Source organism: Leptidea sinapis, chromosome 42 (assembly GCF_905404315.1).
Source record: "Leptidea sinapis chromosome 42, ilLepSina1.1, whole genome shotgun sequence".
NCBI lineage: Eukaryota > Metazoa > Arthropoda > Insecta > Lepidoptera > Pieridae > Leptidea > Leptidea sinapis.
The window spans coordinates 7,768,912-7,913,090 of NC_066306.1; the positions used below are offsets into that span (position 1 = coordinate 7,768,912).

The 144,179-nt window shown below is 34.7% G+C and overlaps 7 protein-coding genes and 2 long non-coding RNA genes across 9 annotated transcripts; 3 read left to right on the forward strand and 6 right to left on the reverse strand.

Moving 5' to 3' along the window:
* Positions 1–14,065: 14,065 nt before the first annotated feature.
* On the forward strand, positions 14,066–14,440 carry LOC126976720 (allergen Tha p 1-like). Its single transcript, XM_050825222.1, has one exon. It carries the CDS (start codon positions 14,066–14,068, stop codon positions 14,438–14,440), a length of 375 nt encoding a protein of 124 aa, XP_050681179.1.
* Positions 14,441–24,406: 9,966 nt separating this feature from the next.
* LOC126976896 (allergen Tha p 1-like) lies at positions 24,407–25,628 on the reverse strand. Its single transcript, XM_050825535.1, has 2 exons — positions 25,348–25,628; positions 24,407–24,703 (listed from the first exon to the last, which is right to left on the reverse strand). The coding sequence occupies exons 1-2, from the start codon at positions 25,517–25,519 to the stop codon at positions 24,525–24,527; spliced, it is 351 nt and encodes a 116-aa protein (XP_050681492.1). The 5' UTR covers positions 25,520–25,628; the 3' UTR covers positions 24,407–24,524.
* A 131-nt stretch (positions 25,629–25,759) lies between these two features.
* On the reverse strand, positions 25,760–33,045 carry LOC126976898 (ejaculatory bulb-specific protein 3-like). The gene is made up of 3 exons (XM_050825537.1): positions 33,003–33,045; positions 29,512–29,708; positions 25,760–26,918 (listed from the first exon to the last, which is right to left on the reverse strand). Exons 2-3 carry the CDS (start codon positions 29,699–29,701, stop codon positions 26,731–26,733), a joined length of 378 nt encoding a protein of 125 aa, XP_050681494.1. The 5' UTR covers positions 29,702–29,708; positions 33,003–33,045; the 3' UTR covers positions 25,760–26,730.
* Positions 33,046–33,405: 360 nt separating this feature from the next.
* On the forward strand, positions 33,406–59,720 carry LOC126976892 (ejaculatory bulb-specific protein 3-like). Its single transcript, XM_050825530.1, has 4 exons — positions 33,406–33,437; positions 56,922–57,044; positions 57,354–57,531; positions 59,401–59,720. Exons 3-4 carry the CDS (start codon positions 57,357–57,359, stop codon positions 59,586–59,588), a joined length of 363 nt encoding a protein of 120 aa, XP_050681487.1. The 5' UTR covers positions 33,406–33,437; positions 56,922–57,044; positions 57,354–57,356; the 3' UTR covers positions 59,589–59,720.
* A 6,035-nt stretch (positions 59,721–65,755) lies between these two features.
* Positions 65,756–73,923, reverse strand: LOC126976891 (ejaculatory bulb-specific protein 3-like). Its single transcript, XM_050825529.1, has 3 exons — positions 73,704–73,923; positions 72,720–72,913; positions 65,756–67,108 (listed from the first exon to the last, which is right to left on the reverse strand). The coding sequence occupies exons 2-3, from the start codon at positions 72,898–72,900 to the stop codon at positions 66,924–66,926; spliced, it is 366 nt and encodes a 121-aa protein (XP_050681486.1). The 5' UTR covers positions 72,901–72,913; positions 73,704–73,923; the 3' UTR covers positions 65,756–66,923.
* Positions 73,924–79,171: 5,248 nt separating this feature from the next.
* Positions 79,172–80,143, forward strand: LOC126976944 (uncharacterized). The gene is made up of 2 exons (XR_007732053.1): positions 79,172–79,317; positions 79,938–80,143. It is a non-coding gene; the product is annotated as an uncharacterized LOC126976944 (long non-coding RNA).
* Positions 80,144–81,278: 1,135 nt separating this feature from the next.
* Positions 81,279–87,002, reverse strand: LOC126976886 (ejaculatory bulb-specific protein 3-like). Its single transcript, XM_050825522.1, has 3 exons — positions 86,837–87,002; positions 83,040–83,224; positions 81,279–81,508 (listed from the first exon to the last, which is right to left on the reverse strand). The coding sequence occupies exons 2-3, from the start codon at positions 83,215–83,217 to the stop codon at positions 81,324–81,326; spliced, it is 363 nt and encodes a 120-aa protein (XP_050681479.1). The 5' UTR covers positions 83,218–83,224; positions 86,837–87,002; the 3' UTR covers positions 81,279–81,323.
* On the reverse strand, positions 85,507–85,951 carry LOC126976721 (uncharacterized). The gene is made up of 2 exons (XM_050825223.1): positions 85,940–85,951; positions 85,507–85,857 (listed from the first exon to the last, which is right to left on the reverse strand). The coding sequence occupies exons 1-2, from the start codon at positions 85,949–85,951 to the stop codon at positions 85,507–85,509; spliced, it is 363 nt and encodes a 120-aa protein (XP_050681180.1).
* A 9,478-nt stretch (positions 87,003–96,480) lies between the features above and the next one.
* On the reverse strand, positions 96,481–98,995 carry LOC126976924 (uncharacterized). The gene is made up of 3 exons (XR_007732026.1): positions 98,862–98,995; positions 97,965–98,046; positions 96,481–97,890 (listed from the first exon to the last, which is right to left on the reverse strand). It is a non-coding gene; the product is annotated as an uncharacterized LOC126976924 (long non-coding RNA).
* Between the last annotated feature and the right edge of the window lie 45,184 nt (positions 98,996–144,179).

Sequence of the window (144,179 nt, forward strand, 5' to 3'; positions counted from 1 at the left end):
GAATTTTATCAAATTTAATTTAATTTTTTATTAAATACAGCAGTATGACCTCACTACATGGTTATATCTTAAATTGAATAAGTGAAAGTAAAATTTAAAGAAATTAACATCTTGACTGTTGCTTCTCAATATATTGATGATAATGTATTTGTGTGAATTTGCTAGAAACTATTATAAACCTTAATGTCATCACCAGGAACAGACATAAACTTATAATGCCTACTACTCGGCTAAGTCGAGTAAGTAAGTGTTTTGTGGGGCGATGTATATGCTTTTACAACAAAATCCCAGTATTACGTTATTCAAAAGATAAATTAAAAACGTTTGTGTGGTAAAGGTTACTATAACATTAATGACTTTCTTAATGATACCACAGAAGCCCGCTGAGTTTGTTGCACCCATTCTTCTTAGGTCTGAGGCATTCTATTTAGAATGGTAGGTAGTTTTTGATTTTCAATAAGTGATGTCAGATCCTATTTTTAATGTAAATTAGGAATTCTACATTGATCCCAAATTCTGAAAGGCATCTCAATTGCGCCCAATACTTTAGAGCTTAGGACATAACATGTGATACCTCATTAGCCCAATAATTTCACCAGCTACGGCGTCCTTTAAACCGAAACACAGTAATGCTTGTACATCAGCGCACCTAGTCGGCATCCTCTAACAAAAAGCCCCGACTCTTAAGAATCAATATTCTTGTTGTACTTACTCGTCACTTAATTGAAGTCAGTAAGTTACATGTATTTTTGTCCTACTATAAAACTTGGTTCACTTTTCTAAAGATTTCAAAAGTCCTAAGTATAAGATAGTGTAGCAATCTAGTGGTAGGCCTTTTACATAAATATTGTAAATATTAGATAACCTCTAGGAAAATTATAAATATTGACGTTATAGTTCAAAAGTTCAAAGCTCTGTGTTTCTTCTTGAATCTTTTTTAGATTATAAAATACTTTTTTATTTTCGAGATGTGTGCCAAAATCAATCCTTGTTTGTGTCAATATTTTATAGTAATGGCAAAACTTTTGCAGGTTTTATTTTGCTTTTTTCCTACAAAACATTTTGACTATGGTATTAAATATATTCAGATCTGTCAACATTTATTGTATGTATCTGTGAAGAGTAATCTCTTGTCAGTCAGATTTTGAGAATACGAATGAAACAACTCGAATACAATGAAAAATCGTAAAAGTAAATAAGGATTCTCTCGATTTATCGATTTATTGTCACAAAAACATGCTTTATCCTACCCACAGATGCCGAACTCATATTAACGTCAGGGGTTATTAAATTAAAAAAAAAAAATGATGTGTTATTTTTGTCTCATTTTTAGTTTTATCTCATAAACATCTAACGTAAAAGGCATTTATTTTCTCAAAATTGATTCCTTTAGAATTCTCTTTGATGTCATTTCTTATACTACTAGATACTACTACCGCTTCGGAAACAAATGGCGCTCTGAGAGAGAAGAAGGCGCAAGAAACTCTCCCAGCATTCTTTTTTTTGCGCTCTTTTCAATAAAAATATACAATATTGTACAGGTTTTTAAGGAACTTTCTCCCACGTACAACAAAGCTTTGGAATGAGCTTCCTTGTGCTGTGAGATGAGAGAGAGTGAATGAGACGTCGCACGTGGAATATCATAGATACTCAGTGATCGCAAAAATACCTTGAGTTATCTACCTTTTTTGGAAATGTTTGATTCACGCAATTAATGTTTAGGCTTTGTTGTCTTTAAACCATGTTGCTAATTCTTTGGGAGTTACATGCAAATCAGCTTCTATCATCACATTAAATTCATTATTATTTATTTATCTTTCTTGACGTTTAGTGGCTGGTTTTTCTCGGAACTCATTACTTTAAGTCGTAGTAATAACTATTGTAAGCTGGTAGTGAAGCAAGTAACTAATTAAGCTATAAATAAGAAATCGCATAATTGAAATAATCCATTGATTTGAATACAACATAATTAATATACAACATATAAAATTAAATAAGATAAAGTAAATGTAAGAATTAACAATATGTGAATTATTTCTCTAATTAGCAACGGAAATATAAAAAAATATATGATTTGTATGGTTTATTATGTTATAACCTCGGAATTAATTTAATTAGCTGATGTGGGTACTTGATGTTTAATTGAAGTTTTAGTTATATTTCTGTAGGGCACTCTGACTGTGTGTGCTCTTAAATTAGATACGATAATAATTATTAATACGAGAATTTAATCTAACAAATTTAATGCGTGGGGGGAACCTATTACATAACTGGATATACAACCAAAACAGATCTGGATGTGAAACATGTTTTTCTAGTCATTTACAATTTACTGTACAGCGTAACTTTTGAGACACTAACGATACTCAATGACGCTCTATATTGGGCGATCATATATAATGAAGAAAAAAAATTAAAATAAATATGTCGTTACTACTTAGTATTTTTTATTTTAATAGAAAAATTAATAAAAAATATTTATTATATTAGTTCCTTTTTATTTATTTTATGTTGGTAATTAATAACGAAATGCATGGACTCCACGCAGGTACGGATTACACTCTAATCGCGGAACATGGAAGTAGGAAGAGGGAAGGCGGATCTGACGGCGCTTGTGCACAACTAACGAAAGAGTTGCGCAATCTGCGGTAATGTATCCACATTTCATTTATTTATCGGGAAGTTCAAAAATCAAGTAACTTATTTTATTTGTAATGGTTCTTCATAGTTAAATATTTTCCAAAAGCTATATGTGTTTATATGTATATATAATATAATATATTGATGGCCAAAATATTTATAAGACACTTACATTTCTAATTAGAATCAATTTCTGTAAATTAAATTTAAACTTAAGGAGTCACAACCTGAGAGTTGAACAAGAAATAAAATACCGAAATTTACGATCAATTCGTCCATCGAATTGATGGCTTGGTTGGTAAGAACGCTCGGACGAGAGGCGCGGATTCGAGCATTGTTTATAAATTTCGGTTACAAATTTAATTTGTATATTTAATAAGAAGGAAGGGATAATAATTTTGACACACTTTTTACACAAATTATCTTGCCCCAAGTTAAGCATATATAGCCTGTGTTATGGGTTACAAGACAATATATATATTTAATATAATATACTTTCTTAAACATACATAAATACATTTAAACATCCATGACTCGGAAACAAACATCCATATTCATCATATAGATGCTTGCACCTACCGGGATATCGCTTTAAAATAACAAATAGTTTAAATATCTAATTTTATTTTATTATACTGTGAAAACCTAACCTTCCGAAATCGGCAAGTACCCCAGGGCACCAGATTTTTCAGATACACCAAAATCGAAAGTGCCGTACGGCACACTCCGCCCTGACCAAGTTCTGTCCTATTATATTGTTTATAAGATAGTTTATTTTGCATGGTCTTATAGCTTGTTTCTGATACATTCACTCAAATAATCATAATTATAAGCAATCTATTAATAATACACGTAAAATGATACGCATTACCATCACGTCGGAAAAGGTTAATCTTTATGAGAACAAGTGGCAAGAAACACATTGTCACTTTTTTAAATCAAGATTTACACCTTCATCGTATGACCAATTAAAAATAAATATAAATTAATGAAAATTACCACAAGTGATATCGAGTACTGTGAATGCATCGACCCATGTTTTTATTAATACATGTATTGAGGGTATTACTAATTATTATAGATATTAACATAACAATAAATAAGTTATTTAACCGAAAAACTGAATATTTTACAGACACCAATACAATCGTAAGTCAAGAGTGACAAGTGTAAGGAAAGCCACCCACAATTTCACTTAAAATAATTAATTTTCCACTTCGGCAGTGCCGGCACAAGTGGCAATTAACGTTGTGCATATTTGAATATTTTGGAATGGTTAAAGAATAATTTCGCACAAATTGCCTTATTTATCAGATTAAAAATACTAGCATTTATGTTTTAAAATATAATATTTATTGCGCTATCGTATACAAAAACGACAACTTATATTATATAAAATAATTAACACTTCAGAACTAATTTTACATTAAAAAGTTAAAGTTTAAAGATTATCAATGTCAAATTTTATATGTATTATATAAAGGTTTTATGTTAATCATATTGTCACTTAACATCTAAGTTAGAACACATTGTGTTGACGACAGCAATACTTAATGCACACATTAATACAATGAAGGCCAGTTAACTCATTACTCTGTCGGTTTGCATGTTGGTATGGTCACTGGAACTTGACTCATGAAACAATAGATTGTTATTATCAAGATGTTATTCAATCGTACAATTACACGAAGTGAATGATTAAATGAATTAATTTAAATTTGCTGGCTGGTGGCTGGTTCATGAGTCAAACTCGGGAATAGGCACCGGTGTGAACATAACCCGAGGCCACCCAGGCGATAGCCATATCGAACCAAATATTTTACTTCAATCGTTAGTTCCGATAATCTGCAGAATTTTTGTAGTCAAAACTTCTTTAGCGGCGTTGAGCATTTTTCTTGGGATGGGTATAAAATGTTAAGCTCGCGTCAGGAGACGGGGCCTGATCAAAAATTCGTAAGACAGTCGTTGAAATTATGGATGAAAGTTGATTTTTCGGATAAATAATGTGAAATAATTGTTATAGTTCTAAAGTGTTAAATTTTTTATGTAATATTAGTGTCATTTTTGTGTACGATAGCGCAATAAATGAATATTGTATTTATCCATATAAATGCTAGTACTTTTGCTCGGAAATATAAAGTAATTCATGCAAAATTAATTCCCTAACCATTCCAAAATATTCAAAAATGTACAACGTTAATGTTCAAGTTTTTACTTCTACCAGCACTCCCGGAGTGAACCCGTTATTTTTTTGTTGCTTGGGTTGAAACAAATATGATAAGTTTGCTGAATGCATCAATGAAGTTTGAGGCGTTTCGTATGCGATAGAAAACGCCTTATCCGGTGCTAAGACTAGTGCTTATAAACAAACAGACAAAATCTCGAAGAGTAATTTGACCTAGATTCCATCTCGTTATAAAAGGGTCCGGAAGTATTAGGACCATTTACCGTAAGGTTATGTTTAATTTGAATAAAAAGCCAAAAGCCACATTCAATAAGAAATCAGTAAATAGGTGCGAAACAATTTTTTTGTATTGTACCTATAGGCCTATTTCCAGATATTTTAAGAAGCTGAACCAACCATGAAATGTCGACCGAGGTCAAGTCAACCACGATTCTACCATCACAGAAGGATGTTGAGGATCATTATCCTCAAAGCTACTTCGAGAATGAACAACATATTTACTAATGACCAGATAATATGACGCAAACACTTAATTGCTGGCGGAAAATTACCTTTTTTGTATGCATTTTGAGATGTATTGTTGTATTTTAACATCTTTGTTGATTTTATCTTAAACCGTATTTTACGAGCATTATTCAACGGTCTGGGTAATTTTAGGATTTTAATGTGATCTCGAAGGTTATATATAAAGTAGCTGTTCCCGCTATGCGTTGCAGTGCTACTTTGAGTATAAAGAAATAACGAGTTAAATAATTCGTTTATGTATAGATTTTTGAGACAGGAATCGCTGTGGGCATCTGCAGAACGTTACCAAGTATCCATTACTATCTGATCAATGGTTCTGCAACGCATAGGGAACAAATCGTGGGACGGGTCGTCCCCTTGCCTAAAATATGGTCGAGGGAGACGATGGCTGGCCCATGAGGAGTGGCAGGATGATCCTGTTACCAGAAACTCTGCTTTAGATTCTTAAAATTAATGTTATAATGTTTTTTTTATAATTGCTAATAAAATAATCACAAAATACCCATATTTATTTACGGTGTGTGTGGATGATGCAGCTACTCTACTCAATAACTTTTCTTTTGTATTAATTTACATTTACTTTTTTGACTTAGTCGTGTAAAGCATTAACTATTTGACGCTTGAGTATTTTTAAAGGGGTAGGCCCTTTACATATTATATTGTAATTGAAATTATTTTAATGCAATTTTAAAAGAAGTGTTATATAATGTGTTCAACCTATTGCCATTTTGTTCGAAATAAAGTAATTTTTTTTCCTTTTTTATTTGTAATTATCAAAGTAAAAAGTCTTACTGATAACCGATAAATGATGAATTTTAATTTTATTGTTACGAAATTTTACTAAAAGAAGAAGTCCCCTGATATTCTTGTGCCCGTTTTTATTATAGCGACGACCCATATAGTCAAATGGTTAGTGACCCTGACTACTATGCTAGAGGACCCGGGTTCTAATCCCAGTAGGTGCAATCAAGCCTTCCGGATATTGAATTATTGACCCTTCAAAAAGTTTTACACACAGGTGGTGTGTAAGGTTGATGGCGAAAAACTTGCAGCTTGGTGTGATATAAGCGGAATCCATATGTAAATTTTTTTTATCGACACCCATGCTTTAAATCCTCTATTAAAGATTCTAAAACAGTTAGCTAATTGCCAACATTGAAACACCCAATGTCCCAATAACCATTACATCATCCAAACGAGTGTTGTAATGAAATTCAGTACAACATTATATCATCCGTTTTCATAATAACACTCTTTTGGATGATATTATGGTAACAAGGACTGGCTTTTTTAATGTTAGCAATAAGCTTACTGTTTCAGAATCTTTTATAGAGGATTCATATAATGGGTGTAGATAAAGTCTTGTATGCAACTATTGATAATTAGGTATTAAAATACTCATGTGATACTATTATCATCGACGTTCTTGTTTTAATACCCCTTATTAAGCAACAGTTGCATAAATAACTATTAAACTACCTAAATTCGGCTAAAAGGCAGTTATATCCAGGCTTACAATTTTTTTCTCTTTTTTCTAAAATATATTTGCTCTTTTTATAAAAAATAATTAAATGTTATACGAGAATAAAACATGAGCTAATTCCGTGAAGATAAATTATTGCAAAAGATTTAATTGCTTGCAAATATATAATAATAATTGCTTGCTCAGGCGCTATGCTAATTAGTTACGTTTGACGTAGTTAACTTTGACCAATGGAAAACTTTTTCATAATGATGAGTTTTGTTCATAGTCCTTGCTTTGTTTCCAGCTGGTACGTGATCACCGCCGCTGTTGGGCTGAGATCTATAGACTGTACTTACACTTTGTTCAGACTTTACTTACGTAAAACTTAGCTGAGTGTAAGTTTAGCTTAGCTTAATATTTTATTTTTTTTATTGACATTTGACAACTGAAATTGGACGTTATTCCAGAAAATCGTGCCAAACCACAATCATGTCGTAATTGAGTTAAGAACACAAAACTGGTCACGTGATTCATACTCAGGGTCTGATAAAAACAGTCTACATACAGTCTGAGCAAAGTATAAGATCTATAGATCTCAGCCAGAAACTCAAAAGTGCTAAAATTATTACGTCATGTCAAAAACTTTTTTTTACGGTTCATACCTAGTGAAATTACTGGGCAAATGAGACTTAACACAATTGTAGTTTCTCTCCAAGTTTTGGGTTTCTCAAGAATCCTGCACTGCATTGTAATGGCCACTACCTGGCAATTACCATCAGCAGGACATCCTGTTCATCTCGTCCCTTACTGTCATGGTAAAAACTCCGATTCCTGAATAATATGGGAGGCTTTTTCATGCTCCCTTACTACTCTGGAATGAAGGCTGTCTGTAAATCTAAGGTATGGTAGGAGAGGATAAGGTAGGAGACACAACGCATGTGTCAAAGTGACGAACGTAATTGCGATGGCGCTCAGAATTTGAGTTTCCATAAATGAGAGGATTAAGATCCCTGTACAGCACTGCAAAAATGGGCAGAGCGTTTTAGTAACCATCAGGTGAACGTCAATTTTTTTCATAGTATTTTTTTTAAAGTTGGCAAATCATGGTTACTGGAAGTATATTTGCTGTAATAAGAAAAATCCAGTTTTAATATTGGGCTATGTATTTATGTATTTGTTTTTAACAACTCAAACGATTTGATACTTTTTAAAGAGACAACCCTCACTTCTGGAATTAATAACATAAATTAATTTTGAAAAATCTTTTTTTTTCATTCGAACGGTGGGCTCAGTGGTTCTTACCACTCAAGAGCGCTTGCACAGAATGCGAGAGGTCACGGGTTCGAGTCCCTCATTATTGATAAATTTTGTTTTCAAATTCAATTTGTATACCAATCCAACCAATAAATTTGCAAGTTACCACTAAATAAAATTAAATAACCAATAAATAAGAGTATTTTTATAATGAACAAATATTACTTTTGAGTACTCATCAAATAATAATTGACAAAGTATAAAATTGAGTTGCATAAAATTATCGTGTTACCTTGAGTGCATCTTTAAAAACTTTTTGAAGGAAATAGCGACTTTGAACATTTATACAATAAAACACATTAAATTACGCATTGCGGGTTGAAAATCAGGTATTTCATACAATTATCTCTGGACCTCGCTAGACCATGAAGCGCGCCCGCCTGTTGCGTTAGTACGGTTTGCAGTTACATTACATGTCATGATATTTTCATGCTATCACTGCTTTTGTTGTTAATAATTCTGTAGTTTCTGTTGTTCTATGTCGCTTTATTAGTACTGTCAGAATAAATACTTTTTTTACTTAACTCATATTCTGCATCACAACACATCAATATATAATACTGACAAAATAAGTCATTGTTTATTTATTAATAATAAGATCTTAGTAATGCTTGTTTTGCACAGCGTAATATAGCGACGATGTGACGTCATCGACGTCAAGTCCAGAGATAATGTAACCGGGTTCTTTATTTTTTAATTTACTAATTTCCCTCACTTCTGGGATCAAATGTACAAATAAATATACCACTACCACACAATTTAAGGACAATGCGTAATTCGAACCCACGTATATCGGAATACGCCCCAGCGTTCTCAATATGATACATAAACCATCCAAAAAAAATATTTAAGTAGGCGTTACTTTGCGGAAATACATAATTATACAAATGATTTAAGTTTTCTTTAGAGTGAATTCCGCCAATATTTGTTTTTAAACATTTCGGCAAGTGTTTCGCCTCTACGCGAGGCATCCTCAGGACGTGTTGTCTCGACAAAATCAGTCTCATGCCAGATTTGCATAATCCATCACTCTTTGTATTCAAATTAATCTACAGGACACATGAGATACTATAAACTACTAGACTCCCAATAGCCTAGTAAAAGGTCGTCATGAATATCTGAGCGGTGTCGACAAAACCATATTATACAGATATCATCACTGTTATAAATTTATTTATTTTTATGAAAATAAGGGACGAGACGAGCAGGACGTTCAGCTGATGGTAACTGATACCCCATTACAATGCAGTGCCCCTTAGAATTCTTGAAAAACCCATAAACTCTGAGCGGCTCGAATTGCGCTCGTCACCTTGAGACATAAGATGTTAAGTCTCATTTGTACAGCGCCCTTCAGACCAAAACAAAATAATGTTTACACATTACTGCTTCACGGCAGAATAAGTGGCCGTTGTGGTATCTGTAATCTAGCCGGCATGCTGTACAAAGGAGCCTCCCACTAAAACATTAATTCAAAATAACACTTAATTTCATGACAGTAATGTTCAACGTCTAAACTCTGCGTAGGCAGGGTTTTACTTTAAACAATTTTTAAACATGATTGTGAGTCAAGTTGATTATTGAACGTTTATGACAGGACTGACATTGATGGAGGAAGATCATCAAGCGTATCACAGCAGCAGAATCCTCAGCCGACGATGATCCACGAGCGATCCTCGAGAGAGATAAATTATTTGATAGCGAAGTGAGTTTTTGAGAGGGTATATTATATAGTATGAAAGACCTATCAGTGTTTTAAACTGGCAACACCAACATTACTATCAATTACCCTAAAGTAGGTAAACAAGCATATTTCAACATTCGTGAGATAACAAAGTTTTCCCACCCATTAACGATTTTCTTCCGCGCAGCTATTGTTCAATTAAAAAAGAATAAATTACTAAGTAGGTAGCCCTTCAAACCCTAGCCAATGGCGCGTTGAATACTAACGACAGGCTATAAATGTACTTTGCTAGCGATGTGATTCACACACTACTTCTTGACTACGACTAGAGACAATCTTGGACATAACTAAAGGTAAACAATAATAGTATATTCATTTTTAAATACTAGCGTTAATTTAATTATATAGACTGTTATAGTTGTGATGGTGTTGACCCCGTCGTAGGGAACGTAGTAGCCATTTTGTTAATATAATGCTCGCTTATTCTTTTTTTATGTTTATTTGGACTGATGCATCTTTTGGACTCAAAAATTATTGTGTTTTTTATTTATAAACACGTGAGTCACTGGAGTTTTTGACGTTTATTTTTCTTGTAGTCAGTTTAAAAAGATTTTATTAAAGTAATAACTAGTTTGTCTGAAAAATGTCATGTAACAATCGATTATCACACAACTTTTCCCTCCGCATATTTGTACATAATCCACGCACTTTCGACCCTGTTGTCATTTCAATACCAAGATTCTTTCCGAGAAGATGTGAATTAATCTAGTATATATTGTATATTATGTATATAGACGAACTCATAAACTGACTCAATGTTCAAGACGCCTCTGAAATATACATTTTAACCAAGTATTTATACTATTTATATAAACTTAAGTTGAAACTTATAGTTTGGTTCGTACTAGTGTAAATAAAGTCATTAGGTATTTGTTAAGATTATATTATATGCGTCCACGTGTCCTTATTAGAGATTCTAATCGGATCCGCAATTCATCTGATTAGGGTTATTAAACAGTCTTGCGGAATATTATTTCCATTCTTGTGAAATCGCTTTTGAACCACTGTTGTGGGCACTTGAGAAATACTGCGTGAAAACGCATACAGTTTCTTTTAAACCATCCCAAATATGCTCAATGGGATTAAGATCCGAGCTGCGTGCTGGCCAATTCATGGCACGTATCCCAACCTCTTCACACAACTGTCGGACTTGGGCAGCGGCGCGGCATAGGGCATTATCATGTATTTGAATAAAATTTTCACCTATAAATCAAATGTATGTTGATTGTAAATAAATAAGAATAACAAAAGACTTATGGAGTACAATAGATGAATCAATACACACACACTGTAAATAAATAAAGATATGCGAGCATTTTATTAGCGACTGTTAATAATATATATAATTATATAACTTTATTAAATAGCTTGAATTTTAAAAAGAAGCAGAGCTTCCCGTAGCAGGATCAACCAATCATCGCGAGTAGCGCCCGTTCAGGATGGCAAATGGACCATCCATCGCCTCCCGTGACCATATTTTAAGGCTGCACAGCCTCTTTTCACTTATATCACTTACTAGCTGACCCAGCAAACGTTGTATTGCCGATATTAAAATCGCGATACAAAAGTAACTGTTGATCGTAGATGGGTGAAAATTTGAAGTTGTATGTATTTTTTGCTTTTTTTTTTGATTATGCTGACTCATAATCATACATAAAAAAAAGTGTCAAAAAAATTAAAAAACAAATTTGGGGACCACCCCTAACGTTTAGGGGGATGAAAAATAGATGTTGTCCTATTCTCAGACCTACAAAATTTCATGAGAATCAGTCAAGCCATTTCGAAGGAGTTTAACTACAAACACCGCGACATGAGAATTTTACGAGTATATATTAGATTTATCCCGAACATTTTATACTTATAGATTTCGTACAAGCTTTGTAAAAATAGTGTTCTATCATTCTATCATCAAACAAAATTTACGCTTGTCTTACGCCGGACATCTAAAAAATACAATTATAAGCTAAACAATAAAACAATAGAAAATCCGTGTAATTACAGTTAGGCTATTATTATGTTGTTGTGTCTGAGTCTGAGGCTCGCTAATTGTATTTGTTTGTTCATAATAATTAGTGTTTAATAAGTTATGTATTATTACGTACTTAGAGGCCAAAGTAGCTATAAAACGTTATAAATTTAAGAGAACACTACGATCCTTAATTTCAAATGAATACAATTTCTGAAAATCAAAACAGAAGAATCGGAAATATCCTTAAAAAAACGTACTGAACGTTAAAATCTACCGTGCAAAAATATTTGCCTCAGACCTGAAAGGATGGGGCCAAGAAACTCATCGGGTTTATTTTTCTAATAATGAGATCATGTTGTATACGCATAATATACATCGCCCAACAAAATACTTACAAACTCGACTTAGCCCAGTAGTTGGAAAGTTCCAATCATCGACAATTGCAAATGATTGGTTTTTGTTTTGGTCATGAGGATTAGTTTACATTAAAAGCATTACTTATAAAAGGTTGTCATAATATACACATAGTCTGTGTTATTAATAAACGCGAAGTAAATTTATTTCAAATTTAAACTTTTTGTGTTTCTCTTACCTTTGTCACTACATAATTACATGACAGGGAGAAGTAATTTTAAACTTGGAGTAACTATTCATTGCGTTTATTAATAAGACAGAGGGCCGATTTTTCAATCCTCAGAAAAATCACCAGGTAACTATCGAGAGAATAAAATTAACTTACTTTTTATCTAACGATTAAAAGTTTTCAATTTTTCAATCGCTTTTTATCCAAAGAATAGTTGTCTGTGGTATTATCGAAGCAACTTCACACTTCATACGTGCAAGCGAGATGGACATATATATTATTTAACGCATAAGACAGAGAAAGGTCAAAGGATGCTTGTTTGACATTAGACATTGATCACAACAATTAATAACAACAAACCTCTAATTCACTCAATCATTTGTTCAGTTTATTTCAATTTAAAATTGTTTTCGTTGTTGTTGAGGATATGGATTTCTTCTTCAATCGCGAAGTCGTCAATTGTCTCAAAAATATCCAATATATTATAATTTCTACTATATTAGATAGTTATAACATAAATTACGTGAGTAGTCGTCAAAAGATGATAGTTATTAGATCTTTTGACATGAGCATAGATAATACACTTATAACTAGAGAATGACTTATCTACACATATAGCCTAAAAAACTTAAAAACACGTCCTAATTATCCCACCGATAGCTCTTAACCGGCTCCGAAAGGGGCTGATAAATATAACCCGATATAGTCTTAATTCGTTCGATAACTTCTATCTGCCTGTTGTAAAATTCGAAATTGCGCTATCCGTAGAATTTCTCTTATCTAGTTGTTTAACTGAAGATTGAAATATCTATCAAAAAAGATGGTAGAGCAATATAGAATAGTTACGAAATTGTTAATATTATGCAGTCAGCTTTTTTACTGGATAGTTACAGAATTATTAAATATAATTTTTTTCGAAAATTCCTTCTAAAATTATAGATTTTATACAAATGAATGAAAGAATTTCAGTGTAATACGACCGGTAGCAGAGAGCGCATTGTAGGGAACTAGCGATCTAGGAATAAAATTGTGAAATAAACAAATTAATGATTTGCTATTTTCATGATATAATTTTACGACGCTGGTATTGTCTTCTCATAAATGTGTTCAGTAATAGTAACTAGTATTGAAGTGACGATCAAAAATATAAATATAAATTTTGTATAGTAACATAAAAGAAATAAAAATAAGGACGAAAATAGTAACAGCCTACCCTATAGTCATTTCTCTGATTTTTTATCAGTTGAAAAGTGCAAAAATAGATTTTCCAATAAAATAGTGAAGATATAGTCGTTTAAAAAAATTGCGATGCTCTGTAAATACGTTATTTGAAGGCACTCTTTATTTAAAACAGCGATAATTATTTTAAGAACAAATTGATAGACTTGATGTAAATTAGTTTGTGGTAAGAACATAATATAAATAGTGTCTATGTGATACTTTTCGTAAACAATATTTCCAATTTTTCTAACAAAAATTTATGAACGCTACGGGCCTCGAACGCGCGTTTCCTCGGGTTCCGTCCGAGCGCTCTTACCCACTGAACCAACCATTCGAGTGATGCCATCCATTTCAGATATGCAATAATTTTAAAAACAAATAATGTACAATATTGTAATGTCATTTTATGTTTCCAGACCAAAATGAGATTGATAATCGTGGCTTTGTGCTGCGTCCTCGCAACGACTTGGGCCAAATCAACATACACAAACAAATATGATAATATAAATGTTGATGAGATTCTTGAATCCGACCGCCTATTGAAAGGTTATATTGATTGTCTGATGGACAGAAGCCGCTGTCCACCAGACGCAAAGACCCTCAAAGAAACTCTTCCTGATGCTTTAGAGAACGAGTGTAAAAAATGTACAGAGAAACAGAAGACAAACGCTGACAAAGTTGTCAAATATCTGGTCAATAAGAGGCCGAACTTGTGGAAAGAGTTGGCCACAAAGTATGACCCTAACAATTTGTACCAAGAAAGATACAAGGATAAAATTGATGCTGTTAAGAATTAAATAAATTACTGTGTGATTTTACTACTTTGGATGAACAAATAAAGTTTTATTTTTAAACAAAGTTTTTTTTTTGTGGAACATATGGCAGTGGGAGGGTCCTATGCACAGGATGCCGGCTAGAGTATGGGTACCACAATGGCGCCTATTTATGCTGTGAAACAATAATGTGTAAACATAACTGTGTTTCGGTCTGAAGGGCGCTGTAGCTAGTGAAATTAGTAGGCAAATGAGACTATATCTTATGTCTCAAGGTGACGAGCGTAATTATAGTGCTGCTCAGAATTTTTGAGGTGTATCAAGAATCCTGAGTGGCACTGAATTGTATTGAGTAGGGCGTAGTTGTAGTTGTAGGGCGTAATAATTACCATCAGCTGAACGTCTTGCTCATCTCGTCCCTTATTTTCATAAACATAAAAAAACATGATTATACTTTTTGATATATCTCTAATTAGTTTTTTTTTATTCAAATCTTAAGGGTAAAGTAAAGGAAATAGTTAAAATAGGGGTTTTTGTAAGCATTACTTGTTTCATGTTATTTGGTTGAGTTTTCGCCGCAGACTTGGTCATGCTTGCTTTTATGTTACCTACTGATTGGGGTGAAGTCGCGGGGCGGGTTTTCACATTCCCTAGTGTTGAATGAACCTGTCATCGAGGATCTGTCATGGATTTGTTGTTAAATGAAATAAATTCTATATTAATAAAAAGTACTTCAAATGAACTTGTTTGCGAAATACCATTTTTATGTATAGAGTGGGAATTGTTGATTTCACTGTACTCAATGATAATTTTTGAGGATTTTTTTAAAGAACCACTTCTATTTTTTTATTTAAACTTAAGTTGGAACGTTTAGAGTATTTTTTGCCTTGATTGTATTTAAAATGTTTGTAGCCTAATGAAGCTGTATAAATTAAATTGATTGAAGTAGGCGTTACTTTGCGGAAATCCATTATTAGCCAAAGACAAATTTGTCTCGTTCCAGATTTTGGCGAGACAACACATCCTGAGGATGCCTCGTGTAGAGTCGAAACACGTGTCGAATTGTTTAGAGACAAATATTGGCGGAATTAACACTAAAGAAAACTCAAATCATTTGGTTGTATAAATTGATTACGAATAGAGATGAGTTTCTTGCTACTTTGCTCATCAAGGCTCAACTTTGTCAAAGTGTTGGTTAAACGTAAATTGTATATTTAACCTTAACGCCAGTCATTTTTAGATTATAATATAACTTTAGATTTTAATTTTTAATTGACATTATCTATTTTGTCTACAGCTAAATTACACTAATATTTTATGAAAAGAACATACTCCCACCTTGAAGGCCCACAATACGTCTCTTGACAAGTCGCTGATGTTCATGGGCGGTTTTCACCACTCCCGATCACGTGAGACTCTCGCCCGTTTGCTCCCTCTTATTATCTTATCTATATATATAAAAATGAATTGCTGTTCGTTAGTCTCGCTAAAACTCGAGAACGGCTGGACCGATTTAGCTAATTTTGGTCTTGAATTATTTGTGGAAGTCCAGGGAAGGTTCAAAAGGTGAATAAATATCAAAATGCTCGGAATTAAATAAAAACCAACGATTTTGATTTTTCTTTGATGGGGGACACATCTTCGTTCAGAAATCAAATTAAAATAAAAGTTTAAAATGAAAAACTAATTAGATTTTTTGTATCTTTTTAACTTTCTCAGGAGGTTAAAAATTAAATTAATTTTATGTAACGATAATTGGTAGATTAACTACACTTGTTAACTATCTCTCAGATTATTTTTATGTACATTGACAAATCTTAAGTTTGGTCAAAAAATAAAGTTTCTGAACCTAACCGCACCACAAAACTAAACAAAAATATAGTTTATCAGAAAGCTTTAAATTGATTAACAGACTGTATCATAACTGTGTGTGTATATCAATATCAAATTGAAACCTTATAAATAGCCAGTATTTCAGAAAAAGTCTGTTTTGTATGTAAGCAACATCACGTGTTAGTAAACGAAAATAATAATAAAATTTCATTCATACCCAGCATTTTTTTATTTGTTTTAATAAAAAAAGGATTCCTTTTGTTTGTTTTATGATTAGGTATTTTATACAAAAGTTTAGATCTTTTATTTATCGATTGAGGCAGTACAAAGTCTGCCGGGTCCGCTAGTCTTATACTATAAAAAAAGCATCATCATATCAGTCATCTGATATTGTAAACGGAAATTATGTAACGCAGTGAAATGACCTAAGAAAGCAGGTGCTTCCCTTATTTCATTCGTCAGAAATCAATTGGTACAAATCAACTTCGGTATGAAAAATACATATAATACAACTCACCACAACCAAACTATTGAATGAGCTTCCTTGTGCAGGAACGAGGAAGTTGTTGTGTTTCCTTGTGTTCCCAGGACGATATAATATAGGTACCTTCAAAAATAGTGCGTACACTTTTCGAAAAGCTCATCGAGCATGCTAGAGAGTAATAACACTAAACTCGGCTTACCCTCACGCCAAAGAGTATAATAGGTATATAAGAGTATAATTATCAACAGCTGTTGTATGCAATACTTTATCTACATCCATAATATGAATCCTCAATAAAAGATTCTGAAACAGTTAGCTTACTGCTATTATTAAAAAAGCTAGTAACCATAATATCATCCAAAGGAGTGTTATTATGAAAACGGATGATATAATGTTGTACTGAATTTTCTTACAACACTCGTTTGGATGATGTAATGGTTATTAGGACAATGGGTGTTTTAATGTTGGCAATAAGCTAACTGTTTTAGAATCTTTACAAGAGTGTTTAAAGCATTGGTGTAGATAAAGTATATAACATAGAGCGGATAACACAAAAAAATATATGAAACATTTGCGAACGACCCCCCAAAGTAATAAGATCTTTATGGCGTTAAAATTTGCATATTTTGATAGAAATGCGAAAATGGAATAAATGACGTTTTTGAATGCAATGATCATAGTTGTTATGTAATTGAATGAAATGAATGACCAAAAATACAAAAAGTTACAGTTTGTATATATCAGTTACGGTACCATAATTAGGCGACCTTGTCGTTATTCAGCGATCTCTTCCAGGTAACCTACAGGTATAGGAGATTTTATTTACTTATAACTTGATATAAGGCAAAAGCATTGTGTGGTTATATGAAACCACGGTAAAAGTGAAACTTTTTTTCACATAATAGACATTTAACTAAAAAATTTTGCAATAATATTCCATTATGGGTATAATAATCGCTTTATCAATCTTAATTTTATACTTGGAAAATTGGAATGATAATGGGAAATAATAAAAGTAGACTAAGTCTACAACTAATATTTTTATTGAACTCTGTCTCTTAAACCCTGGTTAAAAATATTGATTGAAAATGATTAAAAATGATGTAAATACTGACAAAAACAAACATAATAGCGTGGAGCAGAAATGAGTAATAGTCTACACTACACGGTCAACTGCTGCGAAGTATAGGCGCCGCCCGACCGTCACGCGACATGCAACACACAGACGAAAAAGTTTGAGAGAATGTAATAAAAGTTTCACTTTAATAAATTAACACAATATATAACAATTTTATTCATTAAAAGGTAAACAGATTGCACCATACATTTTTTATCAGTTTTGGTAAATACGTCATTTTAAAGACATAGGAAATGGTGTCAAACGTAGAAAAGAAAGTAAGAAAAATCATTAATAAACTCAATTAGATCAAAATGAGACTTATGAAGCTTATACCACTACTTTACTTCAATAGGCTTTAAAATGATGTTGGTATTATTAAAATTTACCTAATTAAGAATTACGGGGTGTTACGAAAAAAACACCTTTCTAAAATAATTTATACAGATAAGACGACCAAAGAATATAATATACTATTAATTATTCTCAAAATTAAAGTACTTACCTCAAGAAGTATAAGGCTCACAGAAACATCTTGCTTAACCAATCACAATCCTTCCATTTTTCAACAACGGCTGTATATCAAAATCGTCATATTTGAAGCAATAGAACTTGGTGAGAGCTAAATACGAGGTCAACTATGATTTTGTAAATATTAGTAAAATTTTGACGAGTTTTCAGGTCCCTTTGGCTTTGATTTCAAGAAGTTTATGTTTTTAATTTAATTGTTTATTTAGATTTAATAATCGCAGGGACACTATATGGTGATCAACTCGGTAAAGGAAAAGGTATTTAACGGGCTATTACGCCTTGTTTGAGTGGAAAAACACGGGATTCGAGTTCTTGTTAGCTCAGTGCCAGCAGATTAATTTAACGCAAATACAATGAAAATCTTCACAGGTGTGTAAGGTTTCCTCATGATATCTTCCTTCACCGTATGAGCGTTATATAAATTCGAAAAATTGAATACTCATCGGTACATCGGGCGAGGATTGAACGACGCATCCCGGATGAAAGGTAACGGCATTATCCTTGCCATGGACGCTCCGTGGAATCAACTATCAGCTTCAGAACTTCTGAAGTGAGTCAAGGACGTTAATGTTTTTTTTAATAGGAGGATTAGCAAGTGGGTCATCTGGTAATTGATTATCGCCGCTCTTGTTCTCTTGCAACATAAAAAATATTTATTGTAGGGATTTGTCCCTATTACGATTACGACAGTAGAGCATACCCAACATAAAAGTCTTTTGGTATTTATCAGTAGGAGGCTTCAGTGCACAGGATGAAGGATAGGTGGATACCACAGCGTGCCTTTTTCTGCTATGAAGCAGTAATGTGTAAGCATTACTATGTTGCGGTCTGAATGGCGGCGTAGCTAGTGAAATTACTGAGACAATGAGACTTTTTTTATGAAAATAAGGGACGAGACGAGCAGGACGTTTAGCTGATGGTAGTTCATACGCCCTGCCCATTACAATGCAGCGCCGCCTAGGATTCTTGAAAAACCCCAAAAATTCTGACCGGCACTACAACTGCGCTCATCACCTTGAGGCATAAGATATTAAGTCTTATTTGCCCAGTAATTTCACTAGCTACGGCGCCATTCAGACCGAAACATAGTAATGCTTACACATTACTGCTTCACAGCTGAAATAACTGCCGTTGTGGTACCCATAATCCGGCCGGCATCCTGTGCAAAGGAGCCTCACACTGGACTTAACACCTTATCAAAGTGACGAACGCAATTGTGATGTCGCTCAGAATTTTGGATTAAGTTGATAATCCTGAGCCGCACTGTAACAATACAGTTAATAGAACAGAAGCGTAACTCAGCAGTTTTCTTAAAATTTATCCCTACGTCTAGGCGGGGCGTTAGAGTCAGGCCTTGTCAATCATTTGTATGTGTGCGTGCGTACTGTATTTTGGCACTGTATTGTAATGGGAAGGATGTTTCACTTATCAGCTGGTAAACATCTGACTCGCCTCATCACTTTTGCTCATAGAAAAATAATCAATTAAAATCGAGCAAACCGCTTGCATCAATAAAAAAACCTTAAAAATTAAATATTTACTTGCACTACACCACCGTGGCAATCAAGAGCGTAGTCCAACCCTGGTATGTCATGCTCACCAGACAAGGTCTACATCTGATGGTAAATATGTGGTACCTAGAGTTAATAATTAATACGGAGATAGAACATTCAAAAAGAGAATCCCATATATATTAAATAGTTTACCAGCAGATATAAGACACGAACCTAATAAAATAAAGTTTAAAAATATGTTAAAAAAATATTATATTGACAATCTGGACACATTATATATCAACATTTAAATAATAAGAGTCCTTAGTAATGTTAAATAATATTGTATAAAAAAATTTTTTAAAATTAATATTTAAGTTACTAAATGTTAATAATTTAAATGTTAATTAAGATAGCTCAGATTCCACAGACAAACCATCAAGATGGTTTTGTGGGACCATTATTTTATTTAGTCATTGTAATATCAAAGCTGTAATAAATAAATAAATAAAAAAAAACAATACACATTGTGTGAAGGCGACCATAGAGCGTAACAACGGCTCCAAAGTATTCGCACGAAATTTGTCTATTGGGCAGAGCCAACTCACAAAACTGACCGGTGACGGCAGGGTCGTTTCGTCTAAACCCGAACTTTTGAGGGAAGTCGATAAGTTCTACGGACAGTAATACACGACCGCACGGGTACCCGCTACCAACAAGGCTGAAGACCCGAGAGCCAATTTAACCCGACACTATACCGAAGATGTCACCAGACATATCATACAGATTAGTATGGCTAACAGCTAACAGCTTAACGACAACAAGGCGCCGGGTGATGATAGGATCACAGCCGCGCTTCTGAGAGCTGGTGGTACTTGCTGTACTTAAGATCCTCCAGAAGCTATTCAATTCCGTCATACTCGAGGACAAAACGCCGCAAGCATGGCGCAGAAGTATAGTGGTGCTGTTCTTAAAAAAAAGCAATTAAATGTTTTTGAAGGACTTTTGGCCTATATCACTTCTGAGCCATGTTATAAGCTGCTTTCTATGGTTATCACGAATCGTCTCGTGCGCAGCGTGGACGTCGCGTCTCCCGAACAAAGCGGTTTCCGAAAAGGGTTTAGCACCATATACCACATACATACGCTGCGGCAGGTTGTACAGAAGACGGAGTAGTATAACCAGCCACTATGCTTGGACTATGAGAAAGCGTGCACATTGAATATCGATGTATCGAAGCGTTGAAGTGTTTGTACGGAATCGCCACCATGTCAGTCCGTCTCCAGTATCAGATCTCGAAGCCTATCCGACTGCAGCAGGGAGTGAGACAAGGCGTCATATCGCCGAAGCTGTTCACCGCTGCGTTGGAAGACGTCTTAAAGCTTCTGGAGTGGAACAGACTGGGCGTTAATATCAACGGCGAATACATCATTCACCATCGATTCGCAGAAGATATCAGTTGGCAGAGACCATGGAAGACTTAAGCCATATGGTGGCCTCGATGGCCTCAATATCAGCAGCGTTCGGGAAGCTCCGTGAAATTCTGGTCCCAAATAGAGTGTCTGAAGACGAAGGATTTCAACCAGTGTATGTTGCCAGTGATGACTTACGGTATGACAGCTTGGTCGCTACCTATGGGCCTGATAAGAAAGCTCATAGTCGCTCAGAGAGAAATGGAGAGGGCTATGCTCGGAGTTTCCCTGTGAGATCGAGTCAGAATTGAGGAGATGCGTAGGAGAACCAAAGTTACCGTCATACCCCAAATAATTGCGAAACTGAAATGGCAGTGGGTGGGGCATACAGATCAACGGACAGATGGTCGGTGGGGCATACAGATCAACGGACAGATGGTCGGTGGGGCAGTAAAGTCTCGAATGGCGATCACGTACCGGAAGACGCAGTGTTGGTAGGCCCCCCGCAAGATGGTTAAGATAGCCGGAACACGTTGGATGAGAGCAGCGCCGGACTAATCGTCGTGTACATTTTTGTGGGTGGCCTTTACCTAGCAGTGGACGTCTTCCGGCTAATGATGATGATAATGAGTTCGAATGCTAAAAATAAAAGAAAAAGACTGCTCCCCACACCAAAGAGGCCGTGTAAAAATTGCTGGCTGAAATAAGAGACAAAAACAGGAGAGTTTCGGCAGTCTGTAACGAATATAGAATACCGAACACAACAGTTTTGGATGGAATAAGTAGGCTAATACCAAATCAAGCAGAGCGATGAAAAACAAAACATTACGGTACTGTTTATTATTAATTGTATACTTACTTAGAAAAATGAATAAATTAAAGGTTGACTTTATTTAAATGTTTAATTTTGATGGCCGTTTGAACATAATTTTTTGAACATTTTCGGCCTTATAAATAAAGTTAATATAAAGTTATACTTGAGAATAAACCCAGAATATGCAAAATGCTATATCGCTGACAACACTGTCAATACAATGATTATTCTGAAGTTTTCCGAAAGGTCAGGCAGCCTTGCAAATAAACGCGGGAAACGTTATACATCCGAATAAACCAATCAGTGTCTATTTGTAAACATTTTGCTTATTCTTATTTTATGGTATAACTTCATACCAAACTTATTTGGAAGGCCGTTTATGTTGTAACAAAGTATATTGTATTAAAAATATAATGAGACTTTCTTGTATTTGGCGTCATACCCAATAGTCGAGAACTGGCCGAACTGAATAGATAAAGTTGGGAACTTGAAATTTAGGTCGAAAATTAGTAAAATGTGTATTATCGGCTTTAATGTTTTTTGTTTAATTATTTCTTGGTGTTCTTACTTGAAAATAAAGGCCATTAAATGAAATTAAACTAATTTGACTATGTGCATTATTTTTCTTATTTATTCACTCATATTAATTCTATTTGTTTTTCGTTCTGCTTTTGACAACTCCACTAATCGGTCGCAATCTAGCAAAATTATCCTGTTTAGTTAAAATATATTTTAACAGAGTTTATTTATTTATTTACAAGTAGGTGCAATAACAGATAATAAGATAAAACTATCATCTAATAACAAGTACAGCATATTCTTATGATCCTGAGATCCATTTAAAATTGTACACATCATTCACCAAATACAGTAAAAAATAAAATTTATAAGTGGACACAATAGTAATTACAGTATAACGAAATTTAGTTAAACATTAAATTATTTTACATAAACCATAAGGTTTTATAAAGAGTATTTTTAAAAATGTCTACATTTGTAAAGAATATATCAAAATCAGCACACACTTCGTTAAATTCTCTACAAATTCTCATAATCGGGTTGTTATGCGATACATTATTATTTGAGGAATTCATCGAAAATAAACATGGAATACGCACAGATCGTGTTGGAACTTTAAAGTTTATCAGACTATCCATAAAACCATTCGTAATGTTATGTAAGACGCACATATCAGATACCCATCTCCGCTTATCAAGACTATGCAAGTTAAATTTACGTAAGCGCTCAGAGTATTCGGGAATTTTACGTCTAACACCCAACCTGCTACAGAGAACTCTTACAAACCGCCGCTGAATTGACTCTATTCTATCACGGTGAACATTATAAATTGGAGACCAAATCACTGAGCAATACTCTAGGATACTTCTCACTAAACCTTTGTATAATAATATCCAGGAGTTTTCCTGTTTAAATGGTCTGGCGATTCTAATAACAAAGTTTAACATCCTATTTGCCTTTGAACAAGTATCATCGTAATGGCTTTTGAAGGATAAATCCGAGTCAAAGATGACGCCCAAGTCCCTTATCACATTCACACGATCTAGAACATTACCGTCGATAACATAATCATGAACAAATGGGTTTTTCTTGCGAGTAAATGTAATCAGTTGACACTTTTTTATATGCAGCATCATGCGGTTACTTTTACACCACTGCCAAATAGTCTCAATGTCCCTTTGCAGCAATGAGCAGTCTTCTGGACCGTTTATTTTACGAAATATTTTTATATCATCGGCGTACGCCAGACACTCACATCGAATTTTGGATAATAAGTCATTTATAAATGCCAAAAAAAGCAAAGGACCTAGATTTGAGCCTTGAGGCACGCCAGAGCTAGCAAGAAATGGGACTGACTCGAAGCCACTCAACGCAACTAGTTGCGTACGATTTGATAAATAAGATGTGAGCCATCTGTGAAGATTACCATGAATTCCCAGGTTATGAGTATGTCGTTTTAAATCTAATTATGTGTTTACAAAATCAAAATATTTTTATTGCAAGTGATATTATTAGAAAAAGGTGGTTAGATAGGCAGACAATACATATCGCCCTGCCAGAGCACAGTAATGTTTGATAATATAATAAATAAGTTTTCAAGAAAATAATATAAGTAAGAAAGAATGCAGATAATACAACTGTTATTATTAATATTTCTACCTAACTCTCACACGAAGTATAATTAAAAAACCCGGGTATATCATAGAAGCATTTTTAGTTGATAAACTTACAAATTCTATCAATATAATGTATTGCATAAGGTGATGGGTTATATTAAAACAAAAATATATTAAAATAATAGATTTATTATACAAAAAGGTTTTTCTAAAAGCTCACTTAAATCATTTGGTCATTTTCTTAAAAAGAGATCTAAAAATAAACATCGCTAATTCTCCAATTAATACTTTAGTTCAGAATGTCTTTGAAACTCTCTTGATATTTGCCAGTGGGATCGTAGAAGGCTGCTAATTCCTTAAAAGCTGCTGGATGATCTGTTTTCAGTTTGTTAAATAGGATTTTACCGATTTCCTTTTGTTTGTCTGTACATTTAGCACAATGTGTTTCCAAAATCTCTGGTATTTTATCTGAAAATTAAAAAGAGGCAACGTTATTTAAACAATGTGTTTATTTAAGAACAGTGTTATGCTTATTCAGCGACTGAATTTTGTTAGATTTGTTATCATGTAACATTACAATAAAACAATATAATTAAAGATTTCTATGTCTTTACATAGAAAAGACCAAATGGAAGAAAGTATTATTTTTAAGAAGTAATCCTGCTTTAATTTTTTTTAAAAGTGTGTGTGTACTTATTTATGCACACAAGAAGTTATGCTTCTTTGGCCTAACAAAGCAAAAATCATTTAAATGATTTATTCCTCGTGCTACGTTTTTAGAAAGAACAATTTTTTAAAATCTTGCAAAGATGGCTTTGGCAATTAATTATTAAATAATGAATAGGGCTATTTGGGCTTGAACCCTTTGCCTGTCCTAATAATGGACGAAGAAACAAAAAAAAATAAAATAACGAATGACGCAAACGTCAGAAAATTTTAGGAACAAACTTCACCCTGTTACTTTGTATTACAGTGATGCGCGCGCATCTTAAATTTTCAATCTCATCATTTTTTCATAACCAGCCTAAACAAGTATAACTTCAAAAATTGTCTATGATGATTAATGTAATCATGCATATAATAAGATAATAGTATTTATTAAAAAAACTCACCTTTTATTCTTTTGATCTCTGGTGTACAGGGGCCTTTATTAATAAAGCACTTTGAGTATGAAAGTATAAGCCTATCATTATTTATAACTTCTTCGATATTAAAATCTTCTAAGTCGTACTTATCCTGCCCATATGCGAGGGCGAACAGACACAATAACAAAACTAGCTTCATATCTGTAAACTATGCTTCTTTGAGTATTATTCGAGAATGTGTATTGGATGCAGTATCGCATGAGTTTTTATAGTTGTGTGTTTTATTGTATGGACAATAATTCTTAGAAGAGGAAGCAATCATTATGTAGGTATTATCCTTATTAACATTGGTATCACAATGCTATGCGTAATAGAATATCTGAACAGCCATAAAGATCTCGATAAGTAATAATTAACATAAACATGGAAAAATACACAGTTATATCGCATTTTGTTTATTTCTGACTTCAACTTAAGTTATTATAAATAAATTAAATATAAAATATAAACTATTTAAAATGTACAGAGTAACACAACCGATATATTCGCTCAGTTTACAAGATTATAATATAACAAATTATTAGATACTATTATAGATAGTTAATTATATTGTTATGTATTTTATCCTACTTATCCATGAATGCGAGGAAATTGTAAGAATGCACATCAATTATATATTTAGTTACACATAGGTATTACAAGATAATTATAATTAGTAATTTACCCTAGTCGACCGAGTGTATGATAATGAAAAGTGATCATCGCTGTCTACATTCTCTTGCAATACCAGAGGGATCACTTCATACTCGATGACAAAGAAACTTGATTATGACAAAATTTATCCCTTCAATATTTACTGTCCATATAATATTAAATTAAGTTAAAATTTAACTCCTAAGTTATTGGGTGGCTCAATTTTTACCTAAAAATATGGTCGAGGAAGGCACTAGCTTACTTATGTCATGATTTTAATTGAATTCGCAACCTTAGGGCTAAAAATAAATAAGGGCTTCATACAAACTAGATTTATATTCTAAGCAGAAGATTGTATGTTCAATATTGTATATCTTAAATTTAAAATGACGTAATACCATTCAATCGTCCAATCTCTTATTTATCCCCTAGGGGGTGAAATTTTCAATAAGCCCCTTTGTCTTATTTCTCACTTGCGTCATCTATGAAAAAAATTTCCAACACTTCAAGCCTTTAGTCCCAGTACTTCAAGTCTTATAATATGTGTAAATAGTATTGTCAATTATTGGTATCTATTGTGTGGAATTCTTATTCAATGTATAAATGTATTCAATTGTAACTTATGACAATAATTCTCAATTCATACATAAATATTAAATGTAATAAATCAACGCAATTACAGTGTGTTAGCTAAAGTTGTTAATAACTTAACGTTAACTAATTCCCAGTTAGTAGGAAATTATAAAGTGCTTCTCTGTTGACTGAGTTAGGATCGTATTTATCTAATAGTTCAGTAAATCGTAGTTCACTCTTTGTTCGTATTCCCATCAGCATTTTTCTAACTACCGTCTTTTGTTTCGGAGAACATCGTCCGCAAGCTGTTTGTAGGGTTTCTGGTAAGACTCCTGAAAATTTATAATAAACTTTACAGTTTTGTTAGTTACTTCAGTTCGTTTCATGAACCATATAGCTAGAGCTCTCGGGTTCCCATCTCTGTAGCTATAAATATTTATATGATGTATATGATTGTTTGTTTCCGAATCCGAAAGTATTTTTTTATGGAGAAGGAGGACAAACGTGTACACTACACTTGATGTTAAGTGATCACCGACAGTTGTCGGCTTTTTAGAAAGGTGTACGTGCTTTTTTGAAGGTATTCATGTCGTATTGTCCTGGAAACACCGCAAAAGGATCCCTCATCAATGGATCAATCTCATTCCTCAGCTTGGTTGTGGTGGAAGAAACTTCCTTGAAAACTGCGAAGTTCAACAGCTCAAATCAGGTCAAACAGCTCTACGAAACACTCCCCGTGATAAATGCAGCAGAAGACATACAAAGCGACTCCGAATTCCTACGCAACGCCAGGTGATCGAGCCGTTCACAGAGCACTGGATCCTCGATAATTCGAGGAGCTCTCCGTTGCATGCGGTCAAATCTTTCGAGCTGATACTGATATAAGTATATCGTATTAAATATATTGTCTTGCACCCATAGTAACAGGCTTTGCTGTATTTGATTTATAGTACTTGAATACGGGATTGATATTGATTGTTTTCCTTTCTAGGCGGGTGGGATTTATTAGACGGCCAACATGGTGTTCAAAATGATTTGTTTTGTGGCATTTTATTATGTGATGCGTCAATGAACATGGCTTATTAAATGGAAGAAAATCAATTAATTACTTATTATAGTCATTTGGCTTCTTAAGAGATTCAGACCACTGCACAATAACACACAATACAGCGGAATTTTTTATGTTATCAAGCAGTAATGTGTTTTGGAGGGTGCCATAGCTAGTGAAATCTTGTGTCATAGTATCGAGTGGAATTGTAACGCCGCTTAGAATTTTGAGTTTTCTAATAATCCTGAATTGTGTATTGTAAAGGGCAGGGCGTATACCATTAGGTAAAAATGTGGGCAGGCACATGATAAGGGCAAGACAAATGGACCAAATTGTTGCCAGATGAATGATGTGACCCTAGAGATTTTAAACGGAAAAGAGGTATACCACATAAAAGATAGGATGATGATGTCAGAATGAGTGGCAGGAGTAACGTGGAAGTTAAAGTCGCAAACGAATGGCTCGAATGAAAGATGTATGAGGAGGCCTTTGCCGACTAGCAAACATATTTATCACTATCAACTATTTTTATATTTAATATTGTTTATCTGATCTGAATAAAATGGTATTATTATTATAAAATGTAAAACATATATTACGTTTTAGCAGTTGATATGTCAGTGATGAATTTTTATCGTTTCCAATAAATCTTAATATATATAAATTACGTGCCACGTTGTTTGTCCGCGATGGACTCCTAAACTAATGAACGGATTTTAATGGGGATTACTCCATGGAGTGCACTTTGGTCCAACTTGAGAGATAGGATAGTTTTTATTTCGATTTGAGACCCATAATTATTCTTATTTTCAATATTTGTTTTGTATGGACATATTTTCGATGAGAGAATTTAGTGACGCACGGTTTGACAGTTCCGCTGTGAAACAATTTCATTATAACAACAGGGAGCATTTTTAATGAAATAATTCTTGATGTTTTGAAATATTATTGGCAAATCCCTATAAAACAGTTTTTTTTTTATTATCTACAGGACAACGTCTGTCGGGGCAGCTAGTATCTATACTAATATTATAAAGCTGCAGTGTTTGTTTGTTTGAACGCGCTAATCTCTGGTACTACTGGTCCGATTTGAATGATTCTTTCAGTGTTGGGTAGTCTATTTATCGAGGAAGGCTATAGGCTATGTTTTTTTTTTTCAAAATTAGGGATCCGTCATAAACTTGCTATTTTGTAACACAAGGTGTAAAATCGAAAATCTATTTTTGCGTGCGCTGCAAAAACTATTGACAATAGAACAAAATGATGTACAGGCTATAATATAGGCAATATTTTATTACTTATAAAACTATCGCGTGAATTATACTTTATATGGCAAAACAACGTTTGCCGGGTCAGCTAGTATTAAATTAATTACGTGCCACGTTGTTTGTTTGCGACGACTCCTAAAGTAATAAACGGATTTTAATGGGGATTACTTCATGGCGTGCAGTTAAGTCCAACTTGAGAGATAGGACAGTTTTTATTTTGATTTGGGACCCATTATTATTTTTATTTTCAATATTTGTTTTGTATGGATATATTATTTTCTATGAGAGAATTTAGTGACGCACGGTTTGACAGTTCCACTGTGAGACAAATTCATTATGACAACAGAATGCATTTTTTACGTAATAATTCTTGATGTTTTCAAACATTATTAGGAAATTCTTATAAAATAGTATTTTTTTTATTATCTACAGAACAACGTCTGTCGGGTCAGCTAGTAAATCATATGTCTCAAAGTGGCGAAAGCAATCGTGGAGTCGCATTTAGAGTTCAAGAATTCTAAGTCGCACCTCATATTGATAGGCTGGGCTTTCTTGCCATCAGGAGGTTGAAGGAATAAGCTTCTTCTAATTGTAACAAAAATCACTTACGTTTGAAGTTTTTCCCGTCCTTTGTACATGGGCCCTTCTCCATAACACACTTGTAATATGCCAGTAGTATCCTTTCATTTTGCATTATGGCGTCGGCATTGAAATTATCATAACGGTTAAATAATTGTTGTTGCGATGCGCAGGCTACAACCACCGTCAGCAAAATCAAACAAACACTCCAGTTTCTCATGGTCTACCTGGAAGAAAAACAAGGAATTTATAAATATTTTTTTTATGAAAATAAGGGATGAGACGAGCACGTTCAGCTGATGTTAATTAATATGTCCTGCCCATAACAATGCAGTGCTGCTCAGGTTTCTTGAAAAACCCTAAAAATTCTGAGTGGCACTACAATTGCGCTTGTCACCTTGAGACATAAGATGTTAAGTCTCATTTACCCAGTAATTTTACTGGCTAAGGCGCCCTTCAGACCAAAATACAATAATGCTTATACATTATTGCTTCACGGCAGAAATAGGCGCCGTTGTGGTGCCCATAATCCAGCCGGCATCCTGTGCAAGGGAGTCTCCCACTGGTAAAAAATATATTCATATTTTTATTCATAAAAGGATTTTTAATCACTTATTGAACCTGAAGTACTACGAGTTTATGACAACAATTTTGAAGTTTTAATTGTCTGTCCGTCTGTCGTTTTATATATGGGGCGGTAAATAAGCAAGAGACTCACGTGATGAGAAGTGGCAAGAGAACCGCGCTTTGACATCAAAAGGGATTAAGAGACACATTACAGGACTTAATAATTAATTAATTAATAATTAATTAATTAATTAATTAATTAATTAATTATTAATTATTATTATTAATTACACTTACTATGGCCGTCGTTAACTTAAGAACTGTTTGAACCATATTAATGAAATTTCGTTTGCAAAATAATAGTGTGATTGCCCAGTGGATGAACTATTTGACTGTTTATGATGATTTTTAACTGATGGGCAGTCTTCATCTGCGTTCAAATTCATATTTTATCAAAGTGAGATTTTAAATAACTTATTGAACCTATTCCATTTATCCCATCGTTTCGAATAATTTATTTCAGTAAACAGGAACACTAGATTAAATTCTTATAAAAGTATGTGATAAACAAACAGTAAATTTTCATAAAAAAATATTAAATTGAAATAAGTGCGTAGCTGTTTTAAATTCCAGTTGGCTTTCACCAAGAACAGGTATAATAAAATCGACGAACAGGAATCAGGACGATAAACCGAAATACTTTGTACTTCATAATGGTAAGCCAAGCTGAAGATAATTTCCTGTTTTGTGTCAGCACTTAACGGACGAGAATGGGGGTCACGATACGTATAATTAATCCAGTTTTAAGTTTAGAACAAACATAAACTTGTCCTGTGTTATAAATAAACGCAACGTTATTCGAAATTTTTTTTTTTTTGTCTTTATTTTACCTGTGTCACTACAGAATAACACGCTAGGGAGAGGTCATTTTAAACTTGGAGTATCTTAAGATGGCTTATTTCTGCTAATAAAATTTGTAATTAGAAATATTTACGAATTGAAACAAAAAACTATCCTATCTCTCAAGTTGGATCAAACTCTCAAGCAATATTTGATTAAAATGGTTTCGGAGTTCATCGAGGACAAACAACGTGTCACGAAATGTATAAAATATTCGTGTCACAATTAGTATTATAGTTACTCCTCCGGATTAAAGGATTTTGATGAAATTTTATATGTTTATTTGGTAGGACTGAGAATCGATCGTAATCTACTTTTTTATACCCCATTTTTTTTTGTTACGATATTTTTTAAAAATTTTGTATGGCAATATAACGTTTGCCGGGTCAGCAAGTTTTTATATATAAAGCTATAAAGCTCTGACTTGAGTTATTCTGGACGTTGTTTAGTAAATTAAATAAAAATAATATTTTTTAATGTTAACATGTATGTATGTATGTATGTTAACGCACTTTCACAAGTAACTAGAACCAGACTTGGCGTAGCATGTTCTATGGGTGATCAATTTCTCTACTATTCATTTAATATTATGATAATTAAAACTAGAGAACCTGTGGGAGGAGCCGGCTAGATTATGGGTACCACAACGGCGCCTATTTCTGCCGTGGAGCAGTAATGTGTAAATATTACTGTGTTTCGGTCTGAAGGGTGCCGTGATATTATTTTTCTTTCTATTATTATATGACACAAGTCTCATGTACTGATGACAATATCATATTACCAATGGCCTTTTGTCTTAAGCAGAATGACCAGGGTAACAGAAACAATGATGCTGTCTTAAGACTAAAAAAGAAGAAAATAAATTACAAAAAGAAAGAAACGATCTCACTGGTCTGTCCTGGTCCTGGGTCTGGGGAAATTATGTCTTATTGTAGGTTGGTTTGTAACCAGTGGGAGGCTCCTTTGCATAGGATGCCGGCTAGATTATGGGTCCACAACGGCGCCTATTTCTGCCGTGAAGCAGTAATGTGTAAATATTATTTGAAGGGCGCAGTAGCTAGTGAAATTACTGGGCAAATGCGACTTAGCATCTTAAGGTGACGAGCGCAATTGTAGTGCCGCTCAGAATTTTTGGGTTTTTCAATAATCCTGACTGGCACTGCATTGCTGCACTGCACTGCTGGGTAGGGCATATCAATTACTATTTGAGCTGAAGCGTCCTGCTCGTCTCGTCCTTTATTTTCATGAAAAAAAAACTAGAGAATACTAACCACTAATTTATTAGCAAATGTCAATTTATTACCAATATCAGTATAATGATTGACGTCTGCCTTAGTTAGTGTAACGGTCGAAATGAAACAAACACTAAATTTTGCCTAAAATCTCGCCTTAATACAACAGTAAAATCAGTTCAGCAGTTTTTAAGATAAGCGTGCACAAACACACAACCAAAAAATTCTGAAAGGTACTTTTTTGCCTCGGTAAGATACCTCAGTTCAACCAAAGTTTTTGTTTTAATATTATATCTACGATATTTATACATAATTCATTTTAAATTCAGTGGATTTGACAAGTCCTAGATAAATTTCACTTAACAACTTCAAGTTCCATGTATGTTTTCAAAGTCTAATCATTAAATATATCACTAACATCGATTATATACATATTCTAGCGGACCTGACAGACATTGTCCTGTACACACGTGTTAAATTTGAAAAATAGGTCCAGACGTTAGGAGATCACTGTATTGAGCATCTAAAAAATCATCAAAATCTGTCCTGCCATTTAGGAGGTAATCCAAGGTTCAATTGTGAATCTTACCCATCCTCGAACACACACAGAAAAATTCAGTCAAGCCGTTTAGGAAGAGTTCAGTTTCAACAAACGTACAGAAGAATTATAGATCATATAAGTGTTAACCATTTTTATTGATATTTAATTAATTAAGATTTCTATATAATAATTAGGATTAATATAATACTTTGATATTTTATACACAAACAAAAAAACACATATTTTAAATAAGTAATAAAAAACAGAGAATGTAAACTTACAATTTGTATCGTGGAGTCCTCGAGGTCTGGCGGTCGGTGAGACTGTGTTGTATACTTTGGGATGGGATGCAAGCATTTCTCTAAACCAGTCTTCACAAGAGGTCGGTGTAACGGACCGTGGCCGACCGCGTCGTACAAAACGTGCGCGGAATTGAAGAAAGCGGAATGACTAATCAGATAACACGCTTGTACCACTTTGATAGTGTTTCATTGTTTTTATAACGCGCCGCAGAGTAATATTGCGGTTAGTGATTGTATGGTAATATTTTTGAACTGGAAAGTCTCAACAGTAGGGTTCAACATAGAAATTATTTAAGTTTCAATTTCTATTGGAAATACTTACATATTATTAGGATTCTGTATTTAATTATATATTTCTGTTAGTGAAAAAGAAATCGAGAGGGTTCTGTGTCATCGTATTAAATATTGTTTATTGTAAGTATAATTACTTAGTATAATTTTTTTAAATTAAAATACGCCATAGATACGCCCTGCCCATTACAATGCAGTGCCGCTCAGGATTCTTGAAAAACCCCAAAAATTCTTAGCGGCACTACAACTGCGCTCGTTACCTTGAGACAAATTCAAATATTTTTATTCAAAATAGGATGAGACATCACTTATTGAGAGTAAAAAAAAAACTTACATAAGATGTAAGTCTAATTTGCCCAGTAATTTCACTAACTACGGCACCCTTCAGACCGAAACACAGTAATGCTTACACATTACTGCTTCACGGCAGAAATAGGCGCCGTTGCGGTACCCATAATCTAACCGGCATCCTGTGGAAAGGCCTACATACACTATAATACATATAACGTTTACACTAATATGATAATAAACAAGACCGAAAGTTACATTAACTTCTAATTTTATATTATATTAGAAGAGAATAATTACAGTGTGAGAGACCTTTCAACCAACAGTGGACGTCTTCTGGCTGATGATGATAAATTATAGCGTTTAAGGCCGCTATACCAAGAAATAGCCAAAATAGCGTGTAATTGAAACCATTTCTTGACGGTTTAAGTTAAAACTAATATTAATACAAAAAATAATTATATATCTTTAATCTAATAAATATTAGAATATGAAAAAAAAATTGATTGATTCTATACATTTGTATTTTTTATAGACAGTGCAAAAAATATCACCAAACTATTCCTAACTTCTACAGTTGGAGCCATGCTAATAAATCTTGATAAAAATTGTAAAAAAAAATAATTATAAATTGTACACCAATACAATTTAACATAACAATATAGTTTTGTAAAGAAAATTGTATAATGTTTTGTTATAAATTAAAAATGCTTCTATTTCTTAATTAAAACCATAGCGATCTTGTACGATAGAGGTAACCTAGCTCCGCTCCATTCCTCAAGGTCATTGGCTCGGTCCCCAGCCTTAAGTGGGTTTACTTGTGGCAAGTAATGACGTTGCAAGACGTTTGTTGAGTTCTTTCTAAAATAAGAAATTGATAGAACAACTTATAATAGTTACCTGATGAATGTCGTACGAAAGTATGTTTTGGCATAGTTTGAAGTAACATGAAATGTCTGTTTTATCAGAACGCAAGGGAAGTCGAGAGTCTTAATCTATATATTTATATAAAAATGAATTGCTGTTCGTTAGGCTCGCTAAATTTCGAGAACAGCTGGACCGATTTGTGGAAGTCCAGGGAAGTTTAAAAGGTGAATAAATATGAAAATGTTCAGAATTAAATAAAAACAACAATATTGTTTTTCCTTTGATGTGTGCCCCGTCGTTCAGAAATCAAATTAATATAATAGTTTAAAATGAATAACTTATTAGAATGTTTAGATCGTTCTAACTTTCTCAGGAGGTAAAAAATATACTTATTTTTAGCTAACTAAAGTTGGTAAATTTACTACAGTTGTTAACCTGACCTGTCGTCGCAGTCAATGAAATATGCGAAGAAGCTTCCTCACGTGATGCACCCCTAAATATACTTTTTTTTATGCAATGCAAGTTCAATTTGTCGCCTTTCATTATCATCATTTATGCTTTAATTTTTTTAATTTAATTTCTACGACTATTTTTGTATCGCGATTTTTATATTATTCTGTTCCAACCACAAATCTACTGTGGGGTTGCAAGATAGCAATCGAATACAATAATTGTAGTATGATATGTTTGGTAGGTCTGAGAATCGGTTGCCTCTATTTTTTATACCCCAAAAACTTTTTTTAAATGCTTTATATAGCAATACAACGTTTGCTGGGTTAGCTAGTATAAGATAAAGAATATGTATTGTACTTTAGTAAAATACTTTTTTGACTGATAGCTTGGAATATGCAGTTTTTAACATATTTTGCATGTCAATTGACGAAACATTGGATTATCAATAATTATGTTATCATCTTAAGAACAATGTTTCTTGCAAATAATATTTTATTTTATTTCTTCAGTCAGAAACTCCTGAAGAAGCCTCGTGTATAAGCGAAACATGTGTGGATTGATTAGAGCAGAGTTCCACGTTACCATTAGCCCGGTGGTTCAGCCGAATTGTTGTGGGAACCGATTATTCGGTAGAGGATTCGTTTAACGCGTCCATTATGCATTATATTAACAAATATATATTAAAAAAGGGCAATTTTTTTTAAAATTCAAATATATTTATTAAAAATACGAAATGAAATCAGTTATCCAAAGTCAAAAACTACCACCCATTCGAAAAAGAATGCTTCAGACCTGAGTTTAAACGGGTGCAAAAAACTCAGCGGACTTAATTTTTTACTAATAAAAAGATCTTACAATAAAATTTATTATTTAATAGCCTGAGCCTATTCAAACATTTCACAACGAAACTATGAATACTTACTTAACTCAGCTAACGAACGATCGTTCAACAAATTATTCTCGGTGGAAATCTACTAAAAATCTTAATTAGCCAATTGTACACTTTCCTCCTATCAAGGAAAGTAATGGGCAATAACTAATAATTATCAAATATCAACGCGATTCGCAGAACACCTGCACCAAATATTTCAAACAAACGTTATGGAAGAAAAAAATGGTCATAATGATGATGATGGGTTTGAAATAAAACTTGTTACAACAAAACAGGTCTACAATGAGATTAGGCATCTATAACAAAAAAAAGCTCCTGGCTTTTCTGCCTGATATGATTACTGGTGAAATTCTTCGAAACCTTCCACGTAAAGCTATAGTAAAACGTACCACGCTTATTAATGCATCGTTTAGATTAAATTATGCTCCTGAAGCCTGGAAAGTAACCACAACAGGCAACATCTTAGAGACCAATTTCCTTATAACCTATAATGTCGAAACTTTTTGAAAAACTATTCTTCAAGCGTTTGAAACCTTAAAGGTTTAGAAGATAGAAAACTTGTTCCCGATTATCAGTTTTAGGGAACTCTCAACTCAACCATAGATCAAGTCTACAGAATAAGCAGCATTATGGAAAAGGCTCTAGTAGAAAGTTTGTACCACAGTATTTTAAGATATCGTACAAGATTTTGATAAAGTTTGGCATGAAGGCCTAATGCACAAACTAATTATTTGAGGAAAACTGACGAGATAAGACGCCCTGCCCATTACATTGCCGGTCAGGATTGAAAATCACAAAAACTGAGCGACATCGTAATAATTACACTTGTTACTTTGAGACAGAAAATGCTAAGTCTCATTAGTCCAGTAATTTCAACAGCTACGATGTCCTTCAAACTGAAACACAATAATGCTTGCACAGAATTGCTTTACGACAGAAAAGGTGCCAAACAACGGTGCAACCTGTACTTCTTTCAACCCCCACTGCTAAAAATATCTCACTCTGGTAATTAATATTTACATTGCGATGTTACATAGTATCACCTTAATTATCTATTCAGGCATAATATTTTTATACTTTCAATGTAAAATTATTACAAATTCATTGAAATTTGAGTGAAGCGAATATGTAACGCCTGCAAAATATTGTTGGCAAAGATGTCGGAAACAGAAAGTTTATTTACTCGGAAATTTACTGCGTGAGTTACGCTGGACCTTTTCCGTTTCTTTGTAGATACCGCGAACATTTTGTACGTTAGGAACATCAATGTTTACTTAGTATGATGTTATATTTTCAAAATTGATCTACATGATATACTCAATGTTTAGATGAATCGGAAGGAGATTGGATGTGAATACTACGCCGCAAGCTTAGCACAGAAGAATAGTGGTGCGGCCCCTTTATATAAACCCCTTTTGAACTTAAGATCGATATCACTTTTGCGCCATATAAATAAACTGTTTTGTAGGGCTATCACGAATCGTTTCATGAAACGATGTGCATGCACAGGTTTGACGATTTTCTCCCGAACAAGCCGCATTCTGAAAGTCACTATAGACCTCACCCATATGCTGCGGCAGGTTATACAGAAGACGAAGGAGTATAATCGGCCACTATACTTGGCGTTCGTGGACGACCAGAACGCCTTTGATTCTGTTAGTGTTTGCATGGAAACATCACGATGTCAGTTACTTTTACTCCTTACATAAAAGCAGGGCAAAATTGCCTATAAGATGTTTGTAACGAGTTTTTTATCAAACGTTATTGTTTATTTACTCTACTATGATTATTAAATACTACTTAACGAGAATCAATAATGAAATGAGAAAAAATATTTTTAATACTTATTCATAAGTTCTGTGACTACTAAGTTTTAAAACCTGACTAAAAAACAAAATACAATTCATAATTATTATATTCACAGATGTAAGTGGAGGCTCGTTGGCTTTTTGAGATTTTTTTTTGATGAGGATCGATGAGTGTGTCACCTGATGGAAGTGATCTGTACCACCCTCAGAACAACTCTTCAAAACGGAACAGCTTCTCGTAATGAATGCAATGTAGTCACATACAGCGCACGTTCGAATACTTCTGAGTTGCATGCGGTCAAATGCTTCGAGATAATATATAGTATTATCTCGATATATATATAGGAGGTATAAAGGCAAGAGGCAACACGGTAGATCGAGAGATGTGTTGCCAACCTTTTAGTATACTCTACACTTGAAGATCTCTGTACTTTGAATCAGTACACTTCACACTTTTTGCCTCGCAGAGCCCAGTTGTGGAATGCCAGATATTAAGACGAAGATTAAAGATAAAACACGCAAACATGGTGTTTTAAGACAACTTATGGTGAAAATATAGCATTTGGAGCTTTGGAGCTATGAACACTATCTAGTTAGACATACGGCATACCTTTATGTCTTATTTATTTTGCGAGTGTTTTTCATTTATACATAATGTCTGGTGGTGAATTTCAGGCGCTGCAGCTAGTATTAAGATATCTATAAATATCAAATGATGGGGAAATCAAACAAAGTTACAATCAATATCTATATTTGTAGATCAAAGCTGTCAACTTGTCAGGATATTTCAGGAACAGCAGTGATGCGAATTGATTATATTTCTCCTTTGTTTTCGGAAGGCAATCTTCACACCTGTTCTTTATCATCTTGGATATGGACTCTGAAAATATATATTTTTCAACCTTCAAGCGATCAAATATCTATAAATGCTAGGTGATATTTTATTTCGGCACTGCATCGAAACCGTATTTATAATTATTCGGAAACCCAAAAATTGATCGCGAATACATAAAGTACATACATGGTGGCACGATGATCCTGTTGCCGTAGGCTCGGCTTTAGATTCTTAATAGTTACATAATAACTTATATATATGTATATATTATTTATAATCACTTATAAAATGCTCACAGAATACCTTTGTATATTTACGGTGTGTGTGGATGATGCAGCTACTGAACTCAATAACTTTTGTATTAATTTACATGTACTTTTTAGGCTAACTCTTGTAAGGCATTGACAATTTGACGTTTGAATATGTTTGTTGCATCACTTTACATATTATATTATATTGTAATTGGAATGATTTGTAAATCGAAGAAAATGTAAATCATGACAGTGGCAATGAGTTTCTTGCTACTTCTTCTCATTAGCTCAACCCTTTACGAAGTAGCGGTAGATTCAATAAGAAAAAATATTTTTGGAAATTTGAAGTGTCATTTCCGTGAAGTGATTTTGATTTGATTTGATTTGACATAGGTACAAAAATTTAAAAAATATATCTATGTGTACAGATAACTAACAGGGTAACACATAATTCATTAGCTGTTACCTTTCTTACCATATTATACAACTGGAATTATAGTAGTTAATAATGTTGATAATGTCTCTATACTTAACGTCTCCTGTTTAAAGTGTTAATGGAGGCTCATTTCACTAGAAGTTGGAATTTCAAATCGAATCAAAATTGCTTTAATTATGGTGTAAAAATCATATTTGTGAATGTGGGAAGTTTTACATTAGACCATTTACCATCACTTCGTAAAAGTTGATTTAAACAAAAGAAATGGAGAGAAACTAATCGTTTGTCTTTTCAATCAACATTTTCAGCTTCAATATTTTACAGTTTATTTAAATTAGAATCGATGCCATTGCATCACATTTGATTACAATAATTAAAAATTTAAATCTATATCAGAAGTCAAAAGCAGAGTTCTAGATATTAAAATCATCCAGTCACCATGAATAACTCACGTTAACGAGCATGACGCATGGACCAACCATCGCCTCAATCGACCATATTTTGGGGAAAAGCCATCCCTGCCGCCACAAGCAATAAAGCTATCTAAGATTTGGCTACGAGCTTGAATATGCCATAAAATATTGCATTTTGTAAGCTGATGATGTTAAGATATTGAATTTGCAAAATTTTCAATAATTACTGACGTACTTTGACATATTAACTATCCCTTAACTAGGCATAGTCGTGCTTTGTGTGCTAGATAATTAGACAATGCTATATATACTATTATATAGATACATAAATATATTATATATAACTTGACTTGGAAGCAAACATTTATACATATCAGTCAGGGCTGTAGTACATAGATCAAAGTCGCTAGGCTGGCTGAGATCTAAAGAGCGTACTGAGACTTTGCTCAGACTCTAATTACGTAAAACTTAGTTGAGTATGTAAAAACGCGAACTTGACTTTTGCATTGGGCTGTATTAGCTTTAGCCCAGTATAATTTTAGCTGTTAAGTGACAATAAAAACGAAATCAAATATTATTCTAAGCTTACACATTGCTAAGGTTTACTTAGTTTTAGTTTAGCAAATTAGTCTGAGCAAAGTATATGTACGCTCTATAGATCTCAGTCTAAGAGCTCGTAAGGGATGTGCATCACAAAATGGCCACGGCTTACAACGATAATTTGAAGTCCATTTATGTAAGAGTTTATAATTTATCCATTTACCTTTAAAGTCAAATCAAATCAAATATATATATTTCTCCCAATATGTAGTATAGTTACAATAGTACAGCAATACTTATTCTTAAAATGTTAAACTACAGTTGGGAGACAGGAGCTCGAACTTGTTAGAACTTGTGCTATGAATTATTCTCTTTTCAGTTTGTCTGTGTGTTCATTTACCTTTAAAGTGTTTCATTTTCCCACAAGGCGCCTGTTCCATTAAACAAGCAAACACTGCCTTACGCTGTGGCTCGTCTCTCAGTAGTTCGTTCAGATCTAAATGTTCGATGGTGTCGAGGTTCTCAGCGAAACAATGACATACCAGCATAAGGAAGAGGATTAACAGTGTATACTTCTTCATAGTCATTTCAACCAGGACCCTGAAAATAATGAAAATTGATTGAATTAGGCGTGTCGCAACCGTGGAACGAGGGTTACCCTCACTTTATCAATTATTCTATTATGTCTGTTTATCTGTGTCTGTTCTCTTTGTACCGGCTAAACTTTAGCTCGTCTGATTTTCTGGGAATTTCACTCGGGGTTTTAAAAAGTAACTTGGGATGCTTAGAAAAGAAATAATTTAAATAACAATTAAAACCAATCATATTGACGCTTTCTTGATATTATCGATTTGATTCTTCGATCATAGCTTGTAAATATTTTTCAACTTCCCTCCCTTCCCTCTCAAAACTTCCATCATTTGGGCTTCCCGAGAGCTTATGCAAGTGGACCTCCAGTTTCCTCACTGGGCGCAGCATACAGGTCGTTGTTGACGGTTATTGCTCGAACGCGAAGCCCATGAACGCTGGACTGCCCCAAGGCTGTGTGCTATCTCCCACACTGTTTTTTCTGCATATCAATGATAAGCTGGGCGTCATTAATAGAGCACGGCAATACTTCAAGCCGGCCCACATTCTAGAGCTCTACAAAGCGCAGGTCCGGCCACACATAGAGTGTTGCTGTCATCTCTGGTCTGGCGCACCCCGGTATCAGCTCGATCCATTTGACCGCGTGCAACGTAGAGCAGCCCGAATTGTCGGCTGGATCACTTGGCGTTGCGTAGAGACATCGCTTCATTGTGTATTCTCTACCGCATTTATCAAGGAGTGTTCCAAAGAGCTGTTTCACCTGATTCCTGCCGCCGAATTCCACCTTCGCACGACACGCCACAAGTTAGGATATCATCCCCACTATCTGGACGGTGGTCCTCCACAGTGCGGTTTTCAAGGAGCTTTCTTCCACGTACTACAAAGCTGTGGAATGAGCTTCCTTGTGCGGTGTTTCCGCAACAATTTTTACAATATGGGTACCTTCAAAAAAAGCGCGCACACCTTCCTTAAAGCAACGCTCCGGCAACGCTCCTGTGATTGCACTGATGTTGCATGAAAATGTGGGCGGCGGTGATCACTTAACACCACGTTTGTCCTCCTTTTTCATAAAAAAAAAAATATTCTGCAATATAATCAAAAATTAAGAAAGTAAAATAAAAATATCAGCTAATGCCTACCTCAATGAAGTTATTGGAATCAGATTGTGTTTTTACCTGTTTATATATCTAGGAAAATACGTTACAAAACGATAATTGCAGAAATCTTTTGCAATTAGTGTTAATACAAGGAAACTTAGAGATACAAAGGTGTTCGAGTTTCTTTATCACTTTTTCAGGAAATAAATGAAAAATTGGATTGGATCAGGTTTCTGGATCTTTAAGATTATATTCGATTTGAATCCAAAATAATATTTGTAAGACAGACCTACTATAAAAAAACTAGTTTTTGTATAATAAATAGTTATGAAACGAGGAGACTGTTGTGAATGGAACACGATAGGCTACACACTCCGAATTGATTTAACCAAACCCAACATACCAAACGCAAACCCTAGACTGGAACCAACGAAAACGCAAACGCAGTCGTCCAAAGCAAACCTGGCGGCAGACTGTTATTGACGAAGCAAAAGACATCGGAAAGACCTGGAGTGGAAACAAGAGAGATGCTCAGGACCGACCGCGATGGAGATGCACTAAGTAGATGTACATTGCTCTAGCTAGGAGCTACAGCAACTAAAGAAGAAGACACGGAAACAACTAGAAAATTTTCGCGATAAATAGCGGGTAGAGACGGTGCGATGGAGACAGAGGACACTTGCCGGCGATCGATATGTTTTTACAGGCAGAGCAGTCAGGTTTGGTTATTAGATCATAATAATTAATAAGATGATCGGGTTGGCTCCAGCGGCTGAATTCCACCACCGGACGAGTCTCAAATCTAATCAAGTCATTTATTTGCATAGATTGAGTGGGTACATTGGTGTTACATTATAGTAGTTATATTATAGTTACATTATAGTAGAAAGTTCCTTGAAAACCGCTCTGTGGAGGACCGCCACACATTTTGATGGTGGGGAAGATATCCTAATTTGTGGCGTGACGTGTGAAGGTGCGGCAGGAATCAGGTGAAACAGGTCTTCGGACACACAAACGCCAAGTGATCCAGCCATTCACAGAGCACTGGGTCCCCGACACTCGAGCTGTTCTGCGTTCCGTGCGGAGCTGATACTGGGGTGCGCCAGATCAGAGATGACAGCAATACACCATATGTGGCCGTACCTGCGCTTTGTAGAGCGCTAGAATAGCGCTTGCCTATTTCGTGGCCATCTGGTGGGCAAAGGTAAATTGGCTTCGAAGAAACTGGGCGTATTTAATACAGCACAGCAATACTTCAAGCCGGGCCGGCTCTATTCGACGATTTTTCCAGAGAGACCTTTATGGCCCATGTAAATGGTATCCCCGTCTACTGTCTTCTGCATAGCAAGGTATGCTAGAGGTGACCAACATATCATTGACATGCAGAAGAAACAGTGCAGGAGATAGCACACAGCCTTGGGGTACTCCAGCGTTCACGGGCTTCGGGTTCGAGCAATAACCGTCGACAACGACCTGTATGCTGCGCCCAGTGAGGAAGTTGGAGGAAAGTTTTAATATTTTTAACGAGCAAACTGAGAGCGGGTATGAATCATCATTATTGATAAGGCAGCACAGGTAATGAAATATCAAAGTTTTTTTTAATAGCAGAGTGGACCAAAACACTCACTTTTTTTTAAATTTTATTACCGAGTTTTTAATGGATTTATCTGTGACTTTGTTAAAAATGTGAATGTGATTATACTTTATATGTACATTCATTTAAGAGTGGTTGAAGTACTAAATTGTTGTGAACCAATGATTGTAATAATTGCTTCAGTTGTATTGTATTATGTTTACGTAATTTCACCTTGGAAAAAGTTCCGTAAAACCTATAACTTCAATTTAATATTAACTCAACTTCGTAGAAATCTATATTAGAAATGACCTAAGCAGATTCAATAATATCTATTATGCTATTAAATCTGTATGTGAATACAAATCTAGCAATAAATTTAGCCTCTGTCTGTAAATAAATCAACGTTTTACGATAATTCTGCGTTTTTTTTTATTTTTTTTTCTGTCTCAGACCATATGCTTTCTATAACAGCTTAAGAACGGTTTCAGCGATATTGATAAATTTGATATATCTATATAACAAAGTACAAATTCAAATGTTTTACAAAAAGGGAAGATTTTCAAATTTCAAAAAGGGATTTGCAATTACCCATTGAACGTCAAAATCTATCACTAATTTGAAAATAAGTGATATAAAATCTAATTTTGAATAAAAACATGTTTTGTACTTGAATTATTTGAATCAGTTTGTCGGATAGTTATTGCCTTTATCAGAAATCCAAATGGTTGTGAATATATGCAAGAAATTGGACTTGCAAATCGCAAGTCCAATTTTGGTGATTTTATTGGTTTTCTTCAATGATATTATGTGTTATATACACTCGTGTACACACTGGTATGAATAAAACATTAGAAATGAAAGAGATTTAAGTAGCTAGGATAGTGTTTCTCATATCAACCTAATTACGTTTTTGAGTCACGCAATGTCAAAGCTAATAACATGTTATATTTTAGATACAAGTGTTTATTAAATAATTTTCAAATATCTTTTTATTTAAGCTAGATTAAAATAATGTCATATTTTATACCATACTCACATTAAACACTCTGGGATGTATACAAGCAGTTGGTGTATACTGTTGCGTAGCAACCCTTCGAAGTATATGACGAGAGTTGTCAAACTTCAAGACATTGTTAATTTCAACAGCTCAGCGGAAAAGTGTTTACTTTAGACGCTGTAGACCCGGGTTCGATACACCTACCAGTGTATGGATTTTTTTGGGTTTTGTGAAGTTAAAGGAAATTTCTAGTTAGTTCAGGACCAAATCGAACAGAAAAAAAAGGGATGGAAAATGTGTAAGCAGGATAAAAAGAGTTAAAAGAATTTTCTAGTACAATTTAAATTTAAAGATGGAATGGGAGAATCATTTTGAAAATAGAACGGATCCGGGGGTATATAAGCCGAACTTAGCGTGGCCTACGGCAGTTCTAGTTCTGACTCGAAAGTGTAAAGAAGAAGAAGAAGAAGTAGTGAAAAGTGGAAGTGTTCCAAGAGGAAGAAGATAGAAGAGACTTAGTGTTCGGTGCGGTGTGACGCGTTGAAGGTACCGCCGCCCACAAGAGGAACAGCGGCAGACCGGCGAAGTGCAAGTTCAGAAAAAGTGAACGCAAATAAAGACTCGTTCCTATAAGCGGAGTATTATTTCCAATCCCTGACCCACTCCCGTGTCAATTGGTGTCAGAATTGGGATTGGAAAGATGCCATTAGTGCCCAGGAACGAGAAGGGAGTGACCACGCAAGCGGGAGCAGCTGCAGCGGCAGAGGACGAGTCACAACAAGCATCCGGCTCTGGACTCAGTGCGACCGTGTCAGCACCGCAGGCTCCTGCCGTAGACATCAGCGCGCTCATGCAGCAGATGGCCGCCATGATGCAAGAGCGCGCCGACAGGAGGAGCAGCTGCGGAGCTTGCAAGAGGAACAAGCACGCCGACAGGAGGAGCAGCTGCGGAGCTTGAAAGAGGAACAAGCGCTCCGACAGGAGGAGCAAGTGCGTCGACGGGAGGAGCAGCTGCGAGCCTTGCAGGAAGAGCAAGCACGTCGACAGGAGGAGCAGCTGCGAGGTCTGCATGAAGGCCTCTCCAAGGAAATTTTATCAGTGGTGCAGAAAAACTCCGCCCGGATTGACGCTGTAGAAAAGGAGATCGCCAGGATTGGCACTGTAGAAAAGGAGATCGCCCGGATTGACACTGTGAAAAGGAAGATGGGGGAGATGGAAGCAACTATTCATCAGCTCAAAAGGAAGGCCGTGTGTGGGGATCCTTCAGCCAACCCAGGAGTCACCTGCGGAATCACATCGACCAGAAGTTTGAAAGCAAGCTACAATTAGAGATGGTCAGAAGAGCAAGTGGTTGGAGTGACCTAGAAGCACACTCTGCCCTCACACTAGCGCTCCATGATGAAGCACTTTCCGTATTGGAAGCACTCGGCGCTGGGAAGGAGGAAGTAACCTATACGGACCTTCTTAACGCGTTGGAGGCACGGGCGCAGCTTAAGGACCGCAGTCAAAGGGCCAACGAAACTCTGCAGCAGTGGTCCCTCGAAGCTGAGAAGCTAGTGCGTAAAGCATATCAGTCGTCGCCAACTGCAATAGAAGAAATGTTGCTCCAAGTGTTCATCGATGGAATACGGGACGCCGAAGTAAGAGCAGCCGTACGACTGAGTCATCATACTAGCTTGAAGGAAGCGGTGGCACATGCGTTGGAAGTGGAAGCAGTTCGCCACGATTCTCGGGGGTTGAGATTCCGCAAAATTGTACCAACAGATTCCAGCCGAAGGCAAGCATATAGCCCAGTATGCTATGGGTGTGGGGAGCGAGGACACATTAGGAGCACTTGCCCCAGGCGTGAGAGCATAACGCAAGGTAGGAAGGATGCGGCGGTCTCAACATCACCGCTGGAGCAGCAGGAAAACTAGAAAAGGCCAGGGCAGTGGGGTGGGCGCTGGCTGGTAGAAGCAAAGCCCCAAGGATCTTCATTAAGCAGACATGTGACGGAAACACTTTAGTTATAGAGGGAATGATAAATGGAAAATCTTGCCGTTTCACTTTGGATACGGGAGCCTCAAGTACAGTTGTTAGCCAAAGAAGACTAGAGAGCATCGGAAGACGACATATACGAGAAAATGCAAACTTAACACTCACAACAGCTACCGGCCAGCGCATACCAGTCCAGGGAGAGAAGATCGTGGCCGTGAAAATCGGTAATACGTTGTACTGGCAAAAAGTGGTAATCGCAGATATCACAGATGACTGCATCATTGGGTTGGATTTTCTTCGAAATCATCAGTGTACGATTGATATGAAACATGGTGTATTGAAGCATGGAGGTGAAGAAATTCCAATAAAAGGCGGAACTTTTGGGAAAGTGTTGTGCTTACGAGACACTACTTTAAATCCGAGATCGCAGACCCTAGTCCCGGTAGTCCTGCCAAGAGATGACAGAGGAAGACCTTGTAAATGCGCTTTAATAGAAAGAGAGACATCGGACACGAAATGGATCCCAGCCAGGACTGTTGTGGGAAACTCCCAAATTGCGATGGTTCCCGTGTTTAATCCTCATGAGGACAAGCAAATCATTAGGAAAGGAACAGTGATAGGAGGTTGTGAGGAGATAGCTTGGTTAAGAAAGTGTGAAGAAGGGAGGAAGACCGTAGCTGCAAGCCAGGATGTGAACATACAGAAACTTCTGGATGGCTGTAAGGACAATCTTACCAAGCTACAGTTAATAAAAGCGAGAAATTTCCTGCTACGCTACGCCGGGATGTTCTCGAAAAACGACGGGGACATCGGAAGAACTGGTTTGGTGAAAACAAGATCGACACAGGAGACACTGTTCCGATAAGGCAAAGACCAAGACGTATTCCGTTTGCAAGTGAACAAGAAGTGGAAGACATGATTCGGGATATGAAAGAAAATGGTGTGATAGAACCGTCATCGAGTCCATGGTGTTCTCCAGTGGTTCTGGTGAAGAAGAAGGATGGATCAACTAGATTTTGTGTGGACTATCGGCGTTTGAACGATGTAACTAAGAAAGACAGTTATCCATTGCCAAGAATCGATGACACATTAGATTCACTTTGTGGCATGACGTGGTTCTCTACTCTTGATTTGAAAAGTGGCTACTGGCAAGTCGATCTGGACCCTAAAGACAAGGAGAAGACGGCTTTTTCAACCGGAAAAGGGTTATGGCAGTTCAAAACAATGCCCTTCGGATTATGCAACGCCCCAGCTACTTTCGAAAGGTTGATGGAGCATGTGCTGGCAGGTATGTTGGGAGAAACCTGCCTTGTCTACTTGGATGACATAATCATTATGGGACGAAGTTTTGAAGATCATCTTAAGAAGCTCGAAAAAGTCTTCACAAAACTGCAGGGTGCCAACTTGAAGTTGAGTCCAAAGAAATGTTCCTTCTTTCAACGTCAGGTGAATTACTTGGGGCACGTTATCTCGGAGCAAGGCGTTGCGACTGATCCTGCCAAGATAAGTGCTGTCAAAGACTGGCCGACGCCGACAGAAAAGACACATGTGAGAGCATTTCTAGGACTATGCTCTTATTATCGACGCTTTGTGAAAGGGTTTTCCGATGTTGCTAAGCCCTTACATCGACTGACGGAGGAGAAAAGAGCCTTTTCCTGGGATGAAGAATGCGAACAAGCTTTCTTAGAGTTGAAGAAAAGACTATGTGAATCACCTATCCTGACACAGAGGGAAGATTCATAGTGGATGCTGATGCTAGCAACACTGGAATTGGTGGAGTACTATCTCAGAAGAGAGGAGATCAAGAAGTTGTAATTGCATACTTTAGCAAATCTTTATCAAAGCCGGAGAGAAACTACTGTGTAACTCGTAGGGAGTTACTGGCCGTGGTGAAGACATTAGAACATTTCAAAAAGTACTTGTTGGGTCGCAAATTCCTCGTAAGGACTGATCATGCCGCCTTGAAGTGGTTACTAGAATTCAAGAATCCGGAAGGACAAGTGGCCAGATGGATTGAGCAACTTCAAGAGTATGACTTTGAAATCGAGCATCGAGGAGGAAAAAGTCATGGAAATGCAGATGCGTTATCTAGAAGACCTTGTCCGATGGAATGCAAACATTGCATTCGTCAGGAGGAGAAAGATAATTTTATGATCCGGCTGATCAGAACAGATTCGATCGATGAGAACTGGAGCAACGATGCAATGAGGAGAGCTCAGGAAAATGATAAGGATCTTCAACCACTTTTACATTGGCTAGCAAGTGGATCACTTAAACCAAAATGGTCTGAAGTGGCTAGACACAGTACGGCTACCAAGAGTCTCTGGGCACAATGGAACAGTTTGGTGATGCATGACGGGTTGCTCTGCCGTAAATGGGAAACCCCGCAAGGAAAGGATTGCCATCTGCAACTGGTCGTTCCCAGGGAGAAGGTGAACGAGATCCTGAGAGCTTATCATGATGGTTCTTCAGGTGGACATTTGGGAATAAGAAGAACTCTCACAAAAATTAAAGAACGATTTTACTGGTTGCATTGCCGTGATGATGTGGAAGACTGGTGCCGAAAATGAAAGAGTTGTGCTACTGTCAAAGGACCTCAGACCAGAAGCAGAGGAGCTATGAAGTTGTACAATGTTGGGGCTCCGTGGGAAAGAGTAGTTCTGGATATTGCCGGACCGTTCCCAGTCACCAAATCTGGAAACCGTTACATAATGGTGGTGATGGATTTTTTCACGAAGTGGCCGGAAGCATTTGCTCTACCGAATCAAGAAGCAATTACCGTTGCGACGAAGCTGGTGAATGAAGTTTTCTGCAGATTCGGTGTGCCTTTGGAGTTGCACAGTGACCAAGGGCGGAACTTCGAATCACAAGTATTTCAAGAAGTTTGCAAGATCTTGGGAATCCATAAGACCAGAACTACGCCATATCATCTACAGTCGGACGGGATGGTGGAGAGGTTTAACCAAACATTCGAGCGACATCTGGCAAAAGTAGTGGACAGTCATCAGGATAACTGGGATGAGTACATTCCACTGTTTCTTATGTCGTATAGAAGCGCAATACACGAGACGACAACGGCGACTCCAGCGTACGCCAATTTTGGAAGGGAATTGAAATTGCCAGCTGATTTACTCTCAGGCTGTCCACCGGATACTCCGAAAAGTATAACAGAATATGTGGATGAGTTACGGAAAAAGATGGTTGACATCTACGAGGAAATTAGAACAACTGGGCTTAAGGCAAGTGAACGGATGAAGATCCGCTACGATCGAAGAGCTAATATTCCTGGCTTTGAAGAGGGAACCCTGATTTGGTTACACAATCCTGTAAGGCGAAAGGGGAAGTCTCCGAAGCTCCAACGAAGTTGGGAGGGACCATACAAAGTAATCACAAGGATAAATGATGTGACTCTCAGGATACAGCGTACCCCTCGAAGTCCCCCGAAAATCGTACATGTCGATCGGGTGGCTAAGTACTACGGAAGCAACGATGATCGGGACGATCATGTCTTGGGAGGGGGCAGTGTTGCGTAGCAACCCTTCGAAGTATATGACGAGAGTTGTCAAACTTCAAGACATTGTTAATTTCAACAGCTCAGCGGAAAAGTGTTTACTTTAGACGCTGTAGACCCGGGTTCGATACACCTACCAGTGTATGGATTTTTTTGGGTTTTGTGAAGTTAAAGGAAATTTCTAGTTAGTTCAGGACCAAATCGAACAGAAAAAAAAGGGATGGAAAATGTGTAAGCAGGATAAAAATAGTTAAAAGAATTTTCTAGTACAATTTAAATTTAAAGATGGAATGGGAGAATCATTTTGAAAATAGAACGGATCCGGGGGTATATAAGCCATACTTAGTACTTAGTGGCCTACGGCAGTTCTAGTTCTGACTCGAAAGTGTAAAGAAGAAGAAGAAGAAGTAGTGAAAAGTGGAAGTGTTCCAAGAGAAAGAAGATAGAAGAGACTTAGTGTTCGGTGCGGTGTGACGCGTTGAAGGTACCGCCGCCCACAAGAGGAACAGCGGCAGACCGGCGAAGTGCAAGTTCAGAAAAAGTGAACGCAAATAAAGACTCGTTCCTATAAGCGGAGTATTATTTCCAATCCCTGACCCACTCCCGTGTCAATACAAAACAATATTCATTATAATACTTTTTATATAAATAAAACTTTAAGGGTGTGCAATAACAAGTCTATGCTTTACCTAACATTTAAATGCTTCTATAGAAACTTTGTTATAAAAATTTTAACATAATTTTTCATAGATTTTGAACGTTCCCAGTTCCCGAGGGAAGGCGTGTAATTTCCAATTTTGCCCTTATGCTTCGAGGGGTTTGGAGACATGATTGTACCGTTTATTGTAGGTAGCTGGTATTGTTATCCTTAGATATCACCAAAAAGCCTGATTGAACTTCTGCTTTTTGCGAGAGGCCATGTCGCAGGAACGGTCAAAGCAAGGTTGTGACCTGCTACCGATAGGCATGGAATAAACAGTTCCATACCTTGCAGTACCGCTTTAGCAACAGCGTCAACAGCGCATCTGGATCCAGAAAAATAGATCTGCCTCCTCTGAAGGATGCAAAAAATGCCCCATCTCATTCTACTCTGGTGACCTGTCGTGCTACACGCAGCGGCAACTTAAAAGACGGGGCCGTGTTAGGCACATGGACGGTGCCGTGCTCCGAATCTGGCAATGGTCTGACGATCCCAGAGTGTCAACCAAATCTAGATAGCCGTCCGAAGGTGAGATGAACAGAGGTTCCAACAGAGAAGGTGATCTTCCACGTTTAGGATTCACCCAGTTGACTTATAATAATAACAGCCTTTATTGCTGTATTGCAACCAGTTTGCATACTATACAGCTCATCCTTGGATATAGGCCTCCTCTAGCATCTTCCACTCGTTTCTATCTCGCCATACGTAGCCACAAGGGGCCAGCTTAGACGTAGTAACTTTCAACATCCACCCATCTTTTAAACTGTCTTCCTCTTCTTCTTTTTTCGTTAATTGGTATCCACTCTGCAACTTTCTTTGTCCATTTGTCCCATCTCTAAGTATGTGTCCTATACATTGCCATTTTTGTCTCTTGCTAAATTAATGGCATTTCTGAACTGGGTTTTGCTTTTTATTTCTTCTTGTTTTTTTCTTTCCTTTAATCAAATACCTAAAACACTTCTTTCTATACTGTTTTGACCAACTCTTAATTGTTTTTCTTGTTTGTTAAAAAGTGCCCAGGTCTGGCAACCATGAATTATGCATAGTAGTCTAAGAATATTTTATTCTAAGCATGGTAGTATAAACGCATCAAATACTTTTCTTTTATGGAACATATTTAAGTTTATGTTTTTCATAATATTTGATAGTGACCATTATCTTTATTATTAAAAGTATTTGTAAATCTGTAATCTTGATTAATAAGTCATAATTAAAATGAAATTTAAAACTAAACAATCCAATGTTGTATATTTTTTACATGTTGAATATCTTTCCCATGTGAAAAATTTTTACTCTGTGATCTCATACTAAGTAGTTTTTATTATAATCCAACGTAGTTATTACGCCGAAACGGCAATTTCAAACTTAAACGCCTATTATTAAAGATCTGACATTGAAAGCTGGCGCGATCTAACAAATGCTCCCAAATTTGGCACACAATTATTATTTATAAAAGTAATTTATGCTACACAAGCTATTACCCGGGACTTCACCCGTATTTACCAATGTAACCATATTAGTTGGTTTTCAATGCTGTCACATGTATATATACAAAACAAACATAATATATATCTCATGGTTACAGCAGCGTTCGTCAAAATCAGTTTATATATAATAACCTACGGCATTATTTGGATGAGGGCAGTGCCGATCGTCATGGCGATCTTTTGGGGAGGCCTGTGTCCAGCAGTGGACGTCTTTCGGCTGATGATGATGATGAATGACTATGACATTCACAAATAATATGGCTTTTGACAATTAACAGAATTTACAAAATTGACTCAGTAGATACAGTGATTACCCCTTACAACTTCACAAACTTTGTCTCTTTGAAAAATTTGTTTAGTGGAAAAGGGGGACAAACGAGCGTATGGGTTAAGTGTTTACCTGTAAGTTACCTGTTAAGTATTACCTGGTGTTAAGTGATCACCGCCACCCACATTCTCTTGCAATACCAGGGGCATCACAGGAGCATTTCCGGCCCTTAAGGAAGGTGTATGTACCTTTTTTTGAAAGTACCCATGTCCTATCGTCCCGGAAATACCGCACGAGGAAGCTCATTCTACAGCTTTGTAGTACGTGGAAGAAATCTCCTTGAAAACCGCACTGTGGAGGACCGCCACACATCCAGATGGTGGGGATGATATCCTAACTTATGGCGTGTCGGGCGAAAGTGGAATTCGGCAGCAGAAATCAGGTGAAACAGCTTTTCGAAACACTCCTCGTGTTTTTGTGAACACTCACTAGTATAGACTATATTAATAACGAGCTGACCCGGCAAACGTTGTTTTACCATATAATTTATTTTAAGTGTTCGACGATATTTTCTAAATACAACTACAGTGAAAAAGTATTTTTGGGTTAATAAATAGCATATATATGACACTCACAAAAATTTGGCTTTCTATTGCTAACAGAATTTTCAAAATCGGTTCAGTAGATCCAGAGATAAAATTCGGCAATGCTCTTGTGATTCCTCTGATGTTGCAAGAGAATGTGGGTGACGGTGATCACTTGCAGATCACCAGCGGCCGGAACGCTCTTTAGTCCTCCTTTTCCATAAAAAAGATTACCATTCAGAAAATTGTGATAATGATTTTTTAATAAAAGAGAGTATTACCTTTTTTTGGTAAATTTTTCAATTATTTTATATTATTCTGCTATTCGGAACGGAGGCAAATCAGTCCAGCTGTTCTCCAGATAAAAGTGTTAGAAATGTAATGTAATGATGTGTAGTGTATGTTAAGTTGCAGTCAGAATTTTTATGATGATTTCACCAAACATTTAAATTAATAACATTTATCTACATTAAATATCTGTTATGTAAGTGTTATTCTTATATGTAAGTAAGCTATATTATTGTAAAGTTTCAATAAAATGCATTACAAACATACATTCAGACGTCCATACATTCTTAAAAACTTTCGTATTTATAATATTAGTAGATACTTCTTCGGAATGTTGGTTGTATGATTAAGTTTAGTATGTATCGATGTACCTATTTATTATGTCTGACCAAAATGACATGTCGGTCTCACTCTTTGCCTCAGGTGGATAAAACCTCCATCACATACAATTGATTTAATACTAATTACGCTATGCTGGGCTAAGTTTTTGTAGTGTTTTACGTTACAACTTGACAAATTTTACTAAATTAGATGCTTAAATGGTTGTGTGCTAAGCTATATATGCAACTATACATTTTTAACTTTCCCACGGGAAATCGTTAATTTTCCAGGATGAAATGTATCCAAGATGTTGATCGGCAATATTAGGTATCAAAATACTATATTTCATTAAATTATGTGCATACGTTATTGTGCACTAAGGAATATAAGTTACTTTAGTTTTTTATCCATCCCACGGGAACTCTTTAATTTTCTGGGATGAAAAGTATTTAAAGTGTTGACCGGCAATATAAGGTACCAACATGACATATTTTATTAAATTATGTACATAAGTAGTTGTGTACTACGCTATATAAGTAAGTATAGGTTTTTAACTGTCCCACCCGAACTCTTTAATTTTAGGGAACCTATTATCACCGCTCTTCGACAACACTTCCCTCAAAGCCTCGCCAAGTATAGGAATACTGGGTCTCGAAATCTCGAGCGTTTGCCAATTTCGTGGTCATCTGGAAGGCAAAGCCAAATTGGCTTCATAGAAACTGGGCGTCATTAATAGAGCACGGCAATACTTCAAGCCGGCCCACATACTAGCGCTCTACAAAGCGCAGGTCCGGCCACACATGGAGTATTGCTGTCATCTCTGGTCTGGCGCACCCCAGTATCAGCTCGATCCATTAGACCGCGTGCAACGCAGAGCAGCTCGAATTGTCGGGGAACCAGTGCTCTGCGAACGGCTGGATCACATGGCGTTGCGTAGAGACGTCGCTTCATTGTGTGTCTTCTACCGCATTTATCACGGGGAGTGTTCCGAAGAGCTGTTTAACCTGATTCCTGCCGCCGAATTCCACCTTCGCACGACACGCCACAAGTTAGATAAACAGACAGAGAAATAAGAAATTCCAAAAAAATCGGGACTTGTTCTATTTCTCTTATTACATCCCCCTGACTCGCTTTTAATCATTTTTTTTCTTTGTACAGAAATTTGATCACTACAGATTTATTATAAGTATAGGTATGACTTTATTTGATTATTTTAAGTTCTGTTTCACATAACAATATGTTTATCATGGTAAAAAGTGGAAGTGTCAAAAAGTACTTGAAACTTAATATTATTTTTTTTTATACGAGTACAAACATGCGCAATAATTGAATTAGAGGATCACTGCAGCCCTTGCTCTCATCAAAATTCAAAGGAATCACTCTTGTGAAGGAATTGAAGACACCGCGGCCAATGTGAGGTATTTTCTGAGTACTTATGAATTTTCTTTGGTTAATCATGTACATATCAATCTAAAAAGACAGCGCAAAGAAGCTCATTCCACAAATTGTCTATACGCCGTGAAATACGTCCGGATGAACCAATATTTATTTCATGTCAAAGTTTTAATAATATCACATATTCTCTTCTTCTAAACATGAGTTTCGATTGAAACTTTGCATATAATTTTTTCACGATTGGCATATATATAAATAAATAAAAATAAAAGGCATTTATTTCAGGCATAATAAAACCCATAGTAACAAAAAAATTTTGACACTTCAAAGGGGTGTCAAGTTAAAAGTAAAATTAGAGTAACTAAAACTAAATACATATTGCACATATTTGTGCAGTAATTTATTGTCCTTGTCCATGTGAACAGAGATCCAGCGCTTAAACGCTGGATTCCTGATGTCGTCGGAACGTCGCAGTCTTCGCCAGTAAGAGGCAACGCGAGACCGGTTTATGGCGAAAAAGTCGGGGACCCCAGCGTCTGCGAACATGTCCGATGCGCTGCAGCACCGGGAGCCGCATAAGATCCCGGAACGCGTCATTGTACTGGACTCTTATTCTGCTCATAGGTTTCTGCGAAAACGTTATCCACAGCTGGCAGGTGTACACACCTAAACAGTATGCCTTGAATAATGTGGTTTTTACATCCTTGCTGCATTTTGCTCAATGCCATCATCGTCATACAACCGTTCCGTCAACAAATGTCCTAGGTACCTGAACCAACCGCGGTGCCGTACAAAAACACACTGGGTACTCTCTCCGGAGGCTGTCTTGCCTTAAACACTATCATTTCAGTTTTAGAAACAATGTATTTCAGTCTGTGCGCATTTCCATAATGCTCACAGACCGAAAGGAGCTTCCCCAACCCCTTGATCGAGGGGCTGAGGAGCACCATGTCATCCGCATAGCTTAAGTTATTCACGCAAACGTTCCCTATATGACCGCTGATCTAGGTGCTCCTCAGCTCCTCAATCAGCCCATTGACGTAAAGATTAAACAGATCTGGAGTGGACACCCCACCCTTATAATTGCTAGAAGTCGCGTCACCCCATTTTACACAGTTCGTTTGGTTTCCGTACCAGAATCTTAGCAGCTCGACCACTTGTGTGGGTACTTGTGACGCTAATAGCTTGGCCCAAAGGATATTGTAGTTGACCAAGTCAAATGCGCGGCTTAGGTCTAAGAAGCACGCATAGACAGTAGTATTTCTGGACGTGTAGTAACTAACAGTTCCCTTTAAACTAAATATAGCGGCATCTGTCGAGAGTCTGGGACGGAAACCAAACTGCGCGTCATCAATTTTGATGTTTTTAAGCAGCTCAGAATAAAGAAGACGTTCTAGAATTTTACCTAGTAGCGTACCCAATGAGATAGGCCGATAATTAGAGGCAGAGCTTAGATCAGCCGTTTTGTTTTCCACGATTGGAACAACAATTGTGTGCATCATGGCCTCAGGCATATAACTATACCTATGTCTCTCTGAAGTATGTACTCACGTTGTGCGGTGTTTCCGGGGCAACACAACATGGGTACCTTCAAAAAATGCGCGTACACCTTCCATAAAGGCCGGCAACACTCTTGTGATACCTATAGTGTTGCAAGATAATGTGGGCGGGGGTGATCACTTAACACCAGGTGATCCATACGCTATCCTTCCTTTTCATTAAATAAAACCTAAGCCTAACCATAACCATTCCCTTGAAATATAAGATGTGAGATCTCAGTATCCTAGTAATTTCACTGAAGGTGCCATTGAAATCGAAACAAGTAATACTTTATTAAAATAATTTTAAATGTCTGTATGTCTAGATATTCACTTTAGAGACATATCCGTACTGTAAGCACGAGTTCTAAGAACATTATATCAATTATTGTCAATTGCTGTCATTTTAAAATTTTGGGAATATTTATAATAATATTATGATGTATGGACAACAATAGGTTTGTTATTATATCGTTATTGTAATGTTACAATTACAGGCTTCCGTTTTTCCTGACATCCTGTATATATACAGAGACTATCTGAATTGAAAATCAGTCATCATTGAGGCTTTGGCATTTATATTAATCAACTATAGTCATAAGAGCTATAAACTAAAATCGGTACGTAAAATTATGTGATATATTGGTATAAAGTATCGTAGACGTTGTGTTAGAGATTATTAAATATGAAGTTAATCTATGTTAAGTTGCAATTAATACAATTGTTATATATTTTTGATTCTGCCAATTAAAAAAAAAATTAAAACACCCGACAATAGTTAATGATTTAATAGAAAAATGAAGACAATTGTTGTGCATGAACCCCGTCTCCAAATCATGGTTTATAAGGCCATTACACATTTGCAGTATGTAGCTACACATGGGAGTCCAAATATATGAACTAGCTTATAAACAACTTATTGTTTACAGAAAATGTTATACCTGGTGCTAGCGTCTTTTGTTTTCACGGGAGCACTCTGCTACGACGCAAAATATGACGAGCTGGATGTTGACAAGATACTGGCGGACGACGCAGTATTTATGTCTTACCTAAATTGCTTTTTGGACAAAGGCCCGTGTACGGAACAACATGCTGAAGATTTCAAAAGTGAGTTAACTTGTAAATTAACCACCAAGTTATATAACCAAGTTATATGTGAATAGACCAATTATGTGCACCCTCTTAAAGTAAGTGTTCTTAAGTTAGAGGATTGATATTAAATAGTTGCAGTGCAAACAAAAAAACGAACAAGCCATTAGAAAATATCTCTTAGAAATGTTTGTAGAATCCCTAGTAATATTATAAATGTGAATTTAAGTTTGTTTGTTACGCCTTTACGCCGGAGCTACTGAACTGGTTATTATATTTTTTATTTATTGAACGGATACATTTTACCCAAGAAAAATCCATGGTTTTGCGGGATTTGTGAAAAACTGACATTCACGTCGGTGAGCTCTAACTATACCAATATTAGGTTTAGTATGCCATGGCAATCATCCTCGAAATAAGATTCATATAATATGTTGGGAAAAGCAGCGCAAACGGGAACCGGAACTGTAATAGGACATGAGAAAATCTTCAATTCCAAACTTACTAATTTTTTAAAAACCCTTTACCTACGCGGACGAAGTCATGGGCATCAGGTAGTATAATATCCAATATATTATCAAAGTTAAGCGATAGATGTGTGATAGGTTTTTAATCTGACTGCAACGAAACCAAATGTTTTGTAATTCTTGATACCGGTATCGATTATAGAAGGATTAGTAACAGTAGTAATATAAGAATACAATATAATAGAGTGGTCTACTCTAATTTTAAAAGTATAATATTTTAAGTGTTTTGTTCTAATGACAACGATAACAACTAAACTAATTCTTTATTAACTGAAATTGATGAAGAAGACCACAAAATATGGCCACCGGAACATATTTTATAAGTATTTCATGGATGGCGATAGGATATTAGCAAACTTAAGGGATTCTAATTGGTACCGTCGAACTGTTCGATGTAATGTCTAATTAAAATCATATTTTTTACCCAAATTTGTAACTAGAAGCATAAAATAATTATCGTTTTGCAAAAAATCAGACTTCAATATAGTATTTAAGACAAAAATTATTTAACGTAAAAATTACTTTGTGAGACTACTAGATTTATGTCTAGATAGCTTAAAGAGGTTAAACTCGAATTGTCGGGGACTCAGTGCTCTGTGAACGGCTGGATCTCTTGGCGTTGCGTAGAGACGTCGCTTCATTGTGATTTTCTACCGCATTTATCACGGGGAGTGTTCCGAAGAGCTGTTTAACCTGATTCCTGCCCCTGAATTCCACCTTCGCACGACACGCCACAAGTTAGGATTTCATCCCCACCATCTGGATGTGTGGCGGTCCTCCACAGTGCGGTTTTCAAGGAGCTTTCTTCCTCGTACTACAAAGCTGTGGAATGAGCTTCCTTGTGCGGTGTTTCCGGGACGATACGACATGGATACCTTCAAAAAAAGCGCGTACACCTTCCTTAAAGGCCGGCAACGCTCTTGTGATTCCTCTGGTGTTGCTAAAAAATGTGGGCGGCGGTGATCACTTAACACCAGGTGACCCGTACGCTCGTTTGTCCTCCTATTCCATAAAAAAAAAGGTTAATAATAAGTACTAAGCTAAAATACCTAAAACCTTTCTACTAATCCAGTACAAAATGTATCTTAGTATTTAATACGAAAATATGTGAGTTATATCAGAAAAAGCATATTACAGAAATCCATTACGAACGTGGAGGGTGGTTTGAGCCTTTGCTATGTTAGATTTGAGTCAGCACAGTTTTGAACCACGAGGGGTAACCTGGGCATCCACTATTAGGCTAATTTTGGACGTCCAGGCACGGTTTCTCCAGTACTGCTTAGTCTGTCTTGGAGTAGTATTTGTTAATCCATTTGTCTGTGTATAGTCGGTTTAAATAATAATTAATATTTTCTTTCAGATATCCTCCCAGAGGTTGTAAAGGAAGCTTGTGGTAAATGTAGTGTTGATCAAAAACCTAAGATGAGGAAGATTGTTAATACATTATTCGCGAAAAAACCTGATCTGGCTGTTGAGTTCCAGAAAAAGTATGATCCCAATCACGAATATGAGGCAGAATTCACTGCATTTTTACTGGCCGCTAATTAGCAATGTTGCAACCTTGTACTTGGGAATATTAATATGCCCAGGCGTTATAATATTATTTAGTAGTTTATACGAATATATCCAGATATTATATTTAAGTGGAGCATTTTAAATTATTAAAAAATATGAAAAGCATTTTTTTTATTTCTTGCCAAAATATACTTTAATACTTAGATTTTGTATTCGTTTAAATAGTTAGGCAACAGGTTTATTACTTAAGTATAGAGCCTTTTATAGTTAGGCAACAGGATTATTACTTAAGTGTGCATGACAGCGAAGTGTAACACTGGCGATATACCATACACTTTGTTTTAGTGTGCGTGCAATACTGAAAATAGAGGCAAACAGTTTGCTGCAATTTTTTCGACATGTTCACAGCTGTCACAGTCTATCTAGACATACATATAAATAAAATTGGAGTGTCTGTTTGTAATATTGAAATAACCGTTCTTTCCTACATGTATACGAATATATATACTACCTGTACATACACTCTGTACATAAAATAACCAATTTTTACAATTTTTGTCTGTCTGTCTGTTTGTCCCGGCTAATGTTTGAAATGGCTGGACCTATTGACGGGACTTTTATTAGAAGGTATCTGATGTAATAAGGAGTAACTTAGGCTACGTTTATTTTAGAAAAATTCTTTTATTTTAGAAAAATAATGTAATGTTGTCATGTCCAAGAAACGGTCGAACTCTAAAAACAATTTATATGGCAAAACAACGTTTGCCGGGTCAGCTAGGCTAGACATATAAATCATATAAGCTTGAATATCTTTACCAATATCAATACAATCTTTGTGCTGCAGACGAGGGCTATGGGCGCTATGTATAAAATAGGTCCTTAAGACTCATTAAGAGAAATTAAATTAATATATTAATCAACCGATGGTCGTACCAAATCCAACCATGTGTTTAAGCCAAATTATATTATTATGGGGTTTCTAAATTCTATATGAGACAAGTGCGAAGTCACACGTAACTCTCAGCTGAATTGAACCTCAAACATAAAAAACTAACAAATCTGTCGTATTCTCTCCAAGATGAGACTGTAATATTAAGTCACTTGGGCCCAGATATCTGTGTGGCATTTTATTTGGCTTACCACTTATGTGTAAACATTACTGTGTTTCGGTTGGAAGGGCGCCGTAGCTAGTGAAATTACTGGGCAAATGAGACTTAACATTTTATGTGTCAAGGAGACGAGCGCAATAGTTGTGCTGCTCATAATTTTTGGGTTTTTCAAGAATCCTGAGCGGCACTGCACTGTAATGGGTAGGGCGTATCAATTACCAACAGCTGAAAATCCTGCTCGTCCCGTCCCTTATTTTCATAAAAATAAACCACCAAATTGTTGCTGGCTTCATTCCAAATAATGAGAATTTTTTTTTTTATTAATTGTTGCTAAAAGTCTCGCTAGATGGCGGTGCTCTAATGATCAAAACGAATTCATGATTCATAGCAATAAATTTCAAATACAGATTACAATGTTGTATCACCTCCTCTCTGGTTTACCTTTATCCACTTGCTTGCCCGCTAAATACAATCTTTTCAACCATGTCCTATACACCAGCGGCGTTACAAATAAACTAGGTATAAAGTTAGAATGAGAATAAAACAAGAATTTGATAAATGTTGACTATACTACTAACAACACTGTCAACACAATGATAAGTCTAAAGTTATCCAAATGTCAAGCAGCCTTGCAAATAAACGCGGGAAACATTATACGTCCGAATAAACCAATCATAAGCAAATGTCTATTTGAAAACATTTAGCATAGTCTTGGTTAATTCTCAGGTATTACTTGATGCCAAGTTTATTTGTAAGGCCCTTAATGCAAAAATCCAGTAGATCCAAGTCCTCATACAAATTAGAAATTCAAATTGTAATCCAAAGCCGTCACTTAAATAAATTCATAGCAAAATAAAAAAAAAACACAATACCGCAACTGCTGCTTGTTATTGAAGTATGACAGTGACATGATTCACTTTTTCGTTCTAAATTTAAATAATCCTCTGAAATCTACACAGTCAACGACGCGGGGTCCACTTTTTCAAAATATACAGGGTGTCCCAAAGTTATGGGACATGAAGGGAAAGTACCTTAAATATCGAAGATAGGCTTTTTTACTGAAAGAAGACTTTATGTTATTTTTAAAAGTTAGTAATTCTGCATTCAAAGATTTTCTAAAAATTACTTGCCTCGTCTGGGAATCGAACCAACTTAAACGTAAAAAAAACACACCTCTACTCTTATGATGCCAATCGAAAGAATGGCCAGAAACTAATAACTCTTCTTAAGTAACATAGTATTTTAAAAGAAAGTAGTCAATTAAGTGGGTATTTTGTTTTAATTAATTAATTAAATGCTCAAAATGTGATTTCTCTTGTCTTACGCAAATCGCCAATATTTTAATGAGTCCGCTGCCTGTTGATTTTCTTATCATTTTATGGTGAATACTCGATATTATATGGCACAATTCTGTTTGTAACTCGCCCACGTTCTCGTATCGTTTTTTGTATAGGCATATCTTTCACGTATCCCCAAAAGAAGAAATCTAATGGTGTAAGGTCCGGGGATCTGGCCGGCCATCTAATCGGTCCATTCGTACCAATCCAAGTAGGAAAACATTCATTTTACGTTGTTGCTTTCTTTTAAAATACTATGTTACTTAAGAAGAATTATTAGTTTTTGGCCATTCTTTCGATTGGCATAATAAAAGTAGGGGTGTTTTTCTTAACATTTCAGTCGGTTCGATTCTCAGACGAGGCAAGTAATTTTTAGAAAAATCTTTGAATGCAGAAGTACTTACTTTTAAAAATAACATAAAGTCTTCTTTCAGTAAAATAGCCTATCTTCGATATTTAAGGTACTTTCCCTTCATGTCCCGTAACTTTGGGACAGCCTGTATAATTAGGTTCATATCACACATTCATGACATGTTGCCAACTGTTTTTGAAAGATGTAGAGTATGTTTAATATCAGAGTGCGTAAGTTAAGATTAAATTTTAATGAAAGGGAGTATTTTTTAAATATTATTTTATCCACTAACTACGTCTCATATAGGCATTTTATTTTGACCTGACTTATTGTTGCTGCGTTCTGAAACTACTAAGTTTAATGTTTTTGGATATGAACCCGTACTTTTGTTTACTAAATAGAAATTATTTTTATATATATTGTTAGTAAAATACATGTGCCCAAAAAGACAACATTTGCTTGTAACTAATTCTAGTAGGCTTCATAAGATACATAATAGCCTTAAGGGTAAATGTATACACTTCTATAATAAAGTCCCAGCCACTGTTCAGGCATTATCTATAAATAGATTTAAATGTTTTATAAAAAAATTGCTCTGTCGTAAATCCTATTACTCCACTGCTGAATATCTAAATAATTGGACAGCCTGGGACTAGATTGTGATTATTTTATAGCGATAGAAATGACTGTACACTATTGTATATTTTTATTGAAAAGAGCGCAAAAAAATAATGCTGGGAGAGTTTCTTGCGCCGCTTCTTCTCTCTCAGAGCGCCATTTGTGAGCGGTAGTAGTATCTAGAATTATTAGAAAACACATCAAAAAGAATTCTAAAGGAATCAATTTTGAGAAAATAAATGCCTTTTATGCCTTTTGTAAATAGTGTACTTAAGCGTACTCTATTTTTCTTATACACCAACGTAGAGTATAATACTTTATTTGAAAGTACGATTGGCAACTCTAGAGTCAAGCCCTAAAAAGAAAGGAACGTACTAAGCGATTGCGCAGTTAAGATCATAGAAGACATAATACAAGTTACGTCACTCTGTGGTGTTACGTCACTAATGCACCGCAAGAAGCTTGACCTCAACTGACACAATAACACACATGCAATGCAATAAACTTACTCAACACACCCTCGATATACCGCGCACTTACTTATTATATACCAGCTGACCCGACAGACGTTGTTCTGTATATAATAAATAAAATAATGTTTTTATATGAATTTGTCATTAATATATCATAACATCAAATATTTCTTCGTAAAATATGGACGGAGTTCCTTAAAAACGTTCCAAGTCACGAATATCACATTTTAAGGAATTCGTGTTTAAAAATTAATAAAGTTTAGTGTATTCCATATGTACACGTGGGTTGGGCTACTAAGTCATGATGTCATTTAAAGAGTGACAGTAGGGCTGCCATTTTTTGTCAGTCCCTAAATATGAATCACGTGACCAGTTTTGTGTTCATAACTCAATTTCGACATGATTGTGGTTTGGAACGTTTTTCTGGAATTACTTCCAATTAAAAGTACGACAAAATATATTTTCTTCCATTTTCAAAATGTTATTACTAAACCAATAAGTTTTCGCGGGAAACCGTCGAGAATGAAACATCGGTGTTTGAGTTTTTTACTCAGGATTTTTGTTCCTTGCTGCATTTGCTATCACTGATTTTAGCGTATCTCGACGGAAATGATAATTTAAAATTCCTTAATTTGAGAAAGGCCCCAGATAAAGTTACCTCAAATTAAGATCCAATTTATTCCAGAAATTTACTCGATATGATATGCGTGTTCAAATGCATCTTATCACTGTCTTCATAATTTTGCATAATATATCCTACAAATATATAAACACGTCAACACAAAGTTAATAATTCGTTTAAAGACCAATGTATAGTCCTTTAAAACAAATTTCCCAGTAATATCCAGGACCTTATCAATAAGCTAATTTAAAAATATGAGTAAGAAAAATGTCAATAATAAGTCTATTATAAAACATATGATTATTTGGATGACAAACAGGCTTCAAAATCAAAGCTACTTTAATCAGCTTAAATAAGAAGTGTAAATAATATAAGGAAGATAGTATTTAACATATTTTTAAAATATATTAAGTTATTAATTAGTTTAAGATACGTTAACAAAGAGGATGTAAATACTACCTAATAACAGGCGGGACTACCTCATTTAAAAACTGAAATTTAGTTTAGTATAACACGTGCAGTCTTGTGATTAGTTTGAAATAGTAATAATTACAGTATCGTGATTGGCCACGAACTCTAATCCGGCTTAGTTTGAAAGCGAACAGTTCTTTATAACGCTGTGGATTTTGGCTATGTCCTTTTTTACAAATTTATGACTGCAAGTTAGGTACAATCGAGTGAATCGCTTTTATGCTTGTGGCCTATATTAAAAAATTTAATTTGTGGGAAAAGGGTAAAGGGAAATTACATAACAAATTTGTTACATGTTGGGATACTTGATTATGAGATATAGATTTGTACAAGAACTAAAAGTTAAAATAATATATAGGCTTAGGAAAACGTGACGCTAACAGATTAAAAAAAACAAGTCAAAGTAAGCCGATCAATTTCAAAATTATCTTTTTATTGAGAAATTTTACATTTGACGTATTTAATAGAATTCTTGTTTTTATTTATGTATAGAATCATAATATTATAACAATATTGCGTGACTATTTTGTATGCCACGTGACCACCTGCAACATTAGAGGTCAGGATTTCAAAATTATGGATATCGTATCCGAGGTTCTGGAGGGTGCAGAGAACGAAATTGTGATCATTTTGAAACCCAAGATCGCCGCCGCGCAAATTTATGATTGCAACAATATGGATATCGAATCCGAGGTTTTTGATGGTGCAGTGAACGAATTTCGGATCACTGTTGAAATCTAAGATGGCCGCCGCGCAAATTTAGGATTTCAACAATATGGATATCGAATCCGAGGTTCTCGAGGTTGCAGAGAAAGAATTTGGGAGAATAATTTTTTAAGTCAAGTGTCAATATTATGTGCCAGTAAATTGTAACGAAAATTTTTATCCAAGAAGAGGGAGAGGGAGATTGAGACCGATTAAGATAGAGTGAGAAAGGGCGAACATAGCATGGAGCATATGGCACCGCTAGTAAGGAGAACAACTTCGCTACTAGCTTTGTGTCATACAGGTTTAGCGCGTGGCCGCGAGTAAGTAGAACATTTAGTAATTTCTAATATTAACGAAAAACATTTGGCTTAGAGAAAAGATTCGAATAATTGATATAAACGAGATTTAAAAATTAGTTTTCCAAAGAAATTTCACTTCTGACATGTGTACTTCCTACGCACACCATTTTTTTTCATATTATCTTTTTAAAGAAAAATAAAAGAATTCATATAACTTTTCTGTTTTTTATTATAACATCAGTCTAGATAAAAATAAATAATTTAAGCGACCAAAGCATTAACATCACAAATAGTCAAATATGTTCGTCTCATAACGAATTTAAGAACGCAACAATTTTCTTAACTCTAAGATTTAGTGTACCTATAGTATATTATTTATGGAATATCAATTTTGGTAATTTTAGCATTTAATATTGATTCCTTGTTTAAAAAAATAAATATTTTGATGTAAAAATGCATAAATTGTAATAATAATTTCCTTTATCACATTGTTGGTTGTTGTAACCACCAAAAACCGTTTATTAAACTTATTGTATAGGATACGAATAACAAGCGAACTCCACCCATTAATTTAATGTATAAACTATTTTATATCAATTAATTAGTAGTTTTCTCATAAATATACTATTATCTGTTTGGTGTGACGGTCATGTGTGATAAATGCTTTTTCCCCATTCCATCACTGCCATACGTGTAGAAGCTTTCACTTAAAATTAATTAATTTTGAATGATTTTATTGAATGTATAAATCAAAAAGCACTTCTTACTAGCATAAAGAAAAGCTATCTACAGAAATATCATTCCACGTTTTATTTTTTTCAACATATTGATAAATTAATACATTTCATCCATTACACACGGACGAGCAAAAAAAGAACTCCGAACTCCGTGTCACCTTACATAACAGTGACGCACCAAAACAAGCCGGTAAACGACTAAATACATAGCCCCACGCACACACTTACACTAATACAAGCCGATCGGCCGCCATTATGAGATTTGCTTTCGTCTGACAGATCAGTTTGCGTCGCAATTAAATATTTAAAAAATACCGTCGTGCGTTGTGAAAAAGTGTAAAAACGATACTATGAAAGTATTTGTATTTTTTAAAGGCTATATGTGATTATTTAAGGGAGAAAAAATTGTGTAAATGGTATCCCCCGTAACCGCACACACACTAGCATAAAGGTGCTTCACTTGCTAATATCACGGCGCGGAGTCCTACTTTTTTTACTCGTCCGTGCCATTAAACGGATATGTGAAGTTCGCTTCCTACTCAAATCTTAAATACGCCATTAAAAATCTTTAAAACTGTCTTATTTCATAGCAAGCATTCTAATTTTATATTTTTCTGGCCTGCTTGTAATACGCATCATTATTTAATTTTCATGGATAAATTTATCGAAATCTGTGCGATATTTTCCTGAAGGATCATTTTTCTTTACTAGCTCGTCCCACTCCTTAGGGTGTTTCTGCTGTATAGTTTTGATAACTTTTCTTATGTTTACTTTTTGTTTCTCACTGCACTTTCCACAGGTTGTCTCTATGGCTTCAGGAAGGTATTCTGAAATAAAAATATTCAACATATTACTTACACAGTATTACAGAGTATTTCATTTACACAGTATTATGTCCAGATGACACTGTAAAAACATATTTAGTGACGTAAACATTCCTAATGAGCAGACAGGTTCTTTTTATGATTCTGTGTAGTTGACTCCATCCACATAGTATGCCAAGTTTTATAAAGTTATAACGAATACCAACTTACATGGATATTGTGGATCAGTGGACAGCAAAGCATTTAATAAATGGACAACAAATACATACTTCTGATGAATAAAATGAATATAATATAAGTATTATATAAAATTTATTGAATTAGGCGTTACTTTGCGGAAATCCATAATTATACAAATGATTTAGGCTTTCTTAAGTGTTAATTCCGCCAATATTTGTTCTTAAAACACGAGACTCATGCCAGATTTTGGCGAGACAACACGTCCTGAGGATGCCTCGTGTAGAGGCGAAACACGAGTCGAATTGTTTTAATAACAAATATTGGCGGAATTAACACTAAAGAAAGCCTAAATCATTTGTATAAGTATTATATGTCAAATTAAATAAAATCAAAATCACTTTATCCAGGTAGGTTACGGAAATGATACTTATGAATGTCAAAAAAATATTTTTCTTATTGAATCTACCGCTACTTCGTAAAGGGTTGAGCTAATGAGAAGAAGTAGCAAGAAACTCGTTGCCATTCTTTTATATCAAGATTTATATTTCCATCGATTTACAAATCATTTTAATTACAATGTAATATGTAGAATGATGCAACAACCATTCTCAAACGTCAAATAGTCAATGCCTTGATATAGTATCAGTACTGCCCAAAATCAATTTGAAAAGAAAGGCGAACCATTTAAAGTAGGAAAAAATGTAACAAAGAAATCTCTTTTCACCAAAACTGACCCTTTACCGCCAAACTTCTCAGCAGAACTGAAATTAATTTTGAGTTGTCTTGACTTAGAAAATCTCGGAACAATTATTATGGATAGTATCTCACTTACGCATTTGAGGTTCGCAAATGACAAAGTGCTGTTTGCAAAACCGTCAGAAGACTTAAGCAGAATGACAAATGAAATAGCATCTGAAAATTACTTACACGACAGTGGAAATAACAATTTTTATCACAAATATAGTGAAAATTCCCACAAACATGAATTATCTTAAAATTTTAAGGTAATCCTTAAGTAGATTAGAGTACATGTACCATTTTAGCATTTTTTATTGTGTTATTACAGAAAACGACTAAAAAATAGCTAGAGAACGTACAAGGACCTGAGAGAGGTTATGATGCATAAATAACTTCACACATAAATTGAAAAAAGTGTCCTTAGAAGCAGAGCAAATGTTGTTGACATAACCTTATAGCCAGAAACCTCAGATAGAGATAGGCAGGGCACATTATTAAAATGCTACCATATTATTTGCAGAAAGATTTATTTTCGAATATTAATAGTTATATGAGTTTAGATACATAAAGGTAACTAAAAGGCTTTTAATGTATTTATATATACTATGATGAATTGTCTTCGATGAAAACATGCAGTAATTTAAGCATCTTTTTCTGTATACATAAAAAAATATAATTCATTATTACATTAATTGATACATTTGTATTGATCTTTAGTTAATTTTATTTATGAAAATTAGGGACGAGACGAGCAGGGCGTTCCGCTGATGGTAATTGATATGCCCTGCCCATTAAAATGCAGTGCCGCTCAGGATTCTTGAAAAACCCCAAATTTCTGAGCGGTACTACAACTGCGCTTGTCACCTTGAGACAAAAGATGTTAAGTCTCATTTGACCAGTTATTTCACTGGCTATGGCGCCCTTCAGACCGAACCACAGTAATGCTTACACATTTCTGCTTCACGGCAGAAATAGGCGCAGTTGTGGTACCAATAATCTAGCCGGCATCCTGTGCAATTGGTAATTGGTACTACTTGAGCTCAGTGTACAAATTACAGTTTTTTAATGTTACAGAAAGTTGTAACATCCATGTCATATTGGACCTTGACCTTACGTAGTGTTGAAAACAATGTATCCTTGAATTGAAACGGCACTTAAATATGTATGTTGTCACTTGGTAAACATAAAGCTGACGATCCAATGTTCAGTATTGCATACACAATGACAATAAGCAGTGTGAATCCTTTTATCAAACTATAGATAGAGCTTAGGTTTTGAACAGCACATTAGCGGTCGTTTTCAATAACATATCTATCCTTAGTTTAACTTACTAGATGTAGAAAAATCTATCCTTTTACATTTACTTACATTGGACTATAACTAATAATATAGCTATATCGGACATAACTATGGATAGATAAGATCTTGTCATTAAACGGTGATAGCAATATATCCGTAACTAGAGATACGTTACTGAAAACCGCTGTATGCCGATATCATATTACCATAATATACTAGGGTCGACAATTTTTGAAAACAAAAAAAAAAAATAGAAGTAGAAACTCATTAGAATATTATAACAAAAGAGTTTTCTTTTATAAACGATAAAAATAAATTACCAAAAAATAATATATTAATTAAAAATGACGTATCATTTTATGGAGTTAGATGATAAGACAGTGGGAAGTAAAACATCTTTCTAGAAAAACGTAGTCTTATGTTTTTGGGGTGAGTGGGAAAATAATAACTGAGAATAGTGGGGTGAACGTCAAATATCAAAATATCGTTGTATTGGCTATGTGTGAATATACTGATGTGAATCTGAGATTCAAGAAAAATCTCACACATTTTTGGATAGAGGAAAACTAGCCGAAGAAGGCGTTGCTTCAACCTATTACCCTATTCTTCTCTTTGTCTACCACTTATCTTAATCGTATTCGTTACTCGTTCGATGATAAAACCCAATGATAGACCCATTTTTTTCAGAATGTATCAGGTTATGAACTCGGGTATATTTAACAAGCTCTATTTTTTTATTACAAAAAAACAAAAGACATAACTTGAAAGACGTTCAATATTCGGTTACTGATACACCATAACAATACAAGGTCGATCAGGATTTTCGATTGAACCCAAAATTTTGCGCCTAACGCTCGTAACTTTGAGTCATAAGATATCAAGTTTCATTAGCCCAGTAATTTCACTAGCTACAGCACCCCTCTAACTGAAATACACAAATATACGGCCTATTATAGCTTAAAAGTTTTCATTGATGCTTCATTGATTGGCAGTGAAATAGGTTGCTCGAATTAAATTATATTCTCTTTGTTTTTATAATTAGTTAATAACACAAAGAAATTCGATGGCTGATTTTCTTATGGCTTCATCTCAGCTGAGTCGCGGCGTATCTAGTGAAAATCTGGGCAAATGAGACTTAACATCTTATATCTCAAGGTGACGAGCGCTGTTGTAGTGCCGCTCAGAATTGTTGGGGTTTTTTATCAGCTGAACGTCTGCATTTAAGCCTGACATCAGGATTTAATTGAGATATTAACACTTCTGAATCATTTGGCCATCGATTTATGAGCACAAAACGTGTACTTGCTCAGAAGGATTAATGTAGGCCACTGTGCCCATTTAAGACCGGTTTGCAGCTGAGAAGTTACACAAGAGTTGTAACGGTTAGATACGATAATGCAACGTAAAGATGATTTTGATACTATAAAGTATCAAGTGCTTTTATCCAGATACACTTAAATAATGTTGTTGTCTTTTTGTAATGTCAAAACAATAACTTAAATAAATTGTCTGTTTGTACTCATTTTTCTCCCTGGTTTCACTTTTAGTGAATCAGTAAGCAGTTCTAATTAAAAAAAATATTTTTTAATTATTAATTTTTCAAAGTAAGCAAAATTAAACTGAATAAAATAAGAAAGTGGATATTAGCCTTTTTCAGACATACATACCACCACTACAATTGAAAATTAGTGGTTTGTAAAAATATGCCTTTATAGTTGTACTTTGATCAAACTTTCATATTTTTTATCTATTCTTAACTTTAAGCCTTTTCTTTACACATTTTGATAATGAGCTTATTTATATTATTCTTAAGGATATTCCCTTAAATTACGGAGCAATTTAAAAAAAATAATATAAAATTTTTAGTTATAAAAAATGCAAGTTTAATTAAAGCTATCGAGTGAATGGGTTGATTTACCTAAATAGGCCAAGGTAGTGTTGGGCTTAATTATGTAAAGTAAAGCAATAAGTTCGATTGATTAAGTTACGTAACCTTAACAAGCAGTTGTTGTTGTTGATATAATGTTACACATAAGTGACGGTTAACCAGTATCAAAACCTCTCGTTGTGATAAGTGACCTGAACAGGATCCAGGGATCTTCGTTAAACTCTTGGACTATAGTCTTTTAACTCAAGCAAATATCAAGATCTTGCTCGGTTATAGTTAGTGAAATTACTGGGCAAATGAGACTTAACATCTTAAGGTGACGAGCGCAATTGTAGTGCCGCTCAGAATCTTTGGGATTTCAAGAATCCTGAGCGGCACTGCATTGTAATGGGCATGACGTGTCAATCACCATCAGATGAACGTCCTGCTCGTCTCGTCCCTTATTTTCATATAAACAAATAGCATTGGCATTCTGAGGCGAGAGTTGAAAGAGCAATTTAGGGCTTCGAACGCCAAAAGGAAATAACGGATACCCTTATAGAAACACTGTCATATCCGTCCATCTGTCTTTTTGAGTAGACAGATGGTCTTTTTGAGTTTCTTCCCGATTCTTGTCACCATAAGCAGATTTACGAATAGAAATTGTGTAACAGTTAGTTAAAGAGTTCTTGATACATATTTCTTATAGAAACTTACTTTATAAAAATATTTATATTTAGAACTTTTTAATATCAGAACAAAACAGCAGAAGTTGAAACACGTATTACTCAAACTTGGGCTCATTTTGGAGCAACACAAAATTGTACATCAGTGCTAATTATGATGACACAAGTATGTAGAGAAGTTCAGAATCACGATGAAGGCGATGTAAACTGTTTTGAATCAATCTGCACGATCCGAAACGTAATAAGGATAAAGTAAATGTTGTCATGGCAATCATAGCGGATGAGGGCAGACATATAATATTCAGTATATGATACAGGATTGGATAGACATGGGAAGTCCTGGATTGGAGTTCAAAAGCGATCCATAGAAGGCGTAACGGTCTGGACGACTTTCGACGAAGAGAGACATTTTAATAGCTTACACGTCAGTAAAAAAAATCAGGAAAAATATTTAAATTGTCCAAATGTCTCTCTCTCCCACGGAATTAAATTTAAAAATAGTTTTCTGCACATAAAGTCTAATGGATAAAAATTACCGTTTGATTCACTAGGCTCCCAATATATTAAATAAAGTATGAGAAAATTGGCATTAAATTTAATTAATTACAGACTGTGATTAATTAAATTTAATGCCAATGTCAAGATTATCGAAAAGCGTTTCAATACGAATTTGTAATGCAAGCATTAATCAAATATTTTATATTTTCAATTCTGAAAACAGAACCTAACTTAGAAATCAATGAGGAACTAATAATATGGGCTAGGATAAACGACTAACAAGAAATAGAATATTTAGATAACTTTCTGTATAATGTATACATAGTAAATGTTAACATAAACTTACTTTTAAAATCATTTCCTTCAGAAGTGCATCTTCCTTTGTCTAAGAAACAATTGATATACGACTTTAGTAGTCTATCATTTGTGATCAATGTTTCTGCATCAAAGTTGTCATATTTTGAACTATACTTTTCGACGGCGCAAACTGACAACACCAGGCAAGCGACGACGATTATGGTCCGCATACTGATATTATATCTGCAAAGTAAATTAAACAAATATCAAATTTAAAAAACCTGGACACTTCGTCGATTGACTTATCTATCTTTATGTTTATACCAAATAATCGTTAAATATAAGAACTATTTGGAACGACTTAGAAATATAACTCATTAGACAAAATAAACGATACGGTTTTCTGTGATTCAAATAAATTCAACTTTGATTTGAAATCTGTTACAAAGCAAAGGATAATTAATTGTAATTGTACGAACTATGCTTAGCCAATAGAGATCCTCTATCGAGTTTTATCTTGTTTAAAATGCAAATATATGAAATACCCTTAGTATTTTAGAAAGATTATTTTAGTTCTAGCACAACTTAAAAAGATACGCAAACATTAGCTATCTTATTAATAAACGCAATGTATAGTTACTCTAAGTTTAAAATAACTTCTCCCTATCATGTTATTCTGTAGTGACAAAGGTAATAAGATAAGATAAAGAGAAAAAGTTTTGAATTTGGAACAACTTCGCGATTATTAATAACACAGTAAAAAACCAATTAAATAATGCAGCACAATCGAACTAAATTAATCGTTTCAATTTCATATCGGTAAGGAAATATTACTGTTTTTAATTTATTTAGATTGTCGTTTTCAAATTAAAAATAACGACTTTTTAATGATGAAATAAGGAAACTATCAGCGTTACAGATTTCAACAGCTTGTAATCTCTTAGATAACTGCAAATATTGTCACGTAGTAGTAAGAGATCAGGTTATATAAGTCAAGTCACGGTGCAGTTCACACAACACAATAAACACCCACCTTTTACTCTTTATAAGCCCCAAAGAACTAGCCGATGCAGAATGCAACACTGCTTTTATATTGACCACGAATAAACCACCACCTTTACTGACAGGTCGAACTATGATTGGTGTGCAAGCGAATCTATGCCTTAACTTGTGTGAGATATGACTCGATATTGCGCACGATTTCGTAAATTTGGAGCTGTGTTGTTACTGAAACTCCTATCCGCTTCGTTCGCTATATTGAAATTGACAGGAAACTCTTGAGCAACAGAAAATTCCCTGGTGTATATTATGAGGATGAGGACGTTGTACGTTTAAATACTAGATACGTGTGAATGTACGGATGAAATTAATACTTAAGGCGCATGACACACAGTGCGCGTCTTTATAAAGATCAATAATTTAAAAACAGTCAATATTCATCTCATAAAACAGTCTGGTGATGATTGCTCTAATAATTATCAAGGAGTAGTATCATTTATTATAATTAATAAGTTCATTTATGTAGTAGTATTATATTGGTTACTGCCATGCAAAGCTTTTATAATATACTAGCTGACCCGGCAAACGTTGTTTTGCCATATAAAGTATAATTCACGCGATAGTTTTATAAGTAATAAAATATTGCCTATATTATAGCCTGTACATCATTTTGTTCTATTGTCAATAGATTTTGCAGCGCACGCAAAAATAGGTTTTCGATTTTACACCTTGTGTTACAAAATAGCAATTTTATTACGGATCCCTAATTTGAATGCCTTCCTCGATAAATGGACTACCCAACACTGAAAGAATCATTCAAATCGGACCAGTAGTACCAGAGATTAGCGCGTTCAAACAAACAAACAAACAAACAAACAAACACTGCAGCTTTATATATTAAGTATAGACTTTATTTCGATGTATTTTGTACATTTTCTGGTATCATTTTGTAATTTGTTTTAATATAATTTTGACTAAAAGGACATAGGTATAATATATTATGATGTTAACCGGTATTATAATATACTAATAACGATTTTATTTCAAATTCAATTTTTCAATAGACTGCCTCAGACCTGAGAGGAACGGGCACAAGAAACTCAGCGAGCTTTTTTATATATAAAAATATGGATAACAATGTGATATCGTACAGTAAACATTTATAATTAGAAAGCCTGAGGGTTTTCGCTTCGTTCCCAGCCTGTGGTGTCATTAATAAAATCTTTATGCTATAGTAACCTTTCCCACACAAACGTTTTTTAAACAATTCTTTTAAATTTCACAACACATTTGTTCTGTACATTTTCTGGGATCATACTGTAGAAGCAAGAATTTTATTGGGCGATGTATATACATCGCCCAATAAAAGTCTTAACCGAGTAGTAGGCATAACAAGTTTATTATTGGTCCTTGTTAACATTATGAATGTCACAGTTTCTAGCAAATTCCTCAATGTGCTTATGAACATAGAACATTATCAAGAATATATTGAGAAGCAACAGTCAAAATCTTTATTTCTTTAAATTTTTCTCTTAATGACTTAGGACCTAGGTTATAAATAGCTTATTATTAGCATATTAATTTGATATGATATGATATAGATGTCCAATTGACTTCATTTACAACGCATTATGAAAATATCTACGGCGTATTGTACCGCCCTATTACCCTCACATTTCAAATTTTCAACATATTACCTTTATGTATCCAATATAGGTACTTTATAACTTTTGAGAGTGTTTGTTTTATTAGATTCATATTAATTTTTAATTTACCAGCTTTTACCAACGTTGAAACTTCAAATATTGATTTAAAAGAGTGCCAATGAGCTTTTTGCTACTTATTCTCATTAAAGCACTTATTTTACGAAAATCTATAATTAGGTATATCGACTTGCTATAAGTTTTGAGTGCTAATTCTGCTAAGTTTGTCTTTCACCACGACACGTGTTTCATGTCTACACGAGGCAACCTCAGGAGATGTTCACTCATCAATTCTGTCATTAATAAAAAATACATTTTAATGGGTGAGCTCGGAAATTGGCATGAACAAACCAATTTATAAAACATACAACATACAAATGTAAATACTATTTCACCCACAGTAACATATAAGTACAACGTATTTAATTGTGCTTTTGAATAAATATTTAATTACTTCGTTTTAGATTTCGCCATATCATGTATCTATAGATACATGCACAAATAATTAACTTTCCGGGTTATATTTTAATGAACCTTTCCCTGTTTTAACTTATAATATCCGGACGACCGAGCCTTGCTGGGATTTTTAAGAATGTACAAAACTTGAACAAAAAACAAAAACTAATAGGACTTCTGGATTCGAACCGGGGTCTTCTGCTTTCCGGATCACCCAATGTCCCATCTGAGCTATAATAGTCTTGTATATAGTGGCGAAATTTACCTTACTCTACCTTACTTACCGTATTCTAATGTTATTGTAGCTGTTTCTCATTCAAACATGGATAAAACAAAAACCTAGCTAGATCGATTTATCACCCCCGAAATCCCCTGCATGCTAAATTTTATGAAAATCGTTGGAGACGTTTCCGAGATTCAGATTATATATATATATATATATATATATATATATATATATCTATATATATATAATCTGAATATATATATATATATATATATACAAGAATTGCTCGTTTAAAGATATAAGATAAGCTTTATTTGTTTAAATAGAAAAGTTTTCATTTTTTTTTTTTCTTACATTTACAAATTGTGCAGACGTAAAGGTTATTGACATTTTTACAATATAAAAATATGTGAATAAAATTTTCATATTTATTTTTCAGGTTTAATAAATAACGTTACAAACATTCTGAATTCAAACAGGCACTACAAAAACGTAAAAAACAAATTTTCACTACATGATTTTGAAGTGATAAATGATCTCTGGTCTGGTGCACCCCAGTATCAGCTCGATCCATTTGACCGCTGCAACGAAGAGCAGCTCGAATTGTCGGGGACCCTGTGCTCTGTGAACGGCTGGATCACTTGGCGTTGCGTAGAGCCGTCGCTTCGTTGTGTGTCTTCTACCGCATTTATCACGGGGACTGTTCCGAAGAGCTGTTTAACCTGATTCCTGCCGCCGAATTCGACCTTCCCACGATACGCCACAAGTTAGGATATCATCCCCACCATCTATCTGGATGTGTGGCGGTCCTCCACAGTGCGGTTTTCAAGGAGCTTTCTTCCTCGTTCTACAAAGCTGTGGAATGAGCTTCCTTGTGCGGTGTTTCCAGGACGATACGACATGGGTACCTTCAAGAAAAGCGCGTACACCTTCCTTGAAGGCCGGCAACGCTCTTATTATTCCTCTGGTGTTGCAAGAGAATGTGGACGGCGGTGATCACTTAACACCAGGTGACCCGTAAAAATTCGATATTCATTATTTATTTAGAATGTTGCCGTCGACACAGCCGTGTGATTTACGTGAACGTGTACATATCAATTCGTGTGTATTATGTCAGAGATATAATAATTTGTGTGACATTAAAGATCCTTCAAATGTTCATATATTGCTGCTAAAATTACAATATTTTACATTATTCGCGTCAGTAGTCTAATCAAATTAACAAATATTTATTGTTATATGTGATTACCTTAATAATTATGATTCTCTGTGATTCTAAGAAGTACGAGGCAAACACATCAAGATGACTATTAAAGGTTCCATCCATTTCCTCGTCTGGTATAAAATTACTTAGCTGTTAAAAGCTTGGTATCACCAAAGAGGTATCATTCTCCTTCAGATGATGGTAATGATTATGCGGCGGTTGACTTGATTATGAGACGTCTTTCCCAGTTTTATAAGATCTCTATAAATTTTGATGTAGCTATGGAATGAGTATAGGCTGACAATGTAATTATTCAATCTGTGTATTAATCCTAGAAGTGAGGCTTATCACTTTCACACACTTATGAAAACATAACAAATTGTTTAGATTTACAAGAGCGACATCTCAAGTCAATTTCCTAATATGCAAATATTGGGGTTGAGCAGCTTATCAACTGTAAAGTAGATCCTGTAGATGAAGCCACAACCTGAGAGTTAACAAAGCATACAAAATTTTAATACGTCACTCGAACGGTTAGCTCAGTTGGGAGAGCACTGGCACGGACCGCCAGAGGTCGTGGGTTAGAGCCCCGCATCGTTCATAAAAAAAATCAAATTTTATTTGTGTATTGTTATGTCAATTAATTCAATGCATTAAATATAGTTTTTTTTTTATAACAATAAGGGACGAGACGAGCAGGACGTTCATCTGATGGGAATTGATGGCAATGTACTACATTGTGATACGCCCTGCGTATTACAATGTAGTACTCGTTACCTTGAGACATAAGATGTTAAGTCTCGTTTGCCCAGTAATTTCACTAGCTATGGCACCCTTCAGACTGAAACAATAATGCTAACACATTCCTGCTTCACGGCAAAAATAGGAGCCGTTGTGGTACCCATAATCTAGCCAGCATCCTGTGCAAAGGAACCTCCCACGACTAAATAGTATAATAATATTTCAAACACTGCCTGAACATTTAAGCTGTTCTATGTATTGTCTGGGAATTGTACAGAATATCTGACTATACACAATGCGAGTAACATATACACAATATAATATTCCAATTGTTGATAAGTGTGGAATTTCATAATATAATAATCCTTAACGAATTGCCATATTAGGTAACTTAAAAGAATATTTTTTTTTTTGGAAATTAAACACCGCCTTATTAACCTTGTAACTAATATGAACCGCAAATTGATGCAACACTGGGTATAAACCGCCCGTTCTCCTTTCTTTCATTTACAAAATTTATTGTTCAAGTCGATAATATTATTTTTTGAAAAGTGAACAAACAGCAAATTAAGGCTACTCTAAATATGTTACAATAATATTACCAGTTGAATTATTCCTACGCTTATTATATTTCTGTTAATTATAAAATTTCAAAATATGAACTCCAACATATTGACGACCCTGTACGTTCGGGGTTAAGATTCCGGTAAGTGCAAATATTTAGAGGATGAATTTATGAAATGAATGTTTCCAAGAGAAATGAGTGTTTTAAAGTGTTGATATTTGTGTAAGTATGTTTTTCCCAGTTTGGGGCATGATAATAATTATTGAAGTGAGTTAAAGCTTAAAACGAAGTCAATAACGTAGTTATCAACATGGAGCACATTAAACGAAATAGTGAAGTTAATTTATCACAAGTAGGTACTATTCTAGACTTTTCAAAAGTCAAATTTCTTTGGCTCGATGTGTGTAGGAGTCCAGTTCAATCGATAGAAGAAATAAGTTTGTACATTCACCAAGTCACAAGTCACAAGTCTCTCTTCGTCTGCCTGCCGCCTGCTTACTGACACAGCTTGTATGATATATGCTATGTTGATATATCGAGCGATTTTCAGTTCCGTGGTCACTTTAAGGAGAAGACTAAATTGGCCTCTAAAACTTTTGGTGTACCCAGTAAGGCGAGACGGTACTTGAATTCAAGCCACCACCTGCAGCTTTAATTAGTCTGGCCATAAATATAGTAACAATTTGCAAACTTCGATATTTGAATTTCGATCGCATAGAATGTAAGGCTGGGTTGCACCAACTGCAATAACAAGTTTGTATAAGTTTTATGAAAATTAAAATACCTCAGGAAAAATAAATGCAGTTTAACTAGATTCTTGAGATGCAACACTTCTTGCACTCTGCAAAGACTGAATGTGGGATAAATTTTTTAGTTCAATATGGCCGCCGCGTATAATGATCATTACCTAGTAATGGATTTGGGTATACAAAGTTCTTTGGTTGGCTGAGTATTAATTTAAAATTATTATATGGGACATTTGAAATTAAATTGGTTATATACGTACATATGTATGTACCTATGTTTTAGGGTTCCGTACGTCCGAGTAAAAAAGTCAGAAACGTTTATAGGATTACTCATGTGTCAACCTGACTGAGGCCAGTCATACCAGGAACAAATTGATATTATTTAGTGGTTTTTCGTTTATATTTATTGGAAAAATTGAACTAAAAACGAAACTAAATGAATGCATAATTCACATCTTTCACAATGAACGCGGATAAAGTTGCTTGTAAACCCTATTTGGGACAGTCTACCGGAGTGAATGTATTGATTTGTTTACTGAAAACAACAAATATAATTATTGTAATCTTTTACATTAGAGAAACACTAATAATTACTTTGTCTTCCTTTATTTCTTTTCCCGTGTCTAGGAGACCATCAGATGTGAAGATGATTTCAAAAATGTTGAAGGAACCACCTGGAGTACAACTGCTGTGGATAGACAGGAATCGACGGATCTGAAGGAGGCCTATGTCGGAAGACAAGTGGAAGACGAAGAAACTAGAGAGTTAATCAATTGCCGTGTTAATGTACTGTATTGTTTGCAAATAAAGGCTTTCATTTATTCAAATAATAATTGTCACATATTCTTTGACCTAAATGATATTGATATTATATGTTTATTATATATATTTATTTCTGCATCTTGATATCTAATCCAGTTATAATATAATAAGTACTATTGTTTATTTAATTCAAAATATATTTATTTAAAATTTAGATTATTATAGTACAATTTTTTTTACTGAGCAACATTCGCGTATACTTTCTTATGTATGTTTTAGAAAAGTGTTATTGTAGTGGTTAAATTCTGTACTTCTTTATTTTGTATTCGCGTTATCAAAGATACAAGATACTAATAAAATATATCCTTGACTAGATACTCTTTTTAGGCATATAATAAATATTTGAGGGCACGTATAATAATTATGTAACATTATAATATTCTTTCTTATAACTGTCGATAGAAAATAAATAAAATGGATATCCACATACTATATAGTATGTTATCCGTAATAGCTAGACATAAGCCATCGTGGACTTTTCTGTAGACCTATATAAGATACACAATTCCACCATATACCAGTGGGAGGCTCCTCTGCACAGGATGCCGGCTAGATTATGGGTACCACAACGGCGTCTATTTCTGCCGTGAAGCAGTAATGACTAAGCATTACTGTGTTTCGGTCCGAACGGCGCCGTAGCTAGTGAAATTACTGGGCAAATGAGACTTAATATATTATGTCTCAAGGTGACGAGCGCAGTTGTAGTGCCGTTCAGAATTTTTGGGGTTTTTCAAGAATCCTGAGCGGCACTGCATTGTAATGGGCAGGGCGTATCAATTACCAACAGCTGAACGTCCAACTCGTCTCGTCTCTTATTTTCATAAAAAAAAATTTTTGTTATATTTCAATATGTAGTGATGATGTTTGACAAATAAATAACATATGCATAGTTCATTTCAATATTCTCCAATTGTGTAAAAACACTTTTGTTTTGAGAATTTATTTAAATTGTTACGAAAGGGTGCTAAAGAAGCTTAATCTTAAGTATTTAATTTTATTGAACAAAATAATAACTTATGGTCAATGAATACACTATAAGACGATAAATTATAAAATCCAATAATTATAATCCATGTAATATTATGAATAAAGTTAGCGATGCTACAAATTTTAAGTCGAAATATTTCTTGAATAAAAAACAGAAAACAAATTTGAAGAGAAATATAATCAATTACAGATAAGATTACATATTTAGAAGTTTGCTATGGCGGCGGTGAGGGGTTCTATAAACTTTCCTTCTGGATCGTATTTTGCCACGAATGTGCTGTACTCGGTTTTTGTCTTCTCCTTAGATACTTCAAGGAAACGCTTGAAAATGTGTTTCTGTGCTGTAGTACATTTGGCACAAGCCTCTCTCACTGCCTCTGGTATGTCCTCTGAAAATAAATATTTCGGCAAATCAAAACACCACCGAAAATCAAGTCAAAATGTGAAATTTTAGTCGCAATACGTTAATGTCTCGTGTCATTTTAAGGCCACGCCGAAGCAGCGAAATGTTATTATGAAATAAATGTGTACTTTGGTTCCCTTCCTATATAGCTATTATTAAATCGTTGATTATGTAATTTATGTATAAGACATTTAAGGATTCATTATATAAATCAAACAATTTAAAAACATGATTAGTTGTAGTTTCCTTGATGTAAGCAATCCAAAGTTATCTCTCAAATTCAATAAGCCCTTAGTACGTAAATACTTGATTATTTAAACATCATCAATTGAAATTATATCATTTAAAATTTTATTTAAGAATACTAGATGTTTTCAATATTTTAATTAATCAGATTTGATCAGAATTGCCTAACATTGCAAACGTTTGAACATCGTTATCAGTGCTGCCACGTGTTTCAGCGACCGATTTCAAAATACTTGCACTCGGTGCCCCCTTTTTAACCGCTTAATTTGCAAAAATTTTTTGCCTCACAAAGCCATTTCGTGCCTCAAGCAGCCCCTTTGTGGAATTATATACTAACTGCAGTATTCCCGAACCACCTTCAAAGTCAGCAACGTATCTGTAGGATTTCTGATTATATGAACGGTGATTCTAATTATCTATAACGTAAGCCAGTGAAATGAAAGTCATTTTTAGAGATTACCTTTTATACAAAAGGTGATTCCTGCGTTCACTGATAATACTTGCCTAGCGTCAAACAAGCGGTATGAGCTATGTCTCACCTGGTGGTACATTTTAATGGGAATGTTACATTTCAATGGGAAAAAGATCATGCGAAAAATATTTTCGCTAGGAGAAACGTCGTCGAGAACAAAGTTCCTCACACTTTTTTTCAACTCCGAATGTAATTTCTGATTTTCACTATCCTATTCTAGAGGAAGAAATTTTTTCATTTCTGCAATTATTAGATGAATATAGATAATACTATATTACTGTCATCATCATCATCATGTTATAATATATATTATAATATATTACTATAATATTAAAGCAATAATATCTACATATTTATTGGAAAATATGACGTAAAATTGGATGAGAGATAAGATTGTAAATGGGATGAAAAAACACTTAAAATACAAAATGATTCTATACACTATAAATGGATATACCATGAAGCCATCATTAGAATTATCATGTCCATTTTTAGAATATGGCTACACAGTAACTTCCATATTGGTTTAAGTTTATATGAATAATTATGGCGGACAGAGTTTGAAAACAATATGCAAACTACACTTGACAGAACTGAACAGGCAGAACAATTTTTCCTTATGTGATGATCGGTTAATTAATCGGTCGTCTCCCACCCGAAAGACGCGTTACATAACTCCAAATACTCAAAGTACCCAGATTTTAATTTGGAATAAGTTTATTGTGAACATATGTACTGTGTGAAGATGTGATATATGATATCATAGTAAGATTATAAGCAGCTCATTATATTTACTTACTCTTGAAATCTGCAGATACATAGTCGCACTCTCCTTTGTCATTGAAACAGTTCATGAAAGTACGAAGCACTTCCAGATCATTCACCACCTTCTCAATGTCCAAGTCATCGTTTTCCGGGCTGTAGGTTTCCGCACCAGCTAGCGCCAATAAAGCAGTCAACAATATGATGCACTTCATGTTGTACCTGGTTAAACGTAAGTTATAATCATCAAACAAGGTTCATTTTATCAGAGGGTAGGCAGAGACTTGGGACCTTTATTATTTATGGAAGTGGAAAACAAACGAGCGTACTGGTCACCACCTTATGTGATAACGCCGCCCACATTCTCTTACAATACCGTAGGAGAGTTGCCATCCTTTTAGAAATGATGTGCGCTTTTTGAAGGTTCTTATGTCGTATCGTCCTAGAAATGCCGCAAAAGAAAGCACCTTGCACAGCTTGGTGAGCGTGAAAGAAAGTTCCTTAAAACCGTGTGGGAGGCTCCTTTGCACAGGATGCCTGCAAGATTTTGGGTACCACAACGGCGCCTACTTCCACCGTGAAGCAGTAAAGTTGTAAGCATTACTGTGTTTCGGTCTGAAGGGCACCGTAGCTAGTGAAATTACTGGGCAAATGAGACCTAACATCTTTTGTCTCAAGGTGACGAGCGCAGTTTTAGTGCCGCTCAGAATTTTTGGGATTTTTCAAGAATCCTGAGCGGCACTGCATTGTAATGGGCAGGGCGTATCAATTACCATCAGCTGGACGTCCTGCTAGTTTTGTCCCTTATTTTCATAAAAAAACCGCACGGTAGACGAACGCCGGACATCTAGATGGCGGGGATGATATCCTAATTCGTAGCGTGTCGTGAGAAGGTGGAATGTAGCGACAGGAGTCAGATGTAACACATTTTTGGAACACTCCCTATAATAAATATGGTAGAAGCGACATCTCTTCGCAACCCAATTGATCTAGCCATCCACGGAGCACTGGATCCCCGAAATTTGGAGAAAGCTCTGTGTTGCACGTGTTCAAATGGTTAGAGCTAGTACTAGGATACCGCCAGATCGGAAATGACATCAATTTCCTCCATTGTGGACGGAACTGCGCTATGTAGAGCGCTAGAATGAGGGCCGATTTCATGTATTACCGTGTGTTCTATTTATAATCCTCAGCTTTTCTGAAGTCAATCTGGCCTTGAATTCCAGATGACCGAAGAATTGACAATCACTCTAGATTTAGATCTATAGACCCGGTATTCTGATACTGGACGACGCATTAAGGGAAGTGATGTCGAAGTGCGGTGATACGACAAATGAGGCTTATTCACAGGGTTTATTAGTGGTAACCGCACAAATTTGAGTCTTCTGGGTTTGTTACTCATTCACGTAAAATGGCAGAACGAATTTAAATGAAGTTTAGCTTACAAATAGACAAAGATCTAAATAGGGTGCGTAAATGAGTTCCGTGGACTTTAAATTTGTAAGAATGTTAAAGTATATCAGATTTCATATTTAGCATTAGACTATGAGCCGGTGCGGTCCAAGTAGTGATCAAAATAGATTCAACATAATAAATATGTTTTATAATTTAGTTTCGGCTTATATTGTAAGAAGATGTTTCAGCCAGCGCAAATTTTCTGGAATTGTTAACTGCACAGTAATGTGTAGCAGCAGAGGTATTATGATTAAGATTAGATAATATGATTGAATATAAATCTATATTATATTAATCAAGATACTAGATGGTCTCCCACTTTTGCTGGCCCTCTCCGCTCTAAACTGATCACGATTAGTAGTATTTTTGAAATTTTTATGGTGAGTTTTTTCACGCAACCTTTGGTTAGTGAAGATATTATGTTCAGAAGTTTTTTCTATCAATATTATTCGTAGAAAATCAACATATTATTACGTTGTTTAAAACGTGAGTTAGAAATAATGTTGAGCTGAATGAATTCAGCATATATTTTTCTTGTAACCACATTGTATTTTGTCAACCGTACTATCCAACCAGTCATGCTGATTAACATAACTAATCCAGACGGGGGTGTTTAGTAACTATACCCATTAGTTAAGTGTTAATAAAACACAAAAATAAGTGTGTACAGTAAATACTCACTACATCTGTCCAAAAAGTACCGGAAAATATTAAACAATTTTAGTTATTCATTCGTATTTCTTAAATGATAGTATAAGGATTAAAATAAAAGGGAATTGGCGCAAACATACTATATACAAACTCCTATTTTTTGATGTAGGTTAAAAATATGAATACTGGATAAAGACATGTTTTTAAATTGTTCATACTATAAATAACTTGTACCTACTAATTTATATTTGTAACACATACAACTAGGCAAATATAATGATAATCTTTAAATGAAACTGACCACAAATTTAAAAATAATTTAATCATTGAATATGAGAATACCATTAGCAGATTTAATTCGTTATATTGACAAATCATGGTTATAAACATTGTTGTTTTTATTTTCCAAATCCATTACCACCCTGACCAAATCCTCCTTGATTGAAACCTCCTTGGCCGAAGCCTCCTTGTCCAAATCCTCCTGGACCCTGTCCGAAACCACCCTGACCAAATCCTCCTTGGTTGAAACCTCCCTGGCCAAAGCCTCGTTGTCCAAACCCTCCGGGACCTTGCCCGAACCCACCCTGACCGAATCCTCCTTGGCCAAATCCACCTTGGCCAAATCCGCCTTGACCAAATCCGCCTTGACCAAATCCACCTTGACCAAATCCACCACCGCCCCCTTGACCAAATCCACCATAAGGCATTGCAGATGCACAACAAATAAACGCAACTACCACAATCAGAACCTTAAAATAAACATAATGTTATCCAGTTTAAATTTCTACAGCTGTCAATTTATTTCCATAAAATTAATGTGGTCTTACTTACCTTGGTGACCATGGCTACCAAATTGTTATGACCTTTGTGAGTAACTGATATACATAAACTATCGACGCCACCTTAAATAGCATGATTGTTTACATTCAACTAATTTTAACGCGAAGTTCTCAAACATTTTCAACCGACTTCAAAAAAGAAGGACGGTCTCAATAATTATTGTTCATTCATTGATTTTTTAGCACTCAAAGAAAGCAATCGAAGAAAGTACTTTTTAAATGGTTATTTGTAGAAAAGGTGAAAAAAGATTTTAAAAAACACTTTAATAAAATATTTGAGCGTCTATAAACTATTATGTTTACGTATGGAATTATAAATTTTTCTTTTTTTGGAAATGAAGATAACTTTAGAAGCAAAATCATATTTGATTGGACATGCAATTGAGTAAATAGGGTAAGTCGCCCTTTTATTGGCGCATATTGTCACTTTTACTATTGGCACTTATCAATATAATTCGAAAAAATAAGGTTAATCTTATAAACTAGGCAAGGCTGTTTCTATTTTCAAAAATATGTCTTTATCTTTAAACATAAATGGTAAATAATCACATCCTATTTTGAAAACCATAGGAATGGTAGGTACTTCTGCTGAGTTTTTCTTGATTTTGGCTTCGACAAATGCATAAGATTATAATGAAAATAATTTTTATATGTCGACAGAACAATATATGTCACCTCCACTAGCCACAAAGTTCAAAGTAAATAGTTCAAACTCCGTAGATAAGTGGTCTTAATAGTTCCCATACAATTTATTAAACCAAACTAAATTGTTGCTTGAGGGAGGTATAAGATCCTGAATATTAAATCCGTTACAATTGATATCTCATAAAATTAATTTAAGCACTAAAAAACAATCTTATAAAAGAATTAATAATTTTAATAAATATACCTGATATTTCTCCTGATTTCAACGTAACACTCAGTGAGAGAAAGCAGTAAAACTGAAGATTTTTTATCAATATAACAATATTATTGTTATAAAATACGATAAGTCCGAAGTAACCAACAATGTCATTAAGTCACAGCTTTAAATAAACAAAGTCACCGAACAATTCCATTTTATCTCATTCACATGCTAACAATACTTTGACCTTTAAGCAAGATATAATATTCTTTCGAGGTTATTGAAATATCAACGGATAATTACAAATATTTAACAAAAATTTTATCGCGAATTTTAATAGGATGTTTATATTTAATATACACACATATTTAAGTATAACACACGAATACTGCAAGAAATAGTAATCACTAAAATTACTGAACATATCGGGATGGGATTTATTTGGTTGTTGATTGTGTTGATTTCTTGCGCCCATTCTTTTCAGGCAGTCTCTTTTGAATGGGTGGTAGATTTTGACGTTCAATAAGTGATTTTAAATCCTATTTTGAATAAATAAATAAATAAAAATATTTGAATTTGAATTTGAATTTGATGTTCTTAAGCTACTTACGTTCTGGATTCCATTGACCATTTATTTTTCAAATGACTTTTTCAAACATTTTTTCTGCTTTCTGCATTATTTCAGTGGGAGGCTCCTTTGCACAGGATACTAGCTAGATTATGAGTGAGAGATAATGTGCACTAAAAAGTAAAAAAAAAAAAATTTTTGGGTATTTGTATACAATCGAATTAAATCTTATTCTAGTTACGATTATTGTAATTTTTGGGGTCGCTATCATCCAAGATAGGTTTGTTACTACATACATAGTTATAGGTAAGATATGCTTGAGTCGTGAGGAGGCGAGAGGCGATAGCGAGTTGCGGCGGATGGACACCGATATTCAAAATTACAATAATCGTAACTAGAATAAGATTAATTAATTAGATTGTATAAAAATACCCAATAATTTTTATACTTTTTAGTGCACATTATATCTATTGTTTTGGAATAGTGTTTTTGAAGGCGGTTGTTTTTTTGTTCAAATTTTTTTTTTGAATACAGTTTTAAGTATAGTGACCTCAGATAGAATTGTAAAATATGATTTTCGTTTTGTTATGGATTACTTTTTTATATTTTTGGGTAAGAGATTTTATGGCCTAAATATTAATACTGGTCATTATTATTTCATCTTTGTATCGTAATACGGACTAACAGCTGATTCTAAAATGATGTAATCTTTAATCTGAGCTAATTGTATATCCAGATTTAATATCATTCGTAAATCTATCTTGAATCTGTATTTCACTATGTCAATACTGGTTTCTAAATCCATACCATTCAGAAAACGCCATAGATCAGTCATATACATACAAATAAAAAGATAAAAACACCAATACTGACGTCATCCTATAATTGATTGAAAAAGGAGATAAAAAATGTTCTGAGTATCGGTAACTGAAAATAACAAGAGCAGGAAATTGATTTTCCAAATAAGGATTGCGATTAAATAAACGAATTGGCTGTTGAAAGGTAAATATCCGGACGATCGAGCTTGCTCGGATTTATAATACTATAATAATACTTTATTTCATTTTCTTTTACAATCACTCCAAATAATTTAAATTATTAAATGTACAATATTTATTACATAATACCAATTATTTACATATTTTTATCGCTAATTGTTATAATACATTGAACATTGAAAAACGGTTTTGAGGTGATTATTGACCCCGAAACTAGTTAAAACTGTATCTTCGGGGTCAGTGATTCCTCGACAAATGACAATGACAAACGACAATGACAAACGTAACAAAATTAAAAAATAAAATATAATGTTAAATGTGAATGTGTGTGTGTGTGTGTAATTCTTAGTGAGTAGGTTAGGATAAGCGGTGGTTTTCTTTTTAACTCAAAATTGCTTAGTGTGTAGATAAAAGTCTTCTCATGAATCTTATTGTACAGAGAGCATCATATTGACGTTTTGTGAAGGCCGTTTAACATTTTATTATGGGACATATTTGGGTGCGGCGTCGTTCAAAACAGTCACGTTGAGGGGTAGGGTCGCATGTTTTCTTAATACACTCCGAAGAATATATAGTTGCCGGACCGTTAAAACTTGGCATTCTGAGTAAAGGAGGTTGGTAGAGTATCGGATAGGTTTATAAAGCATTATCTTTAGAATAGCTCTTTGAGCTCTTTCCAGACTTAACATAATAGTTACGCGGGCTCCACCCCAAACAGGGATACAATACGTCAAAAGTGATTGGCATAAGGCAAAGTATACAGTTTTCACCGTATTGGGATCAGTCAAGTGTCGTAACGTCTTAAATATGTATATTAATTTCCGCAGCCTCACTTTTAACGCTTCTATTTGTGTATGCCATTTTAGGTTAGAGTCTATGTGGATGTAGAAGCTTGGACAGGGGACAACTGAGCCCTAACGGGGTTCCTATCCGCCCATTGCAAGCTGAATGGGTCAGCAAGAATGGGTCTCAGAGAATCAAACATGTACAGATTCTGCTGCGAAGCCGCTGAAGTCCCTATACACATCATTCTGGAATGCGAAGCCATTGCCAGAATTAGGCTGTGGTGTCTTAAAATACCTTCACTTAAAGCGGAGGACGTGCCCTGCCTGGACCATCTGAGGATCCTACGCCTTTTAAAAGTAATAGGTCTCGAGGATATAGTTTAAATCTCGGCACAGTAACACGTTTTCTAGTTAGTAACCTCGATTCTCATCCTTTTGAGTTGAGGGTAAGAGCGCTAGCGCAAGCAGAGGGCACAATAGATGCTAGGGTTTAAGTGTATTGTAATGATATAAATGTAATAATAATAGCTAGGTCAATTTATCGCCCCCGAAATTAGCTGTATACCAAATTTTATGAAAATAGTTGGAGCCGTTTCCGAGATTCAGGTTATATATATACAAGAATTGCTCGTTTAAAGATATTAAGTACTTTGTATAAAGATATAAACAAAATAGATGTATTTTTATGTCAAATATTCAATGACGTTTATTTATAGAACGTCATTGCAAACATCAACTCAAATTCAAATATTTTTATTCAAAATAGGATGTGACATCACTCATTGAAAGTCAAAAACCACCCATTCCAAAATGAATACCTCAAACCTGAGAAGAATGGGCGCAACAAACTCAGCGGGCTTTTTTTTCATGGAAAAAATATGTTTACAAAGTAATATTCTACAATTAAACTTATTATTTAATAGCCTGCGGGCGATCACTCCATTCCCAATCTGTGGTATCATTAAGAAAGTCATTTATGTTATAGCAACCTTTACCATACAAACGTTTTTTAACAATTTTTTGAATAACGTAATACTTTCGTTTTCAACATTTTCTGGGATCTTGTTGTAAAAGCAGATACATCGCCCCACAAAAGACTTACTAACTCGACTTAGCCGAGTAGTAGGCATTATTTCTGTTTCTGGTGTTAACATAATGGTTATGACAGTTTTTAGCAAATTCACTTATGTGCCTATGAACATATATTACATTATCAAGAATATATTGAGAAGCAACAGTCAAGATGTTAATTTCTTTGAATTTTGCTCTCAATGGTTCTTTTGGACCTAGGTTATAAACAGCGCTAATAGCCCTCTTCTGTAGCACAAATATTGTATAAATATCGGCAGCGTTGCCCCATAGCAATATACCATAGGACATAATACTATGGAAATAACTATACTAGTCGCGCCGTATCTATGTCAGTAAATTGTCTAATCTTTTTGACCGCGTATGCTGCAGAACTAAGTCTGTTCGCCAATCCTTCGATATGGGGGCCCCATTGTAGTTTGGAATCTAGAGTTATGCCAAGAAATATAGCAGATTCAATCGGTTCTATCGGCTCTCCGTTTAACAAAACACTTGCATCTACATTTTTGACATTTGGTACGGTAAATTAAATATATTTAGTTTTCTTGCTATTAAACAATAGATTATTAGCGCTAAACCAGTACACGATGTCAGATATAATATCGTTCACTTCTTCATACATAGCTTGGTTTCCTTTCAAAGTGTCATCCGCAAACAATACTACCTTACGTTTTTTCTCTATAAGATTAGGAAGATCATTTATATAGATAAGGAAGAGGAACGGTCCAAGAATAGACCCTTGTGGTACCCTATATTGAGAGGAGTCCCAGGAGATCTCCTGCCATTCACGTCGATCCTCTGAATTCTAATAGAATTGTTTAGATATGAAGTCAGAAGATCGAGCGCAGTTCCTTTTATGCCATAGTGGTATAGCTTCCTGACCAGCGTTGAATGTTGAACACAACCAAAAGCCTTAGATAAATCACAGAATATGCCAAGTGCATTTTGCGATTCCTACCAGGCTTCAAAAATATTCTTGATCTGCTCAACACCTGCATCCGTTGTTGAACATCCCCTAGTAAAGCCAAATTGTTTCAAATGAAGTAACTTATGTAAGAGTTAAAGTAAGTAAGTATTTGTCTTAAAATTATTTTTTCAAAAATTTTACTAAGGGTCAGCAAAACCGGCACAGGACTATAGTTATTCGGACAGAAGAGCATCCCGACTTAAACACCCATCTTTATTTACGTCACAAATATGTAAAAGCTAATATTTTTCTGCTTTCACGAACACGAGATAATAAAAGAGAATTGGCGCCAGTTGGTAACAAGAGAGAAATGTGAAGAAATTTATAATCCAAATAAGCATATTTTCATTTCACCTCTAAAGTATTTAAGTTTTTTGAATTAAACCACATTTAAAATTTGACAAAACCTGTCATACAAATATATGTTGATGTCCGCTTACACTCCATACCTGTATAGGTATGGAGTGAAAGCAAGTATGTACCGTATTCTTTTGGTATCAAAAAGATACACTGGAAAAGATATCCGAGTCTAAAAGACAATTTTTATTTAATTCAAGGAACATTTGAATAACCAGTTTAACTAATTTTTTTTATGAATAAAAATATTATATTTGAGTATTAGTTCCTCTCATTTAAGGTTGCCTTATTTCATTAAATCCAAATCCCTTAAGAACGTGAAGAAGTAGCAAATATAAATACATGCCAATAAATAAACATACAAACTTTTTCCTTAATAATATGAAAGTGATTTTTAATTAAAAACGTTAAAAAAACCTCCGACTGAACAGGTCTGAATCGGAAAATGGGGACAGACTGACAAATGTAAAATTTATAGGAACCCTCTTTTTCGTCTGGGTTTTTCACTGTCCAAATCGGGTTCTCAATTCAAAATACGCAGCTGAAACTGAAATAGTGTTTTTTTTTTTTATGGAATAGGAGGACAATCGAGCGTACGGGTCACCTGGTGTTAAGTGATCACCGCCGCCCACATTCTCTTGCAACTCAAGAGGAATCACAAGAGCGTTGCCGGCCTTTAAGGAAGGTGTACGCACTTTTTTTGAAGGTGCCCATGTCGTATCGTCCCGGAAACACCACACAAGGAAGCTCATTCCACAGCTTAGTAGTACGAGGAAGAAATCTCCTTGAAAACCGCACTGTGGAGGACCGCCACACATCACGATTAACATTAATACCAATAATATTTAAAAAAAACTGGAGTGAACGCAGAAATGTATAGACATAGTAGTCGAAGCTTATTATGGTGTCATTTGTGGTATGCAAAGTATGCAATTATAATGTATACAAATGGATGGTCACAGATGTAAGAGTTTACCATTTAACGTACAACCAATTAATTAACGTCTAAAAACCAGTTGTTCGAATCTTATACTTCAAATTAAAAACAAGGTAGGATTAAACTCATAACATTGTATGGTTTCTTCCGTACATTGCAAAGAAAGCCTCACATGATTTCTCAGTTATCCGCCTGTAAGACCCGGCTTCTTAGGCACTCAGGTAAGATTGAAAGAATAAATCAAAACTAATAGCAAATATCTTTTAAACACAATAGATCGAGCTTCATTTCAACTAGATAGCTTGGAAATTACGCTCAGGACCAGGCAGACTATAAAATAAACTCTAAACAGATTACATTAAAACCACAACTGGCAATCAATGGATGAACACAACAGAACAAATTTCAATGGGCTTGATGATGATATAAGAAATCTAGACCCGAAACAATGAGACAAATGAAGGATCATATATTAACACAGATGGCATCTTTTAGCAGGAACTAAACAAACACATACCAATGCAGCTGCAGAACACGGAAGATGGAAGTTCTCTCCAAGAGTACGGCTTGATTATTGTTGTTACCTTTACATCAGCGCAGATCTACGAATATCACCAATACCAGAAGCGAGTTACCTCTGACAATGGTGCAACTTGGGTAACGATATATATGTACTGACGAAATGGGGCTTAGTGTTAACTTAGGTCCACTGCCATCCTTCACCCAAATATGTTCATGGATAGGCTTTCTTATCAATGCCTTACATAATACCGATGCAAATCTTCCAAGTTGCTGACAGTCGAAAGAAACAATACCATATATATCGCCCAAACTGAAAAGTCGACTCCTAGGCACTTTTATAAGCCACATAGTACAGAACAGCAGCTATTTACAATCGACATAGGAGAGATCAAGTACTGAGATTGTCAAAAATCTTCTCAAATATGAAGTCACTCGGAGAAATCAGAACATCGCAAGAAAACTCACCCTGATGAGGGAACCGATTGGTCTAAGCATTGCCATGGTACCAACACTGATGAATCGTGAGTAAAACCGATTAAAATAAATTTATTTAGCAATCTGGTGGGCAATACGTACCCAGCTGTCGGTTTAAACTTATTAAGAACTGCACCTAAAGTACTTGATAGTTTTTTTGTTAAAAATATGCTTTATATGAGTTTGCTCATTTCGTGGGAAGGTTATTTACACAACAATGACATCCTTACGTTTAATTTTGGAAGAAGTTTATAAATCTAAAGACGATCAGTCGTACAATTATTTGCTTAAAAATAATATTCTTTTCTTAATATAATATTTTTTTTTATCAATTAATTAATTAATTATTAACTAGTTGCTGCCCGCGACATTGTCCTATAACGAAATTAAGTTTTTGGCCGATATCTCGGAAACTATGCACTTCGGGACAAAAGCTATTTTTTTGTAAAATTTACTGTTTACGATTTATGGAAAAATTGATCTTATTCTTAATGAACCGGCCGTTTCTATCTCGGCCGATAACTCTTAAAATATTGGATTCATCAAAAACATACATCCATCCAAATCTATAGATTACATTCAAATTCAAATATTTTTATTCGAAATAGGATTTAAAATCAATTATTGAACGTCAAAACTACCATTCAAATAATTTGCCTCAGACCTGAGAAGAACGGACGCAAAAAACTTAGCGTGGTCTTTCTCTTCTTCATAAAAATATGCTTACAATTTAATATCGTACAATAAACATTTATAATTAAAAAGACTGATTCCTAATTCCTGCCGCCGAATTCCACCTTCGCACGACACGCCACAAATTAGTAAATCATCACCACTATCCATCTGGATGTGTAGTGGTCCTCTACTGTGCGCTTTTCAAGGAGCTTTCTTCCACGTACTACGAAGCTTCGGAATGAACTTCCGGTGCGGTGTTTCCGCGCGTACACCTTCCTTAAAGGCCGACAATGCTCCTGTGATTCCTCTAGTGTTGCAAGAGATTGTGGGCGATGGTGATCACTTAACACCATGTGACCCGTACGCTCATTTGTCCTCCTTTTCCAATAAAAAAAGGATTCTGTGGTTTTATAAAACCACAGAATAACAACTAAAAGTGAAACTTTTTTTCACATTATAGACATTTAACTTAAATTTTTTGGAATAATATTCCATTAAGCGTATCAAAATCGCCTTATCAATCTTAATTTTATACTTGGAAAATTGAAATGATAATGGAAATAATAAAAACAAACAAAATAGCATGGAGCACTGGCACAAATGAGTAATAGTCTATACACTACACGGTCAGCTGCTGCGAACTATAGGCGCCGCCCGACCGTCACGCGACATGCAACACACAGACGAAAAAGTTTGAGACGATGTAATAAAGGCTGATTTATAAGTAGTAAGTTGCCAAGTCTTAACTAAATTTTAACTAAATTTCAAGTGACTTAATTTTAAGTAACCGTTTACACGTAAAAATACTAAATAACTAGTTAAACTCATTTATTCGCTCAAGATGGACGACCACAGAACAAATACACCCCTACTATGATCTAATACTCTTTATTTTTGTTTCAACTTCTTTAACACCAAAATTTGCAATCGCCATGGCTGACGCTAAGCGGCAAGACGATGTTGTTTTGCTTGCTTATTTCTGTAATTTAAGCTTTTAATATTCCATAAACAATCCTCCTTTATGTATTCTTCAATGAACTTTATTGTCGTGTCTTCCGTCCACTTCGACATTTTCGAAAGATTTTTATTTATTAATTAAGTAGGAACTACGTTGCAATCATTCCGCCAGCTTATGCTTTTCACTTAAATTTAACTAAATTTTGCCTGTCCAAACGTGTCAAGTGATTAGCCACACCAACTTAACCGAAAAATAGACAAAATTCTATTCTACCTTGTTTACTTGCAACTAATTTTTAACTTGCAACTTCTAACTAAATTCACTGTTTATACGGGTTAAGTCACTTAAAATTAAGTTAAAATTTAGTAAATTTTTAGTCAACTTGATACGTGTAAATCAGCCATAAAAGTTTCACTTTAAAACTGAAGGTGTTCGCTCCATTTTTATGGTTTATTCCTCTTGTTAACATTATGAGTGTCGCAGTTTCTAGCAAAGGCCTTAATGTGCACATACATATGAACATATATATTTATTCTCTTCAACTTCTTTCATCTTTTTTTAATACTTACTATACTACTTCCATTACCCAACATTGCTCATGAGCAACGTAAGGCGCTTAAAAACTTGCTTGACAATAAAAATTTCATAATTTTAAAATCGGATAAGGGCAATGCGACGGTTGATATGAATGTCACTGATTATTAAGAAAAAGTTAACACACTTTTACGTGATACAACCACATACAAATGAGTTAATTACGACCCTACGGACAGAGTGACTCGCCAAACTTCTAAACTTATTCAGGAATGCCAGGATATCATTGGGGAAGCCACTTATAAGTCGTTACTACGCCCTCGTATTGTTCAACCACCAAAACTTTATGGGAATAAACCTTTGGTGGAAAGGACAACGTTACATATAAATAACTCCCGAGATTTTGTAAGAGATTTTGTATTCAGAATACTAGCCATGAGGAAAGTGAAACAATGGTTAGTGTCGATGTGAAATCATTGTTCACTAACGTTCCGATTACTGAGTGCCTAACAGTTATAACAAGTATTCTTCGAAACAATAATATCTCTACGGAATATGCCAAATTATTAGTGCACTGCCTCCGTTCTGCGTACTTCCAATATAATGGAAAATATTTTCTTCAAATTGAAGGCATAGTCATGGGCATTTCCGTCGCACCGGTGGTTGCGAATATATGGATGAAGTACATCGAGGATAAGGCCATTATTACCGGACCATACCTAAAAATTTAGAGAAGGTATGTTGATGATGTTTTTGGACGTTTGTGTCCTTAACGCTCTAAATGGATTTGGATACAATAACTTATATAATGAGAGAAACAAATACTCAAATATAATATTTTTATTGACATAAAATAATTCGTTAAACTGGTTATTAAAATTTTAAGTTCCCTGAAATAAATTTTATTTGTTAAATATTGCCTTTTAGACTTAAACATCCTTTCCAGGGTATCTTTTTGGCATATCTAGTGTGCGGATATCAACATATAAATTTAAAACGTGGCTAAATTGGACTTTTGTGTGTGCGGCAATTTGACAAAATATATCTACTTTCGAATGAGATCTCAAAAAAGTTTTAGATTATTTGTCATAAGTCGTAATTGACTCGTTCATGCATGTCCTCAGCGACTCTTATGCGATTGAGTTTTTGGAGAAAATTCAGGTCTTTTGGGACTTCGCCGAGCGGCAACATGTTTCATACCCAAGTGATTATGTAAAATGATAAGGATCGACTTGTAAGACACAGAAAGTTCAGTGGCTTTCTCTCCCAACCAAAATAAAAGATTTTTAACTGTTTGCTTTACTTTTGCGATGTTAACTACAGTTTAAGACGTTGACCAGAGTGAGGCTAATTTTCCAGCATATTTCGACCACTATTGAACGATTTGTACCGCTCTTAAGCAATATTTGATAAAGTGGATTCACTGTAATTTTTTTTCGATTATGAAATTTATATTGGACATAACTATGTAGTTAAAAAACATAGATTTAAGTTTCTGCGTCCTTTCGTGTGGGCACGCTATCTCAAAAACAGCTAGATCACGTAATGTTTAAATTCTCTTTGGCTAGATCAATAAATCACTGTCACTGAATAACAGTACATTTGTTGTGGAGAAACAAGCTCCCTGAGATATTGATAAATAGAAAATTGGCGCAAACATAATAAATATAAACTGCAATTTTCTTGATGTAAGTTAAAATTATGGACTTTGATTAGAGATATATTTTTAATTTTTTTTAATTTTAAACAAGGTAAGTGAAATGATAAAAATTCCTTCAAATGAAACTGATCACAAATTTAAAAATAATTTCATCATTACATATTAACAGAATACCATTAGCAGATAAAATTCGTAATATTTACAAATTGTGGTCATAAAAATGTAGTTATTTATTTTCCAAGACCATTACCACCCTCACCAAATCCTCCTTGGCCAAATCCACCTTGACCAAATCCACCATGGCCAGATCCACCATGGCCAGATCCACCTTGGCCAGATCCACCTTGACCAAACCCACCTTGGCCAAATCCACCATGGCCAGATCCACCTTGGCCAAACCCACCTTGGCCAGATCCACCTTGACCTAATCCACCTTGGCCCGATCCACCTTGACCAAATCCGCCCTGGCCAAATCCGCCTTCACCAAATCCGCCTTCACCAAATCCGCCGTCACCACTTTGACCATAGGGCATTGCAGATACACAGCAAATACACCCAACTACCAAAATAAGAACCTAAAAATAAACATATTATCCAGTTTAGATTTCTTACAGCATTCAATTTATTTCCATAATGTGGTCTTACTTACCTTGGTTACCATGGCTACCAAATTGTTATGACCTTTGTCAGTTGGTCAGTAAATGATATTATGCATAAACTATCCACGCCACCTTAAAATATAGCATGATTATTTACATTCAATGAATTCTAACGCGAATTTCTCAAACATATTCAACCGACTTCAAAAAAGGAGAGACTTGTGATTATTGTTCATTCTTTGATTTTTTATGAAGGGTTTATCTTGAGGTTTGTCGTTAGTAAATAAGATGAAAATTAATTAATAGCTATAGCATTAAATAACTCGAGCATTTAAAGAAAGTACTTGTTAAATGGAGAATTGTAGGAATGAGAAAAAAGGTTAAAAAAACATCATTAAAATATTTGCACGTCTATAAAATATTATATTCACGAATGGGATTATAAATTCTTTTTTTTTGCAAATGAAGATATATATATAGATATGTCTAGAAAGATAATCATGTTTAATTAGACATGCGATTGAGTAAATAAGTCGCCCTTTTATTGATACAAATATAGCTATTGGCACTTTTCAATATAATTTGAAAAATAAGGTAAATCTTTTTTTTTTATGGAATAGGAGGACAAACGAGCGTACGGGTCACCTGTTGTTAAGTGATCACCGCCGCTCACAATCTCTTGCCACACCAGAGGTATCACAGGAGTGTTGCCGGCCTATAAATTAAAAAAATATTTAAAATCTTATAAATGTGGCTGTTACTATTTTCAGAAGCATTGTTATCTTTACACACAAATGGGTAAAAACCACGACCAATTTCGAAATTTTGATTTCGTGCTTTACTGAGATTTTCTTTCACTTGGGTTTGACAAATGCATTTAATTTATAATATCTGTAAAAAAATTATTTATAAAATTTAGTTTAAAATATCACATATTAAATACGTACCAATTGATATCTTACAAAAATTAAATCAAACAAAATAAATTCAAGCATTAAAAAAACAATCTTATAAAACAATTATAATAAATATAACTGATTTTTGTCGTAATTTCAACGTAACACTCAGTGAGAGAAAGCAGTAAAACTGAAGATTTTGTCACCGAACAATTCCATTTTATCTCATTCACATGCTAACAATACTTTGACCTTTTAAAAACGAGGTTATTTAAGGATGATTTAATAATAATATCCTCGGTCACGGACGAGTAAAAAAATAAGGACTCCGCGCCGTGATATTAACAAGTAAAGCACCATTACGCTAGTGTGTGTGATGTTACGGGGGATACCAGATAACACAAATTATGTCCCGTTATTAGTCATAGTATTATTTATATAGCCACATTACTTTTAACTCGGATTTTTTCATTTCTGTTACTCAGATTGTTTCCTAAAATGAAAATAAATATCGAAGGCATACTATTAGTAAATAAATAAATTACATAAAAAACAGTAATACCTTGAAAGTAATGATTGGGGGTTTGATTCTTGTGCCCATGTCTTGTTTGTAGTATCTTTGTTTTAACTGATATTAAAATGACGTACATATTTTACCTAACATTTCTTATTTTAAGAATACCTACACGAAATTCATTCATAAATTCGTTTGTTCGTCACTGCCATGGTATCAAATAAGCACATTTTTAGAGAACAAATAACTATGTGCTTTACAGTGATTTGGTTGTTAAGTAAATACACATGTGATGGAAATTTTGACAGAGTACTAGATCCCCGACACTTCGAGTAGCTCTGCGTTGCATGCAATTTAATGTTTAGAACTGATACTGGATAGTACCAGATCAAAGATGAGAACGATATTCGTATTGAACTAGAGGAACCATGCTACTTTAGAAGAAATATTGGTAAAGACAGACCTGTTATCATAAATCTTAAATTTTTAAAGAAAACTTAAATCATTTGTATAATTATGGATTTCCGCAAAGTAACGCCTAATTCAATAAATTTTCTTAAATCGGCAGGTATAGCTGAACAGGCGAAATTATACATCAAGTTGACCAAGCTTCAGCATCTGGCAGCCCAAAACGTTTGGTTCAATCAACAGTGTAAACATCTAAAAGTCATCCCTAATTACATCAACATCTGATCTAAAACACATTCACGCGCAAGTACTATAACCGTAAATAAATGTAAACAAATATGGTTAAACGAAGAGTGCCGATATTGGTTTTCAGTTAGAGACAATCTCAAGCTTCACTTGAGAGTGTTATATTCCGAATTGACAATCAAATTACATAATATCGAGTTTGACATTTTAGACAATAAAGCGCGGGAATTAGCCAATAGACTAGTACAAGAAAAATATCAAATACAGTCTAGAAAATTGACACAGCTATTACGGGATAGTCAAAACAATAACTCCTATCACGATGATGCACAAAACACGGTCCACCAATTCTAAACGCGCGTCAAAAATCTATCAACAACACAACTTTCTCCCCCTGAAATTTCATTACTATAAAAAGGCCTTAAATACAATATCAGACCGGGTCTTAATCAAAAAAAACCTTGAAACATTGGCAGTAGATTCAGAAGTGGCGTGTGTTAGAAGTCAACAAGATATGGCCGTTAGATATCAAATTTCGACCCTTTTGAAAAAACCATCGTGTACCACATATAACCAAAACACTTCAGATAAACATGTTTTTACTTCTTTACAAAATAAATTAAATCAAGAAAATTTGACGGTGTTGATTTGAAAATATTAAACTATTTGAAATAAGTTTTCTATTGAGTCCTCTCTCTTTTGCCCAATTTCACCCGCAGAAGACACAAGTTTTACACTAAAATAAACCTCATTTGTCGTATCACTGCTTTTCAATAACACCTTACTTTACGACTCGCCTAGTATCGGAATACTGGGTCTCAACATCTCGAGCGAGTGCCAATTCCGCGGATATCTGGAGAGCAAAGCCAAATTACCTTCAAAGAAGCTGGCGTTAATAGAACAAGGCAATACTTCAAGCCGGCCCACATTCTAGCGCTCTACAAAGCGCAGCTCCGGCCATCAAGTACTGCTGTCATCTCAGATCTGGCGCACCCCAGTATCAGCTCAATCCATTTGACCGCGTGCAATGCAGAGCAGTCTGAATTGTCGGGGACCCAGTGCTCTGTGAATGGCTGGATCCCTTGGCATTACGTCGAGACGTCGCTTCATTGTGTGTACCGCATTTATCATGGGGAGTGTTCCGAAGAGTTGTTTCACCTGATCCGCCGAATTCTACCTTCGCACGACACACCACAATTATATTATTAGCATATCATCCCCACCATCTGGATGTGTGGCGTTCCTGGCGTGGGCTTTTTTCCTCGTACTACAAAGTTGTGGAATGAACTTCCTTGTGCGGTGTTTCTGAGACGATACGACATGGGTACCTTCAAAAAAATCGCGTACACCCTCCTTAAAGCCCGGCAACGCTCCTATGATTCCAGTGGTGTTGCAAGAGAATGTGGATGGCGTCAATCACTTTATACCGGTGACCCGTACGCTCGTTTGTCCTCCTTTTCCATAAATAAAAAATAATGTTCCGGTACCAGACCGCGTCCGATGGTTCAGCCGGGCCAAATCCGACCATGTGTTTAGGCTATAAGATACACGTGCCAGCGGTATCTCTTTGACGGCCGCGGGCGGCGCAATTCAAAGGCAGCTCTTCAATCCAAGTTCATTGAATCATTGACCCAGTTACCCAAATCTTACAGGACGTTTAAATTGGCTCGAAATGAAAAGCCTACTTTTTAACAAAACCAATGCACGGATTTCGTTAATTTTTGGTATATCGACAGCTAATATGCTAACAAGTATATACCTACATTTATTTCATGTAAGCTGTTTCCACACTGTATATACAATCCATACTGTACATTTAACTTCCCGCTAAGAAATTTGAAAATTTTCAAAAATTCGGAAAGTTTATGATATACCCCGTTGAGTTCAATTGAGTTTTCATCAAATCTCGACGTTTTAAGGTCCTAGGAAGCTTCATTGACTATTCCCGCGATGGTGTCCGTGTGTGCGTCTTATAACTTTTATATATAACTTTTTATAACTCTGAGTCTTATAACTACTAACTCGAAAGGGGTTGACTAAACTTAGATTTATATACAATTCGGACCGATTCAGACCAACCGCTTTCCTAATATTCCTTTCCCACTCTTCTGTGCGTCTTTCTAACAGTATAAATGTAACTTGTATGTTTAAGTTGTATATTATAATAATATAATATATGTGTGTATATATCCTGTATTATATTAATTCATTGCCTTATATCAAGTTATAAATAAATCTCCTACATCATAGGATATCTGGATTTTTATCCAGATAACCTATAGATGGCTGAATAGTGATAAGGTCGCCTAATTGTGCTACCATAACTATTATTTTGTACATACAAAGGGTATGTTCCGATATGCACTGCGACCACTGTACAGTGTGACGTCAATTTAGTATACTGTGAAGCCGTTCCTTTATAGCCAGTTATACTGGTTACTATTTAAAACGGAACGCAATCCCGTATACTGTCAGTCGCATTTTTTGACGCAGCATTCAAATGAGTGTATTAAAGTTTTCTAGTTCATTAAAAAAAAACTGTTGTAGGGGTTCTGTCAAATTAAAAATATTTGGGATTAAACTATTATAGGTATTGTTTATAAAACGTTAGGCACTCGAGTTTTGACTAATCACGTGATCAAAGTACTGCGTGTACCTTTTTTTTTATGGAATAGGAGGACAAACGAGCGTACGGGTCACCTGGTGTTAAGTGATCACCGCCGCCCACATTCTCTTGCAACACCAGAGGAATCACAAAAGCGTTGCCGGCCCTTAAGGAAGGTGTACTCGCTTTTTTTGAAGGTACCCGTATAGGTATGTCGTATCGTCCCGGAAACACCGCACAAGGAAGCTCATTCCACAGCTTAGTAGTACGAGGGAGAAAGCTTCTTGAAAACCGCACTGTGGAGGACCGCCACACATCCAGATGGTGGGGATGATATCCTAACTTGTGGCGTGTCGTGCGATGGTGAAATTCGGCGGCAGGAATCAGGTTAAACAGCTCTTCGGAACACTCCCCGTGATAAATGCGGTAGAAGACACACAATGAAGCGACATCTCTACGCAACACCAAGTGATCCAGCCGTTCACAGAGCACTGAGTCCCCGACAATTCGAGCACCTTACCTTACCTTACCTCAAAAACGCCAGTGCTCACAGTAGAATATGGCGCCGATTTATTACGTCATATATTTCACTAGGGTACTGCGGCAGTATACTGGCAGTCCATATCGGAACGAATTTTTCTACAGTGATAGCACTGTGGAGTGCTTGCAGTGCATATCGGAACATACCCAAATTGTTACGTTATTTTCTATGCTTAGTGCAATTGAGAATTATCATTTATTTTATTCATTCATTTAACATCCACCACAGATGACCCTCGCATTGGGTCTCCTACCAATGGTAGTGACCGAACAAATATTTTAAAATTAAAAACAATCATTTAGCAGAATATAAGGTAAATAATCAATAGTAAAGAAACCAAATTATAGCTTGTTTTTTATTTCGTAAATATATCTTTTTTCTTAGATGTATAAAGATATGATACAATTACAATATTATTTTTTTTCTTTTGCGTTAGTTATTCTTTTTAAAATAATATAATAGCATTTAGTATAATGAATATAATAGTATATGTTATGTCATTATTACTAAAACCATTAATATTTTTCTGTTAATATTTTATTATTTTCAATTGATTCAATTGATTTGATAAGTACTTTTAAACTGTAATTAATTTTCGCGCATTATTCTATGTACTATTTCATTGCGGAAACTTATATTGGTCAGTGATTTATATTTTATGTTTTTTTAAGTGTATTAAGTTGTATTTCTCGCATTAAAAAATAATATTAAAATATAAAATAATATATTTAGTAGTAAGTACAACATATAAGGGAGTAAAAGTTAAGAGGGATGTCGGTAGACCAAACAAGATATTGTGTGTCGATGGCATAGAAGAAATGGATGTACGGTGGTAAACACCGGCTGGAAGTAGGGAAAAATAAAACCAAATAGAAAGCACTGGTGGAGACCTTCACTTAAGAGGGATTCAATTATACCTTTATGAAATAAAAATAACATTTAAATTAAATTCAACCAAAATGTACAAACAAATATAGCTGGATTAAATAAAAGGCTTATTATAGTGACTTATTATTAAATATATTAATGATTCCATACAGCTTTCCTAAGAGCATCTATATATTTTTTCTGAGGATCATATTTCTTAAGGAACTTGATATATTGAGCAGGGTAGTCCTTTGGTAAGTCATCTAAGAATCTGTACACCAAGTGTTTCTGATCGTCACTACATCTGCTGCATGCACTCCGAAAAGCATCCGGCAGATTTTCTAAAAGAAACCATAATATTATGTTAATGAGATGGAAAATAAATAAAAACAATAGTGACTTTAATATACACTAGTTGCTGCCCGCGTCGTCGCCCGGGTGGCAGCTAAAAAACAGTAAAGATAATGTCTGCATCTACCGTGATATTATTCTAGATGGTGTCCCGACATCCTTTATTCATGCAAAAAGTGAATAAAAATTATTCAGTTTTTTTGCGTTTTGCCCGGACTTATATTGGACAAACACAAAATCAAAAATAAATCTGTAATAGGTTAATATTGGTTGAAAAGCCGGGATTCCTTAATAAATATTCGATAAACTGTTTAAACTTTGTTTATTACAACCATTGTGTATAATATTTATTTATTTATTTAGTGTCCACCAACATCATACGAGGGCTGCACTAAAAGTATCGGGAATGGAATATTTCCACTGTTCCTGTCATATTAAAATCTTTTGAAATGAAATTTTATTTTTAATTAAAAACTCCTTAGTTTTAAAAATCGAATACCATTTATTTATTTAAAAAAAGATTCTCGGTCTTGTCACAAGGTCTTTTCAAACTTGTTTAGTCATCGAGAAATTGGAATTGACTCGAGAAAATTTTAGAGCGATGATTTATTATGACTTTCGAAGTGGTTTAACACAAAAACAGTGTGTTGACCGGATGATTTCTGCATTTGGTGATGAAGCCCCATCCGAAACCACAATTTATCGCTGGTTTGCTGAATTTCAACGTGGACGTGTCAAGCTCAGTGACGATCCCCGTCAAGGTCGTCCAAAAACTGCAGTCACCAAAGAAAACGTTTATGCTGTGCGTAAGCTCATTGAGGAAGATCGAAATGTTACATACCGTGATATTCAGGCAACTTTAGACATTGGCATGAGTCAAACACAAATATTCTTGCATGAACAATTAGGTGTAAAAAAGTTGTTTTCCCGATGGATACTGCATTTGCTCTGTGAAGAGCAAAAAGCGGCTCGCGTTACTTGGTGCGTCAGAACTCTCGAAAGATTCCACGCAGGATCCTCAAATGCTATATACAACATCGTATCAGGTGACGAATCGTGGATATACGCGTACGAACCCGAAACAAAAAAGCTGTCACGAGTTTGGGTGTTTGAAAATGAGTTAAAGCCAACAAAAATTGTTCGTTCACGGAGTGTTGCAAAAAAAATGGTGGCCACGTTTGTCTCCAAAACCGGCCGTGAACTATTCCTCTTGAGGGACAAAGAACGGTTAATGCAGAATGGTATGCTAGTATTTGTTTGCCACAGGTCGTTTGTGAACTCCGTAAAGAGAACTGCAACCGCCGCATCATCCTCCATCACGACAATGCGGGTTCTCACACCGCGCACAGAACAAAAGAGTTTTTAGAGCAAGAAAACGTAGAATTATTAGACCATCCACCGTACAGCCCCGACCTAAGATTAATGATTTCTATACTTTCCCTAAAATAAAGAATAAATTGCGTGGTCAGAGATTTTCATCACCTGAGAAGCTGTGGACGCCTACAAAACGGCCATTTTGGAGACCCCAACTTCCGAATGGAATGGATGCTTCAATGATTGGTTCCATCGTATGGAAAAATGTGTCAAATTTCGCGGAGAATACTTCGAAAAGCAATAAATATATTTTTAAATAGTAATGTTGCGTCACTTCCTTGATTCCCGATACGTTTAGTGCAGCCCTCGTATAATACAACTCGGGCGGTGTCAACGTAGTTGGCCGATCCGCGTACTGCTTACATTTAGTTGCCGTGGACAGTTGGTAATTTTTTCTTATTTATTTATCATATTAAAATTATAGTATACACAATACTAGGTCATCTAAGCATCTAAAAATCACAAAGGTTACAATTATTATTGTTAATAATTAAATATGAATACGTCACCGGTAAGTAAATAAAATTAATGTTAAGAGTTGTTAAATATTCCCACACAATGAATGATAGCGGCAAGCGTGGTATAAGATAATCGGGTAATCGACATGTTTGTTTAGAATGATTATTTTTTCAATAAACTATATTGGCACAATAGCATAAACTTAATTTTATTAAAAATGGTTAAAAATTTGTTAAATATTATGAGTAGTAGGGATTCGCCGGTTCTGGCTCACAGTAGTAGGGATTCGCCGGTTCTGGCTCCTCGATTCTGGCTCACTTGCTCGTGATGCCTACTAAAAAAAAAAAAAAAGAAGTTTGGTGTCAAACTGGTGGTTTTGATGTATTTCCGAGCGATTGCGCTGATCCGTTTTTCGATATCTCTTATAGTTTCAAAGTTAGCATTTTAAATTAAACAGATCCATAATCATTAATAATCACTGGTCATTTAGCTAATGATTGGTGAGCGACTCAATGTCTAAATTTCCATGAACATGATACAGGTAATTTACTAATTACCTCTATCACATTCGTTACTACGATTAAAAAGACAGTTTCTGTATTTATTATTTATTTTTAAAACATGATTTAAATAAAGTATATAATAAAACATCATTGCAGATTGTATCATTTTCAAAATATTTGATGAAATCATTCAAACTCTTCTTATTAAACTTAAAGTATAGATACATTATGCAGTACTCGCCACACACTGCGGTATATTCATTCTGTACTCTTGCAGTATTGTAGTTATACATTCTGCAATTCCTTTGTAAAAACATCAGCTGGAATCCCTGAGGTGGACGACCATATGAATCGAAGTATTGTCCAATACCCTGCTCATCAATGTGTATTGCAACCCAGTGAGTGCCTGGCTTATTATCACTATCTAAATTGCTGACAATATAACAGGGCGTTACAACATATATCGGCAATCGGTTTGCCGCGTAAACATTATTTTTAATACTGGGATCGATTTTGTTCAAATAATTCTGTATCTCGATTGTATTCATATTAGTTGAGAACAGGGTCTTGTCAGTTGCGAGGATTGAATAGTTATGTGGATCATAATAACATAAGCACTCAATAAATAAGGCTTTAATGTATCTTATTCATGTATTTAAAACTTATATGGTTACAATAAAACAAAATATCATTACAAGCGATTCAAATATAAATCTATGAACATTTGATGAAATTATATTTTCATCAATTTTATTATAATATAAAAGCTGATTGAAAACGAACTTTGTACCTACATACTTACGTAGTCATTAGTACAATCTGGAAATGTTGACTCCATTAAACTATCAATAATTGAACTTATCATTTAAGTGCCATTATGTTTCACCACAATATTTAAAAACCAGTACTAATCATAAACAAATTTACTTTTACGATATTTTAGTATAAAATGCTAGAACTGTTCAGAAAAATAATCATTGAAGTGGCGTATTCAGTCAAATTATTATATATTTTGTGTGTTGTGTAATTGTTGAGTGATTTGCTGCAATGGAGGTAAGTTTTATCTATTATTCACTTTGAAATTAAAAAGTAATATCATTTGTTATATTAAGATATGTATGTATAATACTATTCTAAAGCAGTCTTATTGTTGTTGTAGAATGCATTCAACCCAACAATGGAAGAAACTACATATAAAACATTTTACTATCCATTATCTGAAGATAGTCAGGATTCATTAAAAGTTCCTCAACTTAAATCCTTGAAGAGGGCCAGCTCAAATGAAAATATAGATGCATTATTCGAAGTGAAAAAAACAAAACAAAAGAAAATATCATCATCAATATCCAGAGCACATGAGAATGGAAGTATTTACATTACAACTAATGCAGATGACGGAAGAAATGCATCACATTTGGTTAAAATAGAAATCTATGATCTCAATAAAATAAAAAACACGCCTGCACAAGAACAATGGAAATACGCTGATTATAGATTAAAATATTATACAATCGACAATAATGAAAGTTATAAGGACATAAAAAAGATTTTATACAATGTTACGAAGAAAATTTTAGAAACAGAAAATTATAAGAAATATAATTTTAACAATAAGTAGGTAGCTATGAAGAAATACATAAATATTAGTTCAGTTTAGTTATTAGTTTATTTATTCTCTTATACAAATAATATTATTATATTCTCATCATTTGGAAAATTAAACATAACGATATGGAACTCTGCTTTGTATGTAATGAGGTTGAAAAAATGATCAAGTGAGTTATTTTCTTTGTAAATTATTTAGTATTATATTATTGATGAAATGTGGCTAATATCATTCACTTATGTTGTAGTCAACCTGTTCTACAAAGTGGAGGAGGTTTTAAGAGAAGAAGTGCAGTATTACAAGGCAGTGAAGACAATGATACAAGTACAAAGAGAGGAAGACAAGGGGAACCATCCACATCATCGGGGCTCACCAGTGTGAACGATGAAATGGTGAACTGTTCTTTATGTCAAATCTTAATACGGAAAAGATATTATGCAAATCATCTTAGAAGTAACCTCCATAAGAATAACGTAATGCAATTACATAGTACTTTAAAAAATGTCACAGTACACGAATCGGCTTTTGGTAATAGAATTATCTCATATAAAATAAAGAGTAAATCCAACCAATTACAAACATTCGAAACACCAGAAATGTTTTTGAATTCTATTAAAAATGAAATTATTTCACTATTTGAGGAATCTGTTCGATTGCTTACAATTTTTAAAGTTAATTTTATTCTGCACGCTAATTTTGTTCAAGAAACAAAAAATATTTCTAATGAATTTGAATTTCAAACATGTAGTTATACTGTAATGCAGGGTGAGGATTTAAATTTTTTCTTTTCGTCCTTATGTGATATGTTGATGACTAAAATTAGCACATTTGAGAAAAAAGATAGTGGTTGGAGTCTTAAGAAAATAAATGCATTAGACATGAATATAAACAAATTCAATCCATTACGTGGAAAATCATATATTGAATTACCTAAAGAAATCAAATTAAAAAAAAGTGTTATAAATGTACAAAACTCGGATGATTTATGCTTTAAATGGGCTTTGCTTTCTGCATTATATCCAGTTACTAAGAACTCTCAGAGAGTTTCATCTTACAGTAAATATTCAAATAAATTAAATTTTGACGGAGTTACGTTTCCTGTTAAAATGACAGATATACAGAAAGTAGAAAGGTTAAATAATTTAAGTGTAAATGTTTTTGGTCTTGAATACAATTGTAAAAAGAAAGTACATGAATTAGTTGGTCCATTGTATTTAACAAAATCACGGAAAATTGTTCATATCAATTTATTATTTATTTCGCACGGAACAATTAATCATTTTTGCTACATTAAAAACCTATCGCGTTTAGTAAGTGGTCAAATTTCAAACCATGAACATGCAATCTACATCTGTGACGGTTGTCTTTTACACTTCTCAACAAATGATAAGTTATCAGCTCATCAATTGAATGATTGTTGTCATATTAAAGTGGAATTGCCTAATACAGAAAAAACTTTAAAAGATTGGTTTGAACAACCAATTTCAAACAATGTCTTAAAATTTGATAAATTTAATAAGATGTTACAAATACCCTTTGTTATATACGCGGATTTTGAAGCTTTCCTTAATCCAATTCAGACATGCTTTAACGATCCATCAAAACCTTATACAACTAATGTTCACAAACACGAAGTTTATAGTTTTGGGTACTATATTAAATGTTCATATGATGATAGTTTATCAAAATATGAAACATATAGTGGTCCTCATTGTACTCATGTCTTTATGAATCAGTTGTATAAAGATTTAGAAGTGATTTGCACAAAAAATTATTTTGTCATAAGTCCAAAACCTTTGACTTCCAATGATAATGAAATTATTTCACAATGTAAAGACTGCTTTATATGTCAATCTAATTTAAATGGTGAATGTGCATTATACTTTGACTCGCATACAGGAAATTTTAGAGGAGTTGCACACGAAGTATGTAAGACAAAGTTTAGAATCCCCTATCACATTCCAGTTTTTTTACACAATCTTAGTCAATATGACTCTCATTTTATTGTTCATGCATTAAATTCTATTGAAGGGGAAATTGATATTATTCCACAAACGAAAGAAAAGTACATTTCTTTCACAAAAACGATAAAATTAAATAATCATAAAATTCAATTGAGATTCGTTGATTCGTTTAAATTTTTACCTTGTAGTTTAGACAAACTTGTTCAAAATTTGAAGGAAGAACAATTTCAAACATTAAAATATAATTTTCCAAATAATAATGATTTTTTACGTCTTAGAAAAAAAGGAATTTATCCATATGAATTTATGTCATCACATGATTCCTTAAAACTTTCAGCACTCCCTAGTCGCGATAAATTTTACAATACATTAACCGACACACATATTTCCGATGAAGATTATGAACATGCCAAGGATGTTTGGCAACACTTTCATTGTCAAAATATGTCAGATTATTCTGATTTATATCTTAAAACCGATGTTTTACTTTTAACAGATGTGTTTGAAAATTTCCGAGCCTTATGTTTGCAAACATATGGTCTAGATCCAGCTCATTATTATACAGCACCTGGGTTAAGTTGGGATGCTATGTTAAAATGCACAAAAATTAAATTAGAATTACTTCAAGACTTTGAACAAATAGCTTTTATTAGATCGGGCATTCGAGGAGGTGTATCTCAATGTAGCAATCGTTATGCCAAAGCTAATAACAAATATATGCGAGAATATGATAAAGACACACCAAACTCATTTTTAGCTTATCTTGATGCTAATAACCTTTACGGATGGGCCATGTCTCAATTCCTTCCTACAGGAGGTTTTGAGTGGGTAGATGTCACAACTAATTTTGATGTCCCTGATGATTATGAATATGGTTTTATTTTGGAAGTAGATCTAGAATATCCTATTGAACTGCATGATTTACATTCTGACCTACCCTTATGTCCCGAGAATATATGTATTGGTAATACAAAAGACATAAAATTAGTTCCAAACCTTCGTAATAAAATTAAATATGTGATTCACTACAGAAATTTAAAGCAATGTCTGACAATGGGTTTAAAATTACAAAAAATTCATAGAATTTTAAAATTCAAACAATGCGCATGGTTACAATATTATATAGATTTAAATACAAGCATGCGTAAACTAGCCACATCTGATTTCGAAAAAGATTTTTATAAATTAATGAATAACTCAGTGTTTGGAAAAACAATGGAAAATATCGAAAAAAGAGTAAATGTAAAATTATTGAGTCATTGGGAAAATCAGGGTAAAATTCTAGGCGCACAAGATTTAATTGCTAAGCCAGAATTCCATAGTTTATCTATTTTTAATGAAAATTTGGTTGCAGTTCAATTACGAAAGACGAAATTGTTCCATAATAAACCGATTTATTTGGGATTTTGTATATTGGATATTTCTAAAACTCTAATGTACGACTTTCACTATAACTATATGTTTAAAAAGTTTCAAAACAAATTAAAATTATTGTACACAGATACTGATAGTTTAATATATCAAATTTTTACAGATGATTTTTACAGAGATATAAAACCTGATTTACATTTGCGTTTCGATACCTCTGACTATACAGAAAAAAATATATTTGGCTATCCAAAACTCAATAAAAAGAAGTTAGGCTACTTTAAAGATGAAAACAATGGTAATATATTTAATGAATTTGTAGGACTTAGATCTAAAATGTATGCATTAGATGTTGAGGGAAAATTCACAGCTAAAGCTAAGGGGGTTAATAAAAGTGTTACTAAGAATATGAAAATGGAAAATTATAAGACTTGCTTATTTGAAAATAAGAACGAATATTGTTCAATGCTTAGATTTAAGTCAATAAAGCATAATATTTTTACTCAAAGAATAAATAAATCTAGTCTGTCATTTAATGATACCAAACGGTACATTTTACCGAATAATATTGATACATTAGCTTGGGGTCATCATAAAATAGAATAAATATTATATTAAATTTTAAGAATAAATTATTATAGTTTTAAAAAACCAAATGAGAGATTATTGTATTTAGATGTATAAGTTGCGGAGTAAAACATGATGTACTGTATATTGTTTCAATTATCGATTTTTCTGTTTAAATAAATGGTTGTTTAATAACAGATTGTTTCATTACTATACTAAACCTTAACACACATAGACGTAGTAGATAATGCATCATTTCAATCATCCATTCACTGCAATAGTTGCTGGTCCAAGTGGATGTGGAAAATCAGTTTTCGTAAATAATTTTATAAAATTTTTGAATGATATCTGTGATACAAATTTTACCCAAATCACCTGGTGCTTTGATGAAATGCAGCCTTTATATAATCTCAACCACATTAATTATCTTCAAGGTTTACCTGATTTATCTATGTTTGACGGAAAAAATCCTCAACTTGTAATAATTGATGACCTGATGAGGGAATCAGATGGTCGTATTGTTGATATATTCACGAAAGGAAGTCATCATAGAAACTTAAGTGTGTTTTATTTATCTCAAAATTTGTTTCATCAAGGTAAAGGACAAAGAGATATATCACTCAACTCAAGTTATATAATATATTTCAAAAATCCTCGAGATAAAACCCAAATTCGATACTTATCTCGTCAAGTATTCCCTGAAAATCCGAAATATTTGGAAGATTCTTACAGAGATGCTACCAATGAAGCTCATGGTTATTTAATGATTGATTTGAAACAAGAAACAAATGAATTGTGTCGCGTTAAGACAAAGATATTTCCATCCGATGGATATTGCACTGTTTATGTACCCACAAAAGGGTTTAAATATGGTAAGAATCAAGAAATTTCGATCATTTATAAATGATGCATAGACGTTTAAAGACGCATAAAGATTTGTTAATTGCTCTACATAAACTGAAGCCAAAATATCAAAAAGCTTTATTAAAATCATGTAACAAAACAGAAATAAATTACATTTGTGAATGTATTCATAACGTACTGCGGGGTAACGTTGAATTGGCCGAGAAAGAAAAATCTAAATTAAAGAAATATAAAAATATTCTTCGAAAATTGGTGAGAAAAGGTACGAATAAAATTAGAAAAAATATAATTGTACAAAAAGGAGGTTCATTTCTACCGATAATATTGGGTTCTATTCTAAGTGGGTTGATTAATTCATTTATTTAAGAAAATGGATAATGCTAAAAAAATGTTACTTATTGAACCATCATTATTGGAGAAGTTAAAACAACCCAAAGAAAATGATACGCCAAGATCTCGATTAGATACTGATATGCAAAATATCTTAAGCAGTGACATAGAAGATCGAAAGAAATGTATTTTATATTTGCAAACCCTTCAAAGATATCTAAACTTCGTCAAAGAGGATCGACAACCATACCACATACCACTTATAAATGATAATGATTCATATATTGGTTTTAATCAAAGTCATAATGAAATCGATACTGATTATATAAATCATGATGTGAATAAAATAAATGTAGTTCCTTCTCAAACATCAGTGGAGGTTAACAAAAATATTGGAGAAATATACACGAGCTCTGAAATACTGAAACTAATACCGAAAACATATGCTAAAAAAGGTGAACTTTTACTAAATTTGATTTCCTTGAATAAAAATAAAATAAGCTGGGATGAATCTGGTACCGTGATTATAGATAATGAAAAAATACCTGGGAGTAATATTGTGGACTTGGTGAGTGATTCCTTGAGAGCTCTTCAGAAAAGTGAACCTATAGGTTGGGAAAAATTCGCAACAACTTTAAAGGAAATAAAAGTACCACTCACTTATATCGGGAACCCAAAGCGAGTGGATTTTATAAACCATTTGCAATTAAAAGAGGTTGAATCTAAATCAGTACCTGACGAGGAATTTTCTACACCAACAAGTAATAAGTACACAGGGAAACTAAAAAAAAGATCGGACTGGGAAAAATGGACCCCATATTAGAAATAAATAAAATTTATTATGATGCATCACATCCTGCTGGCTACAGCACTATTGATAAATTGTCAAAAGCAATGAAGGGTAAAATGGACAGAAATAGTGTCTTAAAGTGGTTACAATCACAAGAAACATATACTTTACATAAACCTGTTCAAAGAAAATTTTCTCGTAACAGATATATTTTGTCTAATATTAATGAGTTATGGCAGGCCGATTTAAGTGATATGAGATCTTATTCTGAATATAATGATGGTTTCAAATACATACTTTGTGTTATTGATGTCTTTAGTAAATATGCGTATGTTCGAGCAATGAAAAAGAAAAACTCTGAAACAGTTAAGGAATGCTTTGAAAGTATTTTTGCTGAAGCTAATACTACACCTACACATATACAGTCTGACAAAGGAACTGAATTTGTTTCCAAATATGTACAAAAATATTTTAAATTAAAAAACATAAATTATTATACAACCAATAATCCAGATATTAAAGCAAGTATTGTCGAAAGATTTCAGAGAACTCTTAAAACGAAAATGTGGCGCTATTTTACACACAAAAATACTCATAAATACATTGATGTTTTACAAGATCTAGTGCATTCATATAATCATAGTTTTCATTCTAGTATAAAAATGTGTCCATGTGATGTTAATAATACAAATATAATGAGTGTATGGCAAAATTTATATGATAGAGAAAGTAAGATAAAAACATCAATTAGTATGGTGAATCCAAGAATTCACGTTGGAGATTATGTTAGAATAACAAAACATAAACATATTTTCCAAAAAGGATATGAATCAAATTGGAGTGACGAAATATTCATCGTATCTACCATAATACACCGATCTCCGTTTGTAGTATTTACTTTAAAGGATTTAGAAGGCGAAGAGATAGTTGGTACTTTTTATGAAAAAGAGTTACAAAAAATCATATTCGACCCCACTACTAAATACAAAATAGATAAAATAATACGCTCTCGATATACCGGTAACAGAAAAGAATTGTTGGTGAAGTGGAGAGGTTATCCAAATAAATTTAATAGCTGGATATTAGCTTCTACTTTGAAAAAAATATGAATAAAGATAGTTTTTATTTAACTTTACTAAGCAATAGTTCTATGGATTATTTTCCTGATAATACAACAACATTATTTTCTACGAAACTGCCAAAACCAACAATACTAGAAGGTGAATGGAGGGTTGGAGTAGTAGAATTTCAGTACCCATGCACTATGTTCACCGTTCAAGAACATGAAAACATTATTTATATAACAAAGTTGATGAAAGTACCCGATGAAAGTAAACCGTCATATGTTTATTACAAGACACATATTCCAGCCACAAATTACGATAACATAAATCATATTTTGATGGCACTGAATAACACTCGAGAAAAAATTAAATTTAAATGCGATGAGGTTTCAAGGATTGTAGTTGCTACGATAACGGATGAATCCATAAAATCTGTAACTCTATCACCTAAATTATGTCTTCAACTAGGGTTCGAACCAAACAGGAACCTCGTTGAAAAAAATTTTGGAAAGTGTCCAGCTAATTTGCATTTGGGTTTACCGTCTCAATTATTTGTTTATTGTGACATAGTGGAGCCTCAAATCGTTGGAGATGTTATGACACCCCTTTTACGAATAATACCATTGGATCCCTCAAAATACATATATGGAGCGTACAAAATGCACGTTTTCTCTCCTCCCCATTACCTACCTGTGATGCGTAGAGAATTTGATACAATTGAAATAGATATAAGAACAAGCACCGGTCAAAAGATACCATTCCAATTTGGAACAGTGTGCATTAAACTCCACTTTCAAAAATTATAATGTACGGCAAACGTGATAATATTTCATGTCCATATGAACACTATTATACTCACCAGGCCGGATCGGGTATCGGAGTTATTTATAAAGGAGCACCGTATCAAAGAGGTCATGGAATCGGAAGTTTTCTTGGGGGGCTGTTTAGATCTATTTTACCACTACTGTCTAGTGGTGTTCGAACTATTGGTAAAGAAGCATTAAGTACCGGTGTAGGTATATTATCAGATATGGTTAATGCACGCCCCATGGAAGATTCAATAAAAACTCGTCTAAAAGAAGTCAGCTCAAATTTGAAACGAAAAGCTGATGCTAAAATAGATAATATCAACATGTTTGGATCTGGGTATATAACAAAACGAAAACGTCGTTCTGCGATCATTCCATCATTGACTGCGAAAGCGAAAGCTATTAAGAAATTAAAATTGAATCAAAAACAAATCAAAGATATATTTACTGATTAAATATGTCATTTTTACATAGTCAGTCTTGTGAATGCATTAAGTCCGAATTGGATTTATTTGCATTACCATCAACTCAAACTAGCATTGAAAGTGGACTATGGATTCATTATAAGCCCATTTCATCACTTGCTGATGATGGACCAATAGAATTTCAAGTACCTGGGGCAGGTGATGACTATGTGGATTTATCCCATACTTTACTCCATATAAAAGCTAAAGTTTTGAATCAAGATTATACAAAACTGACAGTACCGACAGTTGTGGCCCCAGTTAATAATTGGTTACATACACTTTTCAGTCAACTTGATGTATATTTAAATCAAAAACTTGTATCGCCACCGAATAATACATATGCATATCGAGCTTATATTGAAACTCTATTGAATTATGCACCTGCTGCAAAAGAATCTCATCTCACTTGTGGTCTATGGTATGAAGATACAGCTGGAAAAATGGATGCAACTGATGAACAAAATAAAGGATTTATTAGAAGACAAGAATTGGCTAGTGAAAGCAAAGAAATAGAAATGATAGGACATTTACATGGAGATTTATTCAACCAAGAAAAATTTTTGATTAATGGCGTTGACATGTGCGTAAAGTTAGTTCGTTCTAGAGAAAATTTCAATCTCATGGCTTCATCAACTGACCATAAATTTAAAGTGTCTATTACAGATGCAACTCTTATTATTCGAAGAGCACGAATCAACCCAACTGTGCTACTTGCACATCAAAAAGTTTTATCATCTACTACAGCAAAATATCCAATCACGCGAGCAGAAGTCAAAGTTTTAACTATACCATCAGGCATTCAGGGGAAAACCCTTGATAACATATTCCTTGGTCAAATACCCAAAAGGTGTATAGTCGGTTTTGTGAATAATGCATCCTTTAATGGTAGTCTCACAAAAAACCCATTCAATTTCGAAAATTATGATATTAATACATTTTGTTTATACATAGATGGACAACAGATACCTTCAAAAGCCTTACAGCCATCGTTTGACAATAATATTTTTACTACGGTCTATCATACGTTATTCTCAGGAACAGGTATACATTTCCTAAATGAAGGCAATGGAGTATCAAGAGAGCAATATGCCAAAGGGTTTTGCTTGCTAGCCTTCGACTTAACACCCGATTTATCAGCAAATTCTTCAAGTCATTGGAATCTTATAAAACATGGTAGTGTAAGATTAGAAGTTCGTTTTGAATCAGCTCTTACACAAACAATTAACTGTATTGTTTATGCGGAATTCGATAATGTTATTGAAATTGATAAAAATCGTAATATTTCTGTAGATTACAGCAGTTAGAATATAATAATTAATGTTTGAATCGTTTGTATCCTTGTGTATTTTTTATGTTGATTAAATACTAGATTACCTTATAAATTTATATAATAAAAATATGTATATAAAATGATATTTTGTTTTATTATGGTGAAACATAATGGCACTTAAATGATAAGTTCAATTATTGATAGTTTAATGGACTCAACATTTCCAGATTGTACTAATGACTACGTAAGTATGTAGGTACAAAGTTCGTTTTCAATCAGCTTTTATATTATAATAAAATTGATGAAAATATAATTTCATCAAATGTTCATAGATTTATATTTGAATCGCTTGTAATGATATTTTGTTTTATTGTAACCATATAAGTTTTAAATACATGAATAAGATACATTAAAGCCTTATTTATTGAGTGCTTATGTTATTATGATCCACATAACTATTCAATCCTCGCAACTGACAAGACCCTGTTCTCAACTAATATGAATACAATCGAGATACAGAATTATTTGAACAAAATCGATCCCAGTATTAAAAATAATGTTTACGCGGCAAACCGATTGCCGATATATGTTGTAACGCCCTGTTATATTGTCAGCAATTTAGATAGTGATAATAAGCCAGGCACTCACTGGGTTGCAATACACATTGATGAGCAGGGTATTGGACAATACTTCGATTCATATGGTCGTCCACCTCAGGGATTCCAGCTGATGTTTTTACAAAGGAATTGCAGAATGTATAACTACAATACTGCAAGAGTACAGAATGAATATACCGCAGTGTGTGGCGAGTACTGTATAATGTATCTATACTTTAAGTTTAATAAGAAGAGTTTGAATGATTTCATCAAATATTTTGAAAATGATACAATCTGCAATGATGTTTTATTATATACTTTATTTAAATCATGTTTTAAAAATAAATAATAAATACAGAAACTGTCTTTTTAATCGTAGTAACGAATGTGATAGAGGTAATTAGTAAATTACCTGTATCACGTTCATGGAAATTTAGACATTGAGTCGCTCACCAATCATTAGCTAAATGACCAGTGATTATTAATGATTATGGATCTGTTTAATTTAAAATGCTAACTTTGAAACTATAAGAGATATCGAAAAACGGATCAGCGCAATCGCTCGGAAATACATCAAAACCCCCAGTTTGACACCAAACTTCTTTTTTTTTTTTTTTTTAGTAGGCATCACGAGCAAGTGAGCCAGAATCGAGGAGCCAGAACCGGCGAATCCCTACTACTATTATGATATTGTTGTTGTGATTCGATTTGCTAAGGATAGGGTTTTTTTTATGGAATAGAAGGACAAACGAGCGTACGGGTCACCTGTTGTTAAGTGATCACCGCCGCCCACAATCTCTTGCAACACCAGAGGAATCACAGGAGCGTTGCCGGCCTTTAAGGAAGGTGTACGCGCTTTTTTTGAAGGTACCCATGTCGTATCGTCCCGGAAACACCGCACAAGGAAGCTCATTCCACAGCTAAAAATATTAAAATATTTTCAAAATTTTGATTTGCAGGCTGTATTTGTGTGTCGTTCTCATTGGCAAAAATGCTACCAGGCATGCGAAGAAATCGAATGGGATTACATTACATCTATAAGTTCATAGTTCACATTTTAATATATACATAATAGGAATGAAAACTGTATTCAAATATTCTTATCTAAATTTTATAAGGTTTTCCAAACCCATTTATGGTTTTTGTTAATTTTGGCTAAATTAGGAATATAGAATTGTTTTTATATAATATCTAACAACTTCCAGAAAATTTGATCCCTAATTGTGAAAAAAATCCAAGATGGCTGTAACAGTTATAAGGAATAATAACACATTTAATGATATAAAAAAAATCAAACCATTACTCTATCCAATATTGGTAGAAATAATATTGTGTTAATTTCCTTGATTCAGTAACAAAATAGTCTCACAAAAAGAAATATTACAATATTGGTCAAACCATTCAAAAAATGTCACCACTTAATATGAGTTCAATATATTTGCAACTTTTTACGTTCAATAAAAAAAATAACAAGAAAAAAATCCGACTTCAAGAATACTATTCCAAAATAATAGATACTATAATATGCACTAAAAAGTATAAAAATAATTGCGTATTTTTATATAATCTAATTAATCAATCTAAATCTAGTTACGATTATTATTTTTGGAATCGGTGTCCCCCCGCCACGGCTCCGCTCTCGCCTTTCCTCACGACTCAAGCACATCTCACCTTTAACTGTGTATGTAGTTACAAACCTACCTTGGCTGACACTTGGCTGACAATTGGACCACACGGGAAGCATGAGATTTCGAATAAAATCGGTTCACACAGTCGAAAGTTCTGAGGGAACAAACATAAAAAAAAACTAACCGACGAATTGAGAACTTCCTCCTTTTTTAAGTCGTTTAAAATAATATTACATCTAAACAAAAAATAAGTAAGAAAGTTACAAAAAAGACGTGAATTACATTCTACAGACTAAATATTAAATTGACTTACTCTTGTAGCTCTGTGCCAAAGCGTCACAAGGTCCTTCATCAAGGAAACAGTTAAGATAGCCAGTCATGATATTTGGTTCACCCATTATCTGGTCCACGTCTAGATGATCGTTACCAGTGACAAAGTAATTGGGATGTGCCGCTGCCACAAAGGCCACCAAAGCCGAAAAAGTTATGAACACTTTCATTTTCCAGAACATCTATTAATCATGCATTAAAAAAACAAATTAATTAATAGTCACGATTGGAATACAAGTCAAATGGTAGATATTAAATATATTTTTACAAAAATCGTCATACTTTACTATGACAAGTAGTGAATTTCGTTTTAAGTCTAAGTTATTACACTAAAATTAAAGATTTGCAATATGTAACTTATTCTACTATGTTCTTAAAGCATCTATTAGTAAATTTACATATTAATAAGTTATTATTACATATTATTATTGTTATGTTAAAAATGAATCGGACAGTCTGGGACTAGATTATGACTATAAGTATTTTTTTCAAAATCAATTAAACAGTGCAAATTGGAATAGCATCAAAAAGAAATAGAAAAGAGAACGCAAATAAAAGCATGGTGAGAGAGAAGAAATTCTCTCTCTTCTCGGCGGTAGTTCTTTAATTAATACGAAAATCAAATTATCTATTCGAATATTTTTTGATTTGATTTTGAATTAAATGCTACATGCAAATAAAAATATTTAAACAAAGAAATAATTAGGTGTAATTTAGTATCTGCAATCAAGTGAAAATAATCAGCTTGATGAGGACTTCGTGAATTCCGTAATAGATAAATTATCAAAATACTTCTATCGGATCTTGCTTGCTCTAGAAGTAGCCACAATTCAAAATATTTGTAGAATAATGTGTTATAATAATAACTAAATAAAGTAACAAGCAATGATCCTACCTTCTTTAAATACCGCTATAATATACTTAATACAAATTCTCAATACACTCTATAGTCTATGTCATCCGAATTTGATATATAAGGCTCTAACCTACTCGTTTCCAATATTTATCTTAATATTCATTTTCATTACGCATCTAATAACATAGTCAATTATAATGCAATCATATTAGCAATAGACGTGAAGAAAAAAAATAATGTTATGATGTTAATTCTATTTTAAGTATTTACGTAATATTATGAGATATTTTTAGTTTTATGCATTCAATATGGCGGCGCAAACAGCAGAAACACGGGATGGTAAAGTTGAAATTGTCTGGCAATTATGTTATGGTCGTGGGGTGCTTATTAGAACAAATCCTGACAAAACATTCAAGACATATATAAAAACTGTTTTAATAGGAAAATGTTACTATAATATTAAGGAATATATTGAAGATAAAGAAGTTTGGAGTACGGTACCATGCATATCGCGAGTCTCTGCGACCCTGTAGCATCCACTGACGTATTTTTAATTACTTACGTAATTTACTTTTTGACGCTTTTGCGCACTTGTGAACATTTTATGATTATTACAGATGCTCTTTGTAAGTTTACATACATATTTTATTTTCATTTTCTGAAATACGGAACCAGCCTAGCGAAACTCTCTAAAGAAAAAAGCGATTCACTCGATTGTATGAAACCTGCATTGATTGATAGATTGACAGATGACGGCTATAATCTTGTAAAAAAGCGGCCAATTGTGAGTAAGACTCGCCCATGAAGGGTTCCGTAGCAGCAAGTAACATAATATAATAGGTCTTGTAGTTTGTTGTAACTTTGATCGATGTTTTAATAATAGTGTATTTTTATATTTGAGTTGAAACGATTATGATTTATGACGTATTAGACAACTACTTACTAGATCTCGTTCAAATCAATTTTCAGTGGAAGTTTGCATGCATATGTACACCACATATTTATTTTACTTTTATAATTCTCTTATTTTAGAAGTTACAGGGGGAGGGGACACATTTTACCACTTTGGAAGTGTCTCTAGCGCAAACTATTCAGCTTAGAAAAAAATTATATTAAAAACCTCAATATGATTTTTGAAGACCCACAATTATGGATTTGATAAAAAAAAATATGAGTTTCCGTTCTAAGTATGGGGAACCTCCAAAATTTATTGTTTTTTTTTTTCTACTTTTTTGTTAAAATCTTAATGCGGTTCGCAGAATACATCTACTTATAAAGTTCCAACAATATAGTTCAAATAGATTCGGAAAAATGTGGCTGTGACACACGGACGGACAGACAGACGGACATGACGGATTCATAAGGGTTCCGTTTCTTGCCATTTGGCTACGGAACCCTAAAAACCATAGATAGTCGAAATCCACTACGTTTTAAGCAACTGTACGAAACTTAGCCGGCTTAATTCATCGCTATAATACTATTGTAATTACTATTTCAAAGTTATGTCAAATCATGCACGTTTCATACCAACTAAATTTAATTTTTTACTGAACCAGTTCCGCCTCTTATTACGTAGTATTTAGATCCTCTTTGTCCGGAACGAGCACATCAAATTCTATGAAATCACCAATTTTCATAATGCGCGAAAAACTTTCCATTGACCTCTATAATTTAAAGCGACTGTACTAATTGTACGAACCCAGGATTTTTGAGAAGAGATGAGTACTGGCTTTAACCCTTCCGTTTCCTTTTCTGGTCATCACTGACTGATCAAAAAAAATATTAAAAGATATTTTCAAATTGCTCATTCATTCAGTCTCAGCAATTGATTTTTCAAAATTTACTAGATTTTAATGGAAATAAATCATACAGCGTTCTTTTCTTATTATATTTTTATTTATGAAACATGACATTAAAAAAATGGTATTGAAGTAATAAGATCCAAATTAAATCAGATACGAATATAAATTCAAAATATTAAAATGTATATAAAAGGTAATGGTGCACGTATTATCATTTGCGAAACAAATCAATAATTCCACACAGCATCAATTTAATTTTATTATAAAAAATCTCTAGTTTGAGCAAAAGCTCGAGTACTTTGTGAACGTACAATAACTTTTCAAAGATGGATTTCAAATATGAACTCTAATCATGCGGAAAGTGAGTATGATAGCTGAGTTCTCAGTGGCTAATGCGATGCTGGTAGTAGTTACAGGAATCAGGTCAGAGAGGTTTTCGTAAATCTTCCCATGAAAATTCACCAAATCTTTTTTTTTTATATGAGAGGGGGCAAACGGGCAAGAGGCTCACGGGATGGGGAGAAGTGAAGCAACCGCCCACGGACATCCGCAACAACAGGTGTGTCAAGAAATGCGTTGCCAGCCTTTAAGGTGGGAGTATGCTTTTTTCTTGAAGGTCCCTAAGTTGTATCTGTTCGGGAAGACCGCTGCCGGTAGTTGATTCCACATTCTGAACTGAACTGAACGTCGCTCGATATATCGACGCCAAGTATGCCAATACAGGCTGTGGCAGTTAGAGGAGTGATCTAGAATCGAGGGGATACGACAAAGGGAGACTTTTTAGTGGTGAACGCACAAACTTGTGTCTTCTTTGGGTTGCATTGAACTAAATTTTGTCGGCCCCATTCCGAGAATTTGCAAAGCATAATCTCGATTTCAGACGACGCTATCCCGGGACATGTTGGCACGGCCGGTGTAGGAAGCATACCCTGTGCTGTCGTCCGCATAGCAATGAATATTGCTGATTTGCAGCATATCATTGATATGCAGAAGAAACAGTGTTGGGGATAGCACGCAGCCTTGCGGGACACCAGCGTTTATGGGTTTTAAGTCGGAGCATGCACCGTTGATATCGGATCCGACTTGATGCTCCGATCAGCCAAAAAGCTGGTGACCCATTTGCACAACCTCTCGGGAAGCCCCTTAGGATGGCAGTTTCGCTATAAGCGCTTTATGCCACACCCGATCGAAGGCCTTCGCTATGTCCAAACTCACCGCCAAGGCCTCTCCCTTCAACTCAACCGCTTGCGCCCATTTATGGGTGAGGTATGCAAGAACTCAATTTAGAACAATGTGACGACTTTAAATAAACGGTAAAGAACATATTAAATTACAACAGTTATGAAATCATTTGTCATCCCAGGGTGTTTTGTTTTCCAACATTTAAATGTACTAGCTGATCCTACAAATGTTGTTTGGTCTAAAAAAGCAAAGTCTAAAATAGTTTTATTTTTACGAGTTTTTCAGGAACTGACTGGTCTGTTTCCCTTAATGTAGGTCGGGAACCGAATCATTATCATAATTCACGATTAGGTCACCAAATGTCATGAAGAGTTTGCTACCACAAATCAAGAGGATAATACTGTTTGAATCTGGTCCAGTGTAAACTTTGAACTGCACAACCATTAAAGAAGAAACTTCTGGACGGCGTTAAGCCAAGAAATGTGTAATCTTCTTGGAATAAACAAAACGCATACCAACCCAGTGTATCTACAATCTAGTGGTATGGTAGCGTGATTCATCCAAACATTGCAAAAAAACTTAATGAGTCACATCAGCGTGATTGTAAACTCTTTGCGGTACATGAATTTGCTACTACTCAACTATTGCTACGGTCATCTTTGGAAAATCCATCTCAAAGCTTACAACTGGCTGGCATATCATCTGATACTCCGGAACCAACTGTAGATAACATTGATTTATATGAATCGATAGGATGAAACACACAGACCATAGCAAGGATCGAAACTCGATATAGCCGCGCAAAAAAGGGTTAAAGGAAAGATACTGTAGATGGCTACACAATCCATTCCCAAGAACTAGTCCTATAGGAAGGTAATCAATAAGACTTAATGTCGTGACTTATCTCATTAACTGTCACATGGAAGGAAAGCAAAGATCCTCATGTTCATGGGTAGCAACCGGCCTGAAGAAATCATGACCTTGACATTTCTAGCAAAGTTTCTCAGGAAACAATTATACTTTTCCATACTACCTAGACTATTCGAGAGCATTCGAGACTAATCCTTACTTGTAGGGGCATATATTTTAATTAATTGGGTCATTCAGTAACTGAGCGAATCCTTAGCAAAAACAGTGCCGTTGAGAGACGCATACACCGATTTATTGTACAGTTTTCATGTGCGTACCGGTTACCGAGTAAGTATTGAGCGATTATTATTTTTACAGTGCCTACCTAATTACGAGATTAATAATGTTGTATAATATGTGTCTGATTTTTATGTATACTCCCATGTATTGTGTAGTCTTAGTTAGGGTGATGGACGCAATGTGATTATTATTATCGGGGTCATATCATAATATAATAAACCTTAGGTCATTTTGTATTGTGCTACGACACTGTTATGGGTAGGCTATGACGCTTGAAATTTCGTCGCGGCAACAAACTACCGTTCGTAGGAATGTTTAATTAATGCAACTAAATATGATTTTCATGATTACCAATTTTACCATTATTTAATTCAACAAAATACTAAATATTAATTTTATTTTGGGCGAGCCATTTCTGATTTTCAGTAAAAGTAACCATAATGAATAACCCGTAAGTCGCTTGCGTGATGAACGCACACGGTCAAGTTAAAGGTTGAGCACCCCGATTTATATACAAAAATCCAGCAAATGCTCGAAGTCCTGTTGAGATAATTATATAATATGGTTTACTAGCATACTCAGAGGAATATATAAGAACCCAGGATTTTTGGGAAGAGATGAGTACTGGCTTTCCCGTTCCGTTTCCTTTTCTGGTCATCACTGACTGATCAAAAAAAATATTAAAAGATATTTTCAAATTGGTCATTCATTCAGTCTCAGCATTTAATTTTTCAAAATTTACTAGATTTTAATGGAAATAAATCATACAGCTTTCTTTTCTTATTATATTTTTATTTATGAAACATGACATTTAAAAAAAAATGGTATTGAAGTAATAAGATCTAAATTAAATCAGATACGAATATAAATTGTAACGAACAAAATAATATTAAAATGAATATAAAACATAATGGTGCATGTTTTAAAATTTGCGAAACAAATCAATAATTCCACACAGCATCCTGAAGAGCATGAATATATTTGTTCTCAGGATCATATTTCTTAAGGAGCTTTATGTAATGAATAGGGTAGAATGTTGGCATATCAAATAAGAATCTGTGCACCAAGTGTTTCTGATCATCATTGCATCTGCTGCAGGCATTTTCAAAAACATCCTGTAGGTTGTCTGAAAAATAAAACGATATGTCACAGCACTATATAAAATCTTTTACTACTAAGCGATAATTTTGTAGATACAAAAATTTATGTTAAAGTACAGCGCACACATTTACAATTACTTATATCAGATATTGTATTAAGTGACTGGTTTGAAATCTACAACAATTACTTGCAAGTACTACGACACAAGAAAATAGTAATAGATACTACTACAGCTGACAAACGTGGACCTTTATTGGAAAAGTTATGCAGAAAATTGCGAGACACCTGATACAATGATTGAAATGGACTGGACATATTGCACGGTATAGTGATAAAGGTAGACAATAGAAATTTCTCGTAGGAAGATGCCAACATCAGGAAGTTGTTGGAAGACCAATAATATAGTAGGCTAATGACATAGACATAGACACAGGAAAACAATGGATGGAGAAAGCTCTTGACACGAGGCTGTTGATGAACTTGGAGGTGGTCTTCACCCAATCAAGGATCCATATCTCAAAATCGTAAAAGTAACAATTGTATTAGATAAATATAACAGAATAGATTAAGCAAACACATATAAATATAAGATATATAATTAAGAGATATGGAATAAAAAGTATAATTTACGGAAAAGTGTTTTGCTACGCAAATTTACTACACACTTTTTCAAATTATTGAGCCACTGTCATTATTGCTTTTGGATTTCGAATCAAATTTGATAAAATATCACCACGAGAATTATACTGAGAGGTGGCTTTCAGAAATTTTTCGCATAGTTATGGACATATTGTGCTAATAGCTGCTTATCAAAAGATACCAACCTACCATAAAAGTAACTTAATAATACTTAAAATAATCGAATACTTACTCTTGTAGCTCTGAGCCAACTGGTCACAGGGTCCTATATCAATGAAACAGTTTAGATAGCCAATCATTGTTTGTCGGTTGTGCATGACATTGTCTACATCAAGATGATCGTTTCCCGTCACATAATAATCAGGTTTCGATGCAGCCGCTAGAGCGACGATGACCGACAATATTACAAACACTTTCATTGTCAGGGTTAAAAATCTGGAATTATAAAGGCTTATTAAACGAATTAAAATTTTTATTGTTAAAAATAAATATCAGTATACTAAAAATAAGCAACAATATACGACATAATAAGAACGACCGCAATCAGGCTATTAAATAATAATTTTTATTGTACAATATCACATTGTAACTATATTTTTTATTAAAAAAAAGAAGCCCGCTGAGTTTCTTGTGCCCGTTCGTCTCAAGTCTGAGGCATACTAGGTAGTTGTAGTTTTTGACTTTCAATAGGTGATATCATATCCTATTTTGAATCAAAATATTTTTAATTTGAATAAATAAATTATAACGTTACTTCACTAAAACAGAGGGACTACGTCTTCAAATTCTAAATCGGTGATGCATTGAAACGTTTGTTTAGTAAAACATATATTTATTAGTATTTTATATGAAACATTTTTTTAATAAATTTTACTACTTACTCTGTTTTTCTGTCCACGAAGATCGCTTTCTTTTTGATTTCTCAACTGTTAGGATTGGTTTTATATAGGTAGAAAAAGGTAACTAACTGTATCTATCATTAAATGAAATTATCGCTATAGTCATTAAAAGGTACTTATTGTAAGTAATTATAAATTGAGGTAGACATTAGGTCTCATTATTACAAGTGGAATATTTCATATTAAAAAAAAAGGATAAGCGTGAGTCGGACTCGCTCAAATCTGAATTTTTTTTTATGATTTAAAAACAAAATGTTTTCAGATTTTTCCTTATACTTGTAGATTATAACTGTATTGCCAAATTTCCATTGCATTTAGTTCCAGGTGATTTTGATTTGATAAGGCAGGAATTGATGTAAATTTTCAACCATTTTCTTTAACCCATTCATACCAATACCAAACATAATAAGACTTGTCGATATCACTTGTAACATAACCTTATAATGGTATAAGGTTATGTTACAAGTCCCACTGTATCTACTTACTGATTATTGACAACGTTTAAAACTTTGAATAGAATATAAAACACTTTATTAGCAACAAAAAATACGCAACACCACAATTTACAATTTAAAATACTAAATTTAATAAGGTAACAAAATATTATAAAAATAAATAATAAAAATAACTGTACGCGTGTAATTCCCTGCTGAACGAAGCTGACTCAGTATATTGTTGGTCAGTGCTTAAGAGACCAACACGACACTGGTTTTCCGCAGCCCCTCGTGACATTTGGAGTAGACAGTTGTTATAGTCTTTTTTTTATGGAATAGGAGGACAAACGAGCGTACGGGTCACCTGTTGTTTAAGGTGGCATTAGGTACTATAAATGAGATATAAATGGTTAACATAAAGATAAATAATAAAAATACAGAATTGTGTAAATTTATAATCATTATAGTAATATAATGAATCTAAAATAGATTTTTTATATTTTAATCTAAAATTTTGAATATTTTTGAGTGTCTCATTGGTGGCGGTAAATTTTTCCAGCACTGTATCTAAAACTACCCCAGAATGCCTTTGAATGATGCCGGGGCACTGCTAATATCTGCGAGGTAGATCTGTTCTCATAATATTATTATGAGTTATTATATTATTAGCACTGCGTTTCCCTAGCCATTCAAGTTTATTGTACAAGTAAAGAGATGTTATATTATCTATGATACCGAAAAGCAACATTGCTAAATGCAGACATCTCCGACCTTCTATATTAAGTATATAGAATTTCTTATATAATAAAATAAATCGTGTCCTAAATATATATCCTATGACATTACATCTATTCAGAAAAGCTTTAAATAGTTGGCTAACTTGTCTTGCTTGCCATGACGTGGAAAATCTTCTGATCAGACTGACATCCACACACTCACTCACACTCACACACACACACACACACACACTTCTTCTTCGGCGTTACACTCTTGTCAGAGTGGTCGTGGTCGTCACGTCGAGGTTAGTGGCCTTTTTCACAATGCGACGCCACTCGTCGCGAACTGCCGCTCTTCTCGTGCATTCATGCAGAGTACCGTCGACAGCTTGCCTCACTTGGTCCGTCCACCTCATCGGGGACCTGCCTCTTGGTCTAGTGCCCTCGACTTTACCCTGCACTATTAAGCGTTCTATGGAGTCGCTTCCACGTCGCGATACATGCCCAAAGAAAGTGAGAATGCGAGCTTGTACGGTAGTGGACAGTCTCTGTTCGATGCCGAGCTCCCGAAGAATGGACTCATTGGTTCGGAATTCAGTCCACGATATACCGAGCATTCTTCTCCAGCACCACATCTCAAGAGCATTGATCTTTTTCTTCTCACTTTCTCGTAGGGTCCATGTCTCAGCAGCGTAGAGGAATATGGGGAATATGAGAGCCCTTACAAGTCGTATTTTTGTGGTTTTAGTGATATTGCGATCCTTCCATATTTTCCTCAAATTATCCATAGCCGATCTGGAGATTGCCATGCGTCGTTTGATTTCGTCTATGCAGCCGCCATTATTTGAAATCAGTGCCCCCAGGTATATGTAAGTAGGCACTACCTCGCAATTTGCTACTTTCTTAACCTCTGGCGAGTTGTTCTTAGCACGGTCGACAATCATCACTTTGGTCTTGCTGCGATTAATTCTGAGGCCAAAATCAATACTAACGTTTTCCAGCCTGTGTGCCAGCTCTTCCATATGAGGGATGCTACTTGCGAAGAGGGTGGTATCATCCGCGTAGCGTAAGTTCGATATGTTTTGTCCTCCAATAGTGATACCGTCTGTCCAACCATCCAAAGCAATTCTCATAATCAGTTCTGTGTAGATGTTAAACAGTAATGGAGAAATTATACATCCTTGTCGGACTCCTGCACTGGGGTGGAAACTGTTGGATAGAACCTCGTCGGTTCGTACTGAGGCCGTACCACCTTCGTAAAGGTGCCTTAGAAGTGATACCAGATGTTTTGGGGTACCCATTTCTAGGAGAGTATTCCAGAGTTTCGGCCACTTGACAGAGTCAAACGCCTTGGAGAAATCAACAAAACAGATATATGTAGGTTTATTGAACTCTCGGGATTTTTCGATTATCTGGCGGATGGACAGTATCTGCTCCCGTGTACCCTTTCCTTTTACGAACCCAGCCTGCTCTGGCGATATTTCTCTAGATAAATAGGATTTCAGACGCTCATTCAAGATGTGAAGAAGGATTTTGCTAGCATGGGGTATCAGAGCAATCAGGCGGTAGTTGCTGCAGGATTTGGTGGAGCCTTTCTTGTGTAGAGGGATTAACACGGTGTGCGCCCAATCGCGAGGCTAAGCGCAGGTCCTCCATATGTTGTTACACAGCGCGTGAAAGATTTGTACACCATACTCTCCTGACGCCTTGATTGTCTCTATAGGGATAGAATCTCTTCCTATTGCCTTGCCATTTTTGAGATGTTTAATGGCGGCTCTTACTTCATCTTCCAGTATGTCAGGCTCCAGTTCATCGGTATTAGGCTCAGTTGAAGGAAAAGAATGCGACTGCGGATCACTAAACAGAGACTGACAGTAGGCCCTCCAGGTCTCGGAAATAACGTCAAGTTCTGTTACCGTTTCTCCCCGGGCATTCTCTATAGCCCACGTTTTGGAAGAGAGGGTTTTCGTGATAGACTTGATCTTGTGGTGGAGGTCTCTGGATTCGTGCTTATCAGCATGAGCTTCTACTTCGGTACATATTTTTTGAAGAGGAGTGTTCTTATCTCTCCTGCATGCCTCCTGAATACGTGCTGACTTTGCGTTAAGGTCCCTCACGTTAGCTCCTGAAGCCTTCATCAACCTTCTTTCCTCAACAAGGGTTAAAGTACTGTCACTCATCCAGTGCTGTCATTTACGTATCCCCGCAGGTGTTTTTGATTCCTTGACAGCTTTGGATATGAGAGCTTTCGCCTGATCCCAAAGTATGTCTGAGCTCTCTGTATGGGGATTCAACTCCGTCCATTGACTCCAGTTTTGCTCTAATACAGCTGAAAATTTTGAGACATTGTCTACTGGTAATCGCCTTTGATTGGATGTTTTTCGAGCTGCTCTTAGTTTCAGCTTTATTTTGGAGATCAAAAGTTGGTGGTCAGATCCACAGTCGGCTCCAGGAAGCGTGTGGGCGTTCCTGATTGAGGTTTTCCATCGTGACCTGATTAAGATATAATCTATTTGATTGCGATAATTCCCGTCTGGTGAAGTCCAAGTATACAGTCTCCTAGGGTGGTTTTTAAAGAAACTGTTCGCTATAATCAGGTCGTTTTCTGCCGCGAATTGCATCAGGCGTTCTCCTCTCTCATTGCGCTGACCCAGTCCATACTTTCCGGCACAAACGCTTAGTTGATGGGCATTCATACCTATCTTTGAGTCTCCCAGTATAAGCAGAAGTTCTCTTTTGGGTATCTTAGAGGTAGCCGATTCCAGCTTTGTATAAAAGTTCTTCTTCACTCGCAGTGCTAGTAGGAGCATAGGCCTGTATTATGTTTAAGTTCACAGGTGAAGCTTTTAGCTTTATGGTTAGGATTCTGTCACAAATGGGTTCATATCCCACTACACAGTCTTTTCGGTCTTTTGGCAGGACAACAGCGACTCCATTCCTGCTGTGCGTATCGTTACCGGAGAAATAAACGACATGGGTGTCCGTTGTGAAATGGCCATTTCCTTTCCAGTGGGTTTCACTTAGACCACAGATACTGAGTTTGCAGCGAGTAATTTCTCTTTCAAGAATTGACATTCTTGAAAGAGAATTAGCTTTCCAAGTTGGAGTAATCCGCGCACGTTCCAAGTACCTATCGTTTGGGTGTGGCACATCTTTACTGAGTTTCCAGTAGTCCATTTTCCATGTGTTGCCTGGTTTCCTACATCCACATGGCCGGTAGCCCATTTCCCACCGACTACCCCGGACGCAGCACGGCGCCGGTTGCTAAGCGGGTCGCATGGCCACTTATTATTCGTTACTTGTACTGACATGACGACTTTCATGGGAAAATAATGCAGTGGTTTCCCGTTGCCTTCTGCATCAGGCATTTCAGGAGTTATTTAAACTCCTAGGCCGCCGTCACCTCTTCTGACCGGTTGGCCGATCAGGCCCGTTGTGGTTTAAAATCAGAGTTTTCCTTCTTCTAGACGAGCTGCCTACCATGGCTGACGAGGCCCATCTCCCCGAGCAGTGGTGCTTATATTAAAGGGGCGGCTCCAACTCGCCACTGTCATCTACCGCTTACGAGATTGCGCGCCATTTGTTGGGGTACACCCAGCCACTGGCTCCCCGACGCCTCTACGATAGACCACTCCGTTGTCCGCGACTGCTTATTGGTTCTTCGCAGCTAACCTCCATATCTGAAGGCCGTTCGCTATCCGCAACCTGCGACGCGTGTGGTGGCAATGAGCTCTGCCACTGGAGTGATAATCTCCCCAGAACCACACACACACACACACAATTAATGGTAAATTGTAAAATGTGGTTTTCAATCATTTCTGTTTATTTCTATATTGTTTTCTAAATAAAATGTATCTGCCAAGGAAGTTGCGAGATATTCCCAATACAAGTGTCCTAAGACAACTTACTGGGAAGTCTCAACCACTAAAAAATTTTAAAAAATGTATGCTGACTGAAATACATCGCTTAACATAATATAGGAGGACATAGGAGTGTATTGCAGTAACTACCTATAACTTTTGCACAATATACATACATATCTATCCTTACATACTATAGTTATTCGAACACTTATATCTGAAGACCGGCTGGATTGATTTTCATGATTTTTATTTTGTTGGAATTGCCTCCGCCCGAATAGCAGAATAATATTAAATCGTTGAAAAATTGACGAAAAAGATAATACTTTCTTTCATTTAAAATCGTTATCACAATTTTCTAGAGGGTAATCTTTTTTTATGGAAAAGGAGGACTAAAGAACGTACGGGCCACCTGGTGTTAAGTGATCTCTTGCAACACCAGAGGAATCACAAGAGCGTTGCCGGCCTTTATCTTGGATCTACTGAACCGATTTTGAAAATTCTGTTACGAATAGAAGGTAAAATTTTTGTGAGTGTGATATATATGCTATGTATATATTATCCAAAAAGATTAAAGGACTTTTTCATAATAGTTGTATTTGTAAAATACATCGGAGGAAAAGCCGTCGAACACTAGAAATTAATTATATGCCAAACAACGTTTGCCGGGTCAGCTAGTAATTACATATAAATGCATATAGACCAGTACAGAAGCCTTTGAAAATGTTAAAAGTGAAAAAAAAAAATTGTAGAAAAAGTTGTAGGTCTTTTTGCCATAGGACTAGTAGTTTTGCCGGAAATCGAGATAAACCGTTTTTTACCCTTAAACACCACCCCTTTTCCACTTCCCGACCTCAGATCGTTCGTAATTTATTTTTCCTTTCATTTTTGTTATATTCTCGTCCTTTTCCAATGGGTTTCATCCTACTATTATTTTTTTTGGTTTCAAAAATTATCGACCCTGGTCTAATATGATTTGTACGGAAAGTATTACCGAATATCGAAAGTTGACAAATCTCCGTATGAGCTCTTATTTTTTTTTAAATGAATAGAATGAAACCGTATAAAAAATTTAATTACGATTTTTTGTTTATAAAGTGAATCAAGACAACATAAAAAAACCAATTCAATGGTAGGTTTGCCAAGAGAGAGAATAGATGAGTTCTGTCTCGTATTAAAAGTATGTGTTGCGCTCTTTGTGTGCAAAGAATAAAACCACATATTATATAATATAAACTTTATTTAAACCCAATGATCCCAATCATATTGATATCTTAGTAATCTTTCACAGCTTCCAATAATTTTCCAAGAAGTTGTCCAGATGGGTCGTACTTCTGTACAAATTTATCATAGTATTCAGGATTGCTTTTCTGTAGACCCTTTAAATACGTATTCACTAGGTACTTCTGTTTTGGATTACATCTACGGCATGATTCATTAAACACATCTTGAAGCAAAACTGAAAAAAGAGAAAATATTTAAATATAAAATAGAAAAATATAATAATACTAGAGTTGTACAAGATTGTCTCTGGAGGATGATGAAAATAAATTAACTGTACAAATTTACAAAGGATATAATATGTGCAACCGTTTTAATATTAGAATAGAAAAGGGCAGAAATATATTTATTTACCATGGGAGGTAAGAAAATATGACATATTGCAACAACACTTGGTAAACATCATGAAGCTGTATCAGTTCGTAAAGGGACTTTGACATGATCTGAAGAACTTATACGATACTCCCAGATTACCAGTTATATTATATATACAATACCGCAAGGTATATGTCGGCGTTAAGCCAGGATTTTCTCGATCATGGTCCATCACAGTGAAATAACACACTAATAATTTCTTAGTTTTATCACTCACAATTACTAGTATAGAATTCAACATGAACTGAACAGTCTTTACATAAAATCACCGCTTTTATAGCTACCTTACAATAGATAAAAGTAGATACAACTTCTTTTAAAACAAATAAATTTAGGTACTGTAAAATAGTTCCTAAATACAGCTTAATATTTATGAATGTTTTATTGAATTTATATAACTTCAAATGATTTATATAATATGGTTTGTTCATCAAATTTAAATTTAATGATAAACTAAAACATAAATGTCAATAGTTGCCAACTATTGCAGGTAGGTGGCAATCTGCGCCCACTGTATACATAATATATTACAGATTTTTGGTGGTCTGTTCAGAACCAGACAAGAACCTTGCATTATTATCATCTATATAATCTATTGTACTATTATAAGGCCTTCTTTGTCAAAGAATGCTGTAATTTATTTCTTAAATTTGTGCTAAGTAAATACCAAGTGCAATGTAAGAGCCCTTTACCCTAGCTTAACTAAGCCTTGAATTGAATGAATGCAAATAAAATTTTTCCTTGATTTTAGTTTCTAACAAATAGTGTATATCAACTTAAATTATTCCCGAAGTGTGTCTCTTGGTTGTATATTATAAATTTCTCTAATAGCCCTCTTTTAGTGCACAAATATATGAGTATGAAGTACGAAAAATAGGTCAAGTGATATGTAATTGAGATATTTATAAGTTTTGCTGTATGTTTAGTTTCTTGATATCATTAATTTCAATTACTTACCCTTATAACTTTGAGCTACTTCAGTACAAGGACCTTCATCCAAGTAACACTGGGTAAGAGCTTTTAGTTTGGCTTCATCTTTAACTAATGCTTTCATATCGAAGTCGTCATTCGCAGTGATGTGATACACGATATCATCAGCAAAAACTACTCCAAATGAAACAGCAAGGAATATTATTATCTTCATGTTTGCAGTTTTCTAAGTACTGTAAATAGCAACAACAATCAGTTTAAATTAATAATATAAGTACGTATTATGGTAAATCTTTGAAACTTCCATAATATGGGCTTTTCGAAAGTTGTTCCATGTGCGAGGCACCTTGCACAGGATGCCGGCTACATTATGGGTACCACTGGCGTCTATTTCTGCTGTGAAGCAGTAATGTAAGCATTACGGTTTCAGTCTGAAGGGCGCCGTACCTAGTAAATTTCTGGGCTAATGAAACCTAATATCTTATGTCTCAAGGTGACAAGCGCAGTTGTAGTGCCGCTTAGAATTTTTTGGTTTTTCAAGAATCCTGAGATTGCATTGTAATGGGCAGGGCGTAACAATTACCAACGGCTGAACGTTCTGCTCGTCTCGTCCCTTAATGTCTTAAAAAAGTGGATCACCAGCATCCTCGCGAGGCACATCATACAGGTCGCTGCCGACAGTTACTCTTCAAAGCCTTAACTCGTGCACGTCAGTATTACCCAAGTCTATCTTACTCGACTTACCTAGCCTACTCGCGTAAACAATCAGAATTACTAAATGGAGTATTAGAATTAATAAAAAGTACATACCGCTTTACCAGTTCACTCAATGTACTGTGAGTATACTATGATTAAATTTTCGCTTTTAATCATTTTATATGATTGTCTCCATTGATATTAGAATGCCTATTACTAACAATATTTTAAATTACTATGAATTTGTAGGTGAGTCATGTCTGTACATTTAAATAAAATTTATCGAAATTAATCAACTGCGTATATGAGAATGGAAAGGAACACGACAACAAACTTTCAATATATTATTAAACTATAAAAACTAGCTGACCCGACAAATGTTTAGCTGTTCTGTGGTTTTGCCATATTATAAATTAAGTACCCCGCGTTTATCTGAGTTGCTTGACTGAATTATTGTCATGATGAGATATTAATCACCAACATATTGTATACTAAAACGATCTCCGAAACACGCTGCATCTTGTGGTATAAGTCCTATTGGTTCAGTAGTTTTTGCTGTACAACAGAACAAAAAACCGGCTCTTCATTTATTAGTTTATGGCTTATACAATGCCCGCGCTATAAGAATGGGACGTGTCGCGATCTACTGTACTCAATAACTTCGTGTAGTTGAAATGATCTGTAAAACAATGAAGCTGTAAATATTTATTTAAAAGAGTGGTAATGAGTTTCTTGACACTTCTCATTAAAGCTCAGCCTTTTGCAAAGTGACGGTAAATGTAAAAAGTAAAGAAAACAATCTCTGTTCCAACGCGTGTTACAAATGTTTATTCACAGAACAGTGGGAAGGTTCTTTGAACAGAATATTGTATTATATAATATATCGTTGTTTAACAACCATATTACATCCATCAATAGTATTATTATTACCAAAACGCAGCAATAATAAATTAAAACAATATTACTCATTATGTAATATTATTTACATTACAAATATGCAAATCAAAGAAACTAAATTATATCAAAACGAAAGTCAGGAGGCATGAGCTATATTGACACACTCTTTATCGAGATCAGCAGATTATTATTGAACATATCACATAATAGTATTTCGATTACGTGACATAATTGAAAACTTTTTGATCATGGCCGTGACTGCAAACTTCTATTTAAAGAAAGCAACATTATTATTTTAGGCGCACCATTAATAAGATGTTTCTTTTTTTTTAATTTATGAAATATGGTGCATCCTTTACCAACGGCCCAACTCAAGGTGACTTTCGTGAGTGAGAGCCTGAGAGAGTGATAATCTAATGAAACATCAGTGGAATATGTTGGCCTTTTAAAAAGGTTAATGCGCATTTTTTTGAAGGTATCCATCGCGTATCGTCCTGGAACACTGCACAAGGGATCTCATTTCATAGTTTGGTTGTACGTGGAAGAAAAATCCTACCGCCACACTAAAAAATCGTTTACGATGTGTAAGTTGGAAAGATGTTACAAAAGTCTACGTTAAATACCTGTTTGATATCTCGGTTCTCTTGTGTCGTCATGTTTGAGCAATGGGAGTGGGGAGGTCGTCCACAAAAACCAATGTGAAATAAATAAAGGTACTTCGGCAATACTATGCAAGATAAATTACTGGGCAAATGAAACTTAACATCTTATGTCTCAAGGTCTTGCGCTCGTCGCAATTGTAGGGTCGCTTAGAATTTTTGGGGTTTTGCAAGAATCCTGAGCGGCACTGCATTGTAATGGGCAGGGCGTATCAATTACTATCAGCTGAACGTCCTGCTCGTCTCGTCGTATTATAGCTAACGCACACATTGTTAAATCAAACTTGTCACGCTTTTATACGCTAATATAATATTCTAGGTAACGAGACTAACGCACATCACTAAACTCATCCTAATATGGACTCTATGGAGGATTATATAAGATTTGCATTCGTTTTTGGATGTATTTGATAATGTGCTGATTTCATCAAGAAAATTATATCAATATTTTAACGCCTGATAACTGTTCTTAGCAAATTGGTAAAACCAATAACGAGCTAAACGTAGAAGTCAGGCGTAGGTAAAATATAATAAACGGAAGTTATGTTACTAATTAATGTAAGAAATTTAGCTTCTAAAGGTATCTTTTAGATGCCTAGAGACATTAAAATATTTAAATGTTTTTATTTAATATTTTTTACAAAAATACCTACAGTTTTGTTACATACCCAGCCATGGGTATTCTTTTATACTAAACATTAAATAAATTTCCTGCTACAACTATTGCTGCTGTGGTTTTCCCAAAAGTAAGAAAGAAAGAAAAGTTCTAAAAGAAGCACAACAATAAAATATGATGATAATGATGATGATGAGATAATGTCATACCTACGGCTGAGTAGACACAATAAAATAAGGAATATCTTAATTCTTGAGATATATTTATAAATTAAAATATATAAGAATATTATTATTCAAACATATATTTAAAGCGCAATCAAGTAAAATACGAACCAAGGTGTAGTATTACTTCATTAATAAACTTTATGAAACGCGAAATGTAAATTTATTTATATATTATAGCATTTTTCATCATTTGGTTTGACTTTGTATAATAATATTATGTAGTGATATAGGTAGATACCAAAAATTGTACTGAAATGAAGCAGAAAACTTAATTTATAAGCACTTAATGCTGGTATGATGTTTTTCTTATAAATACGTATTACGAACCTGATAGATGTGGAAGCACTGTTCTGCAAGTAGAGACTACTAACAGCTTCACAGTATATGGTACTCTTATACATGTCCAGAGTAAACATAAACTTTGAATTGCATTGAACATAAACTTGAATTTAAGCTTGTTCACAATGCTTCAATCAACTCGTAGACAAGGTCAAGGATTTGGCATCTGTAGCCTCTGTTGTCATCTTAGGGTCCCGTATACTACCCATTAAATTTTTACAAAACTAACTATTTTTGACATTGAGACTAGTTTATTTATTTATGTAGAAAGAAATATAGTTGAAATTGATATATAATAATTCCAATTTAAAAAACAAAAAAACTAGCCCTGTAACTGTTGCAATTCTCAATAAAGTGTTCACGATTTTTCTATGCCCTATTTTCCTAATATTTTTTTTATATGTAAGGGATGAGCAGGACTTTCAGCTGATGGTACTTGATACGCCCTGCTCATTACAATGCAGTGCCGCTCAGGATTCTTGAGAAATCCAAAAATTCTGAGTGGCACTACAATTGCGCTCTTCACCTTGAGACATAAGATGCTGTCTCATTTGCCCAGCAATTTCACTAGCTGTGGCGCCCTTCCGATCGAAACACAATCATGCTTAGCATATTGACGACCTATATAGCTGAGTGGTTAGCGATCCTACCTACTAAGCATGAGGTCCCGGGTTCGAATACCGGTAGGTGCAAGCATTTATATGATGAATATGGATGTTTGTTTCCCAGTCATGGATGTTTATATATATATATAGACTCAGGATGGCCTATGTCAGAATCTTCCATGTTTCACGTGGGTCATAAACTCGAACAAAGTCACAAATTAGTTCTCCAGTCATTTATTTCTTCTTAACTTCACAGATTAACAAAATATAACTCTAAAACACTTTAATTAGGTACAGATAATGATACTCTATTAAATCAAATCAGAAACTGTTAAAGATGGCGTCGGAAATAAGCGATTCGTCGAGCGCGTGGTGCGTTGGCGGTTCTCGATCCAAAAGTGACCAAGATGGCCGCCCCGCTCCCACCGGTGTGACGTTCCGCAAGAGTGGCAGCTGACGGCTGACATCTGTCATGCTGCCATTCTGTTCCGACGTCATCGACAGCAAACGTCAAATGTCATGTGTCGCGCCGTCATATATTTATGTATGTTTATATGAATTTATGTATGTTTAAATAAGTATATTGTATTAAATATTTCATTGTCTTGTAACCCCATGACACAGGCTATATATGCTTAACTTGGGGCAAGATAATTTGTGTAAAAAGTGTGTCAATATTATTATTATTATTGCTTCATATATATTAGTGCTTCACGGCAGAAATAGGCGCCTAAATAAATGTTAATAATAAAGTATTGGAAATGAACAGATTTCAGTTGCAAACAAACTAATATAAAGGACTTGGCAGTTATATTAGTCCATAAACTTAAATTCAATGACCATATTTCTACACTCGCCTCCGAATCATACCAACGGTTGTGATTTGGTTTGGGTAATACTCGACATTTTCAAAATTGTCTCATGATAATACTAGTATTTGACGCTTTGGTTCGTACCAATCCAGAAGCCAGTGCTTGTGTTTTGAAATCCATACGAAAGCACATACACCTCGAAAAGTTCAACAGGCCTTGAGAAGATTGCACGGGTATTACCCTTATATGTACCCCACAAAATTTCTCCAAGGACACTTGGGTTGCCACGCGAAGTGATTGCGACCAAATTGGAACAATGTGCAAGAATTCTAGGGGTGTGATTGACTGCACACAACTGCACAACAAGCTCTGCTGCGTTTGTGTACCCAGTAATTTCACCAACCTCCGCCGCCACAAGTTTTTCGCGAGTCCGCTTAGTCACCCATACCAGCCCTGTGTAGCATGCCCAGCCATAACTAAAATCATAAGTACGAGGGGCGGCCTCTACAGAGAGGCTATCAAGTAAGGACTCACGAGCAAGCTTTGCTCTTCACCTACTTCACGTCCAGTCCGCCGGATTATTTAAAAAAAAAAGTTGAGAGGTGTCAAGGGACACCCGGATGGAACGAAGTTCCTTTCGATTAATTAGTGAAGGAATTGTAATAAAATTTTATTTATATTAATTTTAAATTTTATTTTTTAATAATATAATTAATTATTAATAAATTAAATGAAATTTTAATTTTAAATTATTACATTATAATTATTTATATTATATATATATATATATTATTTATATTATATAATATCATATTTATAATATTATTTTATAACATTTCTTATAATAATTAATATATATATTAATAATTAAATTATTAATTTAATATTAAATAAATTAATAATATTATTATTAATATAATAATAAAAAATATTATTATTATTTAATATCCATTTATAACAGACAGACAGAGAAACATGCGCACGCCGCACAGCTTACAATAGCTTACTATAGTAAAAAGTGTCGTGACAACTTTTCGTAAGAATTATTTCCGTCTAGCTCCCTTTCACAACGCGCGATAAGGAACTTCGTTCCAAATGGAGAAACATAAAATACCAAAACATATTAAAGATCATTTTTAAGCTTCCTAAAGACGCTGAAACAATCTAATTTAAAGTGATTCTTGTCATAATGAAATTACCACTCATGAAAGCTACCTATTTATTTCACCTACTAAGTAGGTTTGACTATGTCGTGGTCTTACAACGCATACATTACTATAGCTATCTGCAACTAATGTAGGTTCGACAACGAAAGACTATTAAGATTACACATAAGGTATTACCTATTTATATTATAGAAAATACTGAGCTCTTGTTATAAGTTAGCATTATATTAGGTAGGTACAGTTTTAGGTAAAGAAGACAACAATAACGTCGTCAGAAGAGGTCAGAGTCACGCGATAGAAATAGAAGAAACTTCTAGGCGAATAAAAATGTAAGAAGATTAATAGCGCTGTGCGATCTAAATTACACTTTTCGCTCGTTGTACATATTTCCTGACGAATAATCTTATAGGTCAGATCCTGCACTTTTGGGGTTTCTTTATTTTTTAGACTTAGATTTTTAGATATTTTTTTATTTGAGATTTTTAACATGACCAATGCGTATATCCCATTAGGATGAAAAAACATTTGGTAGTTAACCTGTGTATGAAACGCTGGAAACTAAATACGTTTCGTAGACCTATATTGGTTTGTAGTCTTTGTACTATGATGCTTCGTTTATTAGAGAAATCCGACATTATACAATTACTAGCACAGAACAGGTAATAGACATAAATTGTTCTGTGATTACTAGATTGTCAAATACTAGAAACGCTCAACAATGTTTGGTAAGGCGCGACATCCATCATTCTTTAAATAGATTATACTATCTCTATTTCATTTAATTATGTTCGTCTAGTACAAAATCAAGTCATATTACTCTCTCTCACACACTCAGAGGGAGAAATGCACTTCACTCCAATTATATGTGATAACTTCTACTGGTATAAATAAGAAATTGTAATAAATCTTGTATTTTTTCATACTCTTAAAGAGAAAAACTGAAGAATGTAAGCTTCCTCAACTTGTGACCTAATAATTTAAATTAATGTATTTCTTGTTAGTATTTCATCAACATCAGTAGATATAGAATACTGAACCATGGGCCTACGAGACTATTGCACTTGTCCAACTTTTTTGCATTCTGTTCAAATCTCTGTTTGTCTTCGCTACATAAGGAATGACTCATATACATAAATAGACATCATAACTTATAAATATTATTTGAATGTAAACACTCACAAACTATTGATGCAATAATTACTCTTATTTTAAATCAGTAATTTAAAATGTATTTTAATGAAAAGCTGTACCTACTAACACAGTTAACACCCCGCCATGTTGATAAAAAAAAAAAAGACTTACATAGGTTAGTAAATAGAATGTTAGAAAAACGATTTTAGGGCTTTAAGATAATGAAACAAAGTTTTTCAAGTCGTTAAGTTGTTCAACCTAACGAGATTCGATATAAAAAAATGCTGTATAATTGTACTATTATAAATATGTAAGTAACTGTTTTTCAATTATTTTTTATGGAATAGGATGACAAACGAGCCTACGGATTAACTGGTGTTAAGTGATCACCGCCGCCCACATTCTCTTGCAACACTAGAGGATCACAGAAGCGTTGCCGGATTTTAAGGAATGTGTACGCGCTTTTTTGGAGGGTATCCGTATCGTATCATCCCGGAATCATAGCACAATGAAGCTCATTCCATAGCTTTGTACGTTGAAGAAAGTTCCTTCAAAAGGGCACTGTGGAGGACCACCACACATCCAAATGGTCCCTACCATCCAAAAACAGCTCTTCGGAACACTCCCCGTGATAAATGAATAAACACACACATAAAACATACACAAACAACAAAGCGACGTATCTACGCAACGCCAAGTGATCCAGACGTTTACAGAGCACTGGGTCCCCGACAATTTGAGCTGCTCTGCGATACACACGTTCAAATGGATCGAGCTGATATTGGGGGCTCAAGAGCAGAGATGTCAGCAATACTCCATATATGGCCGGACCTGCACTTTGTAGAGCGCTAGAATGTGGGCCGGCTTGAAGTATTGCCGTGCTCTATTTTGACGCCCAGCTTCTTCGAAGCCAATTTAGCTTTGTCCTCCAGATGTCCGTGAATTTGGCATCCGACGAGATTTTGAGACCCATAATTCGGATATTAGGCGAGGCTTTAAGGGGAGGGTTGTCGAAGAGCGGTGATACGACAAATGGGGTTTTTTAGAGGAAAACGCGCAAATTTGACTCAATAGAAGACACAAGTTTCTACCGGAACTGGTCGACGATTTCCCGAGAAAGACCTGCATGGCCCGTGTATACGGCATTAACAGTGCTGTCGTCTGCATAGCAATGTATGTTGGTGGTGCCCAACATATTATTCATATGCAGAAGAAACAGTGTAGGAAATAGCACACATCCTTGGGGTACTCCAGCTCACGGGCTTCGGGTTCGAGAAATAGCGAGTATTTAGGACGATAGAGGTCCACTTGCAAAACTCTCGGGGATCCCAAATTATGGAAGTTTTGAGAGAAGAATCTTGTGCCATACACGATAAAAGGCCTTTGCTATATCCAGGCTAACTGCCAGGCGTTCTTCCTTGCTTTCGATAGTAGCTACCCATCTATACCAGAAGTATACCAGAAGATCGCCTGCCG

Bases quoted from the DNA above. Each gene is read 5' to 3' on its own strand.
- LOC126976720 (XM_050825222.1), top strand. From the start codon at position 14,066: ATGAGATTGATAATCGTGGCTTTGTGCTGCGTCCTCGCAACGACTTGG.
- LOC126976896 (XM_050825535.1), bottom strand. From the start codon at position 25,519: ATGAAGCTAGTTTTGTTATTGTGTCTGTTCGCCCTCGCATATGGGCAG. The intron at 24,704-25,347 runs GTGAGTTTTTTT...TTTAATTTTCAG, and splicing joins AGAGATCAAAAGAATAAAAG to ATAAAATACCAGAGATTTTG.
- LOC126976898 (XM_050825537.1), bottom strand. From the start codon at position 29,701: ATGAGAAACTGGAGTGTTTGTTTGATTTTGCTGACGGTGGTTGTAGCC. The intron at 26,919-29,511 runs GTAAGTGATTTT...ATAAATTTTCAG, and splicing joins GGACGGGAAAAACTTCAAAC to GAGTCTTACCAGAAACCCTA.
- LOC126976892 (XM_050825530.1), top strand. From the start codon at position 57,357: ATGTTATACCTGGTGCTAGCGTCTTTTGTTTTCACGGGAGCACTCTGC. The intron at 57,532-59,400 runs GTGAGTTAACTT...ATTTTCTTTCAG, and splicing joins ACATGCTGAAGATTTCAAAA to ATATCCTCCCAGAGGTTGTA.
- LOC126976891 (XM_050825529.1), bottom strand. From the start codon at position 72,900: ATGCGGACCATAATCGTCGTCGCTTGCCTGGTGTTGTCAGTTTGCGCC. The intron at 67,109-72,719 runs GTAAGTTTATGT...TTTTTATTTCAG, and splicing joins TGAAGGAAATGATTTTAAAA to AATACCTTCCTGAAGCCATA.
- LOC126976886 (XM_050825522.1), bottom strand. From the start codon at position 83,217: ATGAAGTGCATCATATTGTTGACTGCTTTATTGGCGCTAGCTGGTGCG. The intron at 81,509-83,039 runs GTAAGTAAATAT...ATTTATTTTCAG, and splicing joins TGTATCTGCAGATTTCAAGA to AGGACATACCAGAGGCAGTG.